This window comes from Oncorhynchus kisutch, linkage group LG19, assembly GCF_002021735.2.
Source record: "Oncorhynchus kisutch isolate 150728-3 linkage group LG19, Okis_V2, whole genome shotgun sequence".
NCBI lineage: Eukaryota > Metazoa > Chordata > Actinopteri > Salmoniformes > Salmonidae > Oncorhynchus > Oncorhynchus kisutch.
In genome coordinates this window covers 955,675-1,057,785 of record NC_034192.2, presented here as the reverse complement: position 1 = coordinate 1,057,785, position 102,111 = coordinate 955,675, and the positions used below count along the sequence as shown (strand labels likewise).

At 45.1% G+C, this 102,111-nt stretch overlaps 3 protein-coding genes across 6 annotated transcripts; 2 read left to right on the top strand and 1 right to left on the bottom strand.

Annotated features, from left to right (window-relative positions):
- The first annotated feature begins 10,611 nt into the window (after positions 1 to 10,611).
- Positions 10,612 to 36,043, top strand: LOC109878565 (inosine-5'-monophosphate dehydrogenase 1b). 4 transcript variants are annotated; one of them, XM_031797401.1, is made up of 15 exons: positions 10,612 to 11,209; positions 16,732 to 16,830; positions 16,978 to 17,058; positions 22,769 to 22,817; positions 25,873 to 25,974; positions 26,170 to 26,244; positions 26,386 to 26,680; positions 28,252 to 28,451; positions 29,520 to 29,610; positions 29,784 to 29,879; positions 30,366 to 30,509; positions 31,614 to 31,758; positions 32,485 to 32,628; positions 32,724 to 32,807; positions 33,726 to 36,043. In XM_031797401.1, the coding sequence occupies exons 1-15, from the start codon at positions 10,971 to 10,973 to the stop codon at positions 33,745 to 33,747; spliced, it is 1,866 nt and encodes a 621-aa protein (XP_031653261.1). In that variant the 5' UTR covers positions 10,612 to 10,970; the 3' UTR covers positions 33,748 to 36,043. The 4 variants fall into 4 exon arrangements, with proteins under 4 accessions (XP_031653261.1, XP_031653262.1, XP_031653264.1 ...); XM_031797403.1 differs by lacking the exon at positions 10,612 to 11,209 and adding an exon at positions 13,975 to 14,253; XM_031797402.1 differs by lacking the exon at positions 16,978 to 17,058 and having other exon boundaries at positions 10,614 to 11,209.
- A 610-nt stretch (positions 36,044 to 36,653) lies between these two features.
- On the bottom strand, positions 36,654 to 73,104 carry LOC109878566 (proline-rich transmembrane protein 4-like). Its single transcript, XM_020470777.2, has 3 exons — positions 72,886 to 73,104; positions 60,842 to 62,359; positions 36,654 to 39,397 (listed from the first exon to the last, which is right to left on the bottom strand). Exons 2-3 carry the CDS (start codon positions 62,253 to 62,255, stop codon positions 37,338 to 37,340), a joined length of 3,474 nt encoding a protein of 1,157 aa, XP_020326366.2. The 5' UTR covers positions 62,256 to 62,359; positions 72,886 to 73,104; the 3' UTR covers positions 36,654 to 37,337.
- A 21,605-nt stretch (positions 73,105 to 94,709) lies between these two features.
- Positions 94,710 to 99,082, top strand: LOC116355090 (uncharacterized). Its single transcript, XM_031798506.1, has 3 exons — positions 94,710 to 95,146; positions 96,033 to 96,697; positions 97,608 to 99,082. Exons 2-3 carry the CDS (start codon positions 96,055 to 96,057, stop codon positions 97,967 to 97,969), a joined length of 1,005 nt encoding a protein of 334 aa, XP_031654366.1. The 5' UTR covers positions 94,710 to 95,146; positions 96,033 to 96,054; the 3' UTR covers positions 97,970 to 99,082.
- The last annotated feature ends 3,029 nt before the right edge of the window (positions 99,083 to 102,111 follow it).

Sequence of the window (102,111 nt, the reverse complement as noted above, 5' to 3'; positions counted from 1 at the left end):
TGATCATCCCACAACGATGAAACAGCCTATAGGGAGGAGGTTAGAGTCCGTGTGGTGCCAGGACAACAACCTCTACCTCAACGTGATCAAGACAAAGGAGATGATTGTGGACTACAGGAAAAAGAGGACAGAGCAAGCCCTTATTCTCAACGACGGGGCTGTAGTAGAGCAGATTGAGAGCTTCAAGTTCCTTGGCGTCCACATCACCAACAAACTAACATGGTCCAAGCACACCAAGACAGTCTTGAAGATGGCATGACAAAACCTATTTCCCCTCAGGAGACAGAAAATATTTGGCATGGGTCCTCAGATCCTCTAAAGGTTCTACAGCTGCACCATGGAGAGCATCCTGACTGGTTGCATCACTGCCTGCTATGACAACTGCTCGGCCTCCGACCGCAAGGCACTACTGAGTGTAGTGCGTACGGCCCAGTAAATCACTGAGGCAAAGCTTCCTGCCATCCAGGACCTCTATACCAGGCGGTATCAGAGGAAGGCCCTAAAAATGATCAAATACTCTAGCCACCCTAGTCATAGACTGTTCTCTCTGCTACCGCACAGCAAGAGGTGGCGCCAAGTCTAGGTCCAAGAGGCTTCTAAACAGCTTCAACCCCCAAGCCATAAGACTCCTGAACATCTAATCAAATGGCCACCCAGACTATTTGCATTGTCCCCCCCTCTTTTACACCTCTGCTACTCTCTGTTGTTATCATCTATGCATAGTCACTTAATAAATCTACCTACATGTACATATTACCTCAACTAACTGGTGCCCCCGCACATTGACTCTGTACAGGTACAGAGCTCTGTACAGAGCTGATGGCCCTGTATATAGTCTTGCTATTGTTATTTTACTGCTGCTCTTTAATTACTTGTTCATTTTATTTCTTATTCTTATTCATATTTTTTTCTTTAAACTGCATTGTTGGTTAGGGGCTCGAAAGTAAGCATTTCATTGTAAAGTTTACACCTGTTGTATTCGGGGCGCATGTAACTAATCAAATTTGATTTGATTTGATTTGACTAGGGAATGCCCAGACAAATGTCTAGTAGCTTGTCCTCAGAAGGAATGTTTGGGTGAAATCACAGGGATATTGCATTAAAGGTCCGTGACCACTAGATAGCGATGATTAACAGTAGAACACCAGGGCAGCAACCTGGGCCCGTTTTGTAAGCGTCTCAGTCTATTGGGGAAAGGGGAATACCTAGTCAGCTGTACAACTGAACGCATTCAACCGAAGTGTGTCTTCTGCATTTAACCCAACCCTTCTGAATGAAAAAGGTATATTTAACAATGCCTCAGAGTAGGATTGATGATCAAGTATCACTTTTGCCTTTCAGATTACAATGGATCAGATTATCATGGACAGGGGTAGAGGACCTGCTCCTAGATCCACACTCCAGCTCTGAGACTCTTGATAAATACTGGCACAGGGGTGTCAAAGTCATTTGACTCAGATTACTATATTTCTGTTCCAGGTAATGCCAGCAGGGGAATAAAGATAACCTAATGGCAGCAGGGGAATAAAGATAACCTAATGGCAGCAGGGGAATAAAGATAACCTAATGGCAGCAGGGGAATAAAGATAACCTAATGGCAGCAGGGGAATAAAGATAACCTAATGGCAGCAGGGGAATAAAGATAACCTAATGGCAGCAGGGGAATAAAGATAACCTAATGGCAGCAGGGGAATAAAGATAACCTAATGGCAGCAGGGGAATAAAGATAACCTAATGGCAGCAGGGGAATAAAGATAACCTAATGGCAGCAGGGGAATAAAGATAACCTAATGGCAGCAGGGGAATAAAGATAACCTAATGGCAGCAGGGGAATAAAGATAACCTAATGGCAGCAGGGGAATAAAGATAACCTAATGGCAGCAGGGGAATAAAGATAACCTAATGGCCGCAGGGGAATAAAGATAACCTAATGGCCGCAGGGGAATAAAGATAACCTAATGGCCGCAGGGGAATAAAGATAACCTAATGGCCGCAGGGGAATAAAGATAACCTAATGGCCGCAGGGGAATAAAGATAACCTAATGGCAGCAGGGGAATAAAGATAACCTAATGGCAGCAGGGGAATAAAGATAACCTAATGGCCGCAGGGGAATAAAGATAACCTAATGGCCGCAGGGGAATAAAGATAACCTAATGGCCGCAGGGGAATAAAGATAACCTAATGGCAGCAGGGGAATAAAGATAACCTAATGGCAGCAGGGGAATAAAGATAACCTAATGGCAGCAGGGGAATAAAGATAACCTAATGGCAGCAGGGGAATAAAGATAACCTAATGGCAGCAGGGGAATAAAGATAACCTAATGGCAGCAGGGGAATAAAGATAACCTAATGGCAGCAGGGGAATAAAGATAACCTAATGGCAGCAGGGGAATAAAGATAACCCAATGGCAGCAGGGGAATAAAGATAACCTAATGGCAGCAGGGGAATAAAGATAACCTAATGGCAGCAGGGGAATAAAGATAACCTAATGGCAGCAGGGGAATAAAGATAACCCAATGGCAGCAGGGGAATAAAGATAACCTAATGGCAGCAGGGGAATAAAGATAACCTAATGGCAGCAGGGGAATAAAGATAACCTAATGGCAGCAGGGGAATAAAGATAACCTAATGGCAGCAGTGGAATAAAGATAACCTAATGGCAGCAGGGGAATAAAGATACCCTAATGGCAGCAGGGGAATAAAGATACCCTAATGGCAGCAGGGGAATAAAGATAACCGAATGGCAGCAGGGGAATAAAGATAACCGAATGGCAGCAGGGGAATAAAGATAACCGAATGGCAGCAGGGGAATAAAGATAACCGAATGGCAGCAGGGGAATAAAGATAACCGAATGGCAGCAGGGGAATAAAGATAACCGAATGGCAGCAGGGGAATAAAGATAACCGAATGGCAGCAGGGGAATAAAGATAACCGAATGGCAGCAGGGGAATAAAGATAACCGAATGGCAGCAGGGGAATAAAGATAACCGAATGGCAGCAGGGGAATAAAGATAACCGAATGGCAGCATGGGAATAAAGATAACCTAGTGCCAGCAGGGGAATAAAGATAACCTAGTGCCAGCAGGGGAATAAAGATAACCTAATGGCTGTCCGGTACAAAATAACCCACTGTAACACAATATACATTAAAGCAGTAACTCAACGAAAAATAAAATCGGCAACAGCACATTTTAAATACTGTATTCAACGAGGCTATATTGCAGGGGAGGTTGGTGAGAGGAACGGGCTGGAATGGAATAAATGGAATGGAGTCAAACATGTGGTTTCCATATATTTGATGTTTTTGGTACTGTTCCATTTATTTCATTCCAGCCATTACAATGAGCCCATCCTCCTATATCTCCTCCCACCAGCCTCCTCTGATTGAGAGCTGATGGCCACAAGATTGTGGGCCATATTCTGTGGCCATATTCAATTCCCTACATTAGACTATTCATGGTCAAAGGTGGCAAACATGAGGATCAAGCAGTGAATGTTTGGAGAAAATGTTTGCGTCTCATGGCGATCCAGCGTACCAGTACTTGCATTGAGTTTACAATTGGAGGGCTGCACCTCTGTACTTTTGCTACGCAACGTCGTTTTGCATCTTGCATTGCAAGAGAGATGTGAAGGCCAACAGATAGGATTATGTCTAGAATAAAAGAGCAGAAAGTGAATTTGACAAAGTAGCCTAGTGTTGGCCTAGGGAGTGTTCTGTGAAGAGAGAGCACTGTTCTATCAAAGTGGCTGAATGTGACATGAGTTAGGCAGGGGGACTCTGTATTCAGGTCATCTGATGGAGGATGTCCTCAGTCTACACACACACACACAGGGCTCTGTTGTCGGGCTCGGTCATCGCTGGGTTGAGGAGTGTCCACACAAAGACTGGTCTCATTCATTGAGTATACAAAACATTAAGAACACTCACTCTTTCCATGACATAGACTGACCAGGTGAATCCAGGTGAAAGCTATGATCCCTTATTGATGTCCCTATACTGCTTCAATCAGTGTAGATGAACGGGAGAAGACAGGTCAAATAAGGATTTTTAAGCCTTGAGAAAATTGAGACATTGATTGTGTATGTGTGCCATTCAGAGGGTGAATGGGCAAGACAACATATTTAAGTTCCTTTGATTGGGGTTTAGTAGTAGTTGCCAGGTGCACTGGTTTGTGTCAAGAACTGCAATGCTGCTGGGTTTTTCACACTCAACAGTTTCCTGTGTGTATCAAGAATGGTCCACCACCCAAATGGTCCATCCAGCCAACTTGACACAACTGTGGGAAGCAATGGAGTCAACATGGACCAGCATCCCTGTGGAACGCTTTCGACACCTTGTAGAGTCCATGCCTCGATGAATTGAGTCTGTTCTGAGGACAAAAGCGGGGTGCAACTCAATATTAGTAAGGTGTTCCTAATGTTTGGTATACTTAGTGTAGAGTGGACGTAACAGTAAATGTAAATCAAGGGCACTCAAATTAGTATGATATGTTACGTTTGGTATGGTTACATAAGACAGAAGGTTAATAACCTTTTACTGCAGTGGGCTAAATCAGGGTCACACACAGTGACATACACTTTGAAACAAAAGTATACACCTCACAGACATGGTTATGGGCTTAAGAAATAAGAAGACACCTGTACCATGTCAGATATAGAGTTGACATTTTGAGTTTGCATCCCAATATTACACTTTATATACATCACCGTCACGCCTATTCCCGCTAGCCTTCTGGCGTTCGACGGCGCCGGTTTACTACCCACTGGTCCTGGCAACCCATGAGGCACACCTGGACTCCATTACCTCACTTATTACCTCCCCTTTATCTGGCACTCCATTAGGTTCTTTCCCCAGGCAGTATTGTTTCTGTGTTTCATGTCAATACACTATTCCTATGTTGTATAGTTATTTGTTATATTAAACTTACCACCTGCACCTGGTTCTCGACTCCCAGTGTCTATTTCTACAGCAATAGTGGATTCCGGTGCCACGGGGAACTTTAGTGACCAGACTCTTGCCTCCTCTCTTAAACATCACCTCATACCTGCTCTCCTCTCCTTTCCATGTTCAAGCCCTCGATAATCGGCCATTAGGTCCCGGGACCGTCACACACATCACCGAACCACTCACCCTCACTGTGGAGTCCATCCATCAGGAGAACATTCCCTTCATCACCAGCTCACAAGATCCTCCTCGGCCTCCCTTGGTTTCAAAGCCATAACCCCACCATCTCATGGTTGAGGATGAAAATCATTGACTGGGCACCCGAATGCCGAAGGGCCTGCTTTCCCATCCCCTTTGGATCCACGTCGGTTGAGAGTCCTGTGGTTGCCCTTCAGCCCAACATCCCGAAGGTATACCAGGACCTGGGGAAGGTATTTTCCAAAATCTGCTCCACCTGTCTCCCTCCTCATCGCCGCTGGGACTTTGCCATCAACTTGCTTGCAGGCTCTGCACCCCCACCCAGACGCATCTACCCTCTGTCGGTGGCTGAAACCAAGGCCATGGAGGAGCACATCCATGAGGTGCTCCAACAAGGTTTCATCCACACGTCCACTTCTGCAGGCTTCTTCTTCATGGCCAAGAAGGTTGGAGGGTTACCCCTGTGTATTGATTACAAGAGGACTCAATGACATCACCACCAAGTACCGTTACCTTCTCCCATTGGTGCCATCGAACAGCTCCGTGTGGCCCGGTTCTTTACCAAATTGGACCTGCGGAGTGCATACAATCTCATCCGCATCCGGGAGGGGGCTGAATGGAAGACAGCTTTTAGCACAATGTCTGGTCACTACGAGTACTTGGTGATGCCATTTGGCTTAGCCAATGCTCCGTCAGTGTTCCAGGCATTCGTCAACGAGGTGTCCAGGGATATGCTAAGACGCCAGGTGGTCGTGTATATCAACGGCATCCTGGCTACCTTGGAGGATCACATCGCTCACGTCCAAGTAGTCCTGGAATGCCTCCTGGCTAACCACCTGTTTGTCAAGGCTGAGAAGTACCAGTTTCATCAGAAGGCTGTCTCCTTTCTAGACTACCAAATCAGCCCGCAAGGAGTGAAGACGGACGTCAAGAAGGTAGATGCAGTCAGGTTATGGCCAGTCCCAACCACCATAAACGGGTTACAACGTTTTTTTTGTGGTTTGCGAAGTTCTAACACCGTTTCCTCAGGAGCTTTAGCTCCATCGCCGCTTCTCTCTCCTCAAGGGTGGTCCCCAAAGGTTGGTGTGGAGTCCCGGTGTACTACCCACCAGTCTTCTTTAGCTCCATCGCCGCTCCTTTCTCCTCAAGGGTGGTCCCCAAAGGTTGGTGTGGAGTCCCGGTGTACTACCCACCGGTCTTCTTTAGCTCCATCGCCGCTCCTCTCTCCTCAAGGGTGGTCCCCAAAGGTTGGTGTGGAGTCCCGGTGTACTACCCACCGGTCTTCTTTAGCTCCATCGCCGCTTCCCTCTCCTCAAGGGTGGTCCCCAAAGGTTGGTGTGGAGTCCCGGTGTACTACCCACCGGTCTTCTTTAGCTCCATCGCCGCTCCTCTCTCCTCAAGGGTGGTCCCCAAAGGTTGGTGTGGAGTCCCGGTGTACTACCCACAGGTCTTCTTTAGCTCCATCGCCGCTTCTCTCTCCTCAAGGGTGGTCCCCAAAGGTTGGTGTGGAGTCCCGGTGTACTACCCACCGGTCTTCTTTGGCTCCATCGCCGCTCCTCTCTCCTCAAGGGTGGTCCCCAAAGGTTGGTGTGGAGTCCCGGTGTACTACCCACCGGTCTTCTTTAGCTCCATCGCCACTTCTCTCTCCTCAAGGGTGGTCCCCAAAGGTTGGTGTGGAGTCCCGGTGTACTACCCACCGGTCCTGGCAACCATCGTTACACGCACCTGTGCTTCATCATGAGGCACACCTGGACTCCATTACCTCATTTATTACCTCCCCTCTATCTGGCACTCCCTTATTAAACTTACCACCTGCACCTGTTCTCGACTGCCAGTGTCTACGTTAGAAGACTGAAATATAATAAAACTGTTTGACATAGAAAACACTGGATTTTTGTTGTAATTTAATTTTTTTTTAAAAATAAAATAACATTCCACACATGAGACCAAAGAGGGTGCTTTGATCACTGACTGCAAGAAAGGGGTACGGCCAACACCACCTTGCCACATACTGCACATGAAACCATTAACATTATGGTAATCCAGTGAATGTGTGGGGGGGTTCACACACATGAATATATTAGCGGAAGGGTCACAAAGACAGAGTACAGACAATGGACTAAAGTGACCCTACTCCCTATGCCATTGTGTGTGTGTGTGTGTGTGTGTGTGTGTGTGTGTGTGTGTGTGTGTGTGTGTGTGTGTGTGTGTGTGTGTGTGTGTGTGTGTGTATGTGTGTGTGTGTGTGTGTATGTGTGTGTGTGTGTGTGTGTGTGTGTGTGTGTGTGTGTGTGTGTGTATGTGTGTGTGTATGTGTGTGTGCGTGCGTGTGTGCATTTGTATATATGCTTTCGAGGTAAACAACACAGAGGAGCACATCTGAACTTGAATTGAGACGCATATCACATAGATAGCAGTGTGTGATTTCCACGAAAGTTTACAGTAACAAGCGTGCTGATCTCACGCTAGGCTTCGGCTCCAGTGTTAACCTAGCTGTGAAAAGAGGGTTCCATGGAGAGGTTGACTGCACGGACAAGGATGGGGCGTTGCTATGCTCTCCACGGGCAGCATAAGAGGATTTTCCGTCCTCGAGTCTGAGCAACTGTCACAAACACTCAGTCACCTGTTCCTGATCCCTTACAGACACCAGGTCTGGAGTGGGAGAAAGGGGTGATGGGGAGATACCTCTTTCTCACTGGTACCTATTTCTTTCCCTTTCTCTTTCTCAGCCTCTTCCTCTGACAATGTTTTTTTTAAATGAAGTGAAGAGCCCATTTAAGAGATGTTTTCCCCATTGCAACTTTCTGTCGACATATACAGTGCATTCAGAAAGTATTAAGACCCCTAGAATTTTTCCACATTTTGTTACGTTACAGCCTTATTCTAAATGGATTAAATCATTTTTTCCCTCATCAATTTACACACAATACCCATAATGACAAAGCGAAAACAGGTTTTAGAAAGGTTTGTAAATTTATAAAGAATAAAAAACAGAAATATCTTATTTACATAAGTATTCATACCCTTTGCTATAAGACTCGATATTGAGTTCAGGTGCATCCTTTTTACATTTATAATCCTTGAGATGTTTCTACAACTTGATTGGGGTCCACCTGTGGTAAATTAAATTGATTGGACATGATTTGGAAAGGCACAAACCTGTCTATAGGTCTCACAGTTGACTGTGCATGTCAGAGCAAATACCAAGCCATGAAATCGAAGGAATTGTCCGCAGAGCCCCCGAGACAGGATTGTGTCATGGCACAGATCTGGGGAAGGATACCAAAAAATTTCTGCAGCTTTGAAGGTCCCCAAGAACACAGTGATCCTCCGTCATTCTTAAATGGAAGAGGTTTGGAACCACCAAGACTCTTCCAAGAGCTGGCAACCTGGCCAAACTGACCAATTGGCGGAGAAGGGCCTTTGTCAGGGAAGTGACCAAGAACCCAATGGTCACTCTGACAGAGCTCCAGAGTTCCTCTGTGGAGATAGGAGAACTTTCCAGAAAGACAACCATCTCTGCAGCACTCCACCAATCAGGCCTTTATGATAGAGTGGCCAGACAGAAGCCACTCCTCAGTAAAAGGAACATGGAGTTTGCCAAAAGGAACCTAAAGACTCTCAGACCATGAGAAACAAGATTCTCTGGTCTGATGAAACCAAGATTGAACTCTTTGGCCTGAATGCCAAGCTTTATGTCTGGAGGAAACCTGGCACCATCCCTATGGTGAAGCATGGTGGTGACAGCATCATGCTGTGCAGATGTTTTTTAGCGGGAGGGACTGGGTGACAAGTCAGGATCGAGGGGAAAATGAACGCAAAGTACAGAGAGATCCTTGATGAAAACCTGCTCCAGACCGCTTAGGACCTCAGACTGGGGCGAAGGTTTACCTTCCAACAGGACAATGACCCTAAGCACATAGCCAAGACAACACAGGAGTAGCTTCGGGACAAGTCTCTGAATGTCCTTGAGTGGCCCAACCAGAGCCCGGACTTGAACCCGATGTAACATCTCTGGAGAGACCTGAAAAAAGCTGTGCAGCGACGCTCCCCATCCAACCTGACAGATCTTGAGAGGATCTGCAGAGAAGAATGGGAGAAACTCCCTAAATACAGGTGTGCCAAGCTTGTAGCGTCATACCCAAGAAGACTGGAGGGAGTTTGCTTCAACAAAGTACTGAGTAAAGGGTCTGAATACTTATGTAAATCTGATAATTAAATTTTTATTAGCAAACATTTCTAAAATGCTGTTTTTGCTTTGCAATTATGGGGTTTTGTGTGTAGATTGGTGAGGGGAAAAAATTGAATCCATTTCAGAATAAGGCTGTAACATAACAAAATTAGGAAAAAGTCAAGGGGTCTGAATATTTTCTGAATGCACGGTATGTGGGGTCCATGCTGGAATTGAACCCACTACCTTGGTTGTTGCTATAGCTAGCTCCATGCTACAGTCAAATGAGCCTTTAACATTCTATTTTGTAAGCTTGCAAAACCATGTCTGAAAGATGTTAAGAGTACAGGCCTCAGACTGTCCTATATAAAGGTACATCCACACACAGTTTTTGTGAGCAGAATGGTTTGTACTGTGCATATACTGTAGATTGTACTGAACATTTGAGGCGTATTTCAGGGGCTATGTAAGAAGCTGTCACCCTTGTGTTAGCTACACTCTCTCCTGTGGTGCAGTGTGAGCACTGTTTGTACCTCCCTGAACCTGTCTGTGCCCAAGGCAAGCCAGGCATCCTCCTCAAGGCCATACTTTGGTACTATCTCAAGCAGTTTGTGGAATTATTTTATATTACTGTGGGTTTGTCCCACGGCCCCACACACACACAGACACACACACACACACACACACACACATTTGCAACAGTGCTAGTCTATTTGGAGTGTGTTTAAGTGCCCTCCCTGCCTCCTGCATGTATCTCCAGCCCACTGTATTCTAATTCCCCAATCCTCTTTGTGAAAGCAACGTGTGCCACTGACAGGAAACAGGGTTAAGCTGTACGCAGAGATTCATAGAGCAGCACTCGACTAGACAAAAACACACTGAGTATCCCATTCTGCTTCTCCTCTATCCCTGCAGACATTCTCTTTCTGTCTTTCTTTCTATCCACCTCTCCCTCCCTCTATTAGTCTGGGCCATTTCTCTCTGCCATCTCACTCCTCCCATTCCCACCACAATCTCCCTTCAGGTCAGTGCGTATTAGTTCTCTCACAGGGGCAAGGGGAACGTTGGGACGGCAACGACTCCACGACGACAAGCCTCTCCGGCATCATTTCCACGACGACGCCATCTCGGCAGGAGCATTACCACGGTGACACCCTCTCCTGACACGCCTAGCGGACACTGTGGGTTGGTTTGCAGGTGCACCCTGCACAGAGACGGGGGAGGGAGGGACATAACTACCTTCTTTCTCTTTCTCTCTCTCTCTCTCTCTCTCTCTCATATCTCACTGAGTATTTTTGTATCAGACCTGGGATTCGAAAACAAAGTTGACGCAAAAGACAACACTGGAGCTATGAGACCAAGATAAGAATGTGTTGAACCAGGGAACGTGTTGTGTCTCTCACAAGTAGCTCTGTTTTTCAAACTCAGGTCCTCAGCTCCTTTGACTCGTCTGGTTGGTTGGCTGAGATCGTTCTAATTTGTTCTGTTCTGTGGGAATTGTTTTGAGCTGGTAGCCCGGTTCAGGAACACCCAGTCCCTACGTGACTTGAGTCCACTTGAGGGACGTCACCGACAGAAGGGTCAGAGGGCGACGGTGAGGTCACCGACCAGAGTGAGAGACTGGAGAAAGAGAGCTTGGCAATTGGACCCAACATGGAGGGGTACGGCTACGAACACTTTGGGGTGGATGGAGAGCGGGACAGCCACCAGATGGACTACCGGAGGATCGTAGGGGACACAGAGCTACCCCGTCCCAGCTCCAACCCTTCACCGCAAGACGCGGAGCACCTCTTCCGCCTCAGCCCCCATGGGCATGGGCATGGGCACGGGCATGAGACGGCCGCCCAGCGATACAGCGCCACCCGCATCCAGGCTGGCTTTGGCCCCGAGAGGTGAGTCGGGCAAAGCAAGATTATGGTTAAAGCTGTACTAGAGTATTACTTAGTGAAATAAACTGGCATCCATTTGAAAAGAACAACATATTAGTGAAGGGCCAGGCAAAAAAGATTTTTAGATACTTGCTGAAATGTAGAATAGTTTACTGGCGTAGCAACTCGTAGAAATCCAACCTGAGTTGGAGTTGCACCACACGGGGTTGGTGGCACCTAATTGGGGAGGACGGGCTCATGATATTGACTTGAGCCAATGGTATCAAATGTATCAAACACATGGTTTTAATGTGTTTAATGCCATTCCATTTACTCCCTTCCAGCCATTATTATGAGCTGTCCTGCCCTCAGCACTTCCTGTGAGTTTCACCCCGTTTTGCCCTCAGAACAGTCTCAATTGGTCGGGGCATGGACAAGGTGTCGAAAGCGTTCCAAAGGGAAGCTGGCCCATGTTGACTCCAATGCTTCCCACAGTCAAGTTGGTTGGATGTCCTTTGTGTGGTGGACCATTCTTGATACACACGGGAAACTGTTGAGCATGAAAAACCCAGCAGCGTTGCACATCTTGAGACACTCAAACCGGTGGCCTCGCACCTACTAGCATACCCTGTTCAAAGGTACTTAAATATTTTGTCTTGCCCATTCACAATGGCACACACACACAATCAATGTCTCAATGCTTAGAAATCCTTCTTTAACCTGTCTCCTCCCATTCAACTACACTGATTGAAGTGGATGTAATAAGTGACATCAATAAGGATCATAGCTTTCACCTGGATTCACCTGGTCAGTCTATGTCATGGAAAGAGCAGGTGTTTCTAATTTGTTGTATATTCAGTATATATTTGACTAATGAGCATTCAAGCTGTGGCATTAGTTCCTCCCACTTGTTTTGACTACTTTTCATTACTCTGCTTTCACCATGGTTACAATATGTAAATACAGCCCATTGAGTAGTATCAGTTTACACTGCCACATAGCCCTGTGTTTAGCCTGGCTTGTCAATAACCTTGAAGTTAAATCTCCTCGTTAGCCCATAATGAAGCTCTAGGACACCTGTGTCTTATATGGTTTATGGCGAGTCATTCTGAGGGCGGCCCCTAAACACAGTGGCCTACTCTGATGCCAAAACAACAGAAACTGCCTCAAGGCTATTTTTGGAGTGGCAGGTCCCCCTTATGCCTTGCAGCTAGGGCAGCAGGTGGAGAGCTTAATGGGATCGGGTTTGAATCAATGCTTGAAATAGCCACCGGGTGTGCATAGAGGAATCTCTGACCCATATTGTGGGCGACCCACATTTAAAGCAATGAACTCATGCACAGACACAGTACCCGCCAGATCACCTTGGTACTTGTCAAGGCTGGGAAGGCCCTCTGTGTTTTGCTTAGTACTGGAGGAGGGGCTCCTGGTATAGTGCCACACAGGGAGTAGACCAAGGGACAATATACATCCCCATGATAAATGTACTTGGGGTGAATTCTGTTTTAATGCAGGGTGGATCACTAGTCACCATTACAAATGCATTTGGTTTTATTTGCTCTGAATATCTGTGTGTTGGTTGAGTGCACACAGCGACAGCAGTCCCACTCCATTTCATGCACAGGATCAAGAGTGCATGGGTTAGAATTCCTCACTCTCCAGGAAACGATGGTGACAAGGAAGAACAAAATTTTAATTTATTGCGACATTGCTTGCGTGATGGTAGGTTGCAATTGTTTGTCAGTGACTACCGTCAGCCACTGATGGTATTGACAGCAGTGAGCTGTCCGTCCTCCTTTTACAAAGGTGTGTGCTTGTGAGGGAGGTCTACTTCATCTGTCTGTGTATGTCTGTGTACGTGTGTGTGTGTGCTCCTCTTCCCAACCCTGAACCATCACAGACATGGGAGAGTGTGGAACTGTTTGGTACGCAATGCTTGTGGATTCACAGGTCAACATACAGCACAATAGGCCAAGCATAAATAATTCAGTCTGATTCTCCCAAATCCGTCAGCTTGAATGCCAATGGTCTATTGACTTTTGTGCTTTTATTATCTGAATGGTCTCGACAGATGATAAAGGACGGGGCCATTCTCTCTTTCTGTTTTAAACAGTCTGTCCTGCATTTGAAAGTGAAAGGCATAGGCCATGATATACAAGATAAGAAGGAGAAAATTAGGGTAAATTCCATCAATGTGTAGCCTCATCTACTGTAAATGTGTCAAATGTGATCTAGGCTATTTAAGGAGGTATGTAGCCTGGCTGGCTCTACTGGTCAGTTGAGGTCAATCTAGACCAGAAAATGCCACTGTCATCCGTATAATTGGTTACTAGTAACTGGTTGCATGTGACTTGTAAATCGGACAGTGGTGCTGTTCAGTTAATACCACCAAACGTTGCACCTCACTGAACCATCTGAGAATAGTTGATTTGTGGGTTTTGTCAAAATACAAAAGTCACTTTAGATTGATAAGTAGATAAGCATTATAAAAGTTGATTTCTACACATTTGAATGATTTATGATTCTTGATTGATCCAAAAACGGATGGTAGGAGGGCTATTTTTGTGGATATATGTGGGTTATAAAATGATAATATATGGACATTGGCACTGCCAGAATATAGTGCCAATTTCCCTGTAGCCTAAATGCATGATTTTCTCCTCCAAAAGATGTATGGTCTGCACTATGCATATTAGGTATATTACATAAATTACAAGGACATAATCTCACTAACCTGTAAAGTCTGTGATTGAGTTGGGATTTTACCCTCATGTTTTCGTATTCAATGAGCGCCCCACGTGGGAGGAGAGGGGATGTGACGCATCCATTTTCGACGCTTCTGCGAAAATATTCTTCTTCTTATTTAACGCGTATACACTAGCAGCGAAAGGCAATCAAATTTGGACCAGCCTCGCATCATCACTTGAGTTTGTAGTAGGGGAATTAATTGTGGGTTGGTTCCCTCCATAATAGAGAAAGCACACATTGCTTCCGCTCATTTTGGACTTGCTAGCTACAGCTGGAAAGTTCGCATTTCCGAACACCTTCAACGTGGTCAGCTTCAAGAGGTAGAAAACGGGCTGGAATTGATTTTTTGTTTCACATTTTCTTAACGTAGCTAACATTAGGTAACTGTAAGTAAGACTAAACACGTGGTGAGGTGGCTAATTGCATAGAATACAGAGCATCTTCAGTAATGAGTTGAAACATGTTAGTTAGCTTGCTAGCCGGCTACCGCTAGCTGACACATGCTCCTGCTGAATAACGCACTGATCATTTTGACCTGCGTGGCAAGAAATTAGATGGCTAATTTATAGTGCAGCTTTGGTGATAAAATACATTGCAAACGATATGTTAAAGACATCATGATGGATGGAAATCTATAAATACTTAGGCTGCGGACAGTTTGCTAGATTCGTCATTAATCGTTAATATAGCCATGTTTTATTCTCCCCGCATGTATTTTGGGCTCAAGGCATTGTAACCATTGTTAGGTACTTAGCTGTACAGTAGCCAGATAACGGTTGTAAGTGCTAGCTAACTACTGTAGCTAGCTACGGTATTGACAGGCATTGCTCACGGTTGCCTTTCAGCAGCTATCCAGAACACTGTAGGTAGTCTGGATAAATATGTGCTTGAAGGAAACGTTTTTGCGGAACACATCATTGTTTAACACGCTTGATGGCTGTTTTGTTTGCATGGACAGCCACCACAAGCAATAAAGATGTGCTCTATTTTCCTGGTGTTTATCCAGTAAATTGTCAAATATATATATCAAACATGAAAAAATGTAAAGCAACGTGTTTTATTTAACATTAGTGCTGCTGCTATTTTAGGCATGTATATTTACACAACCGTGCATGAAAGGGTTAATTTCGTAAGGCTATATTTTGCCAGCATGCCCCCTCTAATAGAAAGGTTTCTTATAGATGTTAGTGGGTCATCCACATTTTGAAAACGCATAGTCGTTAGGTCGCAGCGATCTGGGTTTGTAAGTTCGGCTAGGTTTCAGTTTGACTATTTAAAGAAGTCATGATTTCAGGTTCGATAATAACAACACATAATGAAACTGTGAATAAAATGTCCATGATAGTAGTGGCTGCTTATCACTTAACCATTTATTCACATTATTTTACTTCAATACAATATTTCAGTTTGGTATATTACATTTGTTTTATTTGATGACTATTTCATTCCAAGTCATCTCACCTCTATAGAGCTGCTGTCTGACAAAATCACAATTTTAGTATTTCTTCAATGTAAACAAGGCATACTTTTTTGACTGCTGAATACCAACTGTCAATTTCAGGTAGAGATACTTTTGTGTATGTGGACACACCTTCAGATTAGTGGATTCGGCTATTTTAGCCACATCCGTTGTTGAGAGGTGTATAAAATCGAGCACACAGCCAAAGCAATCTCAATAGACAAACATTGGCAGTAGAATGGCCTTACTGAAGAGCTTGGTGACTTTCAACGTGGCACCTTCATAGGATGCCACCTTTCCAATAAGGCAGTTATACTTCTGCCTTGCTAGAGCTGCCCCGGTCATCTATAAGTGCTGTTATTGTGAAGTGGAAACGTCTGGGGGCAAAAACGGATCAGCCACGAAGTGGTAGGCCATACAAGAACACAAAGCAGGAGTGCTGAAGCGCATAGTGTGTAAACATTCTGTCCTCGGTTGCAACACTCACTACCAAGTTCCAAACTGTCTCTGGAAGCAATGTCAGCACAAGAACGGTTCGTCTGGAGCTTCATGAAATGGGTTTCCATGGCCGAGTAGCCACACACAAGCCCACGATCACCATGCACAATGCCAAGCGTTGGCTGGAGTGGTGTTAAGCTTGCTGCCATTGGACTCTGGAATGATGAATCATGCTTCACCATCTGGCAGTCCGATGGACAAATCTGGGTTTGGCGGATGCCAGTAGAACGCTACCTGCCTGAATGTATAGTGCCAACTGTTAAGTTTGGTGGAGGATGAATAATGGTCTGGGGCTGTTTTTCATGAGTGGAGGCTATTGTAGCAGCAATGTGTCCGTATAAATGCCCATAATTTTGGAATGAGATGTTCTACGAGCAGGTGTCCACATACTTTTGGTTGTGTAGTGTACCTCGTGAAGCAACTGCTCTCCTTTCGAATTAGCCTTATCTCTTTAATGTAGCAAGCTAAAAGAAACACAGATGGACAAGTAGGCATGAAATGGATTATGGTCATTATAGGTAAATACCACGTTTTCCATGCTAAACTATGTAGAATATTGGCCTTTTGGAAACTACAACTCCCTACTACATCAAACAGTTCGGGCTTGATATCATTTGTCTCATTGATATCACAGAAGAAACCTGAACGAAATGCCTTGTTTAAATAATACAATGACAACAAAACACCAGCGTTTTGGGTTAATCACTCAGCACTAATAGTCATTCACAGGCGCAAAGCGTCGTCACCTTTTAACCCCTTCATCTATTGATGGCTAATTATATTTGAAAATGCATCGAATGCTACAATCTAATGCCTGCTTGTCGTCCTTTTCATTTGACAGCATGGCTGATTACCTGATCAGTGGTGGTACGGGCTATGTCCCAGAAGACGGACTCTCCGCACAACAGCTTTTCTCCGTTGGAGACGGCCTCACCTACAAGTAAGTTCAGTTCAACCACAATACAAATGCCAAATAGAACCGTATTGTGCAAGTACGCTCTCGTACTGTCCAAACCTAAGCGCAAGCGATGATGGACGATATGCGGGCGGCGCTTTGTAATGATGGCCAACACGTTTTGAATCGCAGATCTGCTCAACAACAGTCTGTTGTCGCTGATGGTCAAACGGCAGAAGAGCTATGCTCTAAAGGCGACGGGTTGACTTACAAGTGAGTAAAACGGTTGACTTTTCAACCATTTTGACACTATATACACTATACTGTAAAAATGTCTTGTCTCCAAACGATGAGTTCATATAGGGGAAGCAAATGATTGTCCCATTAAAAATAGATTTAATTGAATCAATAAGGTGCCTTGTTGATGAATTTGGCAGAAGTAAACACCACATTCGCCACCAATTGTATTTTAATTTTTAGCTGGCTGAGAAAAACACTGATCTGTACAGATGAATGAGTAGGACAGGGGTAGTGGGGGTTGATTGCTTATTAACCTGATCTGTACAGATGAATGAGTAGGACAGGGGAGGTGGGGGTTGACTGCTTATTAACCTGATCTGTACAGATGAATGAGTAGGACAGGGGTGGTGGGGGTTGATTGCTTATTAACCTGATCTGTACAGATGAATGAGTAGGACAGGGGGGGTGGGGATTGATTGCTTATTAACCTGATCTGTACAGATGAATGAGTAGGACAGGGGTGGTGGGGGTTGATTGCTTATTAACCTGATCTGTACAGATGAATGAGTAGGACAGGGGTGGTGGGGGTTGATTGCTTATTAACCTGATCTGTACAGATGAATGAGTAGGACAGGGGTAGTGTGGGTTGATTGCTTATTAACCTGGTCTGTACAGATGAATGAGTAGGACAGGGGTGGTGGGGGTTGACTGCTTATTAACCTGATCTGTACAGATGAATGAGTAGGACAGGGGTAGTGGGGGTCGATTGCTTATTAACCTGGTCTGTACAGATGAATGAGTAGGACAGGGGTGGTGGGGGTTGATTGTTTATTAACCTGATCTGTACAGATGAATGAGTAGGACAGGGGTTGATTGTTTATTAACCTGATCTGTACAGATGAATGAGTAGGACAGGGGTTGATTGTTTATTAACCTGATCTGTACAGATGAATGAGTAGGACAGGGGTGGTGGGGGTTGATTGCTTATTAACCTGATCTGTACAGATGAATGAGTAGGACAGGGGTGGTGGGGGTTGATTGCTTATTAACCTGATCTGTACAGATGAATGAGTAGGACAGGGGTGGTGGGGGTTGATTGCTTATTAACCTGATCTGTACAGATGAATGAGTAGGACAGGGGTAGTGGGGGTTGATTGCTTATTAACCTGGTCTGTACAGATGAATGAGTAGGACAGGGGTGGTGGGGGTTGACTGCTTATTAACCTGATCTGTACAGATGAATGAGTAGGACAGGGGTAGTGGGGGTTGATTGCTTATTAACCTGGTCTGTACAGATGAATGAGTAGGACAGGGGTGGTGGGGGTTGATTGTTTATTAACCTGATCTGTACAGATGAATGAGTAGGACAGGGGTTGATTGTTTATTAACCTGATCTGTACAGATGAATGAGTAGGACAGGGGTAGTGGGGGTTGATTGCTTATTAACCTGATCTGCACCATAGCATGATATTTGCTTCCGGTAATGATATGACTGCATCTTTAACTGCTATTTGATTCTTTGAGACATTCAATCACTATCTAATCTATCTAGTAATGACATCTGACATCTGACTGCACTCATATCCTAAGGCCCTTTCTTTATCTGCTCATTTCATATTCACTTGTTTTTACTTTCACTGAATAACCCTCAATTCACTTTCACTCTGTTTAAAACTAACTTGATTTCAACAAGCGAAGCATTGGACTGCCCCAATATGGCAGACTGTCATTGCATTGTATGTTGCCACAGCAAGCTACTTCACTAATTTCACCCCTTTGCCCAAGACTGTTGCCCAAAACTCTCTGCATCGTTTTGCTTCTTGAACATACCTCTGGCTAGAGGACTTGACAAAAATGACTATCTGCTATAAAATGCTTCCAACACCTACTTGTTAAAATAGAGTAACATTCACGTCCTTGTGTTGATGTTGTAGCCTATGTCTTTTGACTATATGTGGCTCCGTCCCAAATGGTACCCTGTCCCCTACAAAGTGCATTACTTTTGACCATAGGGAATAGGGTGCCATTTAGTATGGAACCTATGTTACAGATTAAATGGATACCGTAGGGCCTCCCAAGTGGTGCAGCAGTGCTCTGACGAGCCGGGCGCTTGCAAGCTGACACGGTAGCCAGTTGGACGGTGTTTCCTCCGACTCATTGGTGCAGCTGGCTTCCGGGTTAAGCGAGCAGTGTGTCAAGAAGCAGTGCGGCATGGCAGGGTCGTGTTTCGGAGGACGCATGGCTCTTGACCTTCGCCTAAACGGAGTCCGTAGGGGAGTTGCAGCAATTGTACAAGACTGTAACTGCTAATGAAATATCATGAAATTGGGGGAGGGGGGGCGGGTAAAAGTTGTAAAAAATCTATATATATATTCATTCTAAACCGATTATGTGGCGTTTGTGAGAAAAACAATATTTAGACAACAAGCAGGTACAACTCAACCATTTTGTTTCTTACAGTTGAACCCTAATTGCTGCTGTAAGTTGCTCTGGATAAGAGCGTCTGCTAAATGACTAAATGTTTTGGTTCAGACTTAACATCCACACAATAATGGTATTCACTATTTACACTACACATTTGAATGGAGAGTTAGTCCCAGTTCACAGGGGTTAATTGATTAGGTAATGTATGTGTGTGTGATACCGGCGAGTCCCTCCACTCCTTAATGAAGCACGTCCTGCTTAAAGGCAAGGCAGAGCACATGACTAGCCCGAGGTACTGTCATGTGAGCGTTTCGGGGGACGACATCAGAGGAAGTCTGGGCCCGTATTACCTGTATCATACAGCTGTGTCTCCACCATGGCAACCACAGACAACTGCCTCACAAACATGGCAACCCAGGACGGTAGCGACAGTGGCTCAATCTCAATTCGTCTTTCCCTATCTCCTCGGCTCCTTTTTAACCCTATTAAAGGAGGTCTAAAGTCACTCCCCTTGGACTTTCTTCTCCAATGTATTTTGAGAGGGAGGCGGGGATGCAAGGAATCGAAGGCAAGATAAATTGAGAAAGCCAGATGTATTCTCACTGGCTCTAAGGCCTACTGGCTTTGAGGTGTCTGCTTACCTGTTGCTGCTGTAATCTGGCAGGCTTACTGTCCACACAAACACGCTGGAGCTGAATACACGCTCCCTTATGAAAGTGTTCACCAGGGTGAGCTGAGATGCTCTGTCAGGGTCTCAAGGCCATTTCACCAAGCTGGATCAGGGTGAGCTGAGATGCTCTGTCAGGGTCTCAAGGCCATTTCACCAAGCTGGATCAGGTTGAGCTGAGATGCTCTGTCAGGGTCTCAAGACCATTTCACCAAGCTGGATCAGGGTGAGCTGAGATGCTCTGTCAGGGTCTCAAGACCATTTCACCAAGCTGGATCAGGGTGAGCTGAGATGCTCTGTCAGGGTCTCAAGACCATTTCACCAAGCTGGATCAGGGTGAGCTGAGATGCTCTGTCAGGGTCTCAAGACCATTTCACCAAGCTGGATCAGGGTGAGCTGAGATGCTCTGTCAGGGTCTCAAGACCATTTCACCAAGCTGGATCAGGGTGAGCTGAGATGCTCTGTCAGGGTCTCAAGACCATTTCACCAAGCTGGATCAGGGTGAGCTGAGATGCTCTGTCAGGGTCTCAAGACCATTTCACCAAGCTGGATCAGGGTGAGCTGAGATGCTCTGTCAGGTTCTCAAGACCATTTTACCAAGCTGGATCAGGGTGAGCTGAGATGCTCTGTCAGGGTCTCAAGACCATTTCACCAAGCTGGATCAGGGTGAGCTGAGATGCTCTGTCAGGGTCTCAAGACCATTTCACCAAGCTGGATCAGGGTGAGCTGAGATGCTCTGTCAGGGTCTCAAGGCCATTTCACCAAGCTGGATCAGGGTGAGCTGAGATGCTCTGTCAGGTTCTCAAGACCATTTCACCAAGCTGGATCAGGGTGAGCTGAGATGCTCTGTCAGGGTCTCAAGACCATTTCACCAAGCTGGATCAGGGTGAGCTGAGATGCTCTGTCAGGGTCTCAAGGCCATTTCACCAAGCTGGATCAATATTCTTTCAGCAACTCAACATTTTCTAGTACAGCAGATGATTCTGCTGCATGTTATTATCATATATTACACCTGTCATAAAGAATTCATCAATGCAGTCATTTTCTGTCAAAGGCTTCATGGGATGATTCCATGATGATGTCTTATGATCACAGCCACCTAATCATCCTCGGCTTCTAATTAGCCCCATTCAAGCCCCCTCATCTCTCCAACGCAATTCTCTCCCGGGACATTGGTGTAGAAGACTATATTCTCAATCCACTTATGTGGCAAAGGGACGAGAAATGAAAAGATTACAATCGTGACATAATTCTTCATGTGTAGTGCACTGCCTTTGCAGAAGTGTAGAACCACGTTATGAAGTAATGCTATCCAGGCTTGTCAAATTGTCTGCATGAAATGAAGATGAATCAAGTCGCACCCAGCATTACTAGGGCCCGAAGCGGTTTTAATAACAGAACTGTCAGGCAATAGATATTTAAACATTAATAGTATGCAAGACTAGACAGGTAAGTGCACTCTAAATCAGACCTACCCACTTTCTCTACTTAGTGGTTGAATGGTCATAACCGTTTGGCTCATGCTGGTTAGGGGTTGGTCTGGCTAGTGAGAGCTGATCCAGAACCTGTGGAGGTTTGTGGTTTCCTTAAATGCTGGCAGATATTTTCCCCTCTGCCTCTCTGTGCCAGACTGTGTTGATGTTTGTGAGGTGTCTGGCGGTTGCAGGCGGACCCCTCCCTGTCCCGTTTGGTAGACATATTTTAGGCCCCATCTCTTCACCCACACAGGCGGAGGAGAGAGAGGAATGGTCTGACGGATGATAAAGGACAGGGGGCCATTCTCTCTCTCTGTTTTTGTTTCTCTCGCTCCTCCTGTTCTATCTGCTTTAGGGCCATTCTCTCCTGCTCTCCATCTTATTCTGGTTTTCACTTTTTCCACATCTCTCTCTCTCAGACAAAGACTCACTTATTCGTCTCTCCCTCTCTGTCCAGTCTGTCTGTTTTCACACCCATCTGCCAAACCACCAGATCCACCCATCTGTGAAAAACACATCATCCTTCTTTTTCCCTCTGTCTCATATGCTCTCTACCGCTCTCTCTCTGCCTGCCATTGTGTTCATACAGTGTAAGAAATGAAGTTGAACCCCAGATGCTTTTGTCAAGCACTGGACTAACGGGGTGAGACAGTGTTTCTCTTTAGACTAGAGTACAAGGCAAAGGGAAGGGGCAGCTTGATCAGCGATCACTAGAGGGCGAACTTATGAACGTACAATTTTTGGGATCAAGACATTTTCCATTAGTTCTTAACGCAAACTCACTTGTAGTTTAGTTTATTCAAATTTATATCACGGGCAACTTTCGGGTCAGACTCCTCAACCATTGCGAGAACTATTTTTCCCTATATCGTTACCAGGCTCGGTCGAAGTGGCAGTTCTAGGGGCTAATTTGCACATATTCCCCTTTTGGCTTTCAACACTTCCTGCTATGGACCCAACTCCAACATGGTGGAGGTACTTGTAAACGTTGAAATTGGGTGGGGAAAAGGGTGAGGGGTTTATAATAGGCCACTTCTGACCCACTGTCACCAGTTGGCTGGCAGTTGCATTGCACTGCACTATGAATCTTGTAGTCCTCTTGTCTTAAGCCATCTTTCTTTAGTCATGACAACCTGTGAACCTTGACCCCTGACCTTTTGCTCTGTCTGTCTTTCAGCGACTTCCTGATTCTGCCGGGCTTCATTGATTTTACCTCAGACGATGTGGTGAGTAGTCCTCTCTTCTCTGACTGTCAAGACCTTCCAGAAAGCTAAGACAATTCAATATAGCTTTTGAGCTACAGACTACCCTTCGACCTAGCTTCAGCCTACTGTTCTGTTCATGGGCTCAATTCCACTTTGTTCTGAGACCCTCTTCCCTAGCCCATTCCTCTTAAGTGTTCAGAGTAATGGGGTAGAGTAATGGGCAATACGATGAAGGCTGCTCTTAGCCTGTTGAACTGGTGTCCTCCAGTTTTACATTTTTTTTTCATATAACCTTTATGTAACTAGGCAAGTCGGTTAAGAACAAATTCTTATTTACAATGATGGCCTACCTGGGAACAGTGAGTTAACTGCCTTGTTCAGGGGCAGAACTACTAAATATATATATATTTTTTTAAACAACACATTTTTACCTTGTCAGCTCAGGGATTCGATCCAGCAACCTTTCGGTTACTGGCCCAACGCTCTAACCACTAGGCTACCTTCTGGTTACTGGCCCAACGCTCTAACCACTAGGCTACCTTCTGGTTACTGGCCCAACGCTCTAACCACTAGGCTACCTTCTGGTTACTGGCCCAACGCTCTAACCACTAGGCTACCTTCTGGTTACTGGCCCAACGCTCTAACCACTAGGCTACCTGCTGGTTACTGGCCCAACGCTCTAACCACTAGGCTACCTGCTGGTTACTGGCCCAACGCTCTAACCACTAGGCTACCTGCTGGTTACTGCCCCAACGCTCTAACCACTAGGCTACCTGCTGGTTACTGGCCCAACGCTCTAACCACTAGGCTACTTTCTGGTTACTGGCCCAACGCTCTAACCACTAGGCTACCTGCTGGTTACTGGCCCAACGCTCTAACCACTAGGCTACCTGCCGCCCCTACGCTCTAACCACTAGGCTACCTGCTGGTTACTGCCCCAACGCTCTAACCACTAGGCTACCTGCTGGTTACTGGCCCAACGCTCTAACCACTAGGCTACCTGCTGGTTACTGCCCCAACGCTCTAACCACTAGGCTACATGCCACTCCTACGCTCTAACCACTAGGCTACCTGCCGCCCCAGACTGGTCCTTCCAGATCTCTGAAAACTACAGGGATAATGACTATGGGTGCACCAAGTGGGAGCAGTACTGCTTCCTACACATTCCTTATTATTTCAGCAGACACTCCTTGCCAGAGCCACTTCTGAAACCAAAGCCTTTTTACAGTATGCTGTGTCCACACAGATGCACAAACCACCCTCTGCATTCAAAGCCAAAACCTCATTTTGTAATTGCAGCTTTTCCAAAAATGCTCTCAGCTTCCTTCGTCATCCCTAACCTCCTAGCCACCCTATTTTTACCAAGATGGCCTCCCACATCTGGTCTCTCTGTCTTTCTGTCTCTCTCTGTTTACGGTTGTGCCTGGTTGGTTGGTTGCTCACTCTTCTCTCAGGGGATGATGTGAGCGTTAATCTCAGGCTTTATGTGAAATCCCCCTGCCCTTCTCTCTCGTCCATCAGGAGTTTTTAATCTAATTGATATCTCTAATCTCCTTTTTTGTCCAGACTAGAACACAGCTCTTGTTGCTGTGGAAGGTGCCTGTCTGCGTTGTTGCCGTGGCGTTGTGGGTAGTCTCCGTAGGGTTGTAACCTGGTCTATTTTCTTGACGGTGGAGTCAGTCTCTGGGAACTTGGACGAGCCTGTGTTTGTCTGTCTCAACTGTGAATACAGTCAAAGTTCATGCAATAATATTTGTTTACACTAGTTTAAAATAGACCCCCCCACCCTCTTCCACACAGGGATGTTTTATAAGTGTGAGGTGGGCTTCTGTCTGGTGTTTTAATGGGGAAATTATTGCTGGTCACACCATGTGCAGAGGTGGTCTCTCAATTTTAAAGGTTAGTAGAATTTGGCAGGGTGGTGCAGTTGAGCTAACAAAATGGCTGCCAGTGTCCAGCCTTTTTCTTCACCCCCCCCCATTTCAGAAACAGAAATAGTTGGTATGGTAGTTTACATTTGCCAAAGATGAGGGAGGACAGCTCTTGATGTCATAAAATGCACACTGGTTTTCTCATGCCATGTTTTCCCTCCCAGCTGAGACTGTGGAAGTGGCTGGGATTGTTTTATTGTTTTATTTTAGAAAAGGGAACTTTCCCAGTGTGTTGGCAGATAGTTTCTAACAAGGTCACGGCCTGATTGTGCAAAAACGTCCCCTCAGTCACATGCATCAGTTTAGTCAAAGCAACATCGGTCTTGTCTTTCTGATGACAGGTTTCTACATTTTTATTTTTTATTTTTTATTTTTTAAACATTTATTTAACTAGGCAAGTTAGTTAAGAACAAATTCTTATTTACAGTGACGACCTAGCCCGGATGATGCCGGGCCAATTGTGCGCTGTCCTTTGGGACACCCAATCACAGCCGGATGTGATGCAGGAGGCCAGATGGCGATGTCTGCTTTCCAGTTGCATGTTCTTTACTTGCTGTTCCAACTCTCATCTGAGACTTTGAGACTCATCGTCCAGTCAGCCATTGAAAGCATGCTTGAGAAACGTGACCAAAAGCTGTCATTTTCCTTAGGCCAATCCACATAGGACAAATTTGCTTGTTGGAGCATGTCTGCCCCCTAGTGGACAACTGAGAAAGCAACCTTTACCATTACAAGTAATGATGGTCACCACCCGCCAACCCCTCTTTTATTCTACTGCTACTCTCTGTTCAACATATATGCATAGTCACTTTAACGATATGTACATACTACCTCAATCAGCCTGACTAACCGGTGTCTGTATGTAGCCTCGCTACTTTTATGGCCTCGCTACTTTTATGGCCTCTCTACTGTATATAGCCTGTTTTATTCCTTTACTTACCTATTGTTCACCTAATACCTTTTTTGCACTTTTGTTTAGAGCTTGTAAGTAAGCATTTCACTGTAAGGTCTACACCTGTTGTATTCAGAGCACGTGACAAATAAACTTTGATTTGATTTAATATTATCTAGTGTGCTGAATGACTGATTTCCTAAACATGTTGTGGGTTATTGAGCCAATATGTCCTCCTTACTTTCTCCACCAGGACCTGACCTCTGCCCTGACCAGGAAGATCACCCTGAAGACGCCTCTCATCTCCTCCCCCATGGACACAGTCACAGAGTCATCGATGGCCATCGCCATGGCGGTGAGACCTTGCAGCCTGACATTCGAGCCAGTACAAAATATATATATGTGTGTCCTCTATGCTAGAAATGACTGTGCGCTTTCCACATCCGTCACATTCTAAGTGTTTTGTGTTGCTGGGGGGAAACGTACCATAAACAGTATTCCGTCTCCCAAAAGTGTGTTTTATTTGTCGGGTGTTTTTGAATGCCTTTAGCTCATGGGAGGCATCGGCCTCATCCATCACAACTGCACCCCTGAATTCCAAGCCAACGAGGTCCGCAAGGTTAAGGTGAGACCCCATAAACGCCTATGGAAGCATTTACCCTTTGTAGTTAATGACTTGCATCATTTTATATTGATTGGTATTAAATGGGTTGCGGTGCATCTATAAACATGATGGTTTATTAACAGATATTTGTTGTTTGTCCAGAGGTTTGAGCAGGGCTTCATCACAGACCCTCTTGTAATGAGCCCGCGTCACACGGTGGGGGATGTGTTCGAGGCCAAGACTCGCCACGGCTTCTCTGGCATCCCCGTCACCGAGACTGGCAAGATGGGCAGCAAGCTGGTGGGCATCATCACCTCCAGAGACATCGACTTCCTCTCCGAGAAGGACCACAGCCGACCACTGGAGGAGGCCATGACTAAGAGGGAGGAGCTAGTGGTGGCCCCAGCCGGTGTCACGCTGAAAGAGGCTAACGACATTCTACAGCGAAGCAAAAAAGGTGAGCCAGTCGGTACAGTCCTAGGAGTCTATTGTGGTCTGTTTTCTGGTACATTGTTCTATTGTATCATCCTCAACTTATTATTGACTAGATTGTCTTTGGTTTGCTGTACAAGGTCATTTATGAACTGTTTGAGGTTAGATGGCAGAATTACTTGGTCACCTTTAACTTCTTGGTGACAGGGGGGCAGTATTGAGTAGCTTGGATGAATAATGTTCCCAGAGTAAACTGCCGCTACTCTGTCCCAGATGCTAATATATGCAAATTATTAGTATTGGATAGAAACACTGAAGTTTCTAAAACTGTTTGAATGATGTCTGTGAGTATAACAGAACTCATATAGCAGGTGAAAACCTGAGACAAATCCAACCAGGAAGTGGGAAATCTGAGGTTTGAAGTTGCATTTAAGTGATTGCCTATCCAATATGCTGTGTCTATGGGGCCAGATTGCACTTCCCAAGGCTTCCAGCCGATGTCAACAGTCTTTAGAAAGTTGTTTGAGGCTTCTATTGTGGAAGGGTGTTGAATAAGAGCTGTTTCAACAAGTGGACTAGGCTGAGGCCAATCAGTTGTTTACTGTGCGGTGTTCCTTTTTTTTCCTCTGTAATGAATAGGCTATTGTCCGCTTGGAATATTATTGAAGATTTATTATAAAAAGACCCTAAGGATTGATTGTAAACATCGTTTGACATGTTTCTTCAAACTGTAATGGAACTCTTGACTTTTCGTCTGGATTTTGTGCTCACGCATTGTGCCTTTGGAACAGTGAACTAAAAGCGCGAACAAAACGGGAGTATTTGGGCATAAATATGGACGTAATCGAACAAAACAAACATTTATTGTGGAAGTCCTGGGAGTACATTCCGACTAAGATCAGTAAAGATAACATTATAAAACTTCACTTATTTATGACTTTTGTTGACTCAATTTGGCGGGTAACTGTATGGCTTGCTTTTGTGACTGAAGGCTGTTCTCAGATGATTGAATATTGTGGTTTTGCCGTAAAGCTTTTTTTAAACCTGACACAGCGGTTGCATTAAGAACAAGTTTATCTTTAATTCTATGTAAAATATGTATCTTTCATCAAAGTTTATGATGAGTACTTCTGTTATTTGATGTGGCTCTGCAATATTTCCGGATATTTTGGAGGCATTTCTGAACATGGCTCCAATGTAAACTGAGGTTTTTGGATATAAATATGAACTTGATCGAACAAAACATACATGTATTGTATAACATTGAGTCCTGGGAGTGTCATCTGATGAAGATCATCAAAGGTTAGTGATTAATTTAATCTCTTTCTGATTTTTGTGACGCCTCTCTTTGGTTGGAAAATGGCTGAATGCTTTCTGTGAATCGGACACTGTGGTTGGATTAACGAGAAGTGTATCTTTAAAATGGTGTAAAATACTTGTATGGTTGAGGAATGTTAATTATGAGATTTCTGTTTTGAATTTGGCGCCCTGCACTTTCACTGGCTGTTGGCGAGGTGGGACGCTAGTGTCCCGAAAGATCCCAGAGAGGTTAACAAAGTCCCCCCCCCCCCCCCCCCACACACACACCACCACCAGGCAAGCTGCCCATCGTGAATGACAGTGATGAGCTGGTGTCCATCATCGCCAGGACAGACTTGAAGAAGAACAGGGACTACCCCCTGGCCTCCAAAGACTCTCGCAAACAGCTGCTGTGCGGAGCCGCCATCGGCACCAGGGACGACGACAAGTACAGACTGGACCTACTGATGCAGGCTGGGGTCGACGTGGTCGTACTGGTGGGTTTGAGGTTATTTTTTATTTATTTTTTATTTCACCTTTATTTAACCAGGTAGGCTAGTTGAGAACAAGTTCTCATTTACAACTGCGACCTGGCCAAGATAAAGCATAGCAGTGTGAACAGACAACACAGAGGTACACATGGACTAAACAATTAACAAGTCAATAACACAGTAGAGGAATAAAGTCTATATACATTGTGTGCAAAAGGCATGAGGAGGTAGGCGAATAATTACAATTTTGCAGATTAACACTGGAGTGATAAATTATCAGATGGTCATGTACAGGTAGAGATACTGGTATGCAAAAGAGAAGAAAAGTAAATAAATATAAACCGTATGGGGATGAGGTAGGTAAATTGGGTGGGCTATTTACCGAAAGACTATGTACAGCTGCAGCGATCGGTTAGCTGCTCAGATAGCAGATGTTTGAAGTTGGTGAGGGAGATAAAAGTCTCCAACTTCAGCGATTTTTGCAATTCGTTCCAGTCACAGGCAGCAGAGAACTGGAACGAAAGGCGGCCAAATGAGGTGTTGGCTTTAGGGATGATCAGTGAGATACACCTGCTGGAGCGCGTGCTACGGGTGGGTGTTTGCTATCGTGACCAGAGAGCTGAGATAAGGCGGAGCTTTACCTAGCATAGACTTATAGATGACCTGGAGCCAGTGGGTCTGGCGACGAATATGTAGCGGGGGCCAGCCGACTAGAGCATACAGGGCGCAGGTTATGGTTAGGATACAGATGGGGTTTGGGTTTGGGTAGATGGTTGACCTGTTTATACAGTTTTGGTGGACATGGTGGTTAGGGGTTGACCTGTTTATACAGTTTTGGTGGACAATGGTTGACCTGTTTATACAGTTTTGGTGGACAATGGTTGACCTGTTCATACAGTTTTGGTGGACAATGGTTGACCTGTTCATACAGTTTTGGTGGACAATGGTTGACCTGTACATACAGTTTTGGTGGACATGGTGGTTGTGGTCGAGTTACGGTTGGGTTTCAGGTCTAAATGGCAGTAGACCGTGTCACTGCAGTGCAGACATGACTTGTTTTCTCTGTTTCTGCAGGATTCCTCACAAGGCAACTCTGTGTATCAGGTCAACATGATCAACTACATCAAACAGAAGTACAGCGAGCTGCAGGTGGTGGGAGGGAACGGTGAGAGAGTGGAGCGCTGGGACAGGATTTATCACTATATGACACTTCCAGCCATCCAGTTTCAGATTTTTGAGAGGCTATCAAGATCGGTCTTGGGGGGAAAATACATTAGACACTTACACACCAAACCTTTCTTTTCCTGCCTTCTGATGATGTGGTGTTGTCTCTTGTAGTGGTGACGGCAGCCCAGGCCAAGAACCTGATTGATGCAGGAGTGGACGCTCTGAGAGTGGGCATGGGCTGTGGCTCCATCTGTATCACCCAGGAAGGTAGTGACCCCACCCCCTGATACTATCAACCTTACAGGATCAATTCACAACTGAATGCAGGAGAGGACTGTTGCTGGTTTTAAATTTCAACCCACTTGCGGAATTGACTGAGTTGAAATGGAATTGACCCAACCCAGAATCTACACCTTGAGTGCAATGTGCGATTTGGAATTGTAGTATTACGTCTAAATGTTATGAGTTTAGTGATATTAAATAGAAATGTGATAATTCGCATAGGATTCTCTACCCATAGCAGCTGGCTTTGGATCAGTTCTAATGTATAGGTCAACCGCTGAAGCTACATAGCAAAACTGGAGAAGGATCAGAGCAGCGAGTAACCAACCAAGATGCTACGCTAGTTGCTAGTCTCTGTCGTTGTGGTGATTTATGAAGGATCTCCTCTCGGTTACCATGGCGACAACTTTCTCCACAGCATTACATTCAGCAAATGATGGCAAATGCATTTCCTGTCTCCGTCTCCCATAGTGATGGCGTGCGGGCGGCCTCAGGGCACCTCGGTGTATAAGGTGGCAGAGTATGCTAGACGTTTCGGTGTGCCAGTCATCGCAGACGGCGGCATTCAGACCGTGGGCCACGTGGTCAAGGCTCTCTCACTCGGGGCATCCACAGGTACCTTTCGTTCACTTAATTGCGTTCGCTCTTTCATAGTCATTCATTGTTTCATTGTCATGCATTCATTACCATTCACTCTTCTGTTGTCATTTATTCACCCATTCATTCATTCATTAGCTTAATCCTTCATGAACCCCTTTTATAGCATGCACTAGGTCAATATGGTTAATTTCATAGGCTAGAATAGGTATATAGCAGGGCTGTCCAATTTCGGTCCTGGAGGGCCAAAACGCTTCTGGTTTTCATCCTCTCCTTCTAATCATTCAGACCTGGGACACCAGGTGAGTGCAATTAACTACCAGGTAGAACCAGAAACCAGAAGTTTTTCAGCCCTTCAGGAGCAGAATTGAATAGCCCAGGTCTATAGTCTTACAGTATCTTGATGTCTTTGTGCTAGTTTTGTTTACCACTGTTGATCTCACCTCTATTAATCTAATCCACTGTTGATCTCATGTCTATTCTAATCCACCATTGAGCTCATGTCTATTCCTCTAATCCACCGTTGAGCTCATGTCTATTCCTCTAATCCACCGTTGAGCTCATGTCTATTCCTCTAATCCACCGTTGAGCTCATGTCTATTCCTCTAATCCACCGTTGAGCTCATGTCTATTCCTCTAATCCACCGTTGAGCTCATGTCTATTCCTCTAATCCACCGTTGAGCTCATGTCTATTCCTCTAATCCACCGTTGAGCTCATGTCTATTCCTCTAATCCACCGTTGAGCTCATGTCTATTCCTCTAATCCACCGTTGAGCTCATGTCTATTCCTCTAATCCACCGTTGAGCTCATGTCTATTCCTCTAATCCACCGTTGAGCTCATGTCTATTCCTCTAATCCACCGTTGAGCTCATGTCTATTCCTCTAATCCACCGTTGAGCTCATGTCTATTCCTCTAATCCACCGTTGAGCTCATGTCTAATCCACCGTTGAGCTCATGTCTATTAGAGGAATAGACATGAGATCATGTCTATTACTCTAATTCATTCAAAGCTGATTGATGGTAATCGATATAACAAAACACTAGCTGTAATGACAATTAGTTCGAGAAATGTGTACCAACCAATGATTTTGAGTTATGACTTCTTCCACCCCTCCCCAGTGATGATGGGCTCGTTGCTAGCGGCGACCACGGAGGCTCCGGGGGAGTACTTCTTCTCGGACGGCGTGCGGCTGAAGAAGTACCGCGGCATGGGCTCTCTGGACGCCATGGAGAAGAGCACCAGCAGCCAGAAACGCTACTTCAGGTAGGGAGGACATCACACACTAGAGCTGCAGCCCAAATCACATCCTATTCCCTGGCCTGTATAGTGCACTACTTCTGACCAGGGGCCATAGGGAATAGGGTGCCATTTGGGACGTAGACTAACTCTTGATCAGACATTAAAATTCATAGGAGGGTTGGAATGAAGACCAGGTAAACAAAGTTATTGCACATCAACAGTTGCTGTTAATTAAAAACGTTTTATGGCTGGGGGGCAGTATTGAGTAGCTTGGCTGAATAAGGTGCCCAAAGTAAATGGCCTGTTTCTCAGTCTCAGTTGCTATTATATGAATATTATTAGTAGTATTGGATAGAAAACACTCTGAAGTTTCTAACACTGTTTGAATGATGTCTGTGAGTATAACAGAATTTTAATTATGAGATTTCTGTTTTGAATTTGGCGCCCTGCACTTTCACTGGCTGTTGTCATATCATCCCGTTAACGGGATTGCAGCCCAAAGAGGTTTTAATCGCTGATGAGTGAAATTAATATTTTATGTCTGATTATATACATGTATTTATTGGTTTTGTCCTTCATTCAGACGGTTCACATTGTGATACAATATATGACAAATGTAAGTCATTTTCTCAAAACAAATGGTGCCAACTTTCCTGTGTTTAAGCTGCTCTCTGTGCTCTCATTAGAGAATTTCGCTGTCCATCAGCAGTGTCTAACCCGTCTCTGTGTTCTGACTGGCTGATTCCACAGTGAAGGGGACAAGGTGAAGGTGGCTCAGGGCGTGTCCGGCTCTGTCCAGGACAAGGGCTCCATCCACAAGTTTATCCCCTACCTGATCGCTGGCATCCAACATGGCTGTCAGGACATCGGCGCCAAGAGTCTCTCTGTTCTACGGTGAGTTGTGTGTGTGAGGTAGAGGGGACCAGTGTGTGAGCTCTGATAGTGTGTGTGTGACTGAGTGATCTCTGATATTGTGTTGTTTTCCACAGCTCCATGATGTACTCTGGAGAGCTGAAGTTTGAGAAGAGGACCACGTCTGCTCAGGTGGAAGGAGGAGTCCATGGGCTTCACTCGTACGTTGGACTCTGTCTCCCACACACACACGCACACAGTGGAATTTAAATGTGTGTGTGTAGCAGTAGATAGCCATGACTTTTCTACAACTGATAGTGTTGCCTCTTTCTCAGACATCAGTCCTCTTTCTCTCTCTGTCTTTCACCATAGATGTTCTGTTGTTCCATGTAAGTACACGTACATAGACCTGTGAAGTGAAGGGTGTGGCCTAGTGGTGGGCCCCACATCTCCATTTGCATGTAGAACAACTCTCCCCTTGTTTCTAAATTGAATGGTTAAGTTTGATCTTGTTGATTAAATGATCCAGGTGGGAAATGTAAATCTTACCTTTAGATAAGTGCTTCCCATCTTGATGTTTGAATCTGGCAGCTAGCCTATAAGGACGGCTAATATGGCGATGTGACGTTCCCCTTCAGACTATTATCTTGTTAGTGGGAGGAGGGGTGCTCGCCATTACGTATTTCATTTTTGAATGGGGATGAATTATGGGAAGCTTTGTTAGTCTCCTCTCTCTGTCCACTAGCCTCCTTCTATCCTCTCCTTCCCCAGTTATCCATAGGGCAGATAACCTTGTAATAAGTATACTGGCAAGATGATGGGGGATTGAATGGGATTTGTCAACCTTTGTTTTATAGTTGAATCAGTATCTTATTGCTTAGACAGATTGATAGCTGATGTAGTAGGAAAGGGTTCTATCCGGTTGTTTTAGAGCAGGTAATAGGAATTGTTTTGTGTTTTAGAGCAGGTAATGGGAATTGTTTTGTGTTTTAGAGCAGGTGATAGGAATTGTTGTGTGTGTTTTAGAGCAGGTGATAGGAATTGTTTAGTGTGGTCGTTATATTATTGATTATCATTAACTGATTGATGGTATCATTGTGTTTTCGCGATGCCCTCTCTCTCTCTCTCTCTCTCTGCAGTTACGAGAAACGACTTTACTGATGGAGGGGCCAGAAAGAAGCTGACTAGGGCCGCCCCCGACGCCCCCACCCCCGTTGTGACCAAACGTACCCGCCACATCTGACACCCACCTCATCACTCTCCCTGCCGACTCCCCACACACCCCACGGGAGAGGTCTGGGGGGAACACCTGCAAAACAAACACCATCACCTGGGAAACATGGGATTTTGCACTTACGAAGCGGAACATCAGGGTTTTCACCATAACCCCCTCCCAGAATACCGGTCCCCTTGGGGTGTGTGAGAGCGTGTTGAAGGAAGTATTTGTGCGTGTGTGTGTGTGTGTGTGTGTGTGTGTGAGGACAAACTCAGTGAAGAAGGTGCTGTTATGCTATCTTCCTCTTCCTGGTGAAAGTGAGAGAGCCATACTGTCACCCCTCTGTATTCCCTGGGATCTGCTCGTACCGACACCTCCACATCAGAAGCCACAAACATCCCAATCAAACTATATATGTGGAAAAACACTTGTCTTGCTACTCTGTGTGCAAGTGTATTCTGGCAATCCTCCTTTATCTATGTAGTCAGCTCTGTTTATGCAGAAAGATGGTAACTGCTTTGAGAAAAGTATATTCTGTTAAACTTTTGACTGATTCAACTGACAGACTCATTGGCTGGGACTCTAGACTAGGTGACGTTCCCTCGCTGTAGTGGCCATGTCCATACCCCCCTTGACTGTGATTCAACTGACAGACTCATTGGCTGGGACTCTAGACTAGGTGACGTTCCCTCGCTGTAGTGGCCATGTCCATACCCCCCTTGACTGTGATTCAACTGACAGACTCATTGGCTGGGACTCTAGACTAGGTGACGTTCCCTCGCTGTAGTGGCCATGTCCATACCCCCCTTGACTGTGATTCAACTGACAGACTCATTGGCTGGGACTCTAGACTAGGTGACGTTCCCTCGCTGTAGTGGCCATGTCCATACCCCCCCTTAGTCGACGTGAACCAATCAACTAGTGGCCTATCACAATGCTTCTAGTGTGTTGAGAGCACGGTTGGGGCCAAAAGATAGACATCGGCCATAGATCGGCAAGGGACGTTTTTTAAAACCACAGTGTCGGTCTCAGATGGGTAATGCGATAATCTTTTAGACTGGAATGAAACGAGTTTAGAGAATTGTTTGATTTAAAAGCTGCAGAGCAGGGTTCCCCAACTGGTAGCCCACGTGCCAAATTTGACCCACGTGGTTTAATTTGGCCCCCCCCCCCGGTAAATAAATAATTATTATGCTTGGAACAAAAGAGTGTAAAAACACCAGTTAATCAGAACCAAGTGATTTTAATTTTGGATATCTGTTCCCAAGTTTTCCTACAGATAATAAATACAGAGATGTCATCGTATACTAAATGTAAACAAGGTTTGAAATGATTGTTTAAGTTATATCTGTTTGGGCCTCCTGCGGTCAATTTGCAGTCTACAAAGTATTTGTAATTATGTTCCGGCCCCTGCTCATCCACCCAAGAAATCGTCCCGAGGCTGAATCTAGTTGACGATCTCTGCTGAAGAAAGACCCAGCGGCTCGAAGGAGCATGAAGGGTTTTGATATGTATGTTTTTTAAAGCCTCAACACGGCTCTATTTATATTCCGCTTTTTTCTAATTCCGTACATACTGCCAAATGTATCAACATGCTCTCTGTTACACTTTGGTGTTATTAATACTAAAAGCCCAAATTTAAAGCTACGAATCGCCAGCAATGTAGTCCCTCGCTCCACCCCTGTCCCAGATTGTGGCACCGATTGCTAGCAGCTTTGACCTGCTCTGATTACCAGAGATATGCCTTGAAATGGTGGTCGATGATGACCGCACAAGACGGAAAGTCTTAAATTCCCGTAAGAACTGTGTATGTGCATGGCGCTATACATCCTCCTCACCCCCTTTCTCACTGAGATGCCATATCTATATCATTCAGCTTGTGTAGGAATAGATTTTTCTAACTTTTTTCGTAAACAATGTCTTTTTTGCCAGATGTTTTTTTTAGGATGTCTCTAAGCTGTAGGAGTGACTTTCTTTCCGTTTTGTGCTAATGTACTTTGCCCTACCGGGACCTCACTTGACTAACAGTACTCTTACAGTTGACATGAATATTAAGTAAATATGTACATGAAGATGTATGGAGAATTATATACCTGTATCCTGTTTGAAATGGTTGTTTGCAGTCTCCCACCTTTAGTTATAAGAATCTCCACTGACTATGAAACAGGCCTTGTTTACAATGGGATTACAACAGAAACCGGTCCCTAATGCTGTAAAACAATAAAAGTCCAAATATGTTGATTTGTGGGTTGTTATTAAGGCTGGGAATTGCCAGGGACCTCAGGATACAATATATTGTCACGATACTTGTGTGCTGATACAATATGTATTACGATTCTATATGTATTGCGATTCAATGTTCCAAACATATTTCTCACCATATGTCTGCTGCAGAGGGACAAGAGTCATGAGTTTTGATCAGTCGTGGAAGTAAAAGTGTTGAATACAAACTGTCTACCTAATTTAAAAAGATTGCGATCAAGCTATGAAGTAAGAATTCTGGTGTATTGGGGCAGGTACAGCCAACTGGTGCAAAAATAATACTTTGTTGTCAAAAATATCCCCAAATGTAACTATAGAAGATACGTTCTACATGACCTGAAACTTGGTGGAAACAAAACATGCACACGTAAATGTTGACATTTCTCTTTATTTAATCATGTTTTGAGTAAAGTATTTTTTTAACATTAATAAAATTCCAAGCGGCTGATAAAATGTACTGTGTGTCAGTCCGAAGTTAAAGCACAATAGTATCGGTGCTATCCTACCAGTATAGTTCACTGCTGCTCCGCTACAATGTTGCTGTTAGTTCAAATCAAGCTTTCCTGTATTGGATTGATATTAAAGCACATCTCTAACATGTCTAATTCTTCATGTAGAGGCTCACAAACACAATTCTATTTGACTGAATTGAAACAACTTGGCATTGAATAACAATCTTACTCTATGAAAATGTAAAGTACATTTGTTTTATCAGTCCCGTGTAGCTCAGTTGGTAGAGCATGGTGCTGGCAACACCAGGGTTTGATTCCCACAGGGGACCAGTATGGAGAAGAAGAAAAAGTATGAGAATGTATGCACTCACAATTTGGATAAGAGTATGTTAAAATAAGATTTTCAGTAGTCGTTTATTAAGTGCTTATTTCAATCACAGTATTATTTATTTGAATGCAAAACGTTTTGTACAAATGTATTTTGCTTTCCTGTGCCCCTCTTGAAATGCACAGGAAAACGCAACTTTTATTAACGTATCAAACTTCATCATCCAATAGCAAATGTGAAAAAAAATGTCACAAATTTATCCTTGGCATGTGGCATTCTGTGGCAGTTAAAAGACTCCTGTCAACATTCACAAACATTGCCTCAGTTCATTTACTCAAACATTTGGCACTATTTTACCTTTCTTGACAATGAAGGCTAGCCTGATGAATCAAACCGCTCGTTGCTCCTTACAGATCGTGACACCATCTTGAATCCTTCTTCACAACCCCTTATTTCAGTCCAGTCTTTAGCCCTTGACTGTTGAGAGCTCTGCCTACAGGTCAATTGTCTCACTGCAGATGCTCATCGCATCAATCTGTCTGCAGACATTGATGAACTCCTCTTGTACGGACCGGTCCGCTTCAGACTCTAGGTCAAGACTCTCCTGTGAGGCTGACCCCAGTGTGCGATAGTGTCTCTGCATGTGTGAGCCCTGGTGGCTGGAGACTGTAATGCGGCTTGAGCTGCCGCCTAGGGATGAGGGTTGGGCGTGCCCCTCTGGGCTGGAACAGAGGACCAGAGAGGACCCCCCTAATGAGGGTCTGTACAGGGAGCAGGAGGAGGAACTTCCCCTCCAGTGTTCTGGGGAAGAGGAGTTGGAGGACAGGGAGGGAGATGGTGGAGCACCCAGGATGGTGTCGCCTGCCATAGGTCGGTTTGGTAGAGGGGTTGGGGGAGGAGGGGGCATCTCCACGCAGGAGGTCGTCCGGTACAGGCCTGGGTCAGCTGAGAGGGTCTCTCGAAGCACCTGGCCACCATTGGGCAGGGTGGACGTGGAGTAGGGGATGTTGAGTGACAGGTCACTGCAGCAAAAGGGTATGGACGGCCTGAAGAGGCTTATGGGAAAGAGGTCCTCGCTGAAGAGCGCCTCATCAATACTACGGCGCAGGTTGATGGGCGATGGCGGCCGCAGGTCAGCCGTGGAGTCGCTGGTGAAGGAGGAACCCCCGGACGCCTCTCCACCACACCTGTCCTCGGGCTTGCTGGAGCCAGGCAGATCCAAATTCAGGTCCAGGTCTCTGTAAGCCAAGGCCCGGTTGCTGTGGTACAGGAGGTCCAGGCCGTTCAAGCTGCTGCCTAGCCTTTCATCCATCAGTGTGTAGAGGGGCAGGCACTCTGTCTCCCCGTGCCCAATGTCGCAGATGGCCAGCTTTTCCTGCTGGCTCAGGGTCCACTGGTAGGTTCCCGGCATAATGGGCGACTTGATCGCCAGCAGCTCCGTCCAGCAGCTTCCAGGCTGGGGAAGGTGGTCAGAGCAGTAGATTGGCTGGGCCACCACCAGGGCTAAGGTGAGACAAACTCCGGCCTCACAAACCCTGCAGCTGAGCTGGAAGGTCCACCAAGGCCAGGGGCGGAACACATCTGCTCCTCCGGCGAGCCCCAGAGAGTGGAGCATGGCGTACAGCTGCAGCCCGGCGCATGCCAGGCAGAACAGAGCCGAAAGGCACACTGTTGCAGCCGCACGGTCCCAGTCCCTGCTCTCTGCGAATGGACAGCGGTTGTATCGCTCAGCTGGCGTGGGCGAGGTGTTATTCAGGTGGTAAATGTGCTTTGAGTCCGCCCGTACGTAGCAGAAGAACACAAAATAGGCGACCGATAGAAAAGAAACCAGCGCCACAAATGCTCCCCGGGAGATGAGCGAGATGAAGAGGCAGAAGGGCGCCCTCCTCTGGTAGAGCCTCAGCAGTGCTACAGGACCAAAAGCTGCTGCGAAGTGCAGCAACACCAGACAGGCCAGAAAACAGGGTCTCTGGAAGGCTGAGTAGGATAGCTGCATCCTGGAGCGCATAGAGAGGAGCAGGAAGACCAGGCCGAAGGCTGCAGTCAGGCAGGGGAACGGAGCTTCGTAGAGCAGCAGGGAGGCCTCGGTGGAGGGCAGCCGGTCCTGATGGCCGTAGGCATCGTAGAGGAGGGAGAAAGCCCTGGTACACCCTGCAGCCAGGAGGAAGACGCTGACCAGGCCGAAGTAGCCACAGCCGGAAGGGCAGCGCAGGGGCAGGCACAGCAGGTTGAGCGCCGAGGCCAGGGTCACCATGGCGAAGATGGAGCCCAGACCGTACACGTGTGCATCCCAGGCTAACCCCCAGGCGGCCATAGCGCTGTTCCAATCAGAGTGCAGGGATACGAACATGGGCCGGGACGGAATCAGGAAGGGGTTATTTGATTGGTTTGCGGAGGGGGTGTTGGCGGTGGGGAGGACGTCAGAGGTGGTAAGCGGCGCCCAGGTGTCGGAGATATTGCAGATCCCCGAACGTTCCTGATTGCAGTCTGGGAGGTAGGTAGCTTCACTGCCCGTTGGGTCGGACAGCCAGTCTTCAGCATCAGGAAGGTTACCTGAAAAAAACATTGGGAAAATATAGAATTTCAATTTCTATTCCATAAAAAGTTGATCGCTTTTTAAAAAGCAATTTGTCATGAGGTTTGACATGTGAAATCCACCTGTGGCCATCTGACCGTCCCAAATATAGATCAATGCCATATGCAGCAGCGTCTATACAGCGCAATGCTGCACAGCCACATCGTCCTCAGGATGCTGTTTTCTGATAACAGCATAGTAATACAATTTACCAGCAGAGGGCAACACCCAAGAGAGTCCATTCTAAACAGGCACACATGAGAATACACAGCGTTTACTCAACATTCGAGCCTAGACACTAATGGGCTGAGGGCCAAGTCTGTGAAAGCATGTGGGCTGAGGGCCAAGTCTGTGAAAGCATGTGGGCTAAGGCTGTTAGGAGGAAACCTCCAACTGGACTCGGCCTAGAAAGGGGGAAGAGAAAAGGGCAGATCAGTGGGGCCTGAAGACCACAGAGCTGATTCCTTCTTTCTATGACATAAGCAGCCAGTGAACATCTGTTGTTTCCATACAAACATGGCTGACGATGATTGTATTATACATGTTATTCAGTGCACCGTGGGAGGAAATGGCTGTTTGTGGCTTGGTTCAGGACAGACTTGGAGTGTCCCTTTTTAAATTGTACATGCGTGTATGTTAGAACTCTGGCATGGCTGCAAGACTAATCTGCGCTGTTAAATGTATATGTTTATAAAGGCTACTGGTAAGATAATGCATGGAAGATGACTTGGATGTGTGTACCTAGTAGTCATTACACACAAATGCATCACGGATGGGCACTAGCGACGGTTTCCCTCGCACGGTTTTAGGCTCTTCCTTTTCAAAGCGAGCAGACTTCGGCAGCCAACATCTTACGTGACGTCCATAATAGCCATTATTTAAAGCATTATCCTCAATCAATGCCACTTCAGTAAAACTGATCAGCTAGGACATCAAACAGACCAGCGGCACCCATTTATTTCCATGCTTCTCCTCACTCCTCCTATTGAAGACGTGAAAACACAAACAGGCCGAATTACATCTTGTATCCAGACACAGACACACAGCCTCATCAGTCATTCAAGCCCAGCCCTATCAGATATAATCTACAGGAGGTTGGTGGCACCTTAATGTAGGAGGACAGGCTCGTGGTAAAGGCTGGAGCAGAATCAATGGAATGGTATCATTCTGTTCGCTCCGTTCCAGACATTATTATGAACCGTCCTCCCACCAGGCTCCTTATTGGGCTACAGAGACAGAGACAAACGAGCAGGATATCCTGGTATACAGGGAGGTACTAGCAGTTACAGAGCTGCATGATTTGTGGGCTGCTAGATGTAGAGTACCTTGTGACTCTGTGAAACGTCTGTCTGTGATAGTGGTGTGAAGTGGACTGTGGGTTGGATTTGAGTAAAATAAGGATGCTTTTGAATATTGTATAATGCAACCCAGGCATTTGTCAAATGGTCCCAAAATGTGGTCTGTATGGTACTAAAATGCAGTTTGGATGATAAACAAGAATAGATCATGTCTGGTGGTACATTGATTGCATGTTGTTATGCAACCTCGATTTATGTACAAACTTCTGTACCACAAAACTAAGTAATGTATTTATACATTTAAGTTGTCCCTTTTCTGTTGTGATATATGAGACCCTAGCTCCTCTGATTGTGTTGTATGGTAGCTGTCTGTTTCCCCACCCCGTCTCAGTCCCAGATCCGTAATGGACTGTTTTGTTTGTGACGTCTCTTCTATACTGGTCCTGTTTCCTCCCTCGAAGACCATTCTTCTTTTTTTCTCTCTCTCTCTGACACACACGCTCTCTCTTCCTCTCATAACCTCTACCCCATCGTTGTGTCTCTCTCTTCCTCTCATAACCTCTACCCCATCGTTGTGTGTCTCTCTCTTCCTCTCATAACCTCTATCCCATCATAACCTCTACCCCATCATAACCTCTACCCCATCGTTGTGTCTCTCTCTTCCTCTCATAACCTCTACCCCATCATAACCACTACCCCATCGTTGTGTCTCTCTCTACCCCATCATAACCTCTACCCCATCGTTGTGTGTGTGTCTCTTCCTCTCATAACCTCTACCCCATCGTTGTGTGTCTCTCTCTTCCTCTCATAACCTCTACCCCATCATAACCTCTACCCCATCATAACCTCTACCCCATCATAACCTCTACCCCATCATAACCTCTACCCCATTTTTTATTTTTATTTTTTTATTTCACCTTTATTTAACCAGGTAGGCTAGTTGAGAACATCTTTATTTAACCAGGTAGGCTAGTTGAGAACACCTTTATTTAACCAGGTAGGCTAGTTGAGAACAAGTTCTCATTTGCAACTGCGACCTGGCCAAGATAAAGCATAGCAGTGTGAACAGACAACACAGAGTTACACATGGAGTAAACAATTAACAAGTCAATAACACAGTAGAAAAAAAAGGGGAGTCTATATACATTGTGTGCAAAAGGCATGAGGAGGTAGGCGAATAATTAAAATTTTGCAGATTAACACTGGAGTGATAAATGATCAGATGGTCATGTACAGGTAGAGATATTGGTGTGCAAAAGAGCAGAAAAGTAAATAAATATAAACCGTATGGGGATGAGGTAGGTGAAAATAGGTGGGCTATTTACCAATAGACTATGTACAGCTGCAGCGATCGGTTAGCTGCTCAGATAGCAGATGTTTGAAGTTGGTGAGGGAGATAAAAGTCTCCAACTTCAGCGATTTTTGCAATTCGTTCCAGTCACAGGCAGCAGAGTACTGGAACGAAAGGCGGCCAAATGAGGTGTTGGCTTTAGGGATGATCAGTGAGATACACCTGCTGGAGCGCGTGCTACAGATGGGTGTTGCCATCGTGACCAGTGAACTGAGATAAGGCGGAGCTTTACCTAGCATGGACTTGTAGATGACCTGGAGCCAGTGGGTCTGGCGACAAATATGTAGCGAGGGCCAGCCGACTAGAGCATACAAGTCGCAGTGGTGGGTGGTATAAGGTGCTTTAGTGACAAAACGGATGGCACTGTGATAAACTGCATCCAGTTTGCTGAGTAGAGTGTTGGAAGCAATTTTGTAGATGACATCGCCAAAGTCGAGGATCGGTAGGATAGTCAGTTTTACTAGGGTAAGTTTGGCGGCGAGAGTGAAGGAGGCTTTGTTGCGGAATAGAAAGCCGACTCTTGATTTGATTTTCGATTGGAGATGTTTGATATGAGTCTGGAAGGAGAGTTTACAGTCTAGCCAGACACCTAGGTACCTCTACCCCATCGTTGTGTGTCTCTCTCTTCCTCTCATAACCTCTACCCCATCATAACCTCTACCCCATCGTTGTGTGTCTCTCTCTTCCTCTCATAACCTCTACCCCATCGTTGTGTGTGTCTCTCTCTTCCTCTCATAACCTCTACCCCATCATAACCTCTACCCCATCGTTGTGTGTGTCTCTCTCTTCCTCTCATAACCTCTACCCCATCATAACCTCTACCCCATCGTTGTGTGTGTCTCTCTCTTCCTCTCATAACCTCTACCCCATCATAACCTCTACCCCATCGTTGTGTGTGTCTCTCTCTTCCTCTCATAACCTCTACCCCATCATAACCTCTACCCCATCGTTGTGTGTCTCTCTCTTCCTCTCATAACCTCTACCCCATTGTTGTGTGTCTCTCTCTTCCTCCCGCATTGCCCCTTCTCTCTCTCTCGCTCTCTCACTCTCTCCCTGTCTAAATACACTGCCTGGCAAACCCTGGCTCAATTGAGCTCTAATGTGAACAGCTTTGGGTATGGTGTGCATACATGTGGCCATTCAACCATATTGAGGATGCTGAAACACAAAATCCAGTGCCTTTTTCTCTCAGTTTAATGCAAGAGTGCTTCCTGTTAACATGGTGTGTTGTAGAAAGGTTGTTATTAAGACTGTATGCTCCACCTCCCATCAGCCTCCCTGGTCCCTCTCATTCGCCGACCAAAGAAACCTCCCCACTCTAATCAGGAAGCCCAAACCACAACATTGACTCCTGAACATTTCTATCAAAGCCTGACTCGAGTGGCTGATCCTTTTAAAGAGGGGCTTCAACATAAACCTCAGCGCTGTCCTGCAGAGTACTGATGGTCTTCTTTTGGAACTCGTTTAGTCTTCATTCCGTGCTCAGCCACCGACTCCCGAGATTCGGTGTGAGTTGATGACGAACCCGTCAAGCTCTGGGAAATATGAACCTGAGTGATCGATCTGTCTTGCGGCACAACGTCACCATTTTTATTTGACCTCTGACAGACGGTTACGAGACGGGCGACCGGGGCTTTAATCATGGCGCTAATGCAGTGAAATACTGACTGCCAATGTTTTAAGAGGCTTTGTTTTCCCCCGATGCAGGGTTTTTTAATTAGGCCCGCTGAATCTTTAATGGGCAGAAAGGAAACGTGTTTATTAAAGAGGTTCCTCCGTGCATCGTTCCATGATGTTTCTCTATCTCTCTCTAGTCCCCTGTAGGATATAGTATACCCTAGCACAACATGGCTATTGATACATTCCCTTTAGGTTTTGCACAGTTGCGCATTTAATGAGTGTCCGTTCAGCTGACTATATAGCAGACTCTGCAGTTACAACAGTCTTGTACACGTCTAAAATCCACTGAGGTGAATCAGCACACTAACAGCTCTGACATAGCTTATTACTCAACTAATCTGGAGGGTGAAATGAACAATAAATTGTATTTGTTCTGACAGCGTTAGAATTACACTGGCTGCCAGGGGTTCTGGGCACTCCCATAACAAATCAGTGCCCCTCCCCAAAAGCAATAACATGGCACCCCCATAGAATATTAGTGTTGGTTCAGCCCACTATTTTTCAGCCACCTGTATGAGTCAGTAACTCTTTGGAACCATCCCTGATGATGACACCTACAGACTGGTTAAATTGTAATCATGTTATGATAAGAGAAGGTGCCTGATATGTTGCTTATCTGTCACTAAAAGATTCCTTTTGAAGATGGCTATTACTACAGGAGAGACGAGAAGCAGTGTCGTAACAATAATGATGTAATATTGTCATACCAGACACCCTGCCTGCACAGTGTGGAAGATGTGGGCGGGGTTTAACACAAACGGGAAGCGCCAGGCGAGGCAACTGCCACAGATAAGGGTGGTCATGTTGTGGCAGGCCAGTCGCTTGTTCCGCCCGTTTGTTTACTTTCCTGGGCGATGCCCTAGCTGCCCCGCGGGTACAGTGGAAAACGTGACTGGGGTTTCTGGACTAGAGCCAAGGGTTCCTGCCTGTCTCGCTCGGGTCAAATAATCGCCCATCGGAGCGTCCAGCCAGTCCGCCAGCCTGGATACCCGCCCCTGTTGGAATGTGGCCGTGCGACGGGGACAGCGTAGTCCGGTCCGTTCCATCGCGTGTTGCTGCCTAGTTGTAGTCTACATTCCACTTGTGATGAACCCCTCAGGTTTACAGTCAGTCACATATATGAATGTCATGTCACTGCCCGGATTCAATGCCAACAGCCTATGTCTGTATATATGTAGACACCATAATCAATAGCAAGCTCCTTTACAATAGCTTGGGCAGAGATTTTTGTAGAGGGTTAGAAAATAGAGAAAAGAAAAAGGAAATTCCAACTCATCAGGTGCAGGACAGAATAACGTATTCAAGAAAAAGATGACCTGACGATGATCCAACTCGGATCAAAGTGTTGTCTTTTCTGTGCGTCTGTTTAAATCGCCATTGAAACATACCAGAGTTGCGAACATACTGTAAGGTTCCCATAGTTCAACAGAAGTTGAGCGATTAGTATCAGACAATTTTTTACTATTTTAATGTTTCCATGGTGATGTATGTCTTTTAACTCAGTTATGCCTTAACTGCGTCTGTTTTTATCTCAATATCAAATCATTTCTGGGCATCAATTAAGTACTTTGTTATTTTTTTCAATTAAAATTGTAAAAAAAATCAAATAAATGCTTCTTAGTGTAACGGTTTTCTTCCGCTGAAGGAGAGGAGGACCAAAATGTAGCGTGGTCAGAGTTCAACATGTTTAATCAAGACCATACACGTGAACACTACAAAACATACACGAGAACACTACAAAATACAAAACAACAAATGTGAAAACTGAAACAGTCCTATCTAGTGCAATGACAGAAGACAACCACCCACAAAACCCAACACAAAACAGGCTACCTAAATATGGTTCCCAATCAGAGACAATGACTAACACCTGCCTCTGCTTGAGAACCATATCAGGCCAAACATAGAAATAGACAAACTAGACATAGAACATAGAATGCCCACTCAGCTCACGTCCTGACCAACACTAAAACAAAGAAAACACAAAAGAACTATGGTCAGAACGTGACACATTTCTCAAGCTAGGACTATGGTAGTGGTCTGAGTGAGGGTCCTAAGCTTTATGGGAGGGATATGGAACCTCAAAACTAGCTGTTATTGGCAGAGAGGTTTAAAACTCTCTTTGTTATTGGTCTATGGGCAGCAGGTAGCCTCAAGGTTAATGTTGGGCCAGTAACCGAAAGGTCTCTGGTTCGCGTACCAGAGCCGACAAGGAGAAAAGTCTGTCACTGTTCCCTTGAGCAAGGCACTTAACTCTAATTACTTCTGGGGCATTGTACGTGACCCTGGCCATGACCCCACTCTCTGTGGGTGTCTCAGGGAGAGTTGGGATATGCAAGAAACACATTCCCATTATACACTTGTGTGTAACAGGAGAAATATAAGCACCCCCAAATTATTATTAAATATTGCCTGTCGCCAGGCAGTCCAAAATCCATCCCACCTGAACAGGCAGAAATCACAGCCGGTCTTGTCAAACAGCTCTTACGTTAATACGGCATTATCAGCATTTTCACAATTTCACACTATTATTCCAACCTCATAGTGTGGAAATACAGGTAACTGACAAAATAAATGAACCAGCAACATAAAGTGTCATAATAGGATGTTGGCCACCACGAGGTACCTGAACACCTTCAATGTGCCTCGGCAAGTTGGCCAGCACGAGGCACCTGAACACCTTCAATGTGCCTTGGCAAGTTGGCGTAGATTCTACAAGTGTCTGGAACTCTATAGGAGGGATGCGACACCATTATTCCACCAGAAATTCCATCATTTGGTGTTTTGTTGATGGTGGTGGAAAACACTGTCTCAGGTGGCGCTCCAGAATCTCCAATAAGTGTTCCATTCATCGGTTGAGATCTGGTGACTGAGACGGCCATGGCATATGGCTTACATCGTTTTCATGCTCATCAAACCATTCAGTGACCACTCGTGCCCTGTGGATGGGGGCTCCACTCCCATCAGGATAGACATGATTCACCATAGGTTGAAGGTGATCACTCAGAATGGCTGTGTATTAATTGACATTTACCTTGCCCTCTAAGGGATCGAGTGGACCTAAACCATGCTAGAAAAATGCACCCCACAGAGCCACCAGAACCTTCATTTACTCAAGGGTTTCCATTATTTTGGCAGTTACCTGTATATATAAAACACAGGTAAATCACGTTTTTGACAGCACTGGGCCTTTAATACTCTTAATATGCCCCCCTTTGATTAATTTTCATCACATCAACTGATGATTGTGGACTTCAGGAAACAGCAGAGGGAACACCCCCCCATCCACATCGATGGAACAGTAGTGGAGAGGGTAGCAAGTTTTAAGTTCCTCGGCATACACATCACAGACAAACTGAATTGGTCCACTCACACAGACAGCATCGTGAGGAAGGCGCAGCAGCGCCTCTTCAACCTCAGGAGGCTGAAGAAATTCGGCTTGTCACCAAAAGCACTCACAAACTTCTACAGATGCACAATCGAGAGCATCCTGGCGGGCTGTATCACCGCCTGGTATGGCAACTGCACCGCCCTCAACCGTAAGGCTCTCCAGAGGGTAGTGAGGTCTGCACAACGCATCACTGGGGGCAAACTACCTGCCCTCCAGGACACCTACACCACCCGATGCTACAGGAAGGCCATAAAGATCATCAAGGACATCAACCACCCGAGCCACTGCCTGTTCACCCCGCTGTCATCCAGAAGGCGAGGTCAGTACAGGTGCATCAAAGCTGGGACCGAGAGACTGAAAAACAGCTTCTATCTCAAGGCCATCAGACTGTTAAACAGCCACCACTAACATTGAGTGGCTACTGCCAACACACTGTCAATGCCACTGACTCTACTCCAGCCACTTTAATCATGGGAATTGATGGGAAATGATGTAAATATATCACTAGCCACTTTAAACAATGCTACCTTATATAATGTTACTTACCCTACATTATTCATCTCATATGCATACGTAGATACTGTACTCTATATCATCGACTGCATCCTTATGTAATACATGTATCACTAGCCACTTTAACTATGCCACTTGGTTTACATACTCATCTCATATGTATATACTGTACTCGATATCATCTACTGTATCTTGCCTATGCTGCTCTGTACCATCACTCATTCATATATCTTTATGTACATATTCTCTATCCCCTTACACTGTGTATAAGACAGTAGTTTTTTTTGGAATTGTTAGTTAGATCACTTGTTCGTTATTACTGCATTGTCGGAACTAGAAGCACAAGCATTTCGCTACACTCGCATTAACATCTGCTAACCATGTGTATGTGACAAATACAATTTGATTTGATTTGATTTGATTTGATAGGTAAATTAGAACATCAGTGGTCATCAAGGAAATAGGAGGAAAGGAACCAGTTGAAGACTATTTGTTCCAGGATCCCAGTGTAAACCTTGACACCTGACTGCAGAACTCAACTCCCACTGACATCCTCCCCTCCATCTTTCTAATTGGTCTCCTGTTGTCCCCGCGTCAGGAAAATCCAAGGCTTCATTTAGCTTTCATCTGTTTTCCTTCACTTTCAATTTCACTGTCCTCAGAAAGGCAATTCAGCCGGAACGACTGTTGGAGGAGCTGTCATGCACATTGAAGAGGAGAGAATTGTATTTTGTGGCAAAAAAAGTGGAAAGATCTGATATGATCCCAAAACTCCTTTACATCAACAGACCCTGGCCTGCTACAGTCCTACATAGGAACATGTTATGGACTGATTTGATATTTGATTTGCATGATAAGGAGGCAGCAGATTCTCTCTCTCACACACACAAGCCTCTGTGGTGTCACGTCATCTGCAGTAGCACATTTAACTAGTCTATTTTTACTATTTGGCTGAATAGGTCTGCTATTTCTGGGCAGTAATGTGGGTTACATCTGCTGCGGAGAAGTGGGTTTCAAATGAACCTCTTAATTATCACATGATTAATGAATCTTTACTGACCATCCACCAGATGTTTCTACTTCCTCTCTACCTGAGTTGTTCTTCTGAAAAGGGTTGCTACTAATCAAACGAAGAGAGGGAGAGAGGTCCTTAGCTAGACTCCGGCTGGTAAATGTTCAACAACACGATTCCAGCCAACAGTCACCTCCCTTTGGAGGCAATTAGAGACTGTAGGAAGGGCTGAGGGAAATGTTTCTGCCTGGCTGTTGTGACTCTCAGACAGATTGTAACAGTAATAGGCTGCTTTGCTCTTCAAACTGACAGTGTGTTGAGCTAGATTGGGGAAGTAAGTAAGCGAGGAGTGATTGGAGGGCTTGTGTATTTTGTGCCTTGCGAAAGTATTCGGCCCCCTTGAACTTTGCGACCTTTTGCCACATTTCAGGCTTCAAACATAAAGATATAAAACTGTATTTTTTTGTGAAGAATCAACAACAAGTGGGACACGATCATGAAGTGAAACAACATTTATTGGATATTTCAAACTTTTTTAACAAATCAAAAACTGAAAAATTGGGCGTGCAAAATTATTCAGCCCCCTTAAGGTAATACTTTGTAGCGCCACCTTTTGCTGCGATTACAGCTGTAAGTCGCTTGGGGTATGTCTCTATCAGTTTTGCACATCGAGAGACCGAAATTTTTTCCCATTCCTCCTTGCAAAACAGCTCGAGCTCAGTGAGGTTGGATGGAGAGCATTTGTGAACAGCAGTTTTCAGTTCTTTCCACAGATTCTTGATTGGATTCAGGTCTGGACTTTGACTTGGCCATTCTAACACCTGGATATGTTTATTTTTGAACCATTCCATTGTAGATTTTGCTTTATGTTTTGGATCATTGTCTTGTTGGAAGACAAATCTCCGTCCCAGTCTCAGGTCTTTTGCAGACTCCATCAGGTTTTCTTCCAGAATGGTCCTGTATTTGGCTCCATCCATCTTCCCATCAATTTTAACCATCTTCCCTGTCCCTGCTGAAGAAAAGCAGGCCCAAACCATGATGCTGCCACCACCATGTTTGACAGTGGGGATGGTGTAATCAGGGTGATGAGCTGTGTTGCTTTTACGCCAAACATAACGTTTTGCATTGTTGCCAAAAAGTTCAATTTTGGTTTCATCTGACCAGAGCACCTTCTTCCACATGTTTGGTGTCTCTCCCAGGTGGCTTGTGGCAAACTTTAAACAACACTTTTTATGGATATCTTTAAGAAATGGCTTTCTTCTTGCCACTCTTCCATAAAGGGCAGATTTGTGCAATATACGACTGATTGTTGTCCTATGGACAGAGTCTCCCACCTCAGCTGTAGATCTCTGCAGTTCATCCAGAGTGATCATGGGCCTCTTGGCTGCATCTCTGATCAGTCTTCTCCTTGTATGAGCTGAAAGTTTAGAGGGACGGCCAGGTCTTGGTAGATTTGCAGTGGTCTGATACTCCTTCCATTTCAATATTATCGCTTGCACAGTGCTCCTTGGGATGTTTAAAGCTTGGGAAATCTTTTTGTATCCAAATCCAGCTATAAACTTCTTCACAACAGTATCTCGGACCTGCCTGGTGTGTTCCTTGTTCTTCATGATGCTCTCTGCGCTTTTAACGGACCTCTGAGACTATCACAGTGCAGGTGCATTTATACGGAGACTTGATTACACACAGGTGGATTGTATTTATCATCATTAGTCATTTAGGTCAACATTGGATCATTCAGAGATCCTCACTGAACTTCTGGAGAGAGTTTGCTGCACTGAAAGTAAAGGGGCTGTATAATTTTGCACGCCCAATCTTTCAGTTTTTGATTTGTTAAAAAAGTTTGAAATATCCAATGAATGTCGTTCCACTTCATGATTGTGTCCCACTTGCTGTTGATTCTTCACAAAAAAATACAGTTTTATATCTTTATGTTTGAAGCCTGAAATGTGGCAAAAGGTCGCAAAGTTCAAGGGGGCCGAATACTTTCGCAAGGCACTGTAGTGTGTTCAAGTGTGTGTGTGTGTGTGTGTGTTTCTAAGGGTGTGTGCGTGCGTATCTTTGTGTGTCCAGTATCTTATTTGTGTTTGTGTAATGTTAAGTGCGATCCAGTTACCTGTGATCAGTGGCTTTGACGTTGTCGTCGTAATGACTCCTGGTGGTATTTGTATTTATTATGGATCCCCATTAGTTCCTGCTAAGGCAGCAGCTACTCTTCCTGGGGTTTATTATTAATCCCCATTAGTTCCTGCTAAGGCAGCAGCTACTCTTCCTGGGGTTTATTATGGATCCCCATTAGTTCCTACTAAGGCAGCAGATACTCTTCCTGGGGTTTATTATGGATCCCCATTAGTTCCTGCTAAGGCAGCAGCTACTCTTACTGGGGTTTATTATGGATCCCCATTAGTTCCTGCTAAGGCAGCAGCTACTCTTCCTGGGGTCCAGCAAAATGAAGGCAGTTATACAATTTTAAAAACATTACAATACATTCATAGCAGATTTCACAACACACTACTCCACTACCACATATCTACAACACAAAATCCATGTGTACGTGTGCGTATGTTATCGTGTTTGTATGCATGTGTCTGTGCCTATGTTTGTGTTGCTTCACAGTCCCCGCTGTTCCATAAGGTGTCTTAAAATACATGATTTTACTGCTGCATTAGTTACCTGATGTGGAAAAGAGTTCCATGTAGTCATGGCTCCATGTAATACTGTGTGCCTCCCATAGTCTGTTCTGGACTTGGGGACTGTAAAGAGACCTGTGGTGTCATGTCTTGTGCATAGATGTCTGAGCTGTGTGCTAGTCGTTTGAACAGACAGCTTTGTGTTTCTAACAAATACAAGTAGTGATAACGTCTGTCCTCCACTTTGAGCCAGGAGAGATTGACATGCATATTATTAATGTTTGCTGTCTGTGTACATCCAAGGGCCAGCCGTGCTGCCCTGTTCTGAGCCAATTGTAATTTTCCTAAGTCCCTCTTTGTGGCACCTGACCACACGACTGAACAGTAGTCCAGGTCGACCAAACTAGGGCCTGTAGGACCTGTCTTGTTGATAGTGTTGTTAAGAAAGTAGAGCAGCGCTTTATTATGGCCAGACTTCTCCCCATCTTAGCTACTGTTGTATCAATCTGTTTTGACCATGACCGTATACAATCCAGAGTTACTCCAAGCAGTTTAGTCACCTCAACTTGCTCAATTTCCACATGATTTATTACAAGATTTAGTTGAGGTTTAGGGTTTAGTGAATGATTTGTCCACAATGCTTTTAGTTTTTGAAATGTAAAGGACTAACTCATTCCTGTGGTGTCCTCGGTACAGGATCCACCCCATCTTCATCCCCATCGTGCCACTCCTCATCAGGAACCACTGAGGAGATAGAGTTATGCAATTCAATCTCCGAGACAATAAAAACAACATACTGTAGAGTAAAGTACTGCACATGACTTGAATCACGACCGCTCTGAGATCGTTAGAGCAACACAGATTACGGGAATACTCTGTAATCTCCAGGTCGCCGAGAGAAAATGGCACAGTTCAATCCTGAACTGGCGTGTCTTGGAAGGCAGTTGAGAGATGGGGATGGCAGAATGGGAGGAAGATTTCATAACCCAGATATGTCAAATGCATCCTTCTCTCATCTGTTTATCCGTAGCCAGCCATCCGTGGTCCAGTAGTCGGGCCTGTGTAGTCTAATCACATTGACTTCTTCCTCTGTGTGTGTGTGTGCGTGTGCGTGGATATGCATCGTGGCCTGTTACGGCCTGACATCAATGTCTCTGCCACATCATCCATCTTACAGATGTAACAAGGGAAAAACAACAGCAAACAATTTCCATTTATCTCAAGTCAAAGCACTCATACAGAACAGACTGAACAGACTGCCTTATTCTAAAGCCATCTCTCTCATTCTCACCAACGCGCTCGCTCGCTCCCTCTCTCCTCTCTCTTCTCTCCTCTCGATGCATCTTAAGCAGTGATCTAGTATCAGCGTACCACAACCCAAACTCTTAATTCTTAATCTATCGCCAGTCCTCGATTCTAAACCTCTTGGGCTAAAGGCCCATTCCCTGACAGACTGGGTTCTAAAGCAGGGCCCACCCATTCCCTGACAGACTGGGGTCTAAAGCAGTGCCCACCCATTCCCTGACAGACTGGGTTCTAAAGCAGGGCCCACCCATTCCCTGACAGACTGGGTTCTAAAGCAGAGCCCACCCATTCCCTGACAGACTGGGGTCTAAAGCAGGGCCCACCCATTCCCTGACAAACTGGGTTCTAAAGCAGGGCCCGCCCATTCCCTGACAGACTGGGGTCTAAAGCAGGGCCCACCCATTCCCTGACAGACTGGGGTCTAAAGCAGGGCCCACCCATTCCCTGACAGACTGGGTTCTAAAGCAGGGCCCACCCATTCCCTGACAGACTGGGGTCTAAAGCAGGGCCCACCCATTCCCTGACAGACTGGGGTCTAAAGCAGAGCCCAGCCATTCCCTGACAGACTGGAGTCTAAAGCAGAGCCCAGCCATTCCCTGACAGACTGGAGTCTAAAGCAGAGCCCAGCCATTCCCTGACAGACTGGAGTCTAAAGTAGAGCCCACCCATTCCCTGACAGACAGGTCTAAAGCAGGGCCCACCCATTCCCTGACAGACTGGGATCTAAAGCAGGGCCCACCCATTCCCTGACAGACTGGGGTCTGCACAAAGCGAGAGGGGGACAGTTAATGAGGGGCTGGTACTTCCACTACACACAAGTAAGTGCACATCCTTAGGTTTGGCAGAGGTCTGTGCTTACTCCCAAACCCCCAGGGTGCGAAGAAGGGAATGCACACACAATATTTTCTCTCTCTCTCTCCTGCACACTGTGCCTACGTTCTTATAATCATAGCTTATTGTATCCATATAATTTCCTGCTTAGTTATTACCTTTACCTGAACTGATCTGTTCTTACATTGGTTGCCTCTAGATTCTAATGTCCATCTGTCTGTTAGCAGTGCTAAGGTTTATCCCTCTCTCCACTCTTAGAGGAGATTCCTAATGTGTGTGTGTATAATGGGTGGCAGGATTATTTATAGATATTGTTTGTGTGTGTGTGTGTGTGTGTGTGTGTGTGTGTGTGTGTGTGTGTGTGTGTGTGTGTGTGTGTGTGTGTGTGTGTGTGTGTGTGTGTGTGTGTGTGTGTGTGTGTGTGTGTGTGTGTGTGTTTGAGAGAGAGAGAGTCCACTAACTGAACAGTGGACCAGGAGTATCCTACTTGCTACTGTGATTCCTGAAATGCAGAGCCAGTTGGTGGAGTATTTTTCAAATCCGAATTTATACTTTTGTTGTTTTGTTTGCTAGCTCAGCTGATTAGTTAGCTCTGTCTGATTAGCCACCAAATTATGATATTGTTAGCTAGCCACTTAATATAACTTGTTTTCTAGCTAAGTTAAGCTAGCTAAGTTATCAATGCTGTGAATACAACTTTCATCTGCTGCCGACATCAGGATAGTAGAGCACTATACTAGAGCACTATACTAGAGCACTACACTAGAGCACTAGCTCCAAAAGAGGTTATAGCTTTGACTGCATGTGAATTCAGAGCCATTCAGTGACTAGCTACACAACAAACATCATTTTACCAGGTTCCTGTGAAGCACTTGTAATTAAAGTCCACCACAACATACTGTACCCGAGAGCTTCCTGGTGGGGAAGTCTGTGTTTCATTTCATTGTGTATTAGAAACACAGCGTGAGATCATTGTGATGGGATTTATCCAGTGGTTGATCAGGCAGTATAATTCTGCTCTCACTTCTGCCAGCATACACATCTCCATCACTGTCATACACACACACACACACACACACACACACACACACACACACACACACACACACACACACACACACACACACACACACACACACACACACACACACACACACACACACATATGGAGCTTAGAGTGATGAGAAATCGAAGCCGGTAGGATAGGAGGGTGAAGAGAGACAGACAGTCATATTAGGTTTCATTAAAACTGGATGTAGCTACAATACCTCATCCTCCAATTTCCTGCCCTTCCCACTCTTGCTCAATACAATCAGAATATTGCATCACTGTGCACAGGCTTATTGGGTTAGTTTTGTAGACTTCATACTAATGGGAATACGTTGCATTCTCTAAATGTATATTTCAATGAGTATTAGTAGTAACCTTGGGTGATGAAATGTGTGTGTGTGTTTGCCTGATCAACAGTCTACTCCCTGAATTTACATTTTGGACCAAACAAACACATGAGCCTCGTGATGCACAGGATGGCAACGGCTAATCAGGGTTACCGTGGTAACACAGTGGTGGCATGTTAGCCGACGATGTCGGGTCTAACGCTGGGTTCAAGTAATTTCCCCCGAGCTTCAATGTAGAAACACAAACAGGCTAAACCACGCAGTTTATTAAAACATGTGGGTTGAATCACCTCGGGGTTGCTTCGTTCGTGGTCTATTTGTGATTGAAGAGATTGACCATACTGTACTGCATTTCCGACCCCGGCTGACCTCCATGGTCTGATTTGCCATTGGTGCTTTTAAGAGCATCTAAATGAAATCAGTCACTGTTCAAATCACATGGTTGATGTGAAAATATATCTAGCTATATATGTGTGTAAAACCACTAATCAATCCAACCATTGAAAATAAATTTGTTCAAGGCCTCCCGAGTGGCGCAGTGGACTAAGGCACTGCATCGCAGTGCTAGCTGTGCCACTAGAGATTCTGGGTTCGAGTCCAGGCTCTGTGGCAGCCGGCCACAACCGGGAGACGTGAACAAGCGGTGAACAATTGGCCCAGCGTCGTCTGGGTTAGGAGAGGGTTTGGCCGGCAGGGATGTCCTAGTTCCATCGCGCACCAGCGACACCAGTGGTGGGCCGGGTGCAGTGCATGCTGACACGGTCGCCAGGTGTACAGCGTTTCCTCCGACACATTGGTGCGGCTGGCTACCGGGTTAAGTGGGCATTATGTCAAGAAGCAGTTCAGCTCGGTTGTGTTTCGGAGGATGCACGGCTCTCGACCTTCGCCTCTCCAGAGTCTGTACGGGATGGCAGCGATGAAACCAGACTGTAACTACTGTCATGACGTTGGCTTGGGGGTAGGTTTATGATAGTCATAAATACCTCTTTTCCCTCTCTCTTCCCTACTGTTGTGACATTTGACTTAGAGATTCTGGGAACATCAGAAGGTGGGGGGAAATTAACTATATTCTGGTAATCCGACCAATTGAGCATATGCGGTGGTACTTAATGAATATGATGTCAGTTCGGTTGTCATCTGAGACATTCTCATCGATGATAGGATGACATAAACTCTACAGTGGAAAGTCTACACATCAGAGTTATCGCATTCACATGGAATTGTTGTTCAATTTAAATGTTTGAATATTACAATTATTGGTGAAGAGATTAAATGTAATTTTAGCTTCCAAATGAGAGATTTGAGTTTTCATAAGGTTAGGGCTCTGCTCAATCAGTGGCCCGCCCCTGTGAAGAGTCATGGGTTATACAACTTTTCAGACACACCCTTCTCGCTCCACTATATAAAGCCTTGACGAAAATGTAACCTCCGGTTCCAAGTACGTGAGGTCTGCAGCCTCTGCGTTAAAAGGACTAACATGTCAACTATAGAACAAAGCATGAGCTTTGGTTGCGAATGGTATGAACTTTGAACTCTTATTCACTACAGAAGTGACATATCCTAGCCTTTGAGTTAGCAACATCAGCTGCAAACGCGGGCTAGGAAAGAACAGACAGAGTATTCCGTCTACCACTCAGAGTAAATATTTATTGCATTTGACTTTTCCAAATGGGTGGTAATTTAGAATGCATAAGATACTGTATTTACAATAGCACAGCTTCTCCCTGTGTCCCTCAGTCTTCCCGCTCTGTCACTCAAACCCAGCCCCTTTTCTTTTGTGTAACCAGCTGTCATATCTGTTCTGCCCGCCAGGGACGTTTTCCTTTATGATGTAATTTGTAATCAAGGTATGATTCATTCTTTGTATATGTAATTCTGTGTGATTAGTTAGGTATTTAGTAAATAAATAATTAAACCCAATTTTGTATTGCTGATTCAACTTGTTAGCCAGGGTTCGTGAAGATAACCAAGAAGTAACGATTAACATTGACTGCTATTGATGTAAAATATTACTAGGTCTTTAATAAGAGTTTATTTGGAAGATAACAGCTCTATACATATTATTTTGTGGTGCCCCGACTCTCTAGTTAATTACATTTAGATGATTAGCTCAATCAGGTAATATTAATTACAGAGAAAGGATTTTATAGAATAGCATGTCATATCACTTAATCCGGCATAGCCAAAGACACGACATTATCAATTGGGATACCAGGAAATTAGGGAGAAAAAGGGGTAAAAAAAGTATAATAATTGATTGGTTCTGCTATAAATCCTACGGCTGTGTTGTATGGTATCTACAGTGCCACTGTATCATATGGAGTGTGTATTATTTAGTCTTGCCACCCCCCCATTAGTGTTGATGATAATGGTAAAGTAGGGACAGGTAAAGGTAGAGGGGTAATCTGTTTGGGGGGGAAATGAGTGGAGATGGGGATCTAAAGCATTGCCGCGATGGGTTTAAAGAGACTAATTTATCATCCCCCACACCTCCTCAGCCACAACCCCCCTTCTCCTTCTTTACTCAAGCCTTTCTTTACCCCCTCCTCCACTTCCCTCTTATCTCATTGACCTTGCTTTGCTCTCTGCAGCTGGAGTTTGTCTTTGAAAGGGATGAGATTGGCATAGTGTTACCGTACACACACACACACACACACACACACACACACACACACACACACGTCAAGGGCGAAGGTGACACAACAAGCGTATTCTGAATCAATGGAAGCTCATTGGTTTTGGTTATGATTTGCACGTCTCCAACATTGAAAAGCTGTGCCTTACTTACACCTCTCTGAAACAGAAGGCTTTGACGGGTGGACATTCTCCTTCATACCCGAGGGATAGGCGATAATGTATTATAGTACTGAGTGTCCTGCACTCTTTTCACATTTGAATCTCCGCTGGGGGTGATTGGCGACGTAGGAGGTTCACTTGTTTTGTCGCTGCAGGATTCTGCACAAGACAAATGCATAGATTGTATCTGCACTGGAACAGAAGGAAACAGCAGAGTTCTCTCCCTCCCCAGTTTTCATCCCTGCTTTGATAATCACCAGCTTCATCCTGACAGAAACATTTTAGCCCTCCACAACAACCCTTACAGGAGGAGGGAAGGAGGGTGGATGGATGGCTGGAGGGAGGGAGGGAGGGAGGGAGGGAGGGAGCCTAAATGACGAGGCGCATGTTCAGCATCCATGAACAGGGGATGTGGAGGAGAAAGGAGCGGATGGTCCCATAGGATTGGGGTTTGCTGTTGGAATACTGATACAGAGTATTCCCTCCTACACTCTTAGAACAAAAGAGGTGCTATTTAAAACCTTTTTCGGCTGTCCTAATAGGATAACCCTTTGAGGAACCCTTTTTGGACCCAGGTAGAACCATTTTGGGTTCTATTTAGAACCCTTTCCACAGAGGATTCTACCTGAAACCAAAAATGGTTTCTCCTATGGGGACAGCCGAAGAACCTTTTTATACTTTCCATCCAACCGGTTGACTTTATCTGCACACTGTCTGTCACACCGTGCAGAAACCAGGCCGGAGCCGGAGCACAACACAGTCATAATACAACACAACACAGTCATAATACAACACAACACAGTCATAATACAACACAACACGCAACACACTATATTTCACACACAGGACACCTAGATATAACAAAACAATGCATAAGTGTACTGATTCAAAATAAGAACACATACAAATACTTACCAGATCCAAATATTGCACATGACCAAAAATATCCTAAAACACTGCGTACTACCACAGCTATCCCTAGAAATAACGAACGAAACGAAAGCTGCCAATGGGATTCTCCTCCAAAGTTGTGCTCATGCCCAGACACAACACAGTGTGCTGTGTTGCAGTAAACACAACCAAATAAACTATTCTTCTCACTATCGCTCATCCGTATATTCATCAAAGATAATCAGTCCCTCAGGATTGTTGCGGATATTTGCAGGCTAAGGTGCTTGATTTAGCTGCAGCAACTCTGACATTCTTCACATTCTGTCTAATTTATTGTGAAACAGAGCTGACGAGGGAAAATGTTTGTTGACGTGTCGGTTGATTGAACCATATTATGCAGTAAATGTACGGGTGGTGATTGGTTGAAATTGCGTGCTTCTTTTTGTACTGCGGCGATGGGTCAGTGTTATGCGATAATATTGCAATGATTCGACTGTTTTAATGCGAAAGGAGTGCAGTGATTGGGTCAAATTTGCAAGCCCTTGCATTATATGCAGAGAACTGTTGATTTTTCCAAAACATTTGCGATCGGGGAATCCTGTAGGGACTGACTGATGGCATGTCAAGTGGCTACATTAAAAGGCGTTACGGGGTTTATGCACCAACGATATGCTTATGCTCTCTATCATACGTAGTTGGCTTTTAGTAATGGTGTGCTGAAAGTGACAGAAATGTGTAATAATGATGATAATTGCATACATTCCAGTGCATAGATATATGCAATAGTAGGCCCCTGTACCATTCTCCTGTGACACTGCCTTCTGGTTGGCCATAATCGTCTCCTCATTGTATCACCTGACCTTTGACCCTCCTATGATTGATGCGCCTGTACGGGGGGGGAGGGGCTTCCTGAGGTTTATTATGAATACAGACTCCAGACAGAGCCAGCGTCGCTACAGTGGCGGTGGGGGTTGGCGCCGGGCTACGGGTACTCCCTCAATGTCATGTGAAAGTGATACTAACTACCCCCCCCCCCACACACACACTACAGTACCTCTCTCTCCTCCCCCCCACACACACACTACAGTACCCCCCCCCCCCCCCCCACACACACTACAGTACCTCTCTCCTCCCCCCCCCACACTACAGTACCTCTCTCTCCTCCCCCCCCCCCCCACACACACACACTACAGTACCTCTCCCCCCCCCCCACACACACACACTACAGTACCTCTCTCTCCCCCCCACCCCCCCCCCCACACACACACACTACAGTACCTCTCTCTCCTCCCCCCACACACACACACTACAGTACCTCTCTCTCCTCCCCCCCACACACACACTACAGTACCTCTCTCTCCCCCCCCCCCCACACTACAGTACCTCTCTCTCCCCCCCCCCCCCCACACTACAGTACCTCTCTCTCCTCCCCCCCACCCCCCCCCCCCACACACACTACAGTACCTCTCTCCCCCCCCCCCCCCCCACACACACACTACAGTACCTCTCTCACCTCCCCCCACCCCACACACACACACTACAGTACCTCTCTCTCCTCCCCCACCCCCCACCCCCCACACACACACACTACAGTACCTCTCTCCCCCCCCACCCCCCCCCCCACACACACACACTACAGTACCTCTCTCTCCTCCCCCCCACACACACACACTACAGTACCTCTCCCCCCCCCCCCCCCAACACACACACTACAGTACCTCTCTCTCCCCCCCCACCCCCCCACCCCCCACACACACACTACAGTACCTCTCTCTCCTCCCCCCCCCCACACACACACTACAGTACCTCTCCCCCCCCCCCCCCACACACACACACACACTACAGTACCTCTCTCTCCTCCCCCACCCCTTCAGGCACAGTGGAGCGTTCCAATATCATCTGTTTATAAAAAATAAAACAACCACTTTTAGGGTCTGTTCTAAAGAGGTGGAATTGCGTCTTTCCTTCCTTCCGATCCTCCTTCCTTGGAGTGATCGTGTATGATAGGGACATGATAGGGGACAGTGTGGTTTCCACTACTTTGCGTTCACCAAGTGATTATCTCAAGGAAGGAGAATAATAAAGATGCAATAGAGATGTAAGTATTTGAACTGGGACTTGGGCTATATTAGCTAGAGAGAGGTTTGTGGCGACTCATGGCTGCCATTTCAGAGATGCCATCCATCATTCACTTTCTTCAGCCTTTTTCTTGAACAGACTGAAGACCCCCATTTGGTTTGAATGATTGATCACATCCATTGATTGTCATTTAGCCTGCCCATCACTAATACAAAATCAATATGTCTGTTGATGTGTTGGAGACATACCTCCGGGTGTTGGTGAGTTAACCCTTAGTGTTCTATCGTCTGTCCTGGTGGTGGTGTTTGCTCCCAGTCGTTCCTCCACAGGCCCTGCTTTGGCCTCGGAAAAACCCATGTCTGGTGAACTCTGACTGGGCTGAGTTTCGGTGACCGGGGCCTCTTTAGTTCCAATGTCGGTGCTTACGGTCGAGGCCAGATGTCTTGTGGTGACCCTGGTTTGTGGGGAAATGGGTGGGGTGCCAGAGTCAAAGGGTTGTCTGGTCAGTGTGGTCTCTACCTGTGTTGGGTTGACGGTGATCCTTGGTGGAGTTGTGACCAGGGTTGTGGGGACTGTGGTTTGTGGGGACGTTAGGTGTGGGACAGAGGCTGTGAGAGGGTCATTCTGGGGAACTAGTTCATCTTGGATCATCGTTTCCTTGGGGAAAGACTTAGTGGTGACACTCCAGCTGTGCTTTGGCGTTTGGGCCGTTTCTGCCGTTTCGTGTGTTATTGTCTGTGGCAGTATGTTTGTGCGGGTGAGACTATCGGAGGATATATCAACCCCCTGTGACATAGATATAGAGGATATGGAATCTAAGACAGCGGTTATAGAATCTAAGATCTCTTGGGTGTTTGGTTGTGTGTTCTTGTTAGGAGTGACTGTCTGTGGGTTTGTTACTGATCTTATCTCAGTGGAGCTCGGGTGACTTTCAGTCCAAGAGGTGATGGTGGAGGACTGAGGGCTTTTATTAATACTCTCCTCCACAGACCCTGAATGTCCCGGTGAATTCCCAGGCTCCGTTCGTCCCTCTGTTGGTCGCTCTGTTGGTCCCTCTGTTGGTCCCTCTGTTGGTCCCTCTGTTGGTCCATCTGTTGGTCCTTCTGTTGGTCCCTCTGTTGGTCCATCTGTTGGTCCTTCTGTTGGTCCCTCTGTTGGTCCCTTTGTTGGTCCATCTGTTGGTCCTTCTGTTGGTCCATCTGTTGGTCCATCTGTTGGTCCTTCTGTTGGTCCCTTTGACAGTTCCTTTGTTGGTCCCTCTGTTGGTCTCTCTGTTGGTCCCTCTTTTGGTCCCTCTGTTGGTCCCTCTGTTGGTCCCTCTGTTGGTCCCTCTGTCGGTCTCTCTATTCGTCCCTTTGACAGTTCCTTTGCTGGTCCCTCTGATGGTGTGGTCCTTTGGGGCCCTGCATTCTTAGTCTGTGACTTCCCTCCAAACGGGTTGAGCGAAGGAAACGACGGCGCCGCCGGGAGTGATGGGAACCTGGACAAGCTGGGCTGCTTTGGCAAGTACGAGCCTAGCCAATAGGACCATCCCTTACTGGCAGGCGGTCCTGTCGGCTTCGTAAGATCCGCCTCTTCATCCGCAAACACCATCGTGTGGAGAAGAATGGCGAGGAGAGAGCACCATAAGCACAAAGCCATCATCCGGTGAAGATGATGCATGTTGCCGACAGTGAAGCGGAGCGGCTAGTTAGGCACCGGTCACATACTGTCCTCCATTCCCCGGGCCCCCTAGGGCACGTTGGCTCGCTCTCCTGTGAAGTGACCTAAAACACAGATGCACACAGGACATTGAGTGACTTTCACTTTATCATAGTACAGTTAGTTTGACTTGATACATGGATATGTGTTGTTGAGCTGAAATGTGTCTGCTGGTTTGTTTTTACTGGAGAGGTTATTTAAACGGGACGTTTCTGCTCTGTTTCATTTCGTGCTTGACCTGTTTTTTGTCTGTTTTTCCAGAGAATATAATATCACATGTTGATGATGTTATACGACCCATAATACAGCAGGGAAGCCATTAAAATGGACTGCTGAAGTTAGCAGGCCGGGAAAATGTTGTCCACCACAAATCGCCACAAGAACGACGATGTTATTGGACACATATACTTAGTGGTTTCAGATTCTGAGGTCAGTATTTATGTTAGGAAGTTATGTGTCATTCATATGTATACTTGGTAAGTGTCTTGGGACAACCAAACATGAAATATACATCTGACCAATCACAAAAGAGACTTTCCAGATGTCATGTATTTTCTCAGCACTTTAGTTAGCGCTAACTTTTACATAATGTGTGTGTGTGTGTGTGTGTGTGGGGGGGGGGGGGGGGGGGGGGTCCGTCCTCTGTATAGAAATGGAAGGGGAACTCTTTTCTTGGAGGGGAGGAACGGGTGGTTCAAAGTCTCTGTCCAGTTGCCTCAGTGAAGAGATTGGAGCCCTGATGGAATTTTCCATTGAGAACAACCTAGTTGTGTTTGAACCCACCTCCCTCCAACTCTCTTTCATTCCCTGTTTGATTTGTTCTTTTAAACGGGGAGAAACCCTCTGGTTAACTGAGAGTTTTCCTGTAGTGAGAGAATAACATCAGTATTCAAGACAATCAGCCATTTACTCTCCTGCTCTTCATCAGCTCTTTCCTTCTTTCCCTGCAAATATATTCCTCTGCTTTTCATCTCTCACCCCCTTTTCAGTACCTCCCCCTCTATCTCCTTCACTCCTTTACACCTCTCCATTTATTTCCCCATACCTCTATCTCCTTCACTCCTTTACACCTCTCCATTTATTTCCCCATACCTCTATCTCCTTCACTCCTTTACACCTCTCCATTTATTTCCCCATACCTCTATCTCTGTTACTCTGTCCTATGCTACATCTATCTCTCTCTGTTACTCTGTCCTATGCTACATCTCTCTCTCTCTCTGTTACTCTGTCCTATGCTACATCTATCTCTCTCTGTTACTCTGTCCTATGCTACATCTCTCTCTCTCTCTGTTACTCTGTCCTATGCTACATCTCTCTCTCTCTGTTACTCTGTCCTATGCTACATCTATCTCTCTCTGTTACTCTGTCCTATGCAACATCTCTCTATCTCTGTTACTCTGTCCTATGCTACATCTCTCTCTCTCTGTTACTCTGTCCTATGCTACATCTCTCTCTCTCTCTCAGTTACTCTGTCCTATGCTACATCTCTCTCTCTCTCTCTCTCTGTTACTCTGTCCTATGCTACATCTCTCTCTCTCTCTCTCTCTGTTACTCTGTCCTATGCTACATCTCTCTCTCTCTCTGTTACTCTGTCCTATGCTACATCTCTCTCTCTCTCTGTTACTCTGTCCTATGCTACATCTCTCTCTATCTTTGTTACTCTGTCCTATGCTACATCTCTCTCTCTGTTACTCTGTCCTATGCTACATCTCTCTCTCTCTCCGTTACTCTGTCCTATGCTACATCTCTCTCTCTCTCTCTCCGTTACTCTGTCCTATGCTACATCTCTCTCTCTCTGTTACTCTGTCCTTTGCTACATCTCTCTATCTCAAGTGTAGCTCATAACACAAACAGATCAATCACCTTTTAATAGCACTACCCTAGGCCTGATCTCTCTACAGGACATTCAGTGACTTGACCCTGTCTCTGTGCCCCATGTAGTGTTGACCTTGGTGGGCCTCACTACCTCTCTGAGCCTTCCTGGGGGTAGTTGGCTGGATACTGAAGAATGAGTAGTGGTGCTGAGGGGCACACTCAGAAACATACAACTGCCCACACATTACTGCCTTCTATCAGGACTCTGAGTGTACATGCTTGAAATACATTTCCATTGAGGAATGGTTGTACTTAGAGACCCACCCACGTCCACCCACATACATAGTCATGAGTGTGTGTAACACACACACACACACACACACACACACACACCAAAGCCCCCAAGAGTTGGTTCATTCTTGGTGTGTTACAGAAAGGCAAATATATGGTACTTAATGCCGTCTTTGTAGAACATTGAGATATTTATTGTGACATTCTGTTCTTCAGAAGAAACACGTTGCCTTTTTAGTTTCACGCTAAACAATTCCAATTAGCTATTAAGCTTGAGAGAAAAAACTATGCCTCTGCCCTGATTGGGTTTTTGTTCAATTTGACACATATTGATCAATTATTTACACAAGGGGGACTATGCATCATTTAATTTGGCTAACATTCTCAAATTCCACTCCCCTCACTATCAATTACACAGGCATGCCAGCTTCCTGTTTCAGTCAGAAGATTACCTGACTAATTAGTGTCTATGCCTTTCATAGAGAGCAGAGTAAAATATACTCCCCCCCCCACCTTCACCCACATGGTGAATCCCTAATAAGCTTATATAGGAAGATAGACAGCCCAATTTAAGATAACAGGGGGTTGGAGTTCTCAGTTATTCTCACACATAATCATTAGGTTATTCTATGATGTTATCTACATGTCTACCATCCTGCCATGTGAAATTGTGTATGTCTCACAACTGTCAACTGCATAACGCTTAAAACACAGGAAATCAAGATTTGAATTTTAGTTTGCCTCCGTTTAGTCCTCTGTGAGCAATCAACTCAGTTTTAGTGCGCTTGTGGTCAGTTGTAAACATGAAATATGTCTGTCTGTTAGGGAGCCCTCTGTCTTTCCTGACATGCAGCAGAACAAGTGGAAAGAGAGAATGAGGGAGAGTAATAAGATACACATGTCTGTCTGTTAGGGAGCCCTCTGTCTTTCCTGACATGCAGCAGAACAAGTGGAAAGAGAGAATGAGAGAGAGTAATAAGATACACATGTCTGTGGGAACATTTACAAGCCTTCTCTTTCTTCACTGGTGTTTTGTTCCACTGCACCTGACAACGACAGGTCCTGTCCCACTGCACTGTGCTCAATGGAGCAGAGAGAGAGAGGAGGAGAGAGAGGGTTGGAAGTCACGTCACGACGGGTATATAGATGGAGAGCGAGAGAGAGGGTGAAATATAGATAGTGGAAGGAGAGGAGATATATAGAGAGAGAGACAGACAGACATGTTGCATTCTGACTTCATGACAGTCCACTAACTCCTTTCTATTCTCTCTAATGCTTCACTCAGTTTATTGCTAAATCTCTCCTTTTGTGTTTTGTATGTGTGTGTGTGTGTTTGTGTGTGTGTGTGTGTGTGTGTTTGTGTGTGTGTGTGTGAGTGTGTAAGTGCATGTGTGTGTGAGTGTGCGGCGTGCCCTTCCTTACGTGTGCGTGTACTCTCACACACTCACCATGCCAACAATCACATCATATCCTCAAACACACTATTTCCCCATGAGGATTATCAGCATTATTCTGTCATTATCCTTTCTGTCATTTACATTCATCTCCAGGACAATGGCTTTAGTGGTCTGCTGTGTGACCGCTGTGGTACTGAGAGGATAGGGATGGATATCTGATTGGAGACCGGTCCTTCAACAGCCTTTTAACATTTTACACTAATGAAGTGATTTTAAATTAAGAATATTGGTTAGGTTTATGAGAGAGAGAGAGAGAGAGAGAGAGAGAGAGAGAGAGAGAGAGAGAGAGAGAGAGAGAGAGAGATCAAAGGCTATGGAAAGGTAGAGCTAGCAAGAGAGCACAGAGGATAAAGGGAGAGAGGGCTGGAGAGAGAGAAAGAGGGAGAGAAGGAGGCTGAAGGGTGTCTAGTGAATTAGAGGTGTGGACTCTTGTCCTCCCTGAGAGATTGAAATGGATTCTGCTGGAGCATTCGCAAATGGAGATGACTTGACTCTGAGCGATACCACTTATGTTTAACAGGTTGACCATAGTCTCATGAAGGCACAGGGATTTATGTTTCACACTCCTTGGCAATGGACTGATTTTCGTGCACGTCTCAGATTTGCTAAAGTGTGTGTGTGTTCGTACAGTGCCTTCAGAAATAATTCAGCGTGAGCGAGCGAGTTGGAGAGTGAGGAGGGCTATATTAACAAAGCCCTGACACCCCAGTCTCTTCATCCTATCTAGCTCACTTCACTGGCCTTGGGTCTGGACAGGAATGTCAATAAAACAGACTGAATCAAACTGGCCACGTCATCTTTAGCGAGTACAGATTTATTCAGTCATGTAGGTGGGCGACACTTCATTTGAAGGTAGAAACATTATTATCTGAAAGTATACTTTATGGGCCAGTTTCCCAGACACAGATTAAGACTGGTCTTGGACGAAAAAGTGCTTTCCATGGAGAATCTCCATTGCGAATCCTTTTTGATCCCAGACTAGGCTTGATCTGTGTCTGGGGAAGCTTCCCTATGGGTAATACTACTGGTTTCATTCCTGGTGATTGTTGAGAAATAATGAGACATTATTTTCCATCATTTAATCCTACATTTGACTGAATATTAAGATTTTTCCTCAGTATTTCACAGTACAGTATGTGTCTAATATGTGCATACTAGTACACAAGTATTTCCTAATGATCAAATATATTATTCTAAAAGCTAGACTATTTCTAAACAAAACCTTTCACGTTTGACCTGATCAGTTAAATCAATGAGTGTATCCAAGTATGAAATGGCTTCTTCAGGACCATGTTTTACAATGTTACTCAGATAATGATCTAGACGTAAAACAAGGGGTTCCGTACCAAAGTCTGGCAGCCCGGATGTTGTTGATGTAAAACAAGGGGTTCCATAACAAAGTCTGGCAGCCCGGATGTTGTTGATGTAAAACATGGGGGTCCATACTAAAGTCTGGCAGTCCGGATTTTGTTGACGTAAAACAAGGGGTTCCGTACCAAAGTCTGGCAGCCCGGTTGTTGTTGACGTAAAACATGGGGGTCCATACTAAAGTCTGGCAGGTCGGATGTTGTTGACGTAAAACAAGGGGGTCCATACTAAAGTCTGGCAGGTCGGATGTTGTTGACGTAAAACAAGGGGGTCCATACTAAAGTCTGGCAGGTCGGATGTTGTTGACGTAAAACAAGGGGGTCCATACTAAAGTCTGGCAGCCCGGATGTTGTTGACGTAAAACAAGGGGGTCCATACTAAGGTCTGGCAGGTCGGATGTTGTTGACGTAAAACAAGGGGGTCCATACTAAAGTCTGGTAGCCCGGATGTTGTTGAATTAAAACAAGGGGGTCCATACTAAAGTCTGGCAGCCCGGATGTTGTTGACGTAAAACATGGGGGTCCATACTAAAGTCTGGCAGCCCGGATGTTGTTGACGTAAAACATGGGGGTCCATACTAAAGTCTGGCAGGTCGGATGTTGTTGAATTAAAACATGGGGGTCCATACTAAAGTCTGGCAGGTCGGATGTTGTTGACGTAAAACAAGGGGGTCCATACTAAAGTCTGGCAGCCCGGATGTTGTTGACGTAAAACAAGGGGGTCCATACTAAGGTCTGGCAGGTCGGATGTTGTTGACGTAAAACAAGGGGGTCCATACTAAAGTCTGGCAGCCCGGATGTTGTTGAATTAAAACAAGGGGGTCCATACTAAAGTCTGGCAGCCCGGATGTTGTTGACGTAAAACATGGGGGTCCATACTAAAGTCTGGCAGCCCGGATGTTGTTGACGTAAAACATGGGGGTCCATACTAAAGTCTGGCAGGTCGGATGTTGTTGAATTAAAACATGGGGGTCCATACTAAAGTCTGGCAGGTCGGATGATGTTGAATTAAAACATGGGGGTCCATACTAAAGTCTGGCATTCCTGATGTTGTTGAATTAAAACAAGGGGGTCCATACTAAAGTCTGGCAGCCCGGATGTTGTTGAATTAAAACAAGGGGGTCCATACTAAAGTCTGGCAGCCCGGATGTTGTTGAATTAAAACAAGGGGGTCCATACTAAAGTCTGGCAGGTCGGATGTTGTTGATGTAAAACATGGGGGTCCATACTAAAGTCTGGCAGGTCGGATGTTGTTGAATTAAAACATGGGGGTCCATACTAAAGTCTGGCAGGTCGGATGTTGTTGAATTAAAACATGGGGGTCCATACTAAAGTCTGGCAGGTCGGATGTTGTTGATGTAAAACAAGGGGGTCCATACTAAAGTCTGGCAGCCCGGATGTTGTTGATGTAAAACATGGGGGTCCATACTAAAGTCTGGCAGGTCGGATGTTGTTGAATTAAAACAAGGGGGTCCATACTAAAGTATGGCAGGTCGGATGTTGTTGATGTAAAACATGGGGGTCCATACTAAAGTCTGGCAGCCCGGATGTTGTTGACGTAAAACATGGGGGTCCATACTAAAGTCTGGCAGGTCGGATGTTGTTGAATTAAAACATGGGGGTCCATACTAAAGTCTGGCAGGTCGGATGTTGTTGAATTAAAACATGGGGGTCCATACTAAAGTCTGGCAGGTCGGATGTTGTTGATGTAAAACAAGGGGGTCCATACTAAAGTCTGGCAGGCCGGATGTTGTTGATGTAAAACATGGGGGTCCATACTAAAGTCTGGCAGGTCGGATGTTGTTGATGTAAAACATGGGGGTCCATACTAAAGTCTGGCAGGTCGGATGTTGTTGATGTAAAACATGGGGGTCCATAATAAAGTCTGGCAGCCCGGATGTTGTTGAATTAAAACAAGGGGGTCCATACTAAAGTCTGGCAGGTCGGATGTTGTTGATGTAAAACAAGGGGGTCCATACTAAAGTCTGGCAGGTCGGATGTTGTTGAATTAAAACAAGGGGGTCTATACTCAAGTCTGGCAGGTCAGATGTTGTTGATGTAAAACATGGGGGTCCATACATGTTGTTGACGTAAAACATGGGGGTCCATACTAAAGTCTGGCAGGTCGGATGTTGTTGAATTAAAACAAGGGGGTCCATACTAAAGTCTGGCAGGTCGGATGTTGTTGAATTAAAACAAGGGGGTCCATACTAAAGTCTGGCAGCCCGGATGTTGTTGACGTAAAACATGGGGGTCCATACTAAAGTCTGGCAGCCCGGATGTTGTTGACGTAAAACATGGGGGTCCATACTAAAGTCTGGCAGGTCGGATGTTGTTGAATTAAAACAAGGGGGTCCATACTAAAGTATGGCAGGTTGGATGTTGTTGATGTAAAACATGGGGGTCCATACTAAAGTCTGGCAGCCCGGATGTTGTTGACGTAAAACATGGGGGTCCATACTAAAGTCTGGCAGGTCGGATGTTGTTGAATTAAAACATGGGGGTCCATACTAAAGTCTGGCAGGTCGGATGATGTTGAATTAAAACATGGGGGTCCATACTAAAGTCTGGCATTCCTGATGTTGTTGAATTAAAACAAGGGGGTCCATACTAAAGTCTGGCAGCCCGGATGTTGTTGAATTAAAACAAGGGGGTCCATACTAAAGTCTGGCAGCCCGGATGTTGTTGAATTAAAACAAGGGGGTCCATACTAAAGTCTGGCAGGTCGGATGTTGTTGATGTAAAACATGGGGGTCCATACTAAAGTCTGGCAGGTCGGATGTTGTTGAATTAAAACATGGGGGTCCATACTAAAGTCTGGCAGGTCGGATGTTGTTGAATTAAAACATGGGGGTCCATACTAAAGTCTGGCAGGTCGGATGTTGTTGATGTAAAACAAGGGGGTCCATACTAAAGTCTGGCAGCCCGGATGTTGTTGATGTAAAACATGGGGGTCCATACTAAAGTCTGGGAGGTCGGATGTTGTTGATGTAAAACATGGGGGTCCATACTAAAGTCTGGCAGGTCGGATGTTGTTGATGTAAAACATGGGGGTCCATAATAAAGTCTGGCAGCCCGGATGTTGTTGAATTAAAACAAGGGGGTCCATACTAAAGTCTGGCAGGTCGGATGTTGTTGATGTAAAACAAGGGGGTCCATACTAAAGTCTGGCAGGTCGGATGTTGTTGAATTAAAACAAGGGGGTCTATACTCAAGTCTGGCAGGTCGGATGTTGTTGATGTAAAACATGGGGGTCCATACATGTTGTTGACGTAAAACATGGGGGTCCATACTAAAGTCTGGCAGGTCGGATGTTGTTGAATTAAAACAAGGGGGTCCATACTAAAGTCTGGCAGGTCGGATGTTGTTGAATTAAAACAAGGGGGTCCATACTAAAGTATGGCAGGTCGGATGTTGTTGATGTAAAACATGGGGGTCCATACTAAAGTCTGGCAGCCCGGATGTTGTTGACGTAAAACATGGGGGTCCATACTAAAGTCTGGCAGGTCGGATGTTGTTGAATTAAAACATGGGGGTCCATACTAAAGTCTGGCAGGTCGGATGATGTTGAATTAAAACATGGGGGTCCATACTAAAGTCTGGCATTCCTGATGTTGTTGAATTAAAACAAGGGGGTCCATACTAAAGTCTGGCAGCCCGGATGTTGTTGAATTAAAACAAGGGGGTCCATACTAAAGTCTGGCAGCCCGGATGTTGTTGAATTAAAACAAGGGGGTCCATACTAAAGTCTGGCAGCCCGGATGTTGTTGACTCAGAGTGAGGATCAACAACCATCTAATTTTCCACATCACTGCTTGTCTTTCTGAAACCAAGCTAGCCAATGTTTGGTTGTCCTTTTAGGAAAACACCTGGTGTTGTACTTATGTCATTGAAGCTTGAATGCTTCATAGTCCAAATTGAGGTCATTTCATTCCCCTCTCCTACTTCTACAGGGTCAGTTGAATTGTGTTGAGATGGAGTTGACCCCAGCCTGCAGATGCAGTATGTCAGAGAATGGATTTGACAATACCGGGCAGTCACGGTCAATAGTCCCCAGTGGTTATTGACTGTGACCACTCCTGTGTCCTGGTTTACCTACTGGTCAGAACAGCAGCCAACCACCAGGCTAGGATCCAACAGGTCTGAATCACGACTGACCAGGTCCAGAGGAGTCAGAGTCATGGCAGCTAGAGGAGCCAACACCCAACCATTTCCTATTACATCCAGTGGTACTTCAATCTGATCAGGTGTCGCACTTAAATGAACAACTAAACATCTTGCCATCTGTTGTCTATCAAATGTAACTAGGTTAATCTCGGATCATGACTGAAATTTGCTCGATTAACATTAGTATCTGAGTAAAAACAGAACCCGTTTATACTCCCCAAAGAGTTATATTACATCTCAGGTATTCACCTAATCTGAATACCATTCCCCCATGACATATTCAACCATTCAACCTGCTTGATCATAGATCCTATGTCCATCCAGCTTTTCTCTGGTATCCCATTTCCCCACTGCCCTTACTACTGACAGAGTGAACTATAGCCTACCTGCCTGTGAATACCTAGTTATTAGAACATCACACCAACGTTAGTTTTAGCCTTTGAGTCAATGAATGTGACGAACCTGCCTATGACAAGCGTCACCCACTCAGACACCAGCGTTCCACTGACTAGCTTTGCCATGGTGACGACCGTAGCAAAAGACGTCTTGCTAATCCTGTGATGTGAGGGTCTTAGTGGTCTGCTATGCTGCTTTTACCAGAGTGCTGCTACCGCTGATCCTAATGGTACATATGTGCTTTACACACACACACACACACACACACACACACACACACACACACACACACACACACACACACACACACACACACACACACACACACACACACACACACACACACACACACACACACACACACACACACACACACACACACACACACACGAGGTGGAGGATGTTTGTATAGACTCCAATACACACGCCTATAGTATCCACTGGCTCACACGATGACATGAACGCCGTGAATTTCTACAGTATACATACACATGTTCATAAATTCATCAGAATGTACACACACACACACACACACACACACACACACACACACACACACACACACACACACACACACGCACACACACACACACACACCTATGTAGACAAGCAATCCCAGGCATACATTAACACAGGCAAACACACACACACCCTGCTGACCATGGCTATGCTGCAGATTTAGCCCAGAATGATTCCTTCCCTCCTCCTGATGCTAGTCAAACAGCCTCAGCTGCTGCCTCCGTGTGTGTGTGTTAATGTATGCCTGGGATTGCTTGTCTACACAGGCGTGTGTGTGTGTCTACCTATAAAGGCTGTAATAGAAGAGTGTGTGTCTTGTCATCTGGAGAGATTGAGCAGCTGAATCCACACCCTCAAATGTGAGCTTGTAGAAAGTGTGTTTTTCTGTAAGAGAGAGTCTACCTATAAAGGCTGTAGAGGAAGAGTGTGTCGTCTCGGTGACGATGTGTGTGTCATTCTCTAACAGCTCTTTACCTTTTTTCTCTATACATGAGGATCATAAACTACACACACAAGCACACACACACACACACACACACACACCATCGAAAGTGTTCAGAATAAAAGAGAGCCACTCACCCAACCACAAGTGAAAGGGAAGAGGTTGTGAATCCACTAAATCCAGCAGGGAGCTGCAGCAGAGATCTGTCTCCCTGTGTGTGTGTGAATGTGTGTGAAATTGTGTTCCAGGCACTCACTCTCTCACTCTCTCCCTCCCTCCTATTCTCTCTCTCTCTTATATTCCCTCTCTCACTCTCCCTCTCGTACTCTTGTTGGCTCCCTCTCTCTCATTCTCTCTCTTCTTGCTCACTCTCCTCTCTGTCAGCCTCTCTTCTCCCTCCCTCCCTCTCTTCTCCCTCCCTCTTTCTCTCCCTCGCGTCACTCTTTCTGCCCCTAACCCCCTGCATAAGTAGTCCAGTGTGAAGCTCTGTGACAATGCCTGTGGTCACACGTCACTGAGCAAATTGTTCATTAGGAGAGTCTCTCTACAGTGTGGACACTGGCCACTAGATAGTTAGACGGGCAAGAATGTCTACACTCAATCTCAAGTACACTCAATCCCACACACTTACAAGTACACTTACAAGTACACAACAAGGATACTTACAAGTACACAACAGACACAAATGTATTAGCAAGCACACACACACATTTTGACAGTGTACAGTCGTGGCCAAAAGTTTGGAGAATGACACAAATATTAATTTCCACGTTTGCTGCTTCAGTGTCTTTAGATATTTTTGTCAGATGTTACTATGGAATACTAAGGTATAATTACAAGCATGTCATAAGTGTCAAAGGCTTTTATTGACAATTACATGAAGTAGATGCAAAGAGTCAATATTTTCAGTGTTGACCCTTCTTTTTCAAGACCTCTGCAATCCGCCCTGGAATGCTGTCAATGACCTTCTGGGCCACATCCTGACTGATGGCAGCCCATTCTTGCATAATCAATGCTTGGAGTTTGTCAGAATGTTTTTTTTGTTTTGTTTGTCCACTCGCCAATCAATCTTGAGGATTGACCATAAGTTCTCAATGGGATTAAGGTCTGGGGAGTTTCCTGGCCATGGACCCAAAATATCGATGTTTTGTTCCCCGAGCCACTTAGTTATCACTTTTGCCTTATGGCAAGGTGCTCCATCAGGCTGGAAAATGCATTGTTCATCACCAAACTGTTCCTTGATGGTTGGGAGAAGTTGCTCTCGGAGGATGTGTTGGTACCATTCTTTATTCATGGCTGTGTTCTTAGGCAAAATTGTGAGTGAGCCCACTCCCTTGGCTGAGAAGCAACCCCACACATGAATGGTCTCAGGATGCTTTACTGTTGGCATGACACAGGACTGATGGTAGCGCTCACCTTGTCTTTTCCGGACAAGCTTTTATCCGGATGCCCCAAACAATCGGAAAGGGGATTCATCAGAGAAAATGACCCCAGTCATCAGCAGTCCAAACCTTTTGCAGATATCAGTCTGTCCCTGATGCTTTTCCTGGAGAGAAGTGGCTTCTTTGCTGCCCTTCTTGACACCAGGCGATCCTCCAAAAGTCTTTGCCTCACTGTACGTGCAGATGCACTCACAGCTGCCTGCTGCCATTCCTGAACAAGCTCTGTACTGGTGGTGGCCCGATCCTGCAGCTGAATCACCTTTAGGAGACGGTCCTGGCGCTTGCTGGACTTTCTTGGGCGGCCTGAAGCCTTCTTCACAACAATTGAACCGCTCTCCTTGGAGTTCTTGACGATCCGATAAATGGTTGATTTAGGTGCAATCTTACTGGCAGCAATATCTTTGGCTGTGAAGCCCTTTTTGTGCAAAGCAATGATGACGGCACATGTTTCCTTGCAGGTAACCATGATTGACAGAGGAAGAACAATGATTCCAAGCACCACCCTCCTTTTGAAGCTTCCAGTCTATTATTTGAACTCAATCAGCATGACAGAGTGATCTCCAGCCTTGTCCTCGTCCACACTCACACCTGTGTTAACGAGAGACTCACTGACATGATGTGTCTTTTTGTGGAAAGGCTGAAATGCAGTGAAAATGTTTTTGGGGGATTCAGTTCATTTGCATGGCAAATGTGGGACTTTGCAATTAATTGCAATTCATCTGTTCACTCTTCATAACATTCTGGAGTATATGCAAATTGCCATCATACAAACTGAGGCAGCAGACTTTGTGAAAATTCATATTTGTGTCATTCTCAAACCTTTTGGCCACGACTGTACTCTATTGAACATAATCAAACATGCATGCACACACACACACGTTATGTTATTCTATCCTCGTGGGGACCTAAAATTAATTTCCATTCAAAATCCTATTTTCCCTAACCCTACCATAACCCTAACCTTAAGCTGTAACCCTAAACCTAGTCCTAACCTTAAACCTAACCACTAACTCCTAACCTTAATTGTAAACTTAACCCCTATGCATAATTAAAATAGCCTTTGTCCTCATGGAGACATGGGAAATGTCCCCACGAGGGCGAATTTTGACTTGTTTTACTATTCTTGCAGGGACTTTTGGTCTGCTATCCAGTTGCAAACACACACACACACCACGCTAAACCCTCACATTATGTCATGCCTCCAGGTCTGTGAAGTTCACCTTTGACATGATTCAGAAAGGTCAATTTTTCAAACTCTGGCCGCCTTATCTTTGATGCCAATCTGAGATCTAAGATGTCCAATCAGAAATGTTAGGAAAATTATGATTAAATGACTGAACAAATCATTTTAAATGGAACTGTAACTAAGTAAACTTATACTTATATCTGATTAACAATATGAGTTCATAAGAAGGGATTGTGTGACAAGGATAAGGAGTAATTAAAGTTAATGAACACCATTCCAACTAGTAAGAAATGAATGGGTTGTGGATTAAGTAAACAGATACGGTAGTTAACCTATGGTTGAACTGACAAAACTTGTTTTAGATAAGACAGTGAGTACATTCCTAGGTTTTCTGTTAATTAGAACTGTCAGCTAAGTGGTGATCGATAATATTGAGGGGTCAAAAGTTAATTCAGTTGTGTTGTGTGTCCTGTGTATGTGCTGGGGGGGTCAGAATGAACTCAGAATTAACCTTTAAAGTTCCCTTTGACCCGGTCTGGAGGAGGAGATTAATTAATAGATTAATTTTAGGAGCAATGAAATGACGTCATGTTATTGTATATAAACTGTTGCTCGTGGTAACGTGGGAGCGCGCTCCGAGAATAAATTCTGTTACCTATTAATGATAACACTGGTCTTCATCTATTTTATGCAAACAAGAATCTTACAAATTCTCATGAAATAGATTAAGGGAATTCAATTAATGAAAACACATTGGTATAATTAAATTACAGTAACAATTGGTCCTTCGAGCCGGATTCCACAAACTTGCCTCTGTCGTCCGAAGAGAAAGCCAAAAGCCGAAAGCCGTGCACGAACGAGTCTGGACTCGTTATTTAAATACCTGGCCTCTGGATTGAGGTTTAAAAAAACAGGCCGGTATAAAGATCTAAGGGCGACAGAGAAGGTGACGGAATCGAACCGGCATTGCTTTTCCCAGTCTACAGGACGAAGGTAAATATTCTTTATTCTCGAATTTGGGAGGAATTATTTAAGATATTTTTGATTGAATGTTCTAAAGGAGTTTGGATTTAATCAATGATAGGTGCTTCTGAACAAATACACTAGGTTTCTACTTTGTGTTTTAACCAAAATCGATAGGAAGGAAGGTAAGAGGTCCGAAATGACCTTGATAATGAATTCTAACACAAATAAACATATAGGAAGGAAGGGATATAGTAAGTTTTGTTAGATAGGACGGTCGTTCTGTACAAATAGGATAGCCATTAATTAAAAAGACATACCTAAATATAAATTAGGCTTGGTGAGAAGGCAGGGTAACCTAGGCGAACGGGAAAATTGAACCTATTCAATACTGAAAGAAAGTAATATCCACGGAGGTGGTGAGGGAAACATAGTCTAGAGAAGTGAGATATGAGATATTAACGTTGAAAGTCCCAAGGAACAATAGTTTATAATGAGCTTATAATTGTATAGGGGTGAAATTTAATGTCCGATCAAAAGTCAAATATATAGACGAAGTTTCCAGAAAGGAGAAATACATATAGAAACCCATACACATTGATTATCATTAAAGAGACACACACATAGTCAGACAGGAGAGCAACTAAAGTAACTGAGTAACAGTAAATAGCATATTCATAGAAATACACACACATAGAAGGTAAAAAATAGAAAGGCATAGATAAGTGATTAAATACCATAGCTACTAGTAACGGTAAGGATTTAACTAACATGGGTAGTAAATCTTCAAAGGAGGGCCCGGAACTAACGGGAGACGAGCATTATATGGAACAGAGAGACAAAAGAAACATTGATTTCGGTCTAAAATGGAGAAAGAAATATGATTTTGATGGCCGTCTAAATGTAGAAAAGCTGGAATCACTTATGAAACAGATACATAAGGAATGTGGAAAAAATGTGAAAAAGCAGAATAAACAGGGGTTACACACAGCTGGAGTTTGGCTTTCAGAAGCAAAAAAAGAGAGTTGAGGGTGAAAATAGGAGGAAACCCAAAAAGAGCCAAGATGCGCTGCCCTCCGCTCCCGCAGATAAAAAAGTTAGCCAATTGGGCGGGGGTGAGGGTAACAAACTATATCCTTCTCAAGTATACCAAGAATACAGAGTTAATCTTGTCGATGAGATAGTGGTTGTGAGAATACAGCTGCAGGAGCTACCTGCAGTATCACCACCCATATATGTGAAGCTGAAGCCGAGGGATAATAGAGTCAGAAAAAGGAAAAAGTTGAGAAAAGTGGATAAGGTGAGTCAAAAGAAAAATATAAAATGTTTTAATTGTAACGAAACTGGGCATTTCTCCCGGGAGTGTAACACTCCCTTCAAACGTCACCACCAAGATGGTAATTTAACTAAGGGGAAGATCAGAGGTGACAATCGGGTAGAAAAAAAGGGATCAGATACGAGATTAAGCGAGATTAATGAGAATCCTGGCAGAGGAAAACTTTGGGCTTTTAAATTAGGGCTATTTTCTGTTGTCCCGATGCCGGAGTTACGAATACAGACAATTGTAAAATGGGTCTATTTGTGGAGATTCTCAGTCAGTTCCGTAGTGTTGGTGGTATAGTGGTGAGCATAGCTGTCTTGCAAACTGCAGTCCAAGGTTCGGTTCCCAGCCAAGGCGTTAACAAAAAAAAAGTTAGTTTTTGGTTGTAATTAAACTAATTGTATGTTTTGCAGAGAAAGTTAGTCACTAGTATTTCTATAAGATATAAACTGAACGTTTTAAATAGTTTGTTTGGTTCAATTGAAAGACTAATTCATTCAACTTAAAATAAGGACGGAGCGAATTTTGATGCAAGACGATGTCAGTTCACTAAATGATCTGTTTGAATAATGTATTGGGAATAGAGTCGTAATTAAAATGCTAAATCAAAGACGAGACAGTTACTTAAATCTAATGAATTCTAAATAATAACGAAGAGACAATTACGATAGATTTGTGCCCATCGAAATGTTCTTATGAATATTAGCGAATTGAGAGATGTGAGATCTTGATTGATGTTGTAAATTCTAATTCAAGATTCAACAGATGTGATAAATTAGGTTTGGTTTATCGAACCCGTACTACTGTTGCTGCAGACAGCCAACAATTATTTACAATTCATTGAAAGTCGTTGCGGCTTGGGTCTAGGTTGAGCGCTTGTTGATGACATCACTCGCAAGGCACTTTTGTCGCCACGGAAATGATGTTGTGACTGGGGGTGACGGAGAAAATTGTTTGTGTCTTTTAGAAGGAAAATGCGTGCATTATGGTTTTGAGTCACTTTTCAGAAGTTGATAAACATTTCCAAATACATTTTTAAAAGTAGCTGTAAGTCGTCAGGGTAGTCAGGAAAGATGCTAAAAACTAGCAGCAGATTCGCTAGGTGGGCATCATTGATTTGTGGCATTTAGTTGGACTGTATTTGGCTATGAGAAAGGGAGATTTGAATGTCTGAATCGTAAAACATAGTGATAATGGATTCTGATGGTTATTGATTCCTGGTTTGATTGTTTAAGTAACACCAGTGAATTTGAGCACTGTTTCCATTATGTGGAACAATGTTAGGGTATTAAATAAAGGTGAAATAATAAAAATAATACAAAAAATACAAATCCTGCCTGGCTACAGCTCCATCTCTTCATTAATTCATATATAATATTCGTAACAACATAATACGAGTCTGCCTCCCCCAAACTCTCCTTTCTGATAGTGCTGTAATACAAATCCTGCCTGGCTACAGCTCCATCTCTTCATTAATTCATATATAATATTTGTAACAACATAATACGAGTCTGCCTCCCCCAAACTCTCCTTTCTGATAGTGCTGTAATACAAATCCTGCCTGGCTACAGCTCCATCTCTTCATTAATTCATATATAATATTTGTAACAACATAATACGAGTCTGCCTCCCCCAAACTCTCCTTTCTGATAGTGCTGTAATACAAATCCTGCCTGGCTACAGCTCCATCTCTTCATTAATTCATATATAATATTTGTAACAACATAATACGAGTCTGCCTCCCCCAAACTCTCCTTTCTGATAGTGCTGTAATACAAATCCTGCCTGGCTACAGCTCCATCTCTTCATTAATTCATATATAATATTTGTAACAACATAATACGAGTCTGCCTCCCCCAAACTCTCCTTTCTGATAGTGCTGTAATACAAATCCTGCCTGGCTACAGCTCCATCTCTTCATTAATTCATATATAATATTTGTAACAACATAATACGAGTCTGCCTCCCCCAAACTCTCCTTTCTGATAGTGCTGTAATACAAATCCTGCCTGGCTACAGCTCCATCTCTTCATTAATTCATATATAATATTTGTAACAACATAATACGAGTCTGCCTCCCCCAAACTCTCCTTTCTGATAGTGCTGTAATACAAATCCTGCCTGGCTACAGCTCCATCTCTTCATTAATTCATATATAATATTTGTAACAACATAATACGAGTCTGCCTCCCCCAAACTCTCCTTTCTGATAGTGCTGTAATACAAATCCTGCCTGGCTACAGCTCCATCTCTTCATTAATTCATATATAATATTTGTAACAACATAATACGAGTCTGCCTCCCCCAAACTCTCCTTTCTGATAGTGCTGTAATACAAATCCTGCCTGGCTACAGCTCCATCTCTTCATTAATTCATATATAATATTTGTAACAACATAATACGAGTCTGCCTCCCCCAAACTCTCCTTTCTGATAGTGCTGTAATACAAATCCTGCCTGGCTACAGCTCCATCTCTTCATTAATTCATATATAATATTTGTAACAACATAATACGAGTCTGCCTCCCCCAAACTCTCCTTTCTGATAGTGCTGTAATACAAATCCTGCCTGGCTACAGCTCCATCTCTTCATTAATTCATATATAATATTTGTAACAACATAATACGAGTCTGCCTCCCCCAAACTCTCCTTTCTGATAGTGCTGTAATACAAATCCTAAGTAGTACAAGCAGCTTCAAAGGGGCTTGATTTTAAACATCACACCGCTGTTATGTAGACCTCCTGTGCAGAGCATGTTAATGGTAACCAGGGGCTCAGCAATGAGCTCCCAGCCCAGCCTGCGGTCCCTGGTGAGGTGAAAATGTAATATTTCCCATGAGGCCGTAGTAGTCTGCGTTGGAAGTTTCAGCTTCTGTCTAGAGCGATCTAGTCAAACAAGCATTGATCTGCCTGTGTGTGTGTGTGTGTTTAAATGCCAGTGTTTAGGCCTACACCATGGCTCTAACAACGATCATAATCCAACCCCAACACACATCTACAGTATGTACAGTATGAAGATGTATTGAACAGTTGACCAAGGCACTGACTTTCTGAAGACAACAACATAACCCATTGACACACAATAACCGTTGCTGAGATATGGAAGTCCCCTTTGGCCTACCAATGTTCATGTGATTGGTATCTGATGGAGTTGTTGTGCGTGTCGGGGTGATTCTACTGCCCGACAGTGACTGGTGTCTTTAGGACACGAGGAGGTAGACAGACGTTTTCCCCAGAGAATAGGCAGTGTGTGTGTGTGTTCACTCTCTCTCCGACCCGTCCCTAGGTGTGTGTGTTCCCTAGGTGTGTGTGTGTGTGTTCACTCTCTCTCCGACCCGTCCCTAGGTGTGTGTGTTCCCTAGGTGTGTGTGTGTGTGTTCACTCTCTCTCCGACCCGTCCCTAGGTGTGTGTGTTCCCTAGGTGTGTGTGTGTGTGTTCACTCTCTCTCCGACCCGTCCCTAGGTGTGTGTGTTCCCTAGGTGTGTGTGTGTGTGTTCACTCTCTCTCCGACCCGTCCCTAGGCTCCTTGCATCCGGACAGTATAAAACAATGGCAGCCTGTGAGGTTCATAAAGTTGCTTTGTTTGAAGGAAACAATAGAGTGGAACGGTCCATATTAGCTGTGCCATCTATAGCTCCACTGCCCCTTCCCTCTGTTCCTTTTATTAGAACACAGGATAACATACGCTTTTGTCATGGAACTATTTCAGTAGTGTTTTGATGCTGTTGAAGTAGGCCTGAAGTCTGTTTTTATGTTATCATTCTGTTGTTACAATTAAGCGTATACCAGTACACACACTCTCACATACACTTGCACACAGTACATTAGAACATACATTCACATAATAACATCTCGCTCTCTCTCCCTATCTCTCTGTATGTTATCTCTATATCTCCCCATCTCTCTCTCCCTCTCTGTATGTTATCTCTATATCTCCCCATCTCTCTCTCCCTCTCTGTATGTTATCTCTCTCCCTCTCTGTATGTTCTCTCTCCCCATCGATCTCTTCCTCTGTATGTTATCTCTCTCTCCCCATCTCTCTCTCCCTCTGTATGTTATCTCTATCTCTCTCCCGATCTTTCTCTCACTCTCTGTATGTTATCTCTCTCTCCCCATCTCTCTCTCCCTCTGTATGTTATCTCTATCTCCCCATCTCTCTCTCCTTCTCTGTATGTTATCTCTATCTCTCTCCCCATCTCTCTCTTCCTCTGTATGTTACCTCCCTCCCCCCATCTCTCTCTCCCTCTGTATGTTATCTCTCTCTCCCCATCTCTCTCCCTCTCTGTATGTTATCTCTATCTCTCTCCCTCTCTGTATGCTCTCTCTCTTCCTCTGTATGTTATCTCTATCTCTCTCCCTCTGTATGTTATATCTATCTCTCTCCCTCTCTGTATGCGCTCTCTCTTCCTCTCTGTATGTTATCTCGATCTCTCTCCCCATCTCTCTCTTCCTCTGTTTGTTATCTCTGTCTCTCCCCATCTCTCTCTCCCTCTCTTTATGCTCTCTCTCTGCCTCTCTGTATGTTATGTCTATCTCCCCATCTCTCTCTCCCTCTCTGTATGTTATCTCTATCTCTCTCTCCCTCTCTGTATGCTCTCTCTCTTCCTCTCTGTTTGTTATCTCTGTCTCTCCCCATCTCGCTCTCCCTCTCTGTATGTTATCTCTCTCTCTCCCTCTCTGTATGCTCTCTCTCTTCCTCTGTATGTTATCTCTATCTCTCTCCCCATCTCTCTGTTCCTCTCTGTATGTTATCTCTATCTCTCTCCCCATCTCTCTCTTCCTCTCTGTATGTTATCTCTATCTCTCCCCATCTCTCTCTTCCTCTCTGTATGTTATCTCTATCTCTCTCCCCATCTCTCTCTTCCTCTGTATGTTATCTCTATCTCTCTCCCCATCTCTCTCTTCCTCTGTATGTTATCTCTATCTCTCTCCCCATCTCTCTCTTCCTCTGTATGTTATCTCTATCTCCCCATCTCTCTCTTCCTCTGTATGTTATCTCTATCTCTCTCCCCATCTCTCTCTTCCTATGTATGTTATCTCTCTCTTCCCATCTCTCTCTTCCTCTGTATGTTATCTCTCTCTCCCCATCTCTCTCTTTCTCTGTATGTTATCTCTCTCTCCCCATCTCTCTCTTCCTCTGTATGTTAGCTCTCTCTTCCTCTGTATGTTATCTCTCGCTCTCTCTCTCTCTCTCTCACACACACACACACACACACACACACACACACACACACACACACACACGCGTCTACCTGCATCATCACGCTCACTGATACATATGCACTTTGCCCTTGCATGAGACATAAGCCATATGCTGGAACACGGTCGTGCATTTTAAGAGACCACACACACAGTACACACAGTACACACAAACACACACAGTACACACACATATTGGATTTCCCTCCCTTAGATCGTCCTTATGAAAGGTTCCATGTACACTGTGACAGTTGTATTAGACCGTGGTAGTGGTGCCACAACTCAGTCACTTGGTTTCATATGCCTCTGGTGACCTTTTTTAGTTGACTAGTACACACTCACATACACAATGTACAAATAATATTATATTATTTCCAAAGTATGCATACATATTGCTGTAGGGAAGACACACACCTGTATTTAAGAAGCTTAAAGTACCCTCTCCTTTCATTTGACAGTGTTTCTATTCATGTGTGTGAAGGAACTGCATCAATATTCACAGAATATTTGCATATTGAATAGAATCCCATTACATTGTCCACAGATACCAGCGTAAATATTGAGACATGCAGGCGTAAAGCACATACACACACACACACACACACACACACACACACCCACACACACACACACACACACACACACACACACACACACACACACACACACACACACACACACACACACACACACACACACACACACACACACACACACACAGATAACATACAGAGAGATGGGGAGAGAGAGAGATGTTATTATGTGAATGTATGTTCCAATATACTGTGTGCAAGTGTATGTGAGAGTGTGTGTACTGGTATACGCTTAATTATGTGTTATAATCAGGGCTTCAAATAAACGTTTTGGTCCACTAGCCACTGTGGCAAGTACCAGACAAAATATTTTTGGGGTGCAATAATTACACCAAAACACAAAGACAATTGCTGAACATGCTTTGTAATGTCTCTAAAACAATAAATGTATTATTAGTAATAAGTAACTAATGTGGTATATTTAAACAATAAGGCCTGAGGGGATGTGGTATATGGCCAATATACCATGGCTAAGAGCTGTTCCTAAGTACGACACAACACAGATACCATGGCTTTCAGCCAATCAGCATTCAGAGCTCGAACCACCCAGTTTATAATGTTTAATTAAATGTTTTGTGACCTGAGTCTTTTAACCAAAATATCACAGATGAGACAAAACATTTCACCTACTGCCTTTAAGGTCGGGAGGTTACCGTGGTAGCGCGACTAGAGTCATGTTTGTGACTGACTTTCAGTCTGACTATTAGAAGCGTTGTCACCTCTTCCCTAGCATTTAAAACTCAAACATAGAAAAACAACCTAGCTTGTGAACAAAACAATGTAAATAGTCAAGAAACACAACAACACAGTCTCACTTCAGTAGACTCTCGTTTCAAGTAAATTAGACCAACTTTTATGCATGTGCTCTTATGCGCACAGCCAGGCAGTGTTGCAGCGCGAAGTGCTGAATAGGATTCGTAATTGACCAGCTATGAAACAAAACGGCAGAAATACTTTGACAGCAGCATTTACTTATTTATAAAACCCTCTTAGGCCTCACTCCCCCTGTCTGAGATATCTACTGCAGCCCTTATCCTCCACATACAACAGCCATTCTGCCAGTCACATTCTGTTAAAGGTCCCCAAAGCTCACACATCCCTGGTCCTTCTTTTTTTCAGTTCGCTGCAGCTAGCGACTGGAAAGAGCTGCAGCAAACACAAACTGGACAGTTTAATCTCATTCTCTTCACTCAAAGACTCAATCATAGACACTTACTGACAGTTGTGGCTGCATTGCGACTGCATTGCGTGATGTATTGTTGTCTCTACCTTCTTGCCCGTTGTGCTGTTGACTTTGCCCAATAATGTCTGCACCATGTTTTGTGCTGCTACCACGTTGTGTTGCTACCATGTTGTTGTTATGTTGTGTTGCTACCATGCTACCAACATGTGTTGTCATGTGTTGCTGCCTTGTTATGTTGTTGTCTTAGGTCTCTCTTTATGTAGTGTTGTGTTGTCTCTCTTGTTGTGATGTGTGTTTTGTCCTATATTTATATTAGATTTATTTTGAATCTCAGCCCCTGTCCCCGCAGGAGGCCTTTTGTCTTTTGGTAGGCCATCATTGTAATTACGAATTTGTTCTTAACTGTCTTGCCTAGTTAAATAAGGTCAAATTAACATTTATTTTTCTATAAATGTGATCATACTTGACTATTTTTATTCACAAATAAGAGTGAAATGGACATTTTACCCGGCAATGCCAAAATCTGGTGGGTGTTAATTTTTTATTTAAGCCCTGGTTATAATGCATTATAGTAGCAGGTTGCAGATAGCTGATGGATGCTGTTAGATGGCCAATAGAGATGACTTTGGTGGCCAGACTGATTCCCATTGGAGTGACAAGATACAGAGGGACACCTCACGGGTATATACTATTCACTGGTTGAAGGATACCTCACGGGTATATACTATTCACTCGTTGAAGGACACCTCACGGGTATATACTATTCACTGGTTGAAGGACACCTCACGGGTATATACTATTCACTGGTTGAAGGACACCTCACGGGTATATACTATTCACTGGTTGAAGGACACCTCACGGGTATATACTATTCACTGGTTGAAGGACACCTCACGGGTATATACTATTCACTGGTTGAAGGATACCTCACGGGTATATACTATTCACTCGTTGAAGGACACCTCACGGGTATATACTATTCACTGGTTGAAGGATACCTCACGGGTATATACTATTCACTCGTTGAAGGACACCTCACGGGTATATACTATTCACTGATTGAAGGACACCTCACGGGTATATACTATTCACTCGTTGAAGGACACCTCACGGGTATATACTATTCACTGGTTGAAGGACACCTCACGGGTATATACTATTCACTCGTTGAAGGACACCTCACGGGTATATACTATTCACTCGTTTAAGGACACCTCACGGGTATATACTATTCACTGGTTGAAGGACACCTCATGGGTATATACTACTCACTCGTTGAAGGATACCTCATGGGTATATACTATTCACTCGTTGAAGGACACCTCATGGGTATATACTATTCACTCGTTGAAGGACACCTCACGGGTATATACTATTCACTCATTGAAGGATACCTCACGGGTATATACTATTCACTCGTTGAAGGATACCTCACGGGTATATACTATTCACTCGTTGAAGGACACCTCACGGGTATATACTATTCACTCGTTGAAGGATACCTCACGGGTATATACTACTCACTCGTTGAAGGATACTTCACGGGTATATACTACTCACTCGTTGAAGGATACCTCACGGGTATATACTACTCACTCGTTGAAGGACACCTCATGCGTATATACTACTCACTCGTTGAAGGACACCTCACGGGTATATACTACTCACTCGTTGAAGGACACCGAACATTCTATATTGAAAACCTAAAATCAGGTGATTATGCTCACTTTTGAGGATGAAATGACATTACAGTACATGGATTTGGACAGTGCTTGACTTGGACAGGAATAGGTGCCGGTATTCATGTTGGATGCTGGTACTATCTATGTTTAGGTGCGGGAGCTCCACAATACGTTTGAGCTAATATTCTAGAAGAGGAAGAGGAGCTCTAGCAGTAGAATATTTAGGTGCCGGTACTCAGCTCTAGTGAGCTCCTGCCCATGTCGAGACCCATATTTATGTTGATTTATTTTCCCTTTTGTACTTTAACTGTTTGCACATAATATGACATTTGAAATGTCTTTATTATTTTGGAACTTTTGTGAGTGTAATTGTCACGCCCTGACCTTAAAGAGCTTTTATTGTCTCTATTTTGGTTTGGTCAAGGTGTGATTTGGGTGGGCATTCTATGTTCATTTTTCTATGTTTTGTATTTCTTTGTTTTGGCCGGGTATGGTTCTCAATCAGGGAAGCTGTCTATCGTTGTCTCTGATTGGGAACCATACTTAGGCAGCCCTTTTTCCCACCTGTGATTGTGGGTAGTTGTATTTGTTTGTTGGCACTATAGCCTTTAGCTTCACGGTTGTTTTTGGATTGTTTATAGTTTTTGTCGGCATCATATTAATAAAGGAATATGTACGCTCACAACGCTGCACTTTGGTCCTCTTCATTCAACGGCCATGACAGAACTGCCCACCACCAAGGGACGAAGCAGCGTGGTAAAGAGATAAAGGCAGCGAAGGAGGAGCGGCGGTGATATGAGGAGGCTAACCATCGAAGCAGGCACGAGAGGCAGCCCCCCCCCCCATTTTTTTTTTTGGGGGGGGGGGCACACAGGGATTGTGGCAGGATTCAGACCTGATCTGTTGGAGGGTGTGTGTGTGAGGTGGGGTAAAGGCATGAGGAGGGCACTTCTGGGGCAGGGCCCAGGGGGACTAGGAGGTATTTTCTGGGACTCTGACATTTATCTGCCTGACTGCTCCTGAAAGTGATCCTGCTGAGTCCGACACAGGAAATCTCAGGCTTTCCAAACACACACCAATGCCACGGAACAATAACACACACACACACAGCCAAACTGACAACACACCTACACACACACAGCTCCACTGGAAACAGACACACAATCAAACTGACAACAGACATACACACACAGCTCCACTGAAAATATGCACTGACAACATACACACAATCCAACTGACAACACACATGGCCCTGGTGAAACCCCAATGAGTAGAGTGATAAAGTGGGATGGGGGTTTTGAGGTACATGGGACCCTCCTCAGCTAAAGCACAAAATACGCCTTTAATTAATGGTAATATGATTAGCTCATTACATATGTTATAACCAATTTCAATATCTTCTTATAGCAGTAAATGCTCTCAAAATGAAGTATAACAATGTATGTCAATAAAGGAATAGGAATATACTGCTATACCTTGTGGATCCCTAGGACCAGAACTGGACAACAACAATTCTACCAATGATGAGACATACGCCTTGTTTAAATCCCCTAAAAATGCAGTAACCCACCCTCCCTTCCTTGAGGTAATGATAGGATTTACGAAAGGAGAAATCCTTTCTATATTTAAACTAGGCCTGAACTTCCACTTTTGACGACAATTGACAAAGTAATGTACTTGGTGTCTGGCACCACCATGTGTCAGCACAGGGAATTGCTTTGGTATGCATCTACAACAGAACAAGTACTTTTCTCCATGTCTGCTAACAATCCATCATGACCAATAGAATAACACACAGTAACAGCCTCATGTACTGCGGTGTGTGCATACTGTCGTGTTATTAGATACTTTTGACGCCGGAAGGTCAAATCGGGGGACATGATAGAGGCCTACTTTTCCAGTATGAAACCCTGAAGCACAGATCTGCAGTCATTCTTGGCAGGAAACCGACATACTTGGCAGGAAGAGGCTGTTCTTTTCAAATATTTGCCTCTGTCGAACAGCCAAGTGAACAAACATGTATTTTCGTACCCGATGCCATTTGTGAAACTATGATCAATAGGTTATCGATGTACAATTATTTACAATGTAAATAAACAGTCCTAAAATGCAACGTAAAGACAGGTCCGATAACATGAGTTATGTTTGTGGACCGAGACACCGAGTTGGTTGTTGCCCACTGCATGAATTGAAGCGCACAAGCATAAAAAAAAGAAACTAACAAAACTAACAATGGGTGACAAAGGGTTGGCATGATGACACAAACAGGCACTCAGGCTGTTTTCTCCCTCTGTCATTAAACTTCTACTCCTGCTCTAATTCTTTCCCCTGTTCCTTCCCCCAGTGACTCCCACTCTGGGTCAGACATGTCTGTGATAGTGGAAGCGGGGCGGTTCATAGCCCAGAGCATCATCTACTACCACACCAGCTGGAGACCAGGGGGCGATACCCCCTCCCGCTCTCACCATCTCCACCACCTCCTCCTTATACTCCCATCTAGACTCTCCTCTTCCCTCCCCTCGTAGTCCCTCTCCACCCCCTTGCTCCCAGACTTGCCCTCTCACCAAGACGTTTCCTCAGTTCTCACCCATTCCGCTTTTGATATACTAAACCTCTCTCCATCTTCGCCCTCCTCCTCCCCCTGTCCACTCCTCCTGTTTTTCCCGTGGCTGGGCGCCCGACCGGGGGCCATGGCGAAGTACCGGGACCTCTACCTGGAACGCGGCCTGGACATCCTATCTGTGGAGAGCACTGTGTGGCACTTCCTGTGGCCTCGCTGGGGGCTGGAGTACGGGGCTGAGGTCCTGGAGGTCCTGGGAGACCCGCGTTTCAAAGGTCGCCCCCTTCTGGTCCACGCCTTCTCTATTGGCGGGTACACCTTCACCCAGCTGCTCAGCCAGATGGTCAGGGAGCCACACAAGTACCCAGGCCTGGCCCAACGGGTCGTAGGACATGTCTATGACAGCATGGTGGTCGGGTCGCTGGAGCATATGGCTAAAGGTGAGAGAGGGGAAGGAAAGGAGGTAGGATTGTCAGTTTGGATTATTACTCTGAGAGAGGAGAGGGATCTGCTACTGAGACGGTGTGTGGGTGTGTGTATGGGTTAGTTTGTGTGTGGGTGTGTGTATGGGTTAGTTTGTGTGTGGATGTGTGTATGGGTTAGTTTGTGTGTGGGTGTGTGTATGGGTTAGTTTGTGTGTGGGTGTGTGTATGGGTTAGTTTGTGTGTGGATGTGTGTATGGGTTAGTTTGTGTGTGGATGTGTGTATGGGTTAGTTTGTGTGTGGGTGTGTGTATGGGTTAGTTTGTGTGTGGATGTGTGTATGGGTTAGTTTGTGTGTGGATGTGTGTATGGGTTAGTTTGTGTGTGGGTGTGTGTATGGGTTAGTTTGTGTGTGGGTGTGTGTATGGGTTAGTTTGTGTGTGGGTGTGTGTATGGGTTAGTTTGTGTGTGGGTGTGTGTATGGGTTAGTTTGTGTGTGGGTGTGTGTATGGGTTAGTTTGTGTGTGGGTGTGTGTATGGGTTAGTTTGTGTGTGGGTGTGTGTATGTGATTAGTTTCAAATCAAATCAAATCAAATCAAATTTTATTTGTCACATACACATGGTTAGCAGATGTTAATGCGAGTGTAGCGAAATGCTTGTGCTTCTAGTTCCGACAATGCAATAATAACCAACAAGTAATCTAACTAACAATTCCAAAACTACTGTCTTATACACAGTGTTAGGGGATAAAGAATATGTACATAAGGATATATGAATGAGTGATGGTACAGAGCAGCATAGGCAAGATACAGTAGATGATATCGAGTACAGTTTATACATATGAGATGAGTATGTAAACAAAGTGGCATAGTTAAAATGGCTAGTGATACATGTATTACATAAGGATGCAGTCGATGATATAGAGTACAGTATATACGTATGCATATGAGATGAATAATGTAGGGTAAGTAACATTATATAAGGTAGCATTGTTTAAAGTGGCTAGTGATATATTTACATCATTTCCCATCAATTCCCATTATTAAAGTGGCTGGAGTTGAGTCAGTGTCATTGTCAGTGTGTTGGCAGCAGCCACTCAATGTTAGTGGTGGCTGTTTAACAGTCTGATGGCCTTGAGATAGAAGCTGTTTTTCAGTCTCTCGGTCTCAGCTTGGATGCACCTGTACTGACCTCGCCTTCTGGATGATAGCGGGGTGAACAGGCAGTGGCTCGGGTGGTTGATGTCCTTGATGATCTTTATGGCCTTCCTGTAACATCGGGTGGTGTAGGTGTCCTGGAGGGCAGGTAGTTTGCCCCCGGTGATGCGTTGTGCAGACCTCACTACCCTCTGGAGAGCCTTACGGTTGAGGGCGGAGCAGTTGCCGTACCAGGCGGTGATACAGCCCGCCAGGATGCTCTCGATTGTGCATCTGTAGAAGTTTGTGAGTGCTTTTGGTGACAAGCCGAATTTCTTCAGCCTCCTGAGGTTGAAGAGGCGCTGCTGCGCCTTCTTCACGATGCTGTCTGTGTGAGTGGACCAATTCAGTTTGTCTGTGATGTGTATGCCGAGGAACTTAAAACTTGCTACCCTCTCCACTAATGTTCCATCGATGTGGATAGGGGGGTGTTCCCTCTGCTGTTTCCTGAAGTCCACAATCATCTCCTTAGTTTTGTTGACGTTGAGTGTGAGGTTATTTTCCTGACACCACACTCCGAGGGCCCTCACCTCCTCCCTGTAGGCCGTCTCGTCGTTGTTGGTAATCAAGCCTACCACTGTTGTGTCGTCCGCAAACTTGATGATTGAGTTGGAGGCCTGCGTGGCCACGCAGTCGTGGGTGAACAGGGAGTACAGGAGAGGGCTCAGAACGCACCCTTGTGGGGCCCCAGTGTTGAGGATCAGCGGGGAGGAGATGTTGTTGCCTACCCTCACCACCTGGGGGCGGCCCGTCAGGAAGTCCAGTACCCAGTTGCACAGGGCGGGGTCGAGACCCAGGGTCTCGAGCTTGATGACGAGCTTGGAGGGTACTATGGTGTTGAATGCCGAGCTGTAGTCGATGAACAGCATTCTCACATAGGTATTCCTCTTGTCCAGATGGGTTAGGGCAGTGTGCAGTGTGGTTGAGATTGCATCGTCTGTGGACTTATTTGGGCGGTAAGCAAATTGGAGTGGGTCTAGGGTGTCAGGTAGGGTGGAGGTGATATGGTCCTTGACTAGTCTCTCAAAGCACTTCATGATGACGGATGTGCGTGCTACGGGGCGGTAGTCGTTTAGCTCAGTTACCTTAGCTTTCTTGGGAACAGGAACAATGGTGGCCCTCTTGAAGCATGTGGGAACAGCAGACTGGTATAGGGATTGATTGAATATGTCCGTAAACACACCGGCCAGCTGGTCTGCGCATGCTCTGAGGGCGCGGCTGGGGATGCCGTCTGGGCCTGCAGCCTTGCGAGGGTTAACACGTTTAAATGTCTTACTCACCTCGGCTGCAGTGAAGGAGAGACCGCATGTTTTCGTTGCAGGCCGTGTCAGTGGCACTGTATTGTCCTCAAAGCGGGCAAAAAAGTTATTTAGTCTGCCTGGGAGCAAGACATCCTGGTCCGTGACTGGGCTGGATTTCTTCCTGTAGTCCGTGATTGACTGTAGACCCTGCCACATGCCTCTTGTGTCTGAGCCGTTGAATTGAGATTCTACTTTGTCTCTGTACTGACGCTTAGCTTGTTTGATAGCCTTGCGGAGGGAATAGCTTCACTGTTTGTATTCGGTCATGTTACCAGACACCTTGCCCTGATTAAAAGCAGTGGTTCGCGCTTTCAGTTCCACACGAATGCTGCCATCAATCCACGGTTTCTGGTTAGGGAATGTTTTAATCGTTGCTATGGGAACGACATCTTCAACGCACGTTCTAATGAACTCGCACACCGAATCAGCGTATTCGTCAATATTGTTATCTGACGCAATACGAAACATGTCCCAGTCCACGTGATGGAAGCAGTCTTGGAGTGTGGAGTCAACTTGGTCGGACCAGCGTTGGACAGACCTCAGCGTGGGAGCCTTTTGTTTTAGTTTCTGTCTGTAGGCAGGGATCAACAAAATGGAGTCGTGGTCAGCTTTTCCGAAAGGGGGGCGGGGCAGGGCCTTATATGCGTCGCGGAAGTTAGAGTAACAATGATCCAAGGTCTTTCCACCCCTGGTTGCGCAATCGATATGCTGATAAAATTTAGGGAGTCTTGTTTTCAGATTAGCCTTGTTAAAATCCCCAGCTACAATGAATGCAGCCTCCGGATAAATCGTTTCCAGTTTGCAGAGAGTTAAATAAAGTTCGTTCAGAGCCATCGATGTGTCTGCTTGGGGGGGGATATATACGGCTGTGATTATAATCGAAGAGAATTCTCTTGGTAGATAATGCAGTCTACATTTGATTGTGAGGAATTCTAAATCAGGTGAACAGAAGGATTTGAGTTCCTGTATGTTTCTTTCATCACAACATGTCACGTTAGCCATAAGGCATACGCCCCCGCCCCTCTTCTTACCAGAAAGATGTTTGTTTCTGTCGGCGCGATGCGTGGAGAAACCCGTTGGCTGCACCGCCTCGGATAGCGTCTCTCCAGTGAGCCATGTTTCGGTGAAGCAAAGAACGTTGCAGTCTCTGATGTCCCTCTGGAATGCTACCCTTGCTAGTTTGTGTGTGGATGTGTGTGGATGTGTGGATGTGTGTATGGGTTAGTTTGTGTGTGGGTGTGTGTATGGGTTAGTTTGTGTGTGGGTGTGTGTATGGGTTAGTTTGTGTCTGGGTGTGTGTATGGGTTAGTTTGTGTGTGGATGTGTGTATGGGTTAGTTTGTGTGTGGGTGTGTGTATGGGTTAGTTTGTTTGTGGGTGTGTGTATGGGTTAGTTTGTGTGTGGGTGTGTGTATGGGTTAGTTTGTGTGTGGATGTGTGTATGGGTTAGTTTGTGTGTGGATGTGTGTATGGGTTAGTTTGTGTGTGGATGTGTGTATGGGTTAGTTTTGTGTGTGGATGTGTGTATGGGTTAGTTTGTGTGTGGGTGTGTGTATGGGTTAGTTTGTGTGTGGGTGTGTGTATGGGTTAGTTTGTGTGTGGGTGTGTGTATGGGTTAGTTTGTGTGTGGGTGTGTGTATGGGTTAGTTTGTGTGTGGGTGTGTGTATGGGTTAGTTTGTGTGTGGGTGTGTGTATGGGTTAGTTTGTGTGTGGGTGTGTGTATGGGTTAGTTTGTGTGTGGATGTGTGTATGGGTTAGTTTGTGTGTGGCTGTGTGTATGGGTTAGTTTGTGTGTGGATGTGTGTATGGGTTAGTTTGTGTGTGGGTGTGTGTATGGGTTAGTTTGTGTGTGGATGTGTGTATGGGTTAGTTTGTGTGTGGGTGTGTGTATGGGTTAGTTTGTGTGTGGGTGTGTGTATGGGTTAGTTTGTGTGTGGGTGTGTGAATGGGTTAGTTTGTGTGTGGGTGTGTGTATGGGTTAGTTTGTGTGTTGGTGTGTGTATGGGTTAGTTTGTGTGTGGGTGTGTGTATGGGTTAGTTTGTGTGTGGGTGTGTGTATGGGTTAGTTTGTGTGTGGGTGTGTGTATGGGTAAGTTTGTGTGTGGGTGTGTGTATGGGTTAGTTTGTGTGTGGGTGTGTGTATGGGTTAGTTTGTGTGTGGGTGTGTGTATGGGTTAGTTTGTGTGTGCGTATGGGTTAGTTTGTGTGTGGGTGTGTGTATGGGTTAGTTTGTGTGTGGGTGTGTGTATGGGTTAGTTTGTGTGTGGGTTAGTTTGTGTGTGGGTTAGTTTGTGTGTGGGTTAGTTTGTGTGTGGGTTAGTTTGTGTGTGGGTGTGTGTATGGGTTAGTTTGTGTGTGGGTGTGTGTATGGGTTAGTTTGTGTGTGGGTTAGTTTGTGTGTGGGTTAGTTTGTGTGTGGGTTAGTTTGTGTGTGGGTTAGTTTGTGTGTGGGTTAGTTTGTGTGTGGGTTAGTTTGTGTGTGGGTGTGTGACAGAGAAAATTATTTAAAATGTAATTAACCTTGACCGGTAAATAAAAAAACGTAATCATGACCAATAGAATAACACACAGTAACAACCTTATGTACTGAGGTGTGTGCATACTGTCCTGTCATTAGATACTTTTGACAAATGACATAGGCCTACTTTCCCAGTATGACCCCTCATACTAGGATAGACACCGACATTCTTGTCAGGAAGAGGATGTTCTTTTGAAATATGTGCCTCTTTCGAACAGCCAAGGAACAACTCTGTCTTTTCCTCTTGTTCAATAGTTAATCACAATGTATGAAGTCAGAACGTGCAAGAGCGGCGCGCGCCCGATGCCATTTGTGAAACTATGATAAATTGGTTATGCATTTACACTTATTTACAATGTAATGATGACAGTTCAAACAGTCCTAAAATGCAACGGAAAGACAGGTCCGATAATATGATTTCTGTTTGTGGACAGTGACAACGGACCTGGGCTCTCGTGACATTTAACGGCAAATGGAAAAGCGTATGTGAAAATGCAGTTGAGTGTGTTTTTGCACGCCCACTAGGTGAAACGAAGGGCACGAGCAAAACCAGGACACGGAGCAGACTGGAGCGGCACAGAATCGAATAAACTCAGGATCTTGAAAGTTGTGGTTATTTCCAACCCTATCGAGTTCGTTTATAACGGACGGTTCATGAATGCTCAAATCTATTAAAGAGGTTAATTCACAGAAAGAAGACCTTGGAGGGTGGGCAGATGTCAACTGCTATGAGGATTCTCAAATTCTTCATGGGGTACAGTTGCAGAACTCTATGAACGCTGCCTGCTGTGTGACGTTGGCTTTGTTTGAAGAAGTGGCATGAAACTGGGTATGTAGAAATGACAGATGCTGAGCTATTTAACCATTTAGTTATTTGCGTAATTTAAGTTATTTGGCATGAAGTAGTAGAGCATAGTAGAGCATTTTAACAAAATGGACCTGTATCTGTGTTTTTATTGGACCTTTATTGAAGACTGCTGTAAGACTGACACATATCACCACATGGACAGGCTGCACCCTTGGTTGTGTTGTTGAACTGTCCTAAGCTTAAAACGTGTATGTGAACTGTAGTGTCTTAGCTCTTATTACTTATTTATATAATAAGAAAGACTCTGAATACAAGAAATTGAACTGGAGCTTCACATTTACAACTGGAGCTTCCCTTCACCAAATGTATATATATATATATTTTTGCTTTTTTGAAGTCTAATATGGTCCAAGGCAGGGCTGTGCACAGACCTTTTGGGGGGCATGTGTTTAAGAAAAAGGTTCCCCACAACCGCAGTCACAGACTGGTTGAGCAATTATTACAAGAAAAGGGGAAAGCAGCTGCACAACCAACTGAGTCTGTATCTGTAGACTACTATCTACATCTAACCAAATGAGTCAAGCCTGATCCCCATAAGCTGGATCCCACAACCTTGCATGTATGTCTGTGTGCACATGACTGTGTATGTAGGGTATACATTCATTTCAGTTGAGGTATATTGGTTATGCCTCAAGTGAATTTCATTTTTTTTTGTTTTGCTCATATTTCCTGACCTGGTCCCAGATCTGTTTGTGGTCTTGCCAACACCTGTCATCATCAAGCCACACATGACAATGAGTGACAAAGAGTTGGCATAATGGCACAGACTGACACTCAGGCAGTTTTCTCCCTCTGTAACTTAACTTCTACTCCTGCGCTAATTCTTTCCACTTTTCCTTCACCACAGTAACTCCCACTCTGGGCCAGACATGTCTGTGATAGTGGGAGAGTGGCGGTCCATAGCCCAGAGGGTCACCAGAAGCATCACCTACTACTACACCAGCCGGACACCAGGGGGTGATAACCCATCCCCCTCTCCTCCCACCATCTCCCCCACCTCCTCCCATCTAGACACTACTTTTCCCTCACCCTCCCTCTCCACCCCCTTGCTCCCAGACTTGCCCTCTCACCACGATGTTTCCTCAGTTCTCACCCCTTCCGCTTTGGATGTACCAACCCTCTCTCCATCCTCGCCCTCACCCTCCTCCTCCCCCCGTCCACTCCTCCTGCTTTTCCCATGGCTGGGCGCCCGACCGGGGGCCATGGCGAAGTACCGGGACCTCTACCTGGAACGCGGCCTGGACATCCTATCTGTGGAGAGCACTGTGTGGCACTTCCTATGGCCTCGCTGGGGGCTGGAGTATGGGGCTGAGGTCCTGGAGGTCCTGGGAGACCCGCGTTTCAAAGGTCGCCCCCTTCTGGTCCACGCCTTCTCCATCGGCGGGTACACCTTCACCCAGCTGCTCAGCCAGATGGTCAGGGAGCCACACAAGTACCCAGGCCTGGCCCAACGGGTCGTAGGACATGTCTATGACAGCATGGTGGTCGGGTCTCTGGAGCATATGGCTAAAGGTGAGAGAGGGGAAGGAAAGGAGGTAGGATTGTCAGTTTGGATTATTACTCTGAGAAAGGAGAGGGATCTGCTACTGAGACGGTGTGTGGGTGTGTGTATGGGTTAGTTTGTGTGTGGATGTGTGTATGGGTTAGTTTGTGTGTGGGTGTGTGTATGGGTTAGTTTGTGTGTGGATGTGTGTATGGGTTAGTTTGTGTGTGGATGTGTGTATGGGTTAGTTTGTGTGTGGATGTGTGTATGGGTTAGTTTGTGTGTGGGTGTGTGTATGGATTAGTTTGTGTGTGGATGTGTGTATGGGTTAGTTTGTGTGTGGATGTGTGTATGGGTTAGTTTGTGTGTGGGTGTGTGTATGGGTTAGTTTGTGTGTGGGTGTGTGTATGGGTTAGTTTGTGTGTGGATGTGTGTATGGGTTAGTTTGTGTGTGGATGTGTGTATGGGTTAGTTTGTGTGTGGATGTGTGTATGGGTTAGTTTGTGTGTGGGTGTGTGTATGGGTTAGTTTGTGTGTGGATGTGTGTATGGGTTAGTTTGTGTGTGGGTGTGTGTATGGGTTAGTTTGTGTGTGGATGTGTGTATGGGTTAGTTTGTGTGTGGGTGTGTGTGTGGGTTAGTTTGTGTGTGGGTGTGTGTATGGGTTAGTTTGTGTGTGGGTGTGTGTATGGGTTAGTTTGTGTGTGGGTGTGTGTATGGGTTAGTTTGTGTGTGGGTGTGTGTATGGGTTAGTTTGTGTGTGGATGTGTGTATGGGTTAGTTTGTGTGTGGGTGTGTGTATGGGTTAGTTTGTGTGTGGGTGTGTGTATGGGTTAGTTTGTGTGTGGGTGTGTGTATGGGTTAGTTTGTGTGTGGATGTGTGACAGAGAAAATAATTTGAAATGTAATTAACCTTGAAAATAATTTGTGTGTGCCTTAGGCCTGGGTCTGACCCTGTTCCCTCATATCGAGCCCCTGGTGCAATACACTGCTCTGCTCTACTTCTGGCTCTTCAAGTCCCAGACGGTGTACTACTACGACAAGTCAATCCAGGTCTTCTACAACAGCCCCGTCACCGCCCCGGCGCTCTTCTTCTTCTGCGAGAACGACGCGCTGTGCGACCCCGTCGCCATGGAGGCGGTCCTCGACTTCTGGAGGAAGCGGGGCATTGCTGTGGAAACCGGGAAGTGGAAGGAGTCTGTGCACGCTGCTCATCTACGCTGTCACCCGGAGGAGTACCTCTCCACGTTGGAAAAATTTATGATCTCGCTCAACATCGCCCCCCTCAGGGCTAAGATGTAAATGGCTCATGTGCTCATCACATTGAGGGGTTTGATAATTCAATAACTCCGGCATACTCATGTGCCAAAACAAATGTTATAACAGATGTTATAACAAAATTATAACATAGTATAACATAGTGTAGTCATGTAGCATGCAAACTTTTATCCATAGAAACTTGTTTGACACATACTCAGCATATGGGTCACGAGGGAAACAAACCCTCAACACACTAGTTTTACTTCCCTGTTGCTATAATAACAACATATCCAAACCTAACTCCTAGCATGTGTTTTGACTGTGCTACGTATTATTATCTATTTGTACAGATATAGGATCTTAATTTGACCTGCATTTTCGTAGCAAAATAATGAATGTTTAGTCCATAATGTTTCTTGATCAGTGGTCAGGCTATTAAAAGTTAATATAATTGTGTTAGTGTGGGTTTTCAGTGAATTTTCTGTGAATGTATGTAAATCACAAAGCTCATCTTCATTTCCTGCGGTACTGGAAAATTCTCAGCAACAGGAGTGATCAAATGAAGTTACTATATCTGTATGTGAGGTTACTCAATATTGTCCATGACACAGTCCATATGCACCAGATAAGGCCACGGTCACTATCTTTAAGGTGAAACACATGACAGACACAACTCACTACACGTTGATTTGCAATAATGAATTATTTAGTATTTGATTGTTATTGTTTTTACATGAGTATATATTAATTCTCAATAGCTGGTGACAGGGAGTACAGTGGGAGAGAGGAAGAGAGAGGGAGAGGAAACATTTTGAAGATGAGAAAGAACTGAAGAGGAGGAATACAGAAAGGAGTGGGAGGGTTTGAAGAAAGGAACGAAATAGAAAAGAAACACAGGAGATAGGGAAGAGATAATATGAGAGAGGTGGAAAAAAGAGAGATAGGCTACTGAGAAGTCTGGACAAGAATTCAAGATGAGGTACGGTATATTTAAACCTCTTCAGTCACAGAGAACCAGGACCTGTTCTGGAAGTAGGTGCCTGTCAATAGTAGTGTAGTGAGTGACAAACAATCTGTGGGAGGTTTTCTTATCAGGCATTTCCGGCAACTGTTGCATATTCAATCTAGTTTGTATTAAACTTTTTTTTGTCTGTTTTGGTCTCACAAAACTGAGTGTTCTTTATGAGGAAGCAAAGGGTTAAGTATGTGACGATGTATCACGGCCAAGGGTACATGCTGTGAACTGCCATGTGATATTGACTGCACACACCCCAGTAGGCTAAGGTTTGCACTTGCGGAACAATCTGTGTCTAACCTCTGGCACCAGCAGAAAGAGACTTTGAAAGTTACATAAATATAGGCACGTGCATGTGTAACGGGGTAGAACCGTTGATATTGTGAACGAAGGCTTGTTGGGCTGTCAGTCCCAGGTGTGGCTCATTTATCCTACGTTAAACACAGTAAGTGTTCAGAAAGAAGACTGAATAAGGATAGATAAACTAATGGGTCAAATAGTATCATAATAAAATAGGTAGACTGTTAGACGCATGAACACTGTTGTTACACCTGGTCTTAGAGCAGTTTGATTATTCTGTAGGGAAATCCAAGACACTCCATTTAGTATGCCATGTCATAATTACAGCAACCATGAAAATAGGGTAGCTGGATGGGTGGGCGTATAACATAAAAGTCTAGCAACCCAAATGTTGAGAGTTCGAATCTCATCCCAGACAACAAACATTTTAGCTAATGATCAACTTATTCCTCCCTATTTTACCCATATATTTTGAATGTATTGATATGTAGGCTGTGTGTGCTGTTTTTAAATGTATGTAGTTCAGTCCTTGAACTGTTCTTGTCTATGTTGTGTATTATGTCATGTTTCATGTTCTATGTGGACCACAGGAAGGGTGATGAGACCTCTTCAGAGGACCACCACCAGCCCCTACGATGGAGGGAATGAGACCTCTTCAGAGGACCACCACCAGCCCCTACGATGGAGGGAATGAGACCTCTTCAGAGGACCACCACCAGCGCCTACGATGGAGGGAATGAGACCTCTTCAGAGGACTACCACCAGCCCCTACGATGGAGGGTATGAGACCTCTTCAGAGGACCACCACCAGCCCCTACGATGGAGGGAATGAGACCTCTTCAGAGGACCACCACCAGCCCCTACGATGGAGGGAATGAGACCTCTTCAGAGGACTACCACCAGCCCCTACGATGGAGGGTATGAGACCTCTTCAGAGGACTACCACCAGCCCCTACGATGGAGGGTATGAGACCTCTTCAGAGGACCACCACCAGCCCCTACGATGGAGGGAATGAGACCTCTTCAGAGGACTACCACCAGCCCCTACGATGGAGGGTATGAGACCTCTGGACTTCTTCATGCTTATCAACTCTATGAGCATCAGGCCAAAATGATTCTGCACGGATGTTCTCTTATCATGCGTTTCTAGAATATGTTGTAATTACAGTATATGTTATAACTGTGGACACCAATGTGTTGTAGCAGGCTTATGGGAACAAGGAGATCCGGAGAAGAAGTGGTGGTGGATCGGCCACACCCTCCGAACACCCCCTTTCCAACATCACCAGGCAAGCTGTATCCTGGAACCCACAAGGGAAAAGCGTATACTGAATTAACACCTGGAGGTGAGAGATGAAGGAAGATACAAGGAAAACCAGCATGAGGTGGAACCACAGGAGGTTGGTGGCACCTTAATTGTGGAGGACGGGCTCGTGGTAATGCCTGGAGCGGAATAGGTGGAATGGTCTCAAATACATCAAACACATGGTCTGATGACATTCCATGCAGCCATTATTATAGGCCCTTCTCCCCTCAGCAGCCTCCACTGTACTGTGGAATGAGAAGAAGAATACTGCCCAGAGTGAGATGGAGAGCAGCCTCCACTGTACTGTGGAATACCTTAGCTTTCTTGGGAACAGGAACAATGGTGGCCCTCTTGAAGCATGTGGGAACAGCAGACTGGTATAGGGATTGATTGAATATGTCCGTAAACACACCGGCCAGCTGGTCTGCGCATGCTCTGAGGGCGCGGCTGGGGATGCCGTCTGGGCCTGCAGCCTTGCGAGGGTTAACACGTTTAAATGTCTTACTCACCTCGGCTGCAGTGAAGGAGAGACCGCATGTTTTCGTTGCAGGCCGTGTCAGTGGCACAGTATTGTCCTCAAAGCGGGCAAAAAAGTTATTTAGTCTGCCTGGGAGCAAGACATCCTGGTCCGTGACTGGGCTGGATTTCTTCCTGTAGTCCGTGATTGACTGTAGACCCTGCCACATGCCTCTTGTGTCTGAGCCGTTGAATTGAGATTCTACTTTGTCTCTGTACTGGCGCTTAGCTTGTTTGATAGCCTTGCGGAGGGAATAGCTGCACTGTTTGTATTCGGTCATGTTACCAGACACCTTGCCCTGATTAAAAGCAGTGGTTCGCGCTTTCAGTTTCACACAAATGCTGCCATCAATCCACGGTTTCTGGTTAGGGAATGTTTTAATCGTTGCTATGGGAACGACATCTTCAACGCACGTTCTAATGAACTCGCACCCCGAATCAGCGTATTCGTCAATGTTGTTATCTGACGCAATACGAAACATCTCCCAGTCCACGTGATGGAAGCAGTCTTGGAGTGTGGAGTCAGCTTGGTCGGACCAGCGTTGGACAGACCTCAGCGTGGGAGCTTCTTGTTTTAGTTTCTGTCTGTAGGCAGGGATCAACAAAATGGAGTCGTGGTCAGCTTTTCCGAAAGGGGGGCGGGGCAGGGCCTTATATGCGTCGCGGAAGTTAGAGTAACAATGATCCAAGGTCTTTCCACCCCTGGTTGTGCAATCGATATGCTGATAAAATTTAGGGAGTCTTGTTTTCAGATTAGCCTTGTTAAAATCCCCAGCTACAATGAATGCAGCCTCCGGATAAATTGTTTCCAGTTTGCAGAGAGTTAAATAAAGTTCGTTCAGAGCCATCGATGTGTCTGCTTGGGGGGGGATATATACGGCTGTGATTATAATCGAAGAGAATTCTCTTGGCAGATAATGCGGTCTACATTTGATTGTGAGGAATTCTAAATCAGGTGAACAGAAGGATTTGAGTTCCTGTATGTTTCTTTCATCACACCATGTCACGTTGGCCATAAGGCATACGCCCCCACCCCTCTTCTTACCA

Bases quoted from the DNA above. Each gene is read 5' to 3' on its own strand.
- LOC109878565 (XM_031797401.1), top strand. From the start codon at position 10,971: ATGGAGGGGTACGGCTACGAACACTTTGGGGTGGATGGAGAGCGGGAC. The intron at 11,210-16,731 runs GTGAGTCGGGCA...TTCATTTGACAG, and splicing joins GCTGGCTTTGGCCCCGAGAG to CATGGCTGATTACCTGATCA. The intron at 25,975-26,169 runs GTGAGACCTTGC...GAATGCCTTTAG, and splicing joins CGATGGCCATCGCCATGGCG to CTCATGGGAGGCATCGGCCT.
- LOC109878566 (XM_020470777.2), bottom strand. From the start codon at position 62,255: ATGCATCATCTTCACCGGATGATGGCTTTGTGCTTATGGTGCTCTCTC. The intron at 39,398-60,841 runs GTATGTCTCCAA...TGTTTTTTTCAG, and splicing joins TAACTCACCAACACCCGGAG to GTAACCTTCCTGATGCTGAA.
- LOC116355090 (XM_031798506.1), top strand. From the start codon at position 96,055: ATGTCTGTGATAGTGGGAGAGTGGCGGTCCATAGCCCAGAGGGTCACC. The intron at 96,698-97,607 runs GTGAGAGAGGGG...TGTGTGCCTTAG, and splicing joins TCTGGAGCATATGGCTAAAG to GCCTGGGTCTGACCCTGTTC.